At 39.1% G+C, this 144179-nt stretch overlaps 1 protein-coding gene across 1 annotated transcript; it reads left to right on the top strand.

Annotated features, from left to right (window-relative positions):
- The first annotated feature begins 57358 nt into the window (after positions 1-57358).
- Positions 57359-143933, top strand: LOC121951246 (neuropilin-1a-like). Its single transcript, XM_042497511.1, has 18 exons — positions 57359-58047; positions 58931-59105; positions 83574-83755; positions 93811-94038; positions 100170-100340; positions 105771-105937; positions 119263-119418; positions 120663-120807; positions 123096-123271; positions 123418-123573; positions 127812-127956; positions 132337-132516; positions 133161-133205; positions 136891-137028; positions 138995-139296; positions 140442-140538; positions 140722-140766; positions 142899-143933. The coding sequence occupies exons 1-18, from the start codon at positions 57957-57959 to the stop codon at positions 143171-143173; spliced, it is 2874 nt and encodes a 957-aa protein (XP_042353445.1). The 5' UTR covers positions 57359-57956; the 3' UTR covers positions 143174-143933.
- The last annotated feature ends 246 nt before the right edge of the window (positions 143934-144179 follow it).

Raw genomic sequence — 144179 nt, 5'->3', positions numbered from 1 at the left:
ATAAAAATACCAATTTTCCTAATGCTTTAAACAAATTTAAAATATCAAGAGTCTCTGTATGTCAGCCAACACAAACTGTAACCTTCAAAACTTTTACTTAAAGGATGCAAAAAAAAATTAGTGCTTTCTTCTTCCTCTACAGACATGATTGACAGTACGCTTGGCCCTCCACTCCTCTGTAGCAGTGCAGCGTGGGAAACGGCGGAGAATCTTCAATAACAGGTGATCACGGCTGAGCAAACAACATCAAACCATAACACCCCAGCACCAGAACATCTAGAACAGCCGTCCTTTCAGTCTCACAATCACACTTCAGTACATACGGCTTGAGGAAGAGCCTCTCCCTGGGTATGTGATCCCCCTAATGGAAAATGGTGTATAATCGAGAGGAGAGCTGGTGAGCTAATGAAAAGGGTAGCAAGGTGACATTTTCAGAGTGACGTCTGAAGTGGGATGACATTTACAGAGAAGGGCCTCTGTACATTATATAGGAGCAGAACAGGATGGCATGAAATTTGAAGCTGATTTTAACATGACTCAGGCTTGCTGGCATGGCTGTCAATTTTGTCTACAGGTAGGTAGTAGTTATCATTTGGCCGGGCAGTGTTGCACAGACGGAGGACTGTTTTCATGTTCGCTGTTAAATGTGGGAGAATCATGTGGGACAAAATCATACGTCAAATTTAAGAAAGAAAAGAAAATAACATTCATACATGGTATCTACAAGTCAGTGTTTTTCCAAGAGCTCTGTTCAGCAGATGAATTTGAAAAGCCTAGTGTCTCATGTAGTTTCCCATCATTAAATAATTTAGTCAGCTGTCTGTCACTTTGTCTACAGGTATGATTGCCTTCTGTACTTGTAGCCAGAGCACCAGGTCTAACAGACCAAATTAATCCAGGTGAGGCTGCAAACATCACATTATGTTCCATGTTAATTCTGCTTTAATCATAAAAGGATACAATGAATATGTAGGGTGCTCCCACTTCCAACTCATCAAGAACAGATGCTGACCGGGCAGCATCATTATAAAACACTCTCAGCAAATGACGGTGCATGAAGAGCAAGAAAGTCGGCTTTTAGGGAGGCGTGGAAGGGTCAATCAAACACAGGACTTTTAACCAAGAGATCATTGTTTGTCTTCTGTGTGAAACTAAAAGTCAACTACATGAGTAATGTAGTGTAAAATGCCAGGTTACATTAAATAGACATACTTTTTTTTATCTCATGGGTATTCAATAGGGGGTCCGGGACCCCAAGGGGGTCCTTCGGGTCACTGCAGGAGGTTACCACATTATCGTTTGATAGCTTAAGTTTTAGTATACAGTATACAGTATTAGTGAAAGGCTCACTGTTAAATCACTGTGTGGCACCTATCAATAAGTTCAAAGTAAGGTAGTTAGCTAACATTTAGCTACTATTAAAACATATTGGCCAATACGCTGTATTATTATTACAGGTGTATTGACATTCTTATAAGCCACAATGTATAGTTTTTTTAACCTTGGATCAAGAGACTCAAAGCGTCCACCTCAATCATTGCCACCAAAAGAGCACTAAGAGAGACTAAAGCATCTTTCTATAACTGCTGCTGACTAAGCAGCAGTTATAGAAAGGTGCGAACAAGAGAAGACCCAAAAAATATTCAGTATATGCAAATGAATTTCATACAGTATATATGAGGGGGTCTCCACTCTGTGTCTGCTTCAGCTAAGGGGTCCTTGGCCTGAAAAATATTGAAAACCCCTGTTTTAACCAATACCATGATCTTTTTTCTAATCCATACCAAACCTCTGTTGCCTTAACCTAAAATGGAAGTCACCTAAATCTACATTGACAGTTTATTTTGAAAAGACACTGTGTACATATAATAAGTGGAAATTTCACACGCTGTCCCTGAGCGTCCAAAACTGAAACTAGAGGGGATACCTAGAGTGTCATAGTTTGCCACATAAGGCCACTGACCAAGTGTCAGTATTTGAAGAGTTGGGATTTAGATCATGTTGGAATATGGAAGGTAATTTTTACTTGTTTGTTTGTTTTCCACAGGTTTTATGCACTTAGGGGTTTATGACGTCACCCAATGCACGGCAAGACATGATTTTAAAGGCATCTGTTTCAGGTAAGGTAATGACAACCAGTACACTTTTGCTTGTGCTTTCATTGATCATTAAGGTAAATGATTCCATGGTTAGATGCGGTGGAAAAGGCTCACATGAAATGTTGTTGTTAGGGTGGTGGAGGACAGAGCTGCAGCAGCAAACTGTGTTGCACTGAGCATATCAAGCAAAGTAACAGGGAGAAGCATCATATTATACTTGGCAACTTCTTCCACCTTCATGAATATAATTGGATGTTGCCAATCAGCTGGTAGCCAGTCAGCTGAATGAGCCAGTGATTATGAAACATGAAAGAAGCAGCTGGTGCCAGTCAGCTCATGCCAGCATAAGTTAATGCTATGCTGCACTTGCAGATACCCTTGGATCATCCAAAGGTACATTTTTTTCCCTGGATATTTCTGAAATGCCTCAACAATGTCGAACTGCTTCTTCATGTTATGCTGCCACTCACTGTTACTTTAATGCAGTACACCAGAGAGAAGTTTCTGAAGTCTATGGCATGATGTGCTTGATTAATTAAGTCAGTTGTTGGAAAACTCTAATTAAGTTTTCATCTTGTTGAAATCTCATTTTAATGGAAAATTCACAGTTTGTTCTTAAAGTGCAATATAATCATGAATATCTGCATGAAGAGGCTATCATGGAATCATACATTTTTCAATAGAGACTGAGGCGATGACCTTATAAGTGAAAGGTATTGAAACACACATATAACCACACCTTTCACATATAAAGGTCATACACTTTTATCGTCTCCCTTGTGAGTGTTCTTCACTCCGAAACCTTTATCCAGCACAACGTTTCCTGTCAGAAGTTTGACATTTCTTCTACATCAAAAAACGAATATATTCATAGCGGTCAAACTTTTTTACTTTTCCAACTTATAAGGTCACACCAAGAGCACCACATACTGTAAAAACTTTGTGAAACAGAGGCATTTAAAGTCCAACGACCTCTGGTCTGGCATGACATTTTGCTGAAACGCATCATCAAATGTGACTAAATTGCATGAAATCTTTGCAGAGAAGCACGAGCCATTTTCTCACAGAGGACACGTCCATGGGGAGGGAATCGGGTCATTTGAGAGACACAGATCAAGGACGGGAACATTTCCCTGCCACATGAGGGACTTAATCAGGACAGCTTTTTGAGACTGTGATCCATCTCTAGAGAATGGAGGATAGCAGGGTTTGAATCTTTGATGTCCCTGCCAGTGGACCGGCCATGTATTTTCCTTGGTGATAAATGAAGTAATATGCATGTAATGACACTGGCTGGTGCCGGATACGCGACAGATGTTGTCTTAATTCTTTATTTGCTTTGGTTGGATGATTGGGGGTGCAAGCCAAGAAAACGGGAATGGGCTGTTTAAATGTGGAGTCGAATTTCTTATAAGTTCGAGGGGTCGTAATCGCTTTATCTTGAGCAGACAAATTGAATTTTCAATGGTGAGACATGCTCCTGAAATACATGGTAACTAGTGTAAATGTCTCTGAAACACTTTACTTTGAATCCCCTATTTAGTATTTTAAATAGTGTACAAGCTTTTAATAAAAGGTGTACAATACACTACAGTATAGTTGAAAGCAGATACAAGTGCTTAACAACTCTAATTCCCGTGGGCACACGTAACTAGAAGCTGGTGTGTCAACAGATTATGAATAACAACATAGTAAAACACAGTTCTATTAATATAAGATATGTCTTCATCATGGGCGGATTCTGAGACAACGGGCCCCTCGGCACAGATTTGCTAAAGGCCCCGTCACCTCCTGCATAGGAGCAAGACACCTAGAGTTTGTAGTCGCTTTGCCTCTTTTATTGTTGCTGTTTGCACCTCTTTGAGGTACCTTTGTGTCCTTTTTGGTCATTTTGTGTCCTTGTACTTATTTTGTGTCTCTTGTCTCTAATGCTGCAGCAGCACACAGGTAGAGAGAGCGCACCGTAAGGTGAAGAAGTGGTGAATTTACAGCTCACAGCAAGTTAATATGATACAGTCTCAGGTTTTCGTTTGATATCTAGTGTCTGTAAAAAAATGCATTTGCAACCTGTCATCATAGCGCAGTTAGTTTGTTTACCATAGGACATGGATGCCCGCAGAGCACATTGAAACTTAAAAACTTTGAATAGAAAACAAAAGGAATCTCTGAATATTTGTATTGAACAATCAAATCCGATTTGACTGTTAATTGCCCCTCAGTTAACTATCCATAAGCTAACACACACACATGGATAGCTTCCATTCCAAAAGCAAAACAAGACAAGATTTCTACATCTTTATCTTTATGACCTCAATGATTCTGATCTGGGGTTAGAAAAATGCACGTTTTGCCATATATGTGACCGTATGCATTGAAATTTCTGGAGCAGCTCTCTTTTTGTCACTGTAATCCAACTCAGATAATTAAGGCTAATTTTGTGTCACCTCAGCTGCTCTTAAAGACCAAGAGACTCCTTCCACAGTATACACACCAGGGAAAAGTAAAGATTACAGATTCATCTTGAAGAGATGGATGCATAAACACATTTTCAACATCTGGCTGGAATTTTTGAATGCTTCCTCTGTGAGCCATCATGGTTTGAGCAATCACATTTAAATCTGTCTTTACTGCTTCTTGGTTGCATTTAAACCTTTTTTGATATTGCATAGCATCCTGATCCGCCCAGTATACATAAGGTGGCTAAGTGTAAATGCCGTAGTCATATATTCCAGCCTGTTTGGACAGTAGAGCTAAAATACTTTAAAACACAAGCTATGGTTTCTTTAGACAAAGTGTTTGCATGCCGCTGTAAAGGAGACAGTTTTCATTATCTCCTGTGTGTGCGCGACCCAGCAAATTAGAGGCAAAAGGTTGGTTTTCTCTTTTGCAGCTCCACTTTGTTATTCAGTCTGACAAAAACTACTTGATTTTTGACGTGAAATATTTCACATTTTATTAACAAGTTAACAGTTTGTGTAGTGTGTACATTTCTTTCTGGCCTTAGTTATACAGCCATGGTTTTTCCTGACCCTTCAAAAGACCTAAACATGTGAAAGTACTCCCTCATACACAGTCAATGTTTCATCCGTCTCAAGTCTTTTCTTGTACAGTCATTGTCATATGTCTTCCCATTAATAATTTGACAATAGGCTCATGCTATTGCTTCTGCAGAAAGTGACAACATGACATTTACTTGAAAGATGACACTTAATGGTTTATGTCTCCCTGTGCTTTGTTGATGGATGAGACACACGCTGGCGTCTCCAGCTCTGCAGTCGTAGCATCTCTACATTATTGTCTCATAAGTCATCAAGCTTTTCAAGGACTTTTGTCATTGCTCTGATGCTGCTGAGACTTTGCTGTATTTGTGCAACCTTTTAACAGCATTAATAAATAGTTAGATGAAACCCTATCTATTTAAAAACACTCTCAGTCCTTGTTTAAGCTTTTCTTCCTGCGTGGTCTGATTTGTCTGGTTGATCTGTCACTATCTGGCTGATGTGAATGCACACCCACATGCATACTGCTTTCATGGGTACATGCATGCACACTGTGCTCTTTCGCTTGCTTTATCTTCTGGATTTTATGTGACCCTCTTTTTATTCATTTTCCTTCTGTCTTTTTGTTCAGCCTCCTACACCTTTTGTGTCTGTCTTTTACACTCTCCTTCCCCGCGTCACTCTTTCTTTCACTGCCACTCACTCGCTGTCTTTCACTGAAACCATTTCAAGGTCCTTTGGTCTTAAAACACCAGTAGCTGTCATGTCAGATGCACTGAGGTAGAGAAGGGTGGATCTTGTTTACAGCAGACCAAAAGACAAAGGTATACGCGTGCACATACATTTATGTGTACACATTTGCACACACAGTCATGTAAAGTGGACATGCATGCTGTTGACATACAGATATATGTACACTACTGTGCAAAAGTCTTAGTCCACTTTGAACTTTATTTTAGCAAGGTTATAGTGATCATACATATTTATTTATCAGTAGTCTCTTAATTAAAATACAACCAGAGTACACTATTAAAAATGCAGGTATTTCAGAATAAAACAACCTCATCAGGCTTAAGTTGCAAATATTTACTGTGACCTCCATTTCCACTAGGCATGTCTTGAACTCTCTTATGGCAGACAATGTAAGATTTACAGTTCTAATCTTCTGGTGTATTTACACCAGATTCCTTTCAATACAAGTCCAAAGCTCAGTTTTGATTGTTTGAGCTACCTTTTGTTATGGTTGTATGATTCCATGTTTCACACTAAATATTGACTTAAGTCAGAAGAAGCCATTTTGTTTAGACTTTTTTGCTGTGTGTTGCTGCATGTTCTCTGTATTCTTTGTATCTTCATAAAGAGTCTAAGCAATGAATGTATATATTATGTCCTCATTATAACTTTTCTAAACAAAGAATCTATGGTTTATCTAAGATTTTTGCACGGATTACTGTGCTCATAAACATGCCACCACACACAGACCCTTATTCTGTCCAAATAGTTGTATGCTGCTAACATAATCTTAAAGGTATACTATGCAGGAATTGTCAATTTTTAAACAGTATTGCCAGCGAAAGTGAAAGCCAACCCCAGATTCACTCTCATCTTGGGACAAGCTTTGTCCGCCTGCCATTTAGCCTCACTACATTATTTTTGGCCCTGTGTCCAAAATTGTCATAGCTTCCTCTTGGTTGCCTGCTGCTTATGGTGTGGATCCTGGTGCCTATAAAGTTCCAGCCTTACCTCTATGCTGTGCCCATGAGCATCCCGAGCAGAGCTCATGTGCTCTGCTTTTATTGGGACTGTGTTGTTGCAAAAGCGTAGCACCCACCCTCTAGTTACCCCTGAGTTAGCAATAGCATTGTTAGCTGCTAGCTCAGCCACCTCCATGATGGGAATTGTGTGCATTCAGCTAAAATGCTCTGAATTTCTACATAGCTAGCTATGGAGTCATTTAGAAAAAAAGTGCTTTTAAAAGTATGGATGTGATCCATGCAGCTGTGTAAGTTGTTGTATTGTACACTGACTTAACAGAAACAACTTTTAAATCAATATGTCCCATGATCAGTGTGTATGTGGCGTTGTTTGGACAGATATGTCACTCACTGGACACTGGACACAGTGTGAGGCTTAATGAATGAAATGAAGCAGTTTATGTTTCGGTCTGATTATCAAGCTACTTTCACATGAAATTTTCGATTTCTTGCTGAAGTACTTTGTCGCAGTTTGCACCAGATTTTCTAACACTGCATTTCAGGCAAGTTGGAAATATCACTTAAGCCTCAATACAGTAAAGTGCTTGAGCATTAAGTACATTTTGTGCCACAAAAATGGAATGAAGTGTCATCAAAGTGCATTGCGTCCCAAGTGTTGCAAATTAATTTATGTTAATGATATGGTAATTAAATTATAATCATTACCAGTTCATTTTCTTCATTTTGTAGCAAGAAATTCATTACATGGCACGGGAAGTGATACTTGGCGCCCCGAGGTGCATTTTCTGCACATAATGCATTCCGTCCCATGAAATATACATTTTATGTTAGGGAAATTTCGAGCAAGAAATGCAGCGTGAGACATTTGGTTCTCCATATTCAAGCAATGTTCAATCTGAGGAGGGCGGTGAGAAAAGAGTTACTTTACAGATAAGGGATGAGGAGCAGAGTTAGTGCTGTATGTGTTTACACTGTCCTTTTGAGTTCAGTGTTAATCACCAGCATGTGTTTAAACAAAGAGTTATTGTGCATTACTTCCATGGGTTTTTTCCTGACAAGTTAAATGTTCTTATTCCATGGCAATTTGTTTCTTCTGTCATTTCTTTAATCCAGTTCTTTATCATATAATTTCTAATTAGATTTGCGTCTTTACCCAACTAGAGCTGTCCTTACATGAAGAACGTAAACAACTTGTCCATGTGTTATAATGGCGTTGCCCTTTTAAGCATCTGTTTTTGTGTTGTTTCCCATGATCAACTTTAGTCCTTGAGGTGATCTTAAACCAGATATGATCCCTTTTCTTGCATTATTAGGCATAACGTATTGTTCTGACCATTCAGCCATTTCTGCAGTCATTATCATGTCGTGAACATACACATGATAATCATTATATCCTGTATATAGTGCTCCTTACTCAGTACTTTAAAGCTGCCTTTCTGTCAGAAACATGATGCAGTTTCTTAAAAGTTCTCAATATAGTATATTTAATCACAGATATATTGTAAGAGAAGAATAAAACATATAAGATAAAAGTAAAGACTATATTGGCACATTTTACAACATTTACTGTATATCTGACAGTAGCATGTAATGTGTTATAGCACTTCTTGGAAGTGTATCTCAAAAGTTAGACACTTGTAGAAACTAATATAACAACAGCAGAAAACAAAATAAAAAAAACAAACTTTCCTGCTCAGACAGCAAGTATTTGGTCCAATAAAGAGGACTGCAGATTTGTCACAAACATTTTAAAACCTGAACCACACTGGTTCACACTGAGGCCCTGTTTACACTTGGTTTTAAGATGCATTGTGATCCAGTCACTCAAACCAAAGATGGTTTGGTGCGCATTTGATTCCAAATCTTTTGAGGTGTAAATACTAATGCCTCCTGATGCTTTCCTGACAAGAACTACGTGCACGACAGCGCACTAATCCTCTATACCTTGCTTGTTTTATGACTAGTGACAGTCTTTCATTGTTTTTCTGCTGAAAGGATTATCTCCAACTGTTCCAAGACAACTGCTAATCATATTATAATGTAATATTAAAAGTGCGGGGTCCCTTGTCATTCTAGTGTAAGTGACGTAAACTCATGAGAGACACAGGTGTGAACAGCGATATGTCTCGGCTGTCCAATGTGTTCAGATCACTGAAACTTATCTTAAAGCAAGTCTAAACGAGGTCTAAATCTCTGAGACCCTTTCCTGCAATTTTTGGGGATTTTATAGTGCAAGGAAATGATCCCCGGCTGGCTTTCCACCCACCGACAGTCACAGTTGTGTTTGTTAAAAAGTTTAGCCAGGCTGGAGGACCTTCAGCCAGGAACTGAACCAGGTCTCTGCAGTTGTGCGCCCCACTTACACTCTTACAGCTTTAAATGTACTATCCTATGTTTGTGGGTGTCCGTCCTTGCCATTAGAACAATAGTTTGAATGGTTATCCAAAATGTTTACATTCATGAATTTGTTTTGGCTCATTAGAACTACATTTTTTTAAAATGTATTGTTTTATTGTATGCACTAATGGACTTCTGCTGGCTGCACAAGAATTTGCCCCTTGGGGGACAATAAAGATAACTTGAACTTGATTTATCAGTTTCTACATTCTTCATAAGAAAATCGCTATTTGTAACTATCACAAAATATAATACTTGATTATCTGCCGTTCTCACAGTATGTGGAGGCATCACATCAGCTTTTTCTGCAACATCTCCCAAAGACTTGTTGCTTCCTACACACAACTCACAGAGAGGATGCAACGTTTTGGTTAAAGTTTTTCTGTGTGGCTTTAAAAGTCTAAACATGCCAAAACTTTACTCATTTATATGCAAACTCTGTTCCATTAAGTAGTCTTACATGATGATATCAAGTAATCCACCATGCAACCTGTGGGTATGTAATGAAAAGTGCAGTGTGAGGCTACCAAAATTAATCATGTTTATAACAACTGTCCCTGTACAAACCCTAACTCTTCCCAAAAAAGTCTAATAGAGTTAGTCGTAGGCGGCAAAACAACATTTACATTCACACGTCCTTAATAAAGCCTATAAAGAAAACACTAATTCACTTGCCTCTGTGGCTCCTCCAAAGGAGCCCTTTAAAATGAGAGCAGCCGCTCAGTGATTCAGAATATGTTGCTCTCCAAATTTACTCTGATGAATTCTTAATATCCTCTTCTGTTTATCTCAACACTTGATGTGCGTTATGTGTGGCAGACAATTTTGGCTTGGAGGTAAATTTCTAGGCACATTGTGCTACAGAAGCTCCACTGTCAGTGAGGATCACTGCATTTTATGGTGAAGCTTCCCCCCTGGGATGTCATTACTTTAAACCCTCCTGCAATACATCAATTTCTAATTAACATTTGCATACTAGATCATCGGGGGGTGTCTGAGAGGAGGGGAAGGAGGGTGCCGAGGACTCAGGCGCATACATTTATGCTAATTAATTTAAATAAAATGAGCCTGGAGCTTGAGATGGGGCGGAGCAATGGAATGCTTCAACACCCAATGGGAGGGGCAGGCTGGATGCTTGAGTGCTGTCAGCGACATCCGGTGCATCCAAAAACACCATGACCCTAGAGACCTGAACCAAGTAGTGGATGGAGCGTTTAGGATATGTTCCTGTGTTGGAGGGTGTTTGTTTGTCTGAATATATGTTCTATTATGTACCAGGCAGCACGTGGGTATGGCAAGCCAGTCTAACATTCAGTTGAACCCCATCCCTGTCAGTAATTTCATTTTAGATATCCATAGTAGCATTTCTCCTATTAAACTGTATTCTCACAAGTCAGAATGGTAATTAAAGATATACACAACTTTGACTGTTGCAGTCGAAACTTATTATAAATGAATGGCTGTTTCAGTGTGTCAGTGTTGGCTTTTGCACCTAGGTGTAATAGTTGCAATGTCGAATTTAAATAATTTTGGTTTGACGTGGGAAATGTTTTTCATATTTTTCATCTTTTTTTTCTTTTTTTTGCTAAGTAATATATGGGTCACGTCAGTACCTTGAATGCAGGTCTAGCACTGTAATGTAATTTAAAACTTGGCATGCAACAAAGATGCTGCACAGGCCCTGCTGGCTGAAGCTGTGCTCAGAATGTTTGCCTCATCTACCTGCACTGTTGCACATTGTTAGTGGTGGTAAGCAGGTCAGGTAAGATAAGTCTGAGATTTCTGCCTTCATCCTGATACAGTGGAGCAATGGAACAACTGTTTTTATGAAAAGGCCACTATCAGCTCAGTATGTCAGTGCACCTTAGAGTAAATGTATGTATGTGCTCATGTTTCTGTTTTTGTGTGTGTGATGGTATGTGTTTGTTTGTTCCCTGGAGATGTCTTATATGGTGAGAGTAAGGATTTGTATCCATACTTGCCAGCTTATTGTTTTGAGATGAACTTATCTCACAGCTGAAAAATTTGCTAATTTTAATGAATTCTTAGCTCTGGAAAAAAAAGTGGCATCTTAGATACTGTACAGGGTTTGACATACAGAGTTAAACAAACTGTTACCCCCTTAGGCCAATCATCATAATTTAGAAGATGCCAGAGCGGAGCATTTATGCATCATTCCACAATTTGTCATTAAAATCCAGTCAGCAGCATTCAGCTGATAAACAGACAGACTGAGGCTGATCCATAATCCCTCCCCTCAGTTTCATCTTGGGAACAATTGTCCACCAGCGCAGCAAGATAATTTAACTGATGCTATCTTGAAATAAACTTGGAGGATTGGATGTATGGCATCAATGTCTTAGTGCTCATACAGTCTGCTGCGTACAGTCAGCACATGGTATGTTCAAGGCAACGCGTGTGTGAGTGCGTACATATGTGTGAGAGATGATGCTCGGAGTCATGACTTTGCTCCGAGCCAAAGGTTTGCTGAAACAGACATGCAATGTCTTCCTCAAGTGTTGTTGTCGTAAATTGGAGTTTGGAGCAAAGCAGCTGATAAATTCCTACTTTGTATGCAGATTTGCTAATGCATGCAATTTTAAGTCTAGAATTGCACTCAAGGCAAACAAATTCTGATGCTGATTGGCTTATGAAGTAAGGAGAAAAACAACCTAAACTCCTCCTCAGTGATAACAGCAGTAAACAAGGGGTGTGAACCACCAAGTTATTTTTGCAACAGTGTAAATCAGTCTCTATACCACACACAACAATCAGGTGATTTAAGCGATAAAACTCCCTGCCTAGCACCAAACAGCAGACAACAAAGTAGGTGATGAATTGGTGAACATAGTGGAGCATTTAGCAGCTTAAAGGTGTCCTGTTGAGTTTTCTCACAAACAAAAGTTATGATTACACTCAAATGTTACCTATGTTGCATTCTGTTTATTTTTGAGCGCTAAAACTTGTGTTGAATGCCTTTCTTTCCTCATCACACATTAGCAAAACTGACTTACTAGCAAGCTGTCCTGTCTTTGCTGACACTTTGCTGCATATCTTGGAACGTAACCACTACAGATCAATGGGAAAGTGGCAGGGATATGTGTTGCGTCACCCACATGATCACACATGCATATGAATCGTAATTCATGAGCACACGGTTTATATCATCTCTTCTTTCAACATTGGGTTGTGGTGTTGATGTGCTCAAGGCTAACTTGCGTGTTTAATCTGTCCTGTCTGTCTTCTGGTGTCTGGTGGGCTGTAGTCTCTGCAGTGTGTTCAATGACCAAGACACAAGCGACGTGAGGAGACGCAAAAGTTGGCCTTCCTCGTCACTAGATTATGTTTGCTTGGTGTGTCTGGGCCTTAAAACTCCACGGATCATGCTTAATAACTGTGAAGATATTTTTTTCAGTATTTTCAGTGGAGACTAAATCAGAACTAAAAGGACAGTGAATGTTGAACTAGGGCTGGGCAATAAATCAGTATTTTTTATTATCTGAGACTAGATATCACCTTTGATTTTGGATATTGTAGTGTTGTCTTTTCCTGGTTTTAAAGCTTGTATTACAGTAAAGTGATGTAACTGTCTGAACTCACCCCTGTTACAGATGCTCCATCGTTTGCCTTTAGCCACCATCATATCCATTTTACTGATGATTATTCATCAAAAATCTCATTGTGTAAATAATTTGTGCATGCACCAACCCTACAATATCGCCACACTGTCGATATTGATTGGTATTTGACCAAAAAAAATGTTATTTTCTTCATATTGCCTAGCCCTATTTTGAAGCCATTGTATATACATCAGTTGCCCAGCAAAGCAATTCAAAACATCTGTAATTTCATGCTTTTCTTGCTGGACGTGTAAATGCTTCAGGTTCCACGGCTCCAAATTGGCAGCACAAATGCTGCTTTAAATCAGAGCATGATATTATTCCTAATAAACATAACTCCACTGATATCCATACATTTGATTGGTATTGCTCTTACCTGGAAAACTGGGCAATCTAGATATACAGAATTTGATTAATATTATAATAAAACTCCAAACATTTTTACATGAATGTGTCCAAAAACTGATAGAAAATGGAAATATTGTAAATATTTCATCAACATGATTCAAGAAAAAAACTTCCTTGGATTCTGCTACACATCAGAAATAGTTTTTGCCCTGAGTGTCACTGACCTCAGACTGCTGCATACTATCAATCATTTTAACAAGGCAACTCTATCGAGGGTCAAGATATTAACATCATTATTTGGCAATGATTGTCAGCTCACTATGTTTAAGGTCACATGAAACGAGCGTCATAAATTCACAGGAATACGCTAGGTGACGTTTGTTGCGAAGATATATCAGTATCCTGTTGATTCACAGCACTGACACGTGGTTCAAGGACAACAGGACCTTTCCCATAATAACGTTCCTAAAAATGACTTACCCCCTTGTAGTATGATGAATCTACTCTCCCTTTGGGATGAAATTGCATGTTGTGTGTCAAGCTGAGGCAGAGTAATACGCTCTGATTATCAAGCAATGCACCGAATCTTCGACTATCTCCAAGGAATGCTAATCACTCTTCTATTGGATTTTTCTGTGACGCCTGCCATTAATCCTCACCACGGTCTCGTGTGATGAAATTGCGGCACTCTTTTGAACGTAATTAACTCCCATGATCGCTTTTGAACCTCACTGCATTGAGTGCTCTGATCGAGAGAAATTACACCAGGCTATTGCGAGTATTTAATGGACCCACGAGTGTCAATTAATGTAGAGAAGCTTTTCATTGCGCTTTCTTTTCATGTCCACTAGCCCAGGTTTTATTAAAAAGCTCTTATCCCAAGCCTCTGCTTTTGAAATGAACAGCCTTATAAGGCATTACAATAAGCCACGTCCTGTTGTGATTAGCCTGAGGGTGCTAGACCTCCGTTGCTGTGACTTTGGACCCAACGCTGCCTCTGGTTTGAATTTCACTGCTTCAGGCAAGGATTTGGTAGATGAGTTGTAGTAGTACACTTCCATCGAGTTAGCCCACCTCTGATATTCTGGCCTTGAACAAAGATGCAAGTAAAGAAAAAATTAATCACATTTCCCAAATATATTTAGGTGTAAAATGGTTATAAGTCAGTGTTTTAGAAAACTTCCACAACTGATTTTGTAATTCAGTGATGTTTTGTGTTCTTAACTTTATTTATCAACCTGTATTTATTTTGATCATCATAATTCCTTTGTAAAACACGTAAAACAACAGGGTCAAGTTGCTGGTGACGAACGGCAAAGTCCTCTGTAACGTTCTTGAACTTTTGCTCTAAGTGTTCTCACTCAGCCTGTCCTCTCATTTTGAGACACTCTCAGTTCAAAGCGGTGAGAGGTAGTGGCAGAATAACTTGACTATGGAAAGGAACTCCATTTGTGACCTTGGACATCATCAGAAGTCAAAAGTGGAATGAAGGGGGGGCTCCATTATCTTTTTATTTTTCAAAGGTTTTTAAATTAGTAGTATTCCTGGTGTAATCAAAGGGGAAAATCCATATTTTCGTTAAAACACGTAGTTTTTTGCTCAAAGTTATATCTTGCAAAGACCCTCAAAAACTTTCCCCCATGTGACCTGATGCAGATTTCTGCACATTACTTGCACTTGTTGCCATATAAATTTACATACTGCTATGGATGCCAAATTATTTTGGTTCTGAAAGTCAAGCAATTACAAAAACTCAACAATTGACAATCAAGTGGGCAGAAGAGCAGCATGTGCTTATGGGGTAAAATTACAGTTTCTGTCAATGGAGTTAGTGGCTTTGAAGAGAGTGTAGATAACGACTTCAGTTCCCTTTGGAAAGTGCTGTGTGATGGAAAGATAAAAGTGGTTAAAAAATCTTAATAAAGCAATCGAGCATACATTTTAACAGATGGTGATTTTTTTTTAAGTGTTCCTTTTAGCAACATAACCTATGTCATTATTTTTTGATGTGGGCTTAGTGCATTTCCATTGGAAAAACATGAATAAAAACACATATGGACCCACCCTGTAAGATAATAGCTGACAGTGGATGTGTGAAGGGTCATATTTTTCCTCTTGTTGTGTTGTTTAACAACTGGTTGCACCTTTCTAGTATTCTCATTATAGCCTGAACTCTGTTCGTTTCATGTGCTACTCACAAAGTGATATGGGTTGCCCTTAATGCCTAGTGTGCTAATGAGAATCTGTTTGGAGGGATACAACAAAGGTAAAGGTATGACTTTTAAGAATGTAGTGAGGAACTGTGCCCAATACACTCAAATAAACTCATCGTACCCAAGCACCAAAGAAGGTGTCAAGAGCAGTATGTGTTACAATAGAATTGTAACTCGAAGGTCCCTCTACAAGCATTTTCTGAACATTTATCTTTGCTGACATGCAGTTGAAAGCTCCAAACAGGCTAGTATGGGGACCTTTTGATTTAAGAATAGTTTCTCACGCAACAAAATTGTTGTTTGTCACAGCAAAACAGGAAACCTATGTTGAGTGTTGATATGGAAAAGGATGTCTTAACTTTTGCTCAGTAACCTTTTTTTTGGCTGGGCTACAAGGATACCCAATGACTTCCTGCTTTGGTTCTGCATGTAAACATTGGGTGTTGAGCTGTTGGGTAGAACTAACAATGCTCTTGTTATTCTAGCCAGACTTCCACTGAGGCACTGCTATGCGTAAGTGCAGCAGGAAATAAATGAGTTGAGGGTTAAGGAAGTAAAAGGACATGGCATACAATAAGGTTGTCCCACAGCAGGTCAACAGCATTAACCGCTCCCATTTTGATTGTAATCTCTCGATCGGTGGTTATCAGCCTCATGGATGTGGGTTAGAAGGGGCCTGCCACACCTACTAATAGGTTCAGAAGGTTGTTATCACTGTCACAAATTTGTCTAGGCACCAAAACTATGTGGTTAGGTTTAGGTTCAGTGCGTTTGTTACATGATGTGACTCAAAGTTACCTAAGTTATGTATGTTAAGTAAAATTAATATGCGTTAACTTTTGGTTTCGTACAGGACATGTACAGCAGTCTCCTGAGTGAAAGTTTTGCGTCTGTTTGACCCGTCCACAATTCCCACCTCCTTTGTGCGCAGACTTTGTTGCTCTTTATACTGCGTCACCAGACTCCTTTGCTCTTGTCATAATTACTAACACCAGAGGTCACCGTCTATGCTTTTGATGACACCTGATAACGGACATTAAATTAGCTGATAACGGATTTCTAAACTATTAGGTGTATCAGGCCCCTTCTAACCCATATCTACGAGGCTGATAACACCCATTCAATAGAGTGATAACATTCAGAGCGTGTGGACTGACAGTCAGCTGTACTGAACCTTTTAGTCAAGACATTTCATGTCTGCAGACGTGCTGTCAAGCTCATGTATTGTGTCTGTTTTTATTTATGGCTCCAGTGATCAGCACTGACATCACAGCATATGGCTGAACAATTGTTCTCACTGCACCCAGGGGACCTTGAGATTATGTTCCCTCCCCCATGAGCACTGTGGCATGCAGCTCTCTAATTCAGTGTCTCCAGAGGGTACTGGAAGCAGGGTACTGGAAACACAGCATGGTAACAGATTGTGCTAAATGACAGGTTGGTGGATACTGGGTTTTGGCAGATTTTTTTACCTGTTTTTTATTTAAAAAATATTAAGAAATTCTGTCTTACATGGTGCCAGTCTTTACATTACCAGAACCTGATTTGGGCTTTTCATTGATTTGGTTTGGATTTCAGCTCTGTAGTGTTATATCCACTCACTTCTGGGACATTACCCAGCATAACCACACTGCTGGTCACCATGCATTTCTAAGCAATTAGGGGTGAAAGTGTTAATTAAGGTTGATGCTCGAAGGCACCTGTCAATTAAGGAGAGAGTGTTACTGCTTCACTTTTCCAGCCCAGATATCTGTTGCCAGGCACCTGCAGCCCTGTGGTTGCAAATCCTTTTTTGTTACCTCAAGGCTAATAAAACTCCAAAGCTACAGTGTTCATAATCAGCACACACTAAAGACTCCCAAACAAGCTGAACAAAATATCAGCTGTGGTGTAAGATGGATGTCCTTCATAACATCTGGCACAATCTATTGAGAGTATTTGTTAATAGGAAGTTTGCAACGATATTAGAATAAAGTGGAATTTATATTGTCATATTTGTAACTATATTCTTCTTTTGTTTGCTGTCAACTAATCAGCTGCAATGAAAATTGTGTATCCAATCAGATGCCATAAATAATACTTTAATATTAATCAAAGATGTATTTCAATGTTGCTGCCACCATGCAGCCCGTCGCCAGAGGAATACGTTGGGATTGTGTGTTTATGCAAACCATGAATATGATACATCCGCACATTCCATATGTACAATCAACGGTTGCAAAGTGACGCAGTATAAAGTATGAGCAGACTTTGTCATCAGGAAATGGAAGGGATGGCATGGCAGCAGGGCAAAACATCTGCCAAGCTGCAGACCACTGTTTGAGACCTAGAAACAACAAAAACCGTACAGTTCCAGCAAGTAACTGCTGAGTTTCCAGCGGCTCCTAATGTGGGTGTTTTGTAGTGACCCATTGGTCTTTTTCCAGCAGGGCAAGTGCCACAAAAAGTGGTGGATTTTTGACAAGTGAATTGTTTTTACAGACACTGTTGCTTTTTCAGTGGTGATTGTGCCCCCCAAAAGCAAGTATTTTATGCCAAAAGTTAAGTTTTCCATATCCAAATAGTTATTGTGCATAAACCTAGCCACAAATATACCGCAAACAGTGCTGTCAAGTTTCAGTGTATCAGCAACATATTAACATACAAATCTAACATATATGTAGTCTGCAGAAACATGCAATGCCAACTTCTAAAAACTAAATATAGGCAACTGAGTTTCTTTCTTCTCATCTGAGAGGGTTCTTCGGATTTGGGTTAAATTGAACTGAAGAGAGGTAAAACATCTTTATGAAACTCAAGCATGTCCAGTTGCCTACAATAAAGCATTTAGAATTACCGTGACAAACAAAATTCTTGTGGTTGTGTTGATTATGTTGCACCATGCAGTTTAAAGAAAACTTCTCTATAAGTGTTTGTTATTAAGAAAACAGACAGCTGATTGTTGACAATAAGTACAGGCTTAAAAACTGTATGAATTGAATAGGGTTCAGCAGGGGGTGAATTAGAGGCAAACTGTGTAGTGCTTTGGATAAAGACGCTATAAATATGATACCATTTAACAAGACAGTCTGTTTTTGATTTTGTGACGCAGCTAATAAGTCTGATATTATGAGTGAAGTTTTTCATGGAGCGATTTGGATTAATAGGCATTTGGTTTTGGAGCTTCTGATACGGCCCGTTGCGTTTTAGGTTTTTGATGTGGTGGGGGAGAGTTTTGGGGGGTTGTCAGAGGAACAGGACTGGCAAGCGTTTAACAGATAATTGTTAAATATTCACCAAATCATTCTTCCAGAGTTTGCCCAGCTTCTAATCAAAAAGCGTGGTGGGCATCTTGAGTAATTGATGCATAGCTAATGACTTGGTGATTAATAGCCTGGCACTCGACTCGCATAAATGTGGCTGATCGAAAGATGAGAAAGAAAAGGGGGAGCGGGTTGAAAACAAAGACCCTGCAATGTTCTGTGACGCGTTCAAGGCCACGGAACATTGTCAAGCCGTCGCTCGTATAAAAGCCATCTAATTAGAGAAGAAAAGCTCAGTGCTGGGTGTGTTAATAAGTGATGGGTGTTAATTAGGTTTGTCCAGGCATATGGAGATTTGCTCTCTGGATTAGCGTGGCTGTGAATGACGACAAAGGAGGGAGCAATGGTTAGTTTAGTTTGCTGGCTCTCATTGGCTGCTAGGCCGCTATGATGGCATTGTGTCTGAACTGTGATTGGTGTTTTTATGAATAAGAAACTGTGAAAGCTCTTTTGGGATTTGTAAAGGTCACAGATTTGTTCGTCTTGACAGTAGGGTGACTGTTTCTGACTGGTTTCACCTTCCACTCAACAAGTGCCGGCCAAGAGAAGAAAAGACACTAATTACTGACATCCTGTTGACACTAATACTCTTCTCATTCAAATGAGGGTCAACGCTTTCCTCATCTGTATGCAAAAGCAGCTATTAAATACCAAGAAATTTCCCCGGACAGGTCACAAGAGCTGATAGATGAAATCTGAGGTTGCATCTAAGGGTCCCCCTGATGTGAGGAACAGCAGTACATGATGCTATTATCCCGTGCTGTGTGCCGAGTTAAGACAGATGGTCCTGGGGGACTGGCAAAGCATCGCCATCGGCCTCCCTCCTCTTCCCAAAGAGGCTATTGGTGGATCCAGGACTGTACTGGGCTAATATTAGCCACAGATAAGGACACCTGCAGAGCGAGTACATTTGGCATCAACCAGGGATATAGGGAAACCTTCAGTGCAGCTATATATAGTCTGGAGAAATGAGAGGAGGAAGGTCTGCATGCTGTGATGTTCTGTCACTTGCTTTCCTACCTTGAAAAATGTGTCTCTGGGAATAAATGGATTCCCCTGCTTGATTTCATCCTCACCTACTCAGGTTAGAAGTTTACCCTATTCCAGAGATTTTTTTTTCCCCACCACAACCGCAAATTTGCACTTTTCATTTTTACACAAATCAGATCCAGAGAGTGGCAGAATATATTTATACTTCTATACATCTTTTCAGTGTTTAGTTCACTCCCCTCAGGGTATTGATTGGGCACCCAGAAGTCCAGAAGTAAATTAAAACTGTATATATATATATATATATATATATATATATTCATGTTTTTGGAATTACCCATGTACATTGTGTGATTTGAGAGAAAGTCCTTCACAATACATTCCCACATGTCCACCCCCAAGCTGTTTGTAGCAGCAGAATGCATCTGAAACAAGGCAAAGACTTGCATGCTATTCATCAAACAGGTACACCAGAGTGGAGGCACAGTTTGGCTGCCATCTGAAGTACACCTAGCCTGTAATCAGTGTGCATATTCATTTAAGGCAGGACTGAACAAATGATGAGAGGAGATGTAAAAAGTATGGTTTACTTATGTGGTGCCCGTCAATCTTGTGACAAAAGAAATTGTAAAAAGCAGGTGCACATTTGTACCTTTGTTTAAAAGAAAGGTCGTGATGGGTATTTTCTACTCACTTTCACTCCCAACCTGTCAAATAATGATACTGTTCTCACTGGTGTGAAACTCACCAAGTTGCGGAAAGTTAGGATACCACTGGCATCTACAGTATAAACAGCAAGAAAGTCCATATAGGGTGGGTGAGAGTGAATGGGTCAAACAAACTCTGGACTTTCACCTGCAAGTCCGCTGTTCATTTCCCGTATGAAACTAAAAGTCAGTGGAATTATTTTCTTAAGAACATAGTGTTGTAGTATGTGTAGCATGTTATGGTAGTGTTGATTGTCACGTTACATGACATTACGATAGCAACAACCATACTTTTTTAAGCCAAACCTTGATGTTGCTGTTTTTGTTTTGGGTTTTTTTTTCCAAAACTTAAACCATGGACTTTTGTTGCTTAAACTAACGTTAGTAAACCTAAAAATGAGGTGTTAAACTGTCCTTGTAAGTTTTATTTTGAAAAGGACTGTGCATTTCATGAGCAGAAACTGTAAATTTCTTGTGAAAACTGAGGTTTCTTTTGAAAAGAAACAGTGCATTTAGCAAGCATAACTTGACACACTATCCCTTAATGTCCAAAGCTAATGCAGGAGAATGCTAGCTTGTCATATTTTGACATTCAGGTCCACTGACAAAGCGATACTTGATGATTAAACCTGATTGATAATTAAACCTGATTGATAATTACACCTGTTGTTTTTGTAGGAATGACAGCAGACAGTGTGCATCATAAAAAATGAATATGAGAAAAGGAATACAATATGAAGGGAATGGTCATTTGAGTCTGTGTAGCCTCTATCAAGAAGTCATCCTAGATGTTTGTTTTAAGAAATTAGAAAATATATATAACTAACCATCTGATAAATAAAATCTAAACCTGTCATTCAAGTCGTGTCGGCTGAGTTGTAGTATCTCTTGTGTTTTTGTCTGTTTTCTAACACGCTATACTCCAGGGATAAAGACAACAGCCTATCTGCCCTGAGGAGGTCATCAACAAGAGAATCTGGTGTATCACATAATTGTTATTTTTACTTGTTTTCAGAGAATTAACACTAACTTTGCTCTACACTGACTGACTCGTGTGAAAGGAAAATCAACAGAATATACAATGATCCCAATATAGTGTTCTATTAAAATTGTGTTAGGCTGTTAATATTAAAAGCAGTTTCCCTGATAATTACACAGCACAGGGTAACGTACAAGTACATGCCCCTACAGGCTTCCTGTTGAGTTCAGTTTCGCTCAGTGGGTAAAAATAGCCTGTTGGGTCTGTTACTTGTTCAGACTGCTAAATATGCTCTCAATGTGCTTTGGATCAACAATTTAACAAATAGCATATGATGTTGTATATCCATATCAGAGATTTCAGCACAGCAATTCAGTGTATTTTTGTTTTACAAACATTTTATTACATTTTTTGAATATCTATCTTAGACGAACTGAAACTTGAACCCATAGACCAATCTATACCCTGCAAATCAATAAAATAGACAATCTACGCAGCACATTTCACAGAATGTTTCAGATGTAGGGTACTTCAGAGTGATTAAAGTGTTTGGGGAAAAAAATCACATGCCATCAAGTGCAAATGCTTCATATATCACTCAGGAAAAGGCACCCACAAAAGAGAGAACATTTCCACTTTTCAGCTGTAATCAGCAGTTGGTGATGATATCAAATGCTTCACCCACATGCAATTATGATACTTGATTTTTCCTTCATCTTGTTTTCTCTTCCAGCCTCTGTAGTGCCTGTCAATCTGTGATTTTTTTCCTTGAGTGTGTGATTTATGTGTTGGGGTGTGTGCTTGCGTGCGTGCGCACGTGCGTGCGTGTGTGTCCTTACACATTATTAACACACCTGAGGCTGTGCGTATATGTGTTAGAGCATGTATACCCTTGTCGTCAACATGATTTAGGAAGTGTGTGAGTGAGCAATGGGCGGGGAGTAGGACTTTTAGGATAAAATTGATGTTAAATTTATGTTGAGGCTTCGGTGAAGGATGAGGTTATACATGTAGTGTTGTCTGAACAAAGGCAATATTTTTACTCTGTTGAATGCCACTTCAGCTATAGTGTGCAGCCTAATACACTGCATTATTTTGTAATCCTCTTGTAATCAAGATCCTAACTTGAACAGATGTTAACAGTGGCGAGTACTGGAAATCTAAAAGGAAGACCAGGGGAAATGTCACATGTCAAATAATACCAGTCTGAAATGAGACAGAACAATGAAACTCTGTATGTGCTCTAAGGTAAGGTTACTTTATTTGTACCCATAGGTAGATATGATTTGCATTAAAGACTAGGCATAAATCTAGACACAACTTTTTACAAACAACGCTGTGCCTGGCAATGGGTAATCAATAAATATTGTGACTCTGTATTGGTTGTTAAAACAACTGATGACTGTTAATGAGTAGGATGCAGATACAGCTGTATCCAAATAACTTGAGAGTTTCAACCTCTTACAGTTTCTTTTTCTTTGCACTTACCTGGGTAGCTGTTTTGTTTTCCCAAGGAACTGTGGCTACTCTCTTGGTGTCAAATGGAAGCTTTAGCCAAATTGATGGTGCATTTACATATTATGGCTTAAATTCATACTGCTGAACATGGCTTTACAGGCATGTTGTGGTATGGATGTTAAGTCATGTAACTGTAACGTAGTTTGTTTATAGACTAAAGTTAGCATTTTACTTCTGGTGATTGCATTTACTCTCAAAAATCATAAAAGTAGTGTTCATTTGTGAGGATTATCTGGCTCAACAAAATGTCTAAAAATCATAAACTTTAGCTACTACTGAAACCCGCTAAGGTTAGCTTGTGACCTACAACTGACTGGCTTAGTGTTGGATTAAAAGTTACTATTAAAGTTTTGTTGAAAAAGTTCATCGTGGCTCATAGATGAAGCTGAACATTGTTATGTATGTTTGCTAGCTGCTAGCACAATTGATAGCTGCTATATTGCAAATATTTGCATCCTGACTTGAGGAGTTATTACATTTTTGTAGGTACTTGACAAAGTTTATTCAGGGAATGAATCATGTATATGATTTTACTGGAAGTGTCTTTGTTTCCACATAATACCTGTGTGAGAAAATTATTGTAATCAGTGAGAGTGTTGATAAGAAACGAGGCGTGTGCTCTCTTGTATTGTTTTTGTGCGCATCATCTCCCTTCTTGGCATCATGTAGTTCCGGCTTGTATGTAGCCTTGTCTGCTGGCCTCATCTTAACCACACACTCCTACACACATGCACACAAATGCACACACGCACACACACACACACACCGTCTGCTCACCGGCTGCTATCATCTGCTGGCATGAGCACACACCAGCTCGTGCCCTCCAGGGGGTTGGAGGGTTGCGGGTGGGAGGGCAGGTTTTTTGGCAGACCCTCGGCTCTTCACCCCGTACTCTGGGTTGTCAGTCTCAAACTCCCCTCCTGTCAACTCAAGGACTCCTCTATCAAGTGTCGGTCACTATCACTCTCTGTCTGTCTCTGCAGATAACTAACAGATGTCCAAGTCAGAGACGGTGAGTGACATGCCATCGCGGTGAGGGTGGGTGGGATTATGCAGCGTGTAACAGGATTACAAGTGAAATGCTAGCTGCTGTGTGCTGCTGTTGGTGTGCAAAACACAGTAGCCTACTTGGATTACCAGTAGTGTTGAGAGCATGTCCCTGCTTTAAAGTCAAATCTACACTGACAACCTTTGAGGATTTTTTTTCAGAAAGTTCAGCCAAAATGTTTGTAAGGAGAAGCACAAACCATAATTTTTTCCATATAAGATGTTATCTTAAAGTTTTACTGAAATTAAAAATACTCATTACCCCACAGTGGTAACTGTTTTTACCTAAATGCAAACTGGAAATCTCGACTGTACCACGTTTATTTTTATTCCCATAAATAAGGAGAAGTACAGTCATTCATAAAGGATGTTGGAATTTGAAGGATGTTGAAAATATGAACTAACTTCTTAGTGTCTCAGGAAGACAATAAATGGAGCATACCAGTAAATTATAAAGTATTCATCATTGTCATGTCAATATTTGGTTGAATTTAGGTTGTAATGACAAAAAGAACACGTGAAGCAGTCCCAAAAGAATTGGTAAAGAAGTAGCTTTTTGTTGTGTATATTTGCTCTTCTTGGGGGAAACGGATGTGCACGTACAGCCCCTGTGAAATGTTAAAAACAAGCGACAAATGTGACAGCTGGAATATTCTCTACACAAATGGTTTATTCTAAAAGTGACTGTGAGATATAAACTCAAAGACACATTTGCATTTATATAGTGCACAGCCCTGCGTTATGAATCATTGCACTCTGGAACAAAAGTCTCTAGATAATAGCCAAGATGTAAAAACTAAATGTTATGTCATTGTTATCTCTTTTGCAGACGCTTTTCTCTTTCCCGTTTTGACATTCACGCTTTTTTTATTATTATGTTGATAATCCTTGTGAAACCTATAATTATGTGTTGAATGGATCTTCACCCCACCAGGGAAATCAATTAAATCTCAAAGGCTTTTTGTTTAATTTATGAGATGGGATTTTAATTCCACTGGCTAATGAAAACTAATGAAAACTTCCATTCAGATTTCAGTCATAGATCAGCATATCAATAGCACTGATGCAAGGCATTTTAATACATTAACCGGCTTAATTTGGAGCACGTGTCTCTGTGTTTATGCATCAGAGATCCTTATCAAATATCACTATCCAGCTTGTCAACACGTACTGTTTGCACCATCATTTTCATTTCAGGACTTCAGTTCAGGCTCATACGGGAAAAAACTTTGAACTGTGAATACGTGAGAAGGTAGATTCGGATCTTTCAGGGCTGTTGATGGACACGTTTGTGGGTACGGAGTTTGAACTTAAAGCTCAGGGGGTTGCCCTCTAACCACTAAACCTACCTTCAAAGGAGTGTATTTCAAAGCAGCCGATGATCTTCAACAGAAAGTGTAATTTATGGGTCAGTGTAGCCAAGTCACGGTATATTAATTCTGGGACTTGATGCAGCGCATTGCCAATGACTGGGGCGAGTTGAATGAAATGTTGAATGGACTCCCCTCGCTCGTCGCAGGTGGAAGTGAATTCTAATCCGACCGTAGTGCTGCCCGGCTTACTAATAAACCACTCGGAGTGCAGGATGGAGACCGCGAACATCCCTGCCTGCTACCCTGAGCAGTGAATAAAGACCAGGATCAAGGCCAATGTCTGGAACCAGACTCAGAGGTTCCGACCTTGAGGTTGCAAAGTCTCCAAGTGCACTTGCTGAGAATAATAATGATAACTGCTGTGTGTGCATAGGCCTCACTGCAGCAAGTCTTCCCATCGCTACTGCCAGGCTACTTTTGAAATGTAATTGGTTGCAGATTACTAGTTGCCCTGTTAAAGATGTAATAAGATATGTAACTATCAGCAAAGTAATGTAACTTATTACATTTGAGTACTTTTTGATTACTTTTCTAACAAATGTTTAAACTAGGCAGGCATTCTTGAACTGCAAAACATGTAAAAACAAAAAAGCAGAATGAATTTTTTATTCAACATAAAAACTTCTTACTGAAAATGTTTTTTACAATCACCAATAATTTGATTAGTGAATGTAATTGAATTGCATAGTTTTTTTTCTCATTGATATAACTGATTACAATTTATTTAGTAATTCAATTACTGTAATTAGTTATGTGTAACTGACTGACTACTGCTATTATTAATACTTAGTAGAACTACCTGATTGGCCTCCCCCACTCAAAATCTCAGCATCCTTTAAGTACTATAGAACATTTAATTGAAATACTAGATACTAAGGTTTACTCACACATAGTGTAACTTTAAAGAAATCAATTTTGGGAGGTATTGTTGCTTTTACTAGATTTTTTTTTCCTTTTGTCAGTCGACACAATCCATAAGGAAACAGGCAGGTAAAATGTATCCTTCACATATCCCTACAGTACACACAGCACACACATGTAATTCCTGGATAGCGCAGGTTAAGCCATGGTATGGCACCCATGGGGCATTTTACGGGTTTGTTGCCTTGCTGCTCCAGAGTATCCAGGAGGCTAACTGGCACATCTCCAGCTACCAGTCCACACTCCGTACTTGGTCCGTACAGGTACTTTAACTGACCTCCAGTTCCAGAGTCAAGTCCCAGGAACTGTCCAACCAATTCTCCTCCCAAACTTGTAAAATAGCTCCACTTTGCCAGTTCTTTTATCTGCTGGACAGCGTCACGAGAACACCGCCAGACAAAACTGGTCGCAGTGTTATTATTGGCCAGTGGCAGTGGTATCTGCCGAGTCAGATACACACACAGAACCTGTTGCGTGCGGATAAAACGTGGCAGGACAGCGTAAGGTTTAAATGATGCTGGTAAAGAAGAAATGTCAGGAGCACGAGGGCACCCACTGGGTGGGCGGGAGGGGAGGTGGATGGGTCCAACGAACCCTGGACTTTGATGCAGGAGTCCAGTGTTCACTTCCCATTTAATGTGATGTTTTTTTTATCTACACCTACCATGTGCCTCTTTCCCCTAAACCCAACCCTTCTGTGCCAGCATGTGTTGTTGTTGCCTAAACATAACCATGAGCAGCGTAATCCCACCTTGTGCTTATGTTGACGTCATGGTAGTGGCATCATGGAACATTAAGAGCAGACACAGAAGGATACGTAAAATGTAATATCTAGACATGGAAGTCCGCTGCAAAGCTGCAATATGTGACAACTTGGGACGAGAACGTGTTGGATTTAGTAATGCCCCTCTACAGGAAGCAATATATGAAACAGTGGAAAAGAGATAAAGGGGACATGCAAAAAAAAAAAAATTAACTCAAGTCAAACTCGAGATTACACGGACAGCATCATAAATCTCCGTACCACCACAATAGCCCAAGAAACTGATTTCCTGGTAAATAATATAAGCTTGGAAGTGCAACAACAAGGTCCTTTTGGATACTTGTCAGGTGAAGGAACTAGAATCACAAACAATGGCACTCATTTCCAAAAACATACAAGAGAAAACAGCTTACAGTACATTCTTTACTCCTGTCTGCACATTGGTCACATGATCACAACCTCCCAAATACATGGATTGTGTACAAATTACTGGCTAATGATTATGTGGGATATGTACAAATTTTGGTGCTTAACTTTTTGTAAATGTATAAACAGTGTATGAGAACGGTCGAAACTATTTTATGTTGTGCTTGCAGTTTAACTTGCGGTAATGTGTGACATTTAAAAAGCTTATCTTTAACTTAAAATTACAGTGTGGCTGTAAGAAAAATTCAGAGGAGTAAAAAGTTTTACTTTTCCTCTGAAAAGTAGTGTAGAAAATAAAAATAATAAATAATAAAGTACTTGCTGCTTTTCACCACTTGATTTTAGACAATATAACTTGATCATCCAAACTAATGTGAAAAAAAAATACTAGTATGGCTGCTGAACGTTACTGTTGGGTCCAGATTCTCTAAATATCTTACCATTTCATAGCTGAGCTGTCAATCTGCTGTCAGACAGTATTGTTTTTATTGCAGTGTTTTGTAAATCATGGTTGAAGTGGTCTATAAGCACACAGACAGTAGGTGTATAGTATTTATTCCAATTAAACTGTCTTGATGATTAGAAGATTACATGTTAATGCCCACCAGAGGCACACTACCACATGTTGCAATGAAGAGGATCACTTTTTTTTCACCACATATGAAAAGCTTGTCAGCAGAAAGCATATTTTACTCCACATTTCTAGATATCACTAGTGTGAAATAGCATTTAGGGATGAATTTCGAATCCACTATGCGTTGTTTGTACTGATGCATGAAGCAAATGCCCTCAGCTTGTTCCGTGTAAAACTGCTGCCAATACCTAATCAAAACATGTTTTCTTTATACTCATACCACAAAAACAAATGTATTAATGTCCATAATCCCCAGATGTTCTTGATGCTTTCAATACAGAATCTGCATATGTGTGTGTACTGTATGTACATATAGTCTTTCAAGCCATTCACTTTGGAGCATACATCATGATATTATATTCAGTGGTCATATCTCTTAAGAAATGTGTGTATTTTTTCGTAATACCTGTGACATTTGCTTGGCATTTGAATCCACCTCCACATCGTTGTCATGCAGGACGTACCAAAATCAGATTATCCATGTATATTGGATTTAAATCTCAGGATCAGAATTTCCCTCTTAAAACACCCTCGAGTTGAATTCCTGTTGACATTTACGTGTGGTGATTGCTATTCCAGATAGGCGATAGACACCTCGCATGTTATTTAGATGTCATTTGGATAGTGGATTGCGTTTCAACTTCCGCAAAGATTACTGTTGAAATTTCCCCCTCGACTTTTTCTTTAGATGGAGTTGAGAAAATGTGGGCCTCGGCAAAGCTGCCTGGCAGACTGGCACGTCCATTACATGTAATGCTGTTACAGTGGGGAGTTGGTTGCAAATGAGAAACTGTGCGAGATGTGTGAGAGTAGATCATGTCTGTGTGTACTTTTGTGTGATTAACATTAGATTAGATCAGTGTTAGTGTGCGTGTGTGTGCATGCGTTTCTGCAGATTTTTTTGTGTGTTCTTGCTTGTCTTTGTCTGTGTTTATATGTATGTGTCATAACAAATCATCAGAAACATGTTTGAGCTTATTCTGTGTTCACACGTCCGTCACTGTCTCACAAATGGCAGCGTCTCTTCTCTGAATGACAGAAAGCAAACCGCCTCTCTTGTTTACTAAATTATGTTATTGTGCAGTCAGTCATTTATTACTGGAATGGACAAACTTGTTCCCTGGATATTATGTTTGTATATTAATTTCTTGTTTTTGCCAATTACATTTTGAGAGAAATTGACGATAACAAAGCATCATGAGTCTGGGGTTAGGTTTAGGCAACAAAAGTCCTCTGGTTAAAGTAAAAAAAAAAAAAAAAAAAAAAAGACCATAGTTTGGGTTAAATGTTGATGTCTTGTGTTTAGGTACTTGCAGACTTTCTTTTTTTATCCAGGACCATAATCTTTACCTAACCTTTCTTTCAGAGCCTATACATAAACATAACTAGAAAGGCACTTGGAGAGTGCAGACCTCCACCAAAGTCCAGAAGAAGAAGACCAGTCTTCTGTAATATACAAATCTGCAAGAGCAACTACTGTTACATGTGTGGATATATTTCTCAAACTATTAGAATGATGTCACACAAGTGCTCCATAATGACTGCTTTCTGCATAAAGTTCAAGCACTCCAGAGGATTAGTGGTACCTGTGAGAGTTGTGATATGGAGTCATTGTATTTCTACAATTGGCTACGCGTTGTTATTGCTGAACTTTACTATAGACAGAATTTTTAGATGTATGGCATTTATTCCACTGAGGACAAATGGTGCCATGCCATTGTTCTGACGACCCAAAATTTGGGTTTACCAACCCCTCATAGCATTTTACAGCAGCGTTTCAGTCACCAATTCCAGGTGTTTTTCACCAACCTATCCCTGATTTTTCAGTGACTTTTTTGCTACGTAACATGAGTGTTTTAATCCAAAATATCATCTTTTCTTAACCATGACCAAGCGGCTCTTGTGCCTAAACCCAATCACATATGCACCACAGAGGTCTACAAAAACATATAATGTGGACATTTTTTTCTGCTGGAATGATGAGTGCGTATTTTTGGAGAAACAGAACTTCGGAGCAATGGAACATTTTTTGGACTTAAAGGGGCTTAAGAATCGTTTGGCCGTTGGAATAATTGGCAGTCCCTGGCCAAATGTCTTAGCCTACAATGTTAACGAAATTGGAAAATAATTTCTCTATCCGCCACGTGAGTCAGATCTGATCCAAATTTTAATTTGCTCATCCTTCATCATTCCCATGCTACCCTTCACCCATTATTTGTGAAAACTGGGCCAGTAGTTTTTCCATAATGCTGCTGACAAACAGACAAACAAACCCACGAACAAATCGAACCGAAAACATAACCTCCTTGGCAGAGGAAATAAATACTGTGCCTTAGTTGCTGCAAGTGGATATTCTAGGATAAAAACAAATTCAATTCATTGCCAGTAAACATTTTACCAATATTTTCACTGTCATCATTTTGTGATTTGACAGATGCATGAATGTTGTTTCCTTTTTACATTGATAATAATTGTTGCTTACAACAAGTATTTGCAGTTGTATATTCCTAGTATATGACAGTAAATTCGAAGAGACAGGGAAGTAATAGCCAGTGGTAAAGAGAAGAATTAGGAATGCAGTGGGTTTAAATGTTGAAGCAATACCCTTGTAACACTACAGCTTGGTCTCTACATTGCAGCCTTCATAGCTTCACCCAGTTATGTCTCAAAGTGATGTCAAAACTGCCCTTAGATGTGGTAATCCTCAGTGTTAACTCCACAGATGTTTGAGCTCTGGACATTTAAGACTGTGTGCAAGTCACCTTGTCTCATCTCAACCTTTACATTCCCGTACTGTCTTCTGAAGTGCCAGAGTAAATCAGACCAGCTGCAAAATTCTGCTTCGGTCTCGCTTAGATCTCTAACCATGATAAATAAAGGGAAATCTGTCAAAGTCATGTTGCTGGAGAGCTTTACATTCTGCAGCAGCAACAGGGTGTCACAAGCATACCGTTTACATACGGCCCAGACATTAAACTATTTCTATCACAGACATCAGGTTCTCCAGTTAAATTCTGCGCTTTAACAGTATTTCCTGAATCCAACGGTTGATGGACGAGTACCCAGAGGATCAACCCAATAAATTAGCGTAACGGCAGCCTAATCATGTTAGCGTTACCCGCAGACATCTGGTAAACACTTCAGCTGGAACCATGCAAATGAACTCTGGCATAATGGACGGCCAATTATGATTTTGACTGATGGGGCGAGCGGAGGGAGGTTTGGTGCATTTGTGAGAGAAACATGTGTCTGATTTTTATTAAAACAACATACTGCGTGCAACACTTGTGTGTTGTGTGCGTAGGGATTGTGTATCTATGTGTGCTCATGTATACAGAGTTACTGAAGATGCTGCTCTGTATGCTTGTACATATAGGGTTAGAATGTGTCTGTGTGTTCAGCTCAGTATGCACGTATGTCACATTTATATTCATTTATGTATTTTTGCTGCATTTTCGGGGTGCTGGAGGCTTAATTTGTGTGTATTTACATTGCCTTCAGTCATGTCAAGTGTGTGTCTTTGCAAAGACACATGTATATGTATGTGGAGTGTGTTTATACACACATTTAGTTTGATACAAAAATGTGCAGGGAGGACTTTGTGTGTACACATTTGCGCTCCCCTGCGGACTTCCTCATCTGTGTGTGACAGCGTGACAAATTTACATTACAAAGCTCACCTGTTGACGGGCAGGGGGGCGAAATAGATAACTATCGATATTGCCATGGTAACTGTCGCCCTGTTGTTCCCGGCGACCCACAATGCAGAGAATGTGTGTGTGTGTGCGTGTGTGCGCGCGCGCGCGTGTGTGTGTGTGTGTGTGTGTGTGTGTGTGTGTGATGGGGGAGTGCTGTTTCTTGTGGGGGTTGGATGTTCTTTTCCAGAGGTATAGCTGGCGACACAGCGGGTAGGTGACAGGGATTACAGCCTCAGCCAGTGGTAAATAATATGGCCATGCTGCTCGTCCCTGTGCAGAAAAGCCTCTGTATTTCTGAGTGGTTGCCTAGGCAACTAGGAGCAGAGAGTGGCCCTAATTTTGTGTTGGACTCCCTGAGACAGATGAGCTGTTCAGTGTGTCGAGGAGGGCTTTTCATGTATGTTTGTATTAGGAAAGGATACATATACTGAGATACAGACCACTTTGCAGTCTATTGCGAATCTATCTCGCTCTGCTGCTAAGTGCATACACATATATGAAATACGATATCTTATCCCAAATTAACTGTTTTTGTGTGCAATCTTCCACAAGGGGGTCAGAGGTCAGTGGGCTGTCTTCAGCAAGATAGAAGTTTGCCAATTACACTGATAGCGAGTTAGTCGGCTCCCAGCAATCTGCTCCTTCTGCTTCTTATTGACTCAAGCTTCATTCTCAGTTTAAATCATTTGTCCAAAATCCCAAAGCATTTGGTATCAAAACTACAAAATCCTGTTTACATGTGAATGAATTAAAAATTAATCAACCCCAATTCTCCAATGTGGATCATTAAAACTGAAACTGTCAATGTGCCTGCAAAATAGATGCAAATGCAAAATTAGTTCATTGAGACAAAGAATTGTCCTCTTAGTGATTGTATTCTGGAGTCCTGTGTCCTATCAAAGTCTTCTTGAGCAAGGCACTAAACTCTGGTTGTAGCTAAATGCCGAAAGTTTGAATTAACACACTTGCCACATCACAGATCATTATGTTACCTGCCAGATGTGTCATACAGACAGAAAAAGCCAAGGTATGGAACATGGGATGTGCCAAATTGTGGAGCTAATGTGATCAGTTTCATTCTTTTCTTGTGCATCTGTCTATGCACTTCATCAGATATCACGATGCAGCCAGTGTTTGATTTTTTGGATAACACAACACACACAGGCGTTTTTATGCATGTCACACACCACTGGTGCTTTGCCCTCAAAACATCTTAATAGATAACATGATGAAACTGAACAATAGCACCAAATACGCTATTTTTTTTCTAATTAGTCTTCCAAATGAGCTATACAAGGTTTAGAAATGAATCAATGACTATGTTTACATGCATGACAATATCAAAGAAATTACTAGGTTTTTGTAGCACGCTGGCATTGTGTTTTCAGATGTTAAAATCACATGTAGGTTTCAGAAACTTACATGTACATACAGGATAAGCGCCTAACAAACCAGTTAGTGTGTTATATATCTGTGTCTACATGTGCAAGGCAATTCATTGTTCTGCAGATAGGCTAGTAGTACTTATTTTTATGAAGGCAAATATACAGCTTTAATATGAAGGAGTGCTTTGATTGTACTCCTAAATATTTATCAAGAGCAAGCCTACTGAAGTTTTAAAAAAACACCACACAGAGGCCTCTAATAATCTTTAGTTGTATCAGCGATTGTATTAGGGTGACCGTGCCCACCTCCACAGCAGCACCTTGGTAGCACCATTGATTGGTTGGATTTCCAGAGGTCAAAGGCTATATGCCCCTCAGTCAACTGGGATTGCTGTAAGTCAAGCAATTGTTTTTGGGTTGTTTTTTTTAGTCAGTGTGCTGCGCAATTAACTTCTGGAGACATTTTGGTCCCCAGATTTTGCTGTGGAGTGCTCTCGACTTTTACACTACTATTTAGTAGAGGATGGAAGAGAGACTCTGCACTTCAAGCTCTGAGAATTATTCTCTCTCTTCTGCTTAGAAGTGGTGAATTTACATCTAACAGCATCTTAATGAGACAGTCTCTGACTTTTGTTTTATATCTAATGTCGGCAAAAAATGTTGTTGCACACTGCTGATCCTCCATGAGCGGCATTAGCTTATTTACCATATCACATGAATACCGCCATCGCACTGAACTTTTCACTGAACATCCAGCTGAACTACATCCGAACTATAACTCCTTATATGAAAAAAAAAAAAAAAAGAATTGTTGACTATTTGTATTTAATGGCCATGTCTGACACGACTGACATAATTCTGAGTTGGGTACAGCCTTAATCTAAAGTTTTGCTTAAAATGCATTATCATTGTTACATGCACACGTAGCATCCACATTGCTCAGCCATTCTGGAACCCTAAGAAAAGTGACCTCTGAACTGCTGTTGACCCTGTTATAATTTGAAAACTCTAAAGTTGCATTTTAGTGCGGACAGTCAGAAATGGAGACTTTTGAAAATGTTGCTGCAGACACCCATGTTCACTTCCCAATTTGGTTTTATCAGTTACAACAGGTCAAGCCAAAACATTATGGCTGTGTCTATATACCTTATATCATTTTATCCCTCTGATGTGGGTAACATTGCTCCTTTCCCATCACGATTGTTTCTTCCAGCAATGGATCATGCCCCCAGTACCACTCTGATATTGATCAGTCACTGTATTTGGCTTCTCAAAGACTCCTCTATCTTTATTTTGGCACCTTGACTACCTTGTTCTCCTACCTACCTTTCACCTCATTGTCTAAGCAAAGAAATGTGTGCTACTTTTTACCATCCCTGTAGTATTTTCTGTCATTTAGCAGCCAATTGCAGAAAATCTGTTTTCTGTTTACATCATAACACATATTCTCAGTGAACGTGAATGGACAGGTGATGTGCCTTTTTTGGCACATTAGTATGTATGAAGGGTGATTGTTTCTGAAACATTCATGTGTACGGAAATCATTTTCAATTTAAACACTGTTTTAAAGTGAAAAACAGATAAGTGTGGATGTAGCCAAAGACACATCTGCACCAATGAAGACAATCAGAGTATGGATGGAAAATATCCAGGTTTCCTTTCCTTCCTTCCTTTCGTCACATCAACATTACATCCAAAATATGGTGACTCAGAACTGGGATACCAGTGTGAATCTGGCCTTTCTAGATTATCAACTTTAAAAAAAAAAAAAAAAAAAGATTTACCTTCATCACATTTTTGTCCAAAGAAGTGAGTAAGACTAACTGAAAGATGCCAGCCTAATTTAATTTTAAAGAGTCAATATGTTGCCTAGGAGACAGTAATGCACTGCCCAGTGTCTCATCTACCACACTCAATAATTCATTCGCTTTATACTCATTAACAAACGACCTTGGAAACTCTGAGTGGTGAAAGTGGCTCATTATTTGGCTTTCCAAAATGTTAAACTGGTTTACGTTCAGCACAGAGAGAGAAACTATTTTATCCCATTTTGTTGTTAGACTCTCTCAGTCTCACTATATATATCTGTGGTTATTGAACATTCAGCCAAGTTCTGCTGATGACAGTGTGACAACAACAACAACAAACAAGTTCAGTAACATTAATAATATCTTTCACTTGCTGTCTCTCTTCCCCTCCTTCTCACTGGCTCAATATCTTTCTGTCTCTCGTTGAGCATCTTTCTCTTGGCCTCTCTCTGTCATGTGGTGGACAATAAATCAATACTGTATCATTGAAGGAGACATCTGTGGGAAAGTGAGGAAATAGGAGACCTCAGGGTGGAGAGAGGAGAGAGGCCAGGCTTTTGGATCATCAAATGAAGTCTGTCCCTCTGCCTTTCTCCCACTGGGTTACAGAGTGTGCGTGCGTGCATGCGTGGGTGCGTGCGTGCGTGGCATAGTGAGCCGTAAAGTGTCTCAATAAGAGATGAGATAAAAATTTTACTGCTCTGTGTGTGTGTATGTGTGTGTGTGTGTGAGAGAGAGAGAGAGAGAGAGAGAGAGATAGAGAGACTGTGTTGTGTGAGCCAAGCTGTCAAACTGAGAGATGAGTTAAAAATTTTACTACACTGTTTGTATATGTGTGTGTTTGTCTCTTCTCTGTGTGTGTGTGTGTGTGTGTGTGTGTGTGTGTGTGTGTGTGTGTTTGGATGACAGAAAGAAGAAAAATGGCATGGTTAATGAAAAAAATCATACTTTTACTAAGCATGCGTGCGCACATGACTTTGTGTCCGTCCAACTAACGTCTGGGTCTCTGTTATTTTGTCTCTTTGATGGAAGGTGTGCTTCATCCATAATGTATCATGGAGGCGAGTGCATATAAAACATTACCAGACCCCATCAAATTCCAGACAGTAAACTGTCTGGCATCGGTCCCACTAGCACCGCCCAAGGCAGCTTGTCACACACTGACATACACACACATGCATGTGAACACACTCACATGGGAGTAAACCAAAGTACTTGCATTCAAATATTGATCCGCAGGCTTCTGTTTCCAATTCAGCCACACTTATGAAATTCACTTACAAAAGTACTTCAAAGAGAGACAGTGGCCCAAGGTGACGGTCTGCACCAAGAAAACATATGTTGTTTTACAGAAAGTGTGTGTGTGTGTGTGTGTGTGTGTGTGTGTGTGTGTGTGTGTGTGTATCCGTCCTTGTTTATCAAGGTACTTAGAATACATTTTATTTTGTATCAAGAAACACCTCTGCATGTTGTTATTAGTTCATTTTTTTGACATCTGTAGTTATATGTAGTGTTTGTAAAGCACTAGTTGTTTTTTTTAACAATAACATCATCTGTTTAAATAGATATACATTAAATAAAGTATTTCACGACAATCATGAGTCAGTGATTGTCCAATTATAGCTTAGCAACCCTAACTAGGGTCAACATATCAGTCAAGCTTTGGATTTCTCCACATGCTGAATCCGTGTGTGTGTGTGCGTGTGTGTGTGTGTGTGTGTGTGTGTATGTATGTGTGGCTTGAAGTCATATTAAGTTGTCTTAAATTTAAATCATTAAATTTAAATCATCTAATTTCATTTATCCATATTTTAATTTCTTTTTGCCAAAATGAGTAAAGTTCTTCTGTGTGAGAGTCCATATTTCTGATGTTACAAATCTTTAAACCTACCACTAAACACAATACTGTCTTACCCTATACCTGCGTTTAGCTTTTGGCAAAAATATAGATTTGCTTAACTCACTTTAGAAACCGCATTCCCACAGAAAAACTACCTTTGCACCAAACCACATATATACTCAACCTGTTCTCACTCTCACTTGCTCATCAAAAATTGCCGTTTTGACAGTAATCACTGCATCATGAGAAAGTTGGTATAGAGCATGTGGGAGCAGAGGCGGATAGGTAAAGCAAATCCAAGACTTTCACCCTGGAGCTTGCTGATAATTTTCTGTGTGGAACCAAATGTCGATGGCGTTTTTTGATAACAGTGTTGCTCTATTATGTGTAGCATGCTACACCAGTGACGTATGTCCCTTGACAGCACATACACACACAAAAAAAGTGTCAATTTTATTCTATTTTTGGTCAATCATGGCATCAGTGCAAGGTTAATCTAGCACCAACTCAAAACTGCATAAAGTTAAGTATTAACTAGTAACAGTAAGTAAGTAAATAAGTATTAATCTACTAAGTACCCCAAAATGTGTTATTTTGACCCTGTTTTAAAATAAACCAGTCACCTATGTATGGGATTGACAAGGTCAGCTATATGAGCTTGGTTTATTATTCCGTCTGCATTAGAAAATCCAATAGAAAGATCCAAGAGAAAGAACACATTGCTCGGCCATTCTGGAACCCTAAGAAAAGTGACCTCTGAAACGCTGCTGACCCTGTTATAATTTGAGAAATCTAAAGTTGCATTTCATTGCGGACAGTCAGAAATGGAGACTTCTGAAAATGTTGCTGCAGACACCCATGTTCACTTCCCAATTCCCAAGAAAGCCTACCCTGAAACTAGGTTAGTGACTTGATGCAATATTTTTAGTGTGTAACATTAGTCACAGCTGGACTTTTTTTCTTTTTTTTTCTTCTAAATCTAATATGCTTTTGTTGCCTAAATTTAAAGAAAGCAACCAAAAAACACATGGAGGTCCACTGAATGACTTACCTTTATACTTACCTGGCTGCAATACTTTAACAAGAAAAAGATGATTTGTCCAAAAATATTGCTTACTTTTGGTTAAAAATGAAAAAGGTCTTTAAAAGTATAAACATTTAAGGTGTCTGATACCTATAGGCACTCTTTATATAAAGCAGTCGGTATTTAAAGAGTTTGGAGGGTTGTCCTTTTTAAAATCATCAGAAAACACAGACACACATGCACCTTACCTACAACAGAGTACTTATATAATCAATATTGCCATGCAACCTGCGCACAAAGAACAAGGACAGCCAATGTTTAAGCAGCAACAAGAATTAATAACTACTGCAACAGTCATTAAAGACATTAGATAATAAAGCTTTTATATCTCCAAAGGGAGTAATAGAGTTTAACTCGAGAACTGTTTGCAGTTCACTCCATTTAAAAGATGCATGAACGCGGCCCTGCCAAGATTAGTACATAAATAAGGAGTAGTCGTTGACTAATTATTGGATCGTGTACCATAATTGCAAGATTTAAATGAGAGAGACATGTGGGGTAGTTTGTAAACTTTGGCACTAGATGAATATCATGACATTTACATGTATATCCCTTCTTTGAAGTATGGAAAACACAACTTGGCAAGATGTATTAGCTTGTATACAGGCACAGCACTCATATTTCTGGGTAATGTCTCTTTTAAAACACAGATAAGTGCAATCCTTGTATAAGTGGTGAGAAAGATTGTTGTTATGGTTAAAAAGCCATCATTAAAGAATGTATTACAAGACCATCCACGCCCACATGTACTCCTTTACTTTTTCCTTCAAAAAGCTCACTACTTTCAGCATTGGTGTTAAAAACTGGCAGTAAACATAAACTGTGAACTGCAGATTCATTCAATTTTAAGCGCAAGTCCTATAAGGGGACTGAGCTGACATAGTAACACATGCTTTGGGTGTTAGTATTTGCACGCATTGAGCAGGGTTAATGTGTACATGTGTTCTTTCTCATTTTCTCGCCCACACACAAGCTGACCTGTTTAGGATGTATGATGCATTGATGAATGGATTTATGTGTGTTTGCAAGCAGCCGGACTTCCTAAACTCCCCGACTGAGCAGGATGAACGGCTGCTTTCATTCATTTGTGTGTGTGTTGGCTGTGATTATAATTTGCCCCAGCTATTGATTGGCCTGTAAACAATCGTCTGGTCTGACCAAATAATCAATGTGATGGAGTGACAGTGTCTCTGCTGACAGACCAGCTACTTTGTCAATGAGTCATTCTTTGCCTCAGAATCCAAAGATAACACCAGAGTATATCAGCTGTCTCTTTGTTTAGCCCCCAGCAGACTTTATCCAGGCGGATGGATACATTTGTAGTGATGAGGTCAATTTAGGCTGTGTGGAAGAGGCTATATCCAAAAACTAAACTGCAAAAAATATCAACATTACATGGTAGTCAGATTCTGTGTTAATAGAGGTAGTGCTGTTCTCACTGCCTCTAAACGATTCTTAGAAAAGGTGCAAGTGGATCAGAAGTAAATTGTCGTAAATTGTCTTACTCAAGGCATAGTGTCAGGGCTTACATTGCTGGTCAGTCATGCTGTCGATCACTTTGATACAGACGGAAATATCTCAACAGCTATGGGATGCACGGTCATTAAAATTTGTACAGACATTCATGGTTGCCGAAGGATGAATCCTATTGACTTTTCTTCTCGTGCAACCATGAGGCTAATGTTTTTTCTTTTGTTTTCTGATGCTGTCCATCTGCATTTCTTGGCACACGAATGGTGCCTTTTGACTTTGCGCACTTACGACAAAAGCACTGACAAAGCAGCAGTATTTTACGAGTTTGGAATGAGAACCGGCTGGGTGAACAAGCACACAACCCGTCAGATATTTTGGCAGATGAAAGTTGTGTTCAAATCCTGGCAGTAACGTTGCAGTTTGCCTTTTAAATGAAGACGAAGAAGGCAAAACTTGCGAATGTCATTTTTAGTACATGCACAATAGCCATGGTAAATTTTGAGTAGCAACTACCTTGTTGAAACTTATGCACTGCACAGTTAAGTTGTGTACTTACTGTGCCACAATGAAGTAACAGAAGTATTTCAATTGAAAGTCAGCATGAGGTGGTTAACACAATAAACCACATGCTTTGTCGGATGGTAGCATTTAGCTCAGAGCACCTCTGTGCCCAAGTACAGCCTCATTGTGGTTTCACTTTCACTAATGTGGACACAATTGCGACTGATAAATGATGTGCGATGTGATCATTAGAATGGTGCAGCAGTCCTTTGGAGTCAAAATGTTAGGTTACGTTCTCGTCAAACTGAGATGTGCTGCGTACAGTGTCATTTTGAATTATTTTCTGGCTAAAAGTCGTTTTTTAAGGATGTCTGGATTAGATGTCTAAGTTTCCTAGACTTGTTGCTTTCTAGGAAACTCCCCTGCAGCCCACAGATTCTTTTCAGACCAAAGTGCCCAGTGATTAATAGTTCGGCACGTCCACCCCCATCACACTCACCTCTGTTTCCCATATATCCACATGTGGCACCTCTGAAAAACTTGTCAACAGGCTATTCATCGTTGAGTCCTTGAATCGTTTTTTAATTAGAAACTTTAGAAAGGGGGAAAATGTGCAAGATTCAGATGCAAATCTTAACCGCATACTTAATTAAAATACCAAATGTTAAAAGCGGCTGTATACTAGTGGAGTGGTCATGTTGCCTCACAGTTTATTTGTTTCTAATTCAACTCACCATGTTTTTGGGATGTGCTTTAATCAAGTGGAAATCGCATGGCCTTGTGGAGTGATCTGTTGTGTTTAAAGTAAATCTGCTGGAGAAATCTGCATTTCCACACATTTTTAAGACAAACACATAAACGATAGCAGATTAAACGACTTGTTAAGATGGATTTTTTTTTCTCCTGCTGTGTGGTGGCTAGCTGAATCCAAAGCCCGTCTCAGGCAGGAGAACAAATCGGCTCCTTCATGGCCCAGTGAACCATCGACTCGGTAACCAGCAGAGTCCTTCAGATAGAAAAGATGCATGGTGCTTTAAACCATTGCAGGCCTCCACTCGCTCTCTCTCCCACGCCTCCTTCCTCTCCATCCTTCATGCTCGGGCTTGAAACCGCTGCTCCATGACAAGGGGCATCACATGTAGAATAAAAATGAGGTGAGGCGGCTGGAAAATTGAACATGTTGTCAGGCCGCAATCGCTGTTTTCAGTGATTTAAGAACTGTAGGCCGCACTCGATTAGGGTCATTTATTTTGGGTAATGTAAATACAGTGATAGTGGGGTTGCTCATGTGAAGAAGGGGAATGTTTGCTGAGGTTATTGGTAATGGGAGTGTTGCAGTGTGGTGTTTTTTTAAATTGGTGGTCAATGGTTTTTTCCATATATGGACTGGCAGGATTATTATAGTGTAGCATTTTGAAATATAACCTTATATAAGGAGAAAAAAGAGTTCACATCTGCCAGTTTTTGCTTTATGATTTCAGTGAAGTTGTGCTGTCGTGCATACATTTCGATCATAGATGGTGTTAGTGGGAGTTAAACCTATAAACCCAGCAGATTTGTGCCTTGGTCACGTAAGTCATAAAGTTCATCACCCAATAATCACAACTATTACATTATGAAATGTTCTAAAAGCTGTATAAGGCAGGTATACAGTATAATGTATGGGTTTCATCTTAATTAAGGTTTCTTAATCTTGTTTTCCACTCAGGCTTTACAAAATAAAAGTCTAGTGCTTCACATGCAATAGAAATATCATCCTTCTTATCGGTGCTCTTTTTTCTCTCCTGCCTCGCCACAAATGAAAACAAATATCAGCAGATTATCTTAATACTCGGGCTGAGATGCAAGCGGCTTACACACAATCTTTTATCTCTGTTTTGTATTTTCGCCTTGGTTTAACAGGAGAAAACAAATGAGCGTTCAAAAGCCTGTTCCCAGATACAAGAAATCACACACACACACACAAAGCTGGCGCCAAATTTTTCTCATGCTTCTAAATTAGATTAAGATTAGATTAAATTAGAACAGTCCCTCCTTTAATTAAAGTTGATATTGTTCTTGTAAAAATCACGTTTGTTGGGAACAAATGTAATCTAGTTATCTAATCCAGTTCCCATTTAACCCTCTTGACCATATCTACCAAATTCAGGAATCCCAAAAGCAAAGACTGTGCCAGGCAAAATCTTTCCCGCTTTTTGAAAAGAAACCTTATTAGTTCCTATGACATAAATGAAAGAGAGTGAATGAGTCATTTAGAGTGTGCTAATATATGACGTAAATATATATTTACGTGCTACACTTTAGCTACACGCTTTACAGTGCTACAAAAAGCCCTTGTTTTTTACAGACACATTGATGACTTCTCCAGTCCGGATTGTCCCACCAAGACCAGATGTTTTAAGCCCAAACATGATCTCTTCTTAAAAATAACAATGTTTTTTGTGCCTAAACACAAAGTTTTTGAAATGTATAGTTTGAAAATTTTTGCTACACAATAACACAAATTTAACATATCCATGGTTTGCAGAAATGTATACTGCCATTTTTTTCCCTCCCAACTGGGTTGATAGTACAAACAGAATAATTACACTAAAAACACACTGAAATCGTTACTGTGGGTGTATTTTTTTTGTAGTGTTTGGTGATCTGAAGTACATGAATTGATTATTTTAATACAGGTGGTAAAGGAAATGGTTACTTTAACAAGAAAGAGCACAGGCACCTCCCTCTGTGTGAGTGCTGTTGTGTTTTAGTGTTTTCTCGCACTTAAATGTCAAACATTTAAAGAAAGTAAATAACTTCTGCATAGCAGGAGAAAACACTCTGCTGGAATGTCTAATAAAACAACGGCCGGTGGTCATAACTCGTTCTCCCTTATTAATTAACTGCTCGGGTCGTAAGAAGTCAACTCAGGCATCCTCACTGCTCTGGCCTGACCTTTGACATTAACAGCCGCTATGCTGTAATTGTCAAGTTGGCGTCTCGGGCTGGTTGGAACATGTTTGAAAAAGGACGGTGATAATATCTTATCTGCTGAACACACTAACAGACCTTTCTCTTACACTTTCTATCTAAACATAATACACAAGCTTAAACACATACACACAGCATTATTGTTACACATCTTCTCAGTCACTTATCTTGAATACTCTCTAATCACACAAACAGTCACAGACACATACACACACACTCACTCACACACACTCATCCATCCCCAAGTGAGTGTCAGCTCCCTGACTGCTGCTCCGGGTCACTGATCACACTCTCTGTGACCTGTAGGCCATGATACTTTCACTTTCCTTTTGCTTTCTTTTGCAGTCTATTTGATCCATTGAATTTCCCTTTTTTAATCTCCTTTTCTATAATTTCATTCCTGATTGAAGACTTGATCCCAGCAAAGTTTCTGCCATTGATATAAAATTCCCAGTGCTACATTTTAATCTGAGTTACAATTCATAGTCATCCAATTGAAATTAATTAAGAACAAAATATCTTCTGCAAATCGCTGTAAAACTATTTCAAAAGCTGTTGCTGTAATTTTTATCTTTAGCACATCATTACAGTAAAGTGTAAAAATTGGCTTCATTCTGAGGAGGGAAATTATCGTGAAGCCCTTTTCCAACTGCACAAAAAAACCCAAAAAACACTAACACCTGCTTACATCCGCTTTTTTATGTAATGAGAAAGGTTAAAACCTGCACTCACACCCAGATCAAATGACTTTGCAGTAACAACACTTTCTCATCCCAAGTCGTCACACATTACTGCTTTGACAGTGGACTTTCGAGTCTACATTTTACGCTCTAGGTGTCCCCCTGTGTTCGCTGATAATCTTCAAGGATGCCACAATCAATGCTGTCAAGATATCAACAAAAGCACATGGTTAGGATTAGGCAACAAATGTAGAGGTGGTTAGGTTTAGAAAAAAACATCCTACATACATTCATTACAGGAAGCAAAGTTTCAGAGAGAGAGAGGAAATAATTCTGATATATTTAAAAGAACCAACCATTGGCACATTTTCGCTGGCCTCCATTCCGCTTTCCATATATACTAACCTGTTCTCCAGCCCATCTGTGACTTTGAACATGTAACACACACACACACACAGAAAGACATTCTCATCTACTACATAGCTGCGTACACAGCTCTGATCTACTGGCAATGGAAAAGGACTCTGTCGCCCATTTTTAGCAGGAGTTGTCATATTTAAAAAACCCACATACACATATTACTTTTGGTGGCAAAGGTAAACAATGGCAATGGAGTTGCTGGCACTTCACAACACTAGCTCAGGTAAAAGAATCTGAGGCTGAGGATTCCCCAAAATCATACAGTTAATTTTACTGAGCTTTTGACTACTTTTCTTTACAGCGTCCTCTTGTGTGTAATGTTGATATTTTGGAGTTTGTATTATCTTCGAAATGAAACAAACTTAAAGTCCACAAAAACTTGTCTTGACTAAATAAGCAACCATCAAAGTGAAAGTTCTGGTGGAAAACTCATCCTGAGTTATATTAATGATTAAAGTTTAACTGTCAAAAATTCAGTTAATGTGCTTCATCAGGACTGTGTGGGTGTCTTTTGATCAGAGTTGACTGACAGTGCTGAAAAAATTGGCAAACAACCCCATAAGCTTCATAGCATTTTGAATCAAACACTACTGAACTCTGACTGGTACACTGATGTACAGCTGACTCCCCAGAACGTAAAACTGGTGAGAGAAGCAAAAACAATAACAAACTGTTTAAAGTTTGTCATCAAAGTTTGGGAAAGAAACTAAAACAAACTATCTGTGAGCTCCTGTCAGTGAAGTCCTTCAGAGAATTTTGAAATGAATTAATAAGGTTCTTAGCAAGTATCAAAAAAGCATTGCCAAGACCGGTTGGTTTTTTTTTTTCAGTGAAAGAGAAACACCTGGAAATATTTCAATCAGTAACACAGTACCTTTAGGCTGAGCATCTTTATCTTTTTTTTATTTTATTTTTTATTTTTTTGCTCTTTATGTGTAGCTTCACTTTTGATTCATAGTTTTTGAGATTGTTTGATCCTCATTGCTTTACTGTCTTTTTCCAGTCTGTGTGTCAGGAATACCTTATTGTAGTATAGACTGTATAATGAATTGTAAGGTATCATTTTTTTGTCTACAGGTGTGATCCTGTGATCCAATACAACACCACAAGCGGCCACCCTCCCTCTCTCACATACACACACATACAGTATACACACACATTAACAGAGTTGTGGGACAGTGTTTCTGTCTTGACAAGCAGCTCTTCGTATCACTTGACAAAGTATCAGCGTTTCTCGAAGTGTCAGATTTTGGGACTTGCACTTAAGCCTTCCCACAGAGCCGCTCAGTGCCGAGCAAGGGCTTAGGCTAAATCGATGATGACTGCCGAGAGAGGGGATGGGGGTGGTGGGATTTCAAACAGCTGCCCCTAAAAATAAGAGAGGCAAACATTATTCTGTGGGGTAATGGATGAGGAACACAAGTAGTGTTTTTTTCACCCAAAAACCTGATCTGGATACTGTAAGAAGATCGAAATCTCAGCCAAGTACTGCTGAAGAGATAACTTAACATCCCAGTGTTTAACCCTGTAACACCTGGGCTGACATAAATTTTCCTGTGTTGCGTTCAGACACCTCTGATGAGCATTCAAACCTCTAAAACCTGATAAAAAAAAGATGAAAAATGCCTTTCAAAAACATGGGAGAAAAGAATAGAGCAAAAGATAGCAACCAAAAAAATGTAAAAGGTGATAAGGAAATAACCTGAAAATTTCCTGGGGGGAATTATTAGATATGTCTATTATTCTTAGAATTATACATAAAAGATTATGTCACAAAAAAAACATATATCTTTTTTTAACAACTTGTGTTGTTTTTTTTTTTTTTTTTACTTTTATGCTTATTTTCAGGTCATTTTATTTTTTTGATTTCTCTCTAATTTTTGGCCTTTTTTTTGTTAAATTGCTCATTGCCTTCCTGCCATGCAAAGGGTTACAAAAGTTCAGTCCCAAAACAAGATATCTATCATACAAAGATAAAGTTAAAAATATTTTTGACACCTTTTTCAAAATTGAAGTCAAAATATTATCTAAAGAATTTCAAGTTTAAAACATTGGCATGGATGGAGGCACTGTATAACTCCTGGAATATGTGAATATGTGTTTTAAAATGAAACCAACACACCAGGAGCATTTATTGTTCAGTAATAACTCAGTACATAGTATATTATATGAAATACATCTCAGACTGGACAAATTCAGAAATAGATATGATGGAAGATGTAAACTGAAAAACATCTACAGGCAATTAAAATGTGTAAGAAAATGGTTATCTTATGTTATAGTATAACAAACACACTGTAAATAAGGTGCATGGAGACACTTATCAGCTCAGGGTCCAAATTTACCCATTTCACCTCCTTTAAATAAATATTAGACTTGTCTTTGTTTCTATGGCACACAACTTTTCAGTGAACCTGGTTTGTTGAAATTGTTGCTCAATGTATTTGGCTTGTCTTGAGCTGATAAATACTGACTCACTGTAATATTGCTGTTGTTGGATGGAAACCTTTTACAAGTGGTACGGTGGGCCTACTGAGTAATGCAGCCCAAATCCTACTGACAGGCAGAAAAGGTATGACTTTCAGCTGTCTGTGAGTCAGATTTGACTCAGCATCTAATGTCACGGCTCTTTAGATAAGGGACAAGTTGATGGAAATCAGATTTTAGCAACAACCTTGAAAATTTCTGATTTGTTCTGCAATGGAAAAATGTTGGTGATAAGTCCTGAACTTGTCTGAGTTAAAGTTTTGGAGTTTCCGTCTGTCCTTGATAGAACAGATTTCACATTGTCAGCAGAGCCAACTGGTCAAAGACATGGACAAATGATGCGAGGGCACTCAAGCAGTACTGCATTTTAGAGACAAACTATGGCAACAAGTAAAACTATTTACTTGCTTTTCATCCTCATGATGTGTAGTACATGAAAATAAAATTTTAGTATTACCAATAACGCCTCAAAGATATACTTTTCCTTAAAAATAAGCAACTCATCAACACTTCCGACCTGCTAGAAGTGTCAGTGGGGTTTTTATCTGCAGAGACTCTGCCCTCTGCCTGTATTTTCTTATATTCTTCTTATTCTCTGTGTTCAGGACTTTTATGTCGTATACCCCCACAGCAGTCAGGTGAGGTCGGGCTTTATACAAACTTAGTAACAAGGTGCCGGTCTGTAAGCCGCAGACATCCTAGAGACAACGCTTTGAAAGAGTGGGAATAAAAACAGCCAGAACACCAAACAAGAGTGAATCCGGGGTTGGCTTTTATTTTCACTTTTGAAAACGTGTTATCAAACAAAAACCAACAAATCCTGCAAAGTATACCTTAACTTAAAAGACTCTTGTTGCTGTAAGTGTGCAACTCTGAGGGTTTATTATAGTGTTTTATTTTTGAGGCTGAGTTGATAACATTTTAATGTTCTCTAATTATAGGTTTAGTTCCAAAAAGAACCCCTTAACGTCTCCATTACATAATTAATCTATGGATAACTCAGGCTTCATCATATCATCATTTCATATTGTCAACCATAAAACTGTGCCATTTATTTTAAAAAAGGATGTTTATGGTTTTAGAGGAATTAAAATATTGTCATTTAAGTAATATTTGCACACAAGCGATCAGTCAAGGATATCAAGAAATGTTTTCTCAACCAGTACATTTTCTGTGAAATTCCAAACTGTTTGAGTGTTGGTCCCCTACCTTTTCACTTTAAACTAAATGATTGTTACTTTTTCCCAAGAAATATTATTGCCTTTCCAGATGATGCATTTTAAGCATATTAACAATTTGTACTGCAATATTGTTTTGTCAGGTTCCTTCAAAAGTATTTTGAACTGTATTTTCTCTAATAAGGAACGACGATGACTAGTCTCGTGGCAATAACAGTACATACTATAAATTAAGCAGTTCTGCTTTCCTGTGTTTAATCATCATTTAATCCACTGAAGTTACCTTACAGCTGGGAGTCGTCAATATTGCTGCCAGGGGATGTGTAACCTCACAGAAAAAGTACATACTGAAAGTTCTCACAGTTCTTTGTGTACAAGTTCAAAAACATGTTTCTGTATAATACGCACGTTGTACAGATGAGTGATCAGCAATCTATTCCAAGGAGTTATCTGTCCAGTAAATCTTTTACTTTTGGACGACTTGGCTTCCAAGTGTATAACAGAGAACAGCTCCCCTGTGTATTTGGCAACTTGTGGTTGCACAAGAATACTCATGATCTAGCTTATTGTTATTTCCAGCAATAAAAATAGAGCTATTGGCCAAGCCCATGATGTAGTAGCTGAGATGAGAAAGGGTTTACCGACAATTTATTTACCAGTACAGCTGGCCGATGGTTACGACGTACTTTTTCAAATCGCCTCCTTGGTAATGACAGTAATTATCACAATCTGAGTCCTCAAACAAGGCGTATTTTGGCCAGCATTGCCCATTTCACTCCTCAATCCAGAGCCTCATCAGCAGGTCCTTTGGGAGGTGTAACTGGCAAGGCCACTCTCTATGTGTTTGTGTGTGTGTGTGTGTGTGTGTGTGTGTGTGTGTGTGTGTGTGTGTGTGTGTCTGTGTCTGTGTCTGTGTGTGTGTTAGACAGAGCACAAAAGCTTGGTCAAGGTCCCACAGTGTGAACCAGAGAAGGCCGTCTGGAACATTGCCAGGCAGTGAGATCTTATCGGCAGTGCCATGACCTCGTGTTGTGTTGAAATATCTTTTCAGAATGTGTGTATTTGGTGTGTGTGTAGCTGTGCATGTGTCTGTGCAAGCGCGTGCGTGGGTGCATGTGTGGGTGTGTGTTGTGAGTGGTGTGTGCAACTGTGATATACAGTACATCTTTACCTTAGCACATTTATGAATGTTTATGTGGTCTTGTATGCATTCACACATGCATGCATGTACGTATGTATCATTACATGCTTGTATCTCTTTGTGTATGTATTTGTCTTTTGCTTCTATACTTTGTGCGCTCATGCAGGTATGTGTGTATTTTTTGAACATGAGAAGATAGAAAAACATTCATCCTCAAAGAAATGTTTTGCCAAAGACACTAAGTAAATAAAATATATACATGTAAGCTATCATAACTAAAATAAATTTAATAGAGGAAAATAAATATTTCTGTAGAAAAAACTGACGCAGGTAGCAATGCACGACTGAAAGTGCTGGGTGCAGCTACTACATAATACATAATAAGCTTGGGATACTTTTAAAAATTAAAAGTAAAATAAAGTTAAATAAGTTAATAATTATTCATAAATGACGTTAATAAGATTTTAAAAAAAATAATAAATGTAATGGTCGATCAGTTTGTATGAACACAGGTTTAGTGCTAGAATGTGAAAGAGTGAACATTTTTGTTGAGAAAATTACCCTTATTTTTAGCAAACATTAACATATCACAGCTGTAACAACTAATTGTCGTGGTAATGGAAGTATGCTTCATGTGATTGCATCACACTGACAGTGCAAAATAATGACAGGTGCACACATGAATACACACTTGTGGCTCGGACGAACACAGTCTCACACAGAAATATGTGAAATGGACATGACTGCTTTACATTATTTTGCATTGTGATGGGCATGAATTGTGTGCAAATTGCGCCAATTCAAAGTCTATTTCAAATTGATGCAGTTTTATTGTGAATCAGTCACAGTTTGGTTTAGGGAAAGAAAGACACTTGGTCTGGTTTAGAGAGGATAAACATCCTCGGTTAATTTTAGGAAAAGATCCTGGATTCAGTAAAAATAAATATGTACAAGATGTAAATTATGTCAGCTTGTGTACTTTGCATAGTTACGTAATGTACCTTGGTAAAGTGACCTGTGTAGTTACATAAAGTCTGTAGTCAGCTAACTACATTGACTTTTTGTTTCACACAGGACACAGACAGCGGTCTGCTGTTCGAAAGTCCACGTTTGTTTGACCCACAATTAACCCTCTCAAGTTTTCCAAACTTTCTCGTTCTTTTGCCGTGTGTGCAATGCAGTATGTATCACATACTGCACACAAATGCACAAGTATCTGTAGAAAATATCCCACCTTAGCATAATAAATTGGCATTTATGTGTATTTAAGTTACAATATGACTATACTGACATGATCAAACTGTAGAGAAAACTGCATCAGTATTGCTACATGTTTCAAATTACAGTCATAGAAAGGTTAAGTATTAATGAGTAATAAAGAATGAGCTGTATCAATGGGTGCATCACACAGCAAGCAGAGACAGTCAAATGGGTAAAAACATAATGGAGGTAACAGCAGTGAATAACTCTGAGGAAATGTTTTGTATGTATACCCTTAAACATATGTGTACATTTATGAATTCAGCATGTAAAGAATGCTTGTGTTTCAGTACATGTGCAAGTGTATAATAACAGGATACATGTAAAGACAGTACTCTGAGGTCTAGTGTTGCCAGCATGTAGCTGCTGCTGCTCTCAGCCCACCACAGCAGGCTAATGGATCACTGTCAGTGTCTCCTGTAATTACTGAGATATGACTGTGTCATTATAGGAACACCACCCCTCCTCCATCATTCCATAGCCATTAGTAACGTGTGTGTGCGTGCGTGAATGCATGTGTGTGTGTGTGCGTGGATGCTGCTGCTTGAGCTCATACATACACTTTGAACTGTACGCATTCATGTGTACATGTTTGTGCCAGGCAGTACAATGTAAAGGCAGTTATCATTGTTAATACAGCTTTTTTTGTGCTGCACACCAGGCTGTGAAAGTATGTTGGTATGTATAGAGACCTGAAGACCCACGCCCTGTCATGGCTATCTGTTCCACTGGCCTCTTTGACTCAACAGTTTTTTTAAAGGTTTATTTTATCAGTCCCGCTGAAGAGAAATGTTTCTGTCCATGTTATGAGATGTTTGTTTAAATACTTTGGGAAAGCTACTCTAAAACCTTAGCAAGTGAAGGTACAAGCGAGTTCAATGGGACTAGAAAGCTGCACTACAAGCTACTTTGAAAAAGTAGCTTAACACACTGAGGCTATCTGAAAGTAGGAGAGATTGGCATTAAACTGGCACCACCCCTCTAACCAACTTGCCTGCCACATTCTCCATGTTGCATGAATTAGAAGATAAGATGTGCAGAATCTGTGATGGAGAAACCCACTATGGGATGCAGCAAAGTCATTTAGAAGCTTTTTTTTTTTTTTTTTTTACTACGGGGGGAAATAAAATGTACTAGCACGCTAATTGGTGGAAAACTTGGAAGCTATTGGAATCATTCAGTGTGCGTTGTAAAAATTGTTTTGCTGTCCCTTAAAGGAATACCTCGTCATCAATTGATCATTGGTATATCAGTTACTCATCTTGTGCTACAGTAAATTTGTGAAGCAACTTGGTTTCTCTTACATGCCTCAAGTAAACAAAAATCCCCCCAAAAACAAAAATGTTTGATGAATTGGAGTAAAAGGGGCCAAAAAGTGCATTCAAATGCACACGCTTCACCAAACAATGGCAGTATTATGCATCTATTATGTGTGATTATAGATAGCATGCCGGTGCTGCAGAATCAAAAGAGGTGTGGCTGGCATGATGTGTAACACAACAGCATCACCCCTTAGTGTGGAATAAAACATATGTGACGGGAGCACTTTCTAAAGAATAGCAATGGCATAACATGGCATAACAAAGCATAAACAATCTTTTCTCCATGTTATATGGCAGCTGATCTTGTTCTTGTCCTTTGCTCAGAAGGTAAGAAGTTCCCGGACCTGATTGTTTTCCTTATTTGTGGACATTTATAGCCACTGTTCTTCTTTGCATTAGCTGCTAACAGCTACTTTTTATATCTCCTGCTTTGTGTCATACGTATGATACGCTGCCATAATGTCAGACCTGACCTGTCAGCTGTCCTGTTTATGCAGATGGGCGGGACCACTCTGCCCCCCCTATTCCATATTTGTACCTTGTATACAAAATGACGAAGTGGCATAACGTTTTGATATTCCCGCCCTGAACAGGCAGTGTAAAAGGGCCTTTAAAAGTATACTATGCAGGATTGTTGGTTACTGTTTGTAAACACCAGCAAAACTAAAAGTTAAATCCAAACCCCAGATTTACTCTCATTTGACATTAGGTGTTTGGCATCGCCTTTTCCCTGCTGCATCTCTTGGAAGGCTTGCTGCTTACAGTCTGGCACCTGGTCACTATGTTTTTATAAAGCTCCGATCTCACCTGAGTGCTGTGCAGGTCCATGTGCATAAACGCCCTCAAACACAGAAAAAAAAAAACAAAACAGGTAGAGTCTCTGCAAAAGGAGGATCATGAGCAATGACTGAGAGATTACCTCTGTATGAGTCAATACATTGTTTGTTCTTACATTTCTGCACAGTATATCTTTAACATTAGCAGCAAACACAAATTGGATTTTAGGATTTAAAGCTTATTGATTTGATATTTTTTACTAAAATGCTCATTTGGCATCATAATTGACTTCTCTCGTTGCATATTTGTACACACAGGCTTTTGTTTTGGAGTGTTTTCAAAGAAAGAGGTATTTTCTACCGCAGTTACTCACCTGTTGTCCTGATGATTCAGCAAGGGGAGCTATTTTATCCATCCAAGCTTTGGAAGTACTCCAGCTTACGGTCATTTAATATTGTCTGTGAGGAAATGAATAGGACCCTTTGACATGCTTAACAGATGACAAAGATTAAAATAAAAGAAAACAGATGCAGTTATAAAAAAAACACACCAGTTAACAGGTTTGGAAATGTTAATACATTAAGAAAATGCTAAAATATCAGTTGATTTACACACATTCCCAGTCCCACGCAAACATATGGCTACGGTTTTAAAAGCCCACTCAACACATACCTCCACACTCTACATCTCACTCCCCGTCCTCTCACATTCACTAACACACTCAAATTTGCCTCAACGCAAACACACTCCCTATAATTAATGAACATGGACTAGCATTAAAGTGATTTATCGGGCTGTTATTGGCCTTTTATTAAATCCTGATTAATGGCTCTGAGTGCTTGGAAGTACTTTGCATAAAAATGGAAAGTTGAATATTTGAACAAAATATCAGCAATCAGCAGCATCAATACAAAAGCAAAGTGTTGTCATCAGCCTTCAAAGGCTCCGAGCTGTTATTCATAACACAAACACACACCAAGCTCTGTTCTCGCTTTGGAGTTTGCGTCACTATCATGTACTTTGCCACCGATGCTATTTCAGTCATGCTTGGCAGTGTTATGAGCGTGTTGTGCTGCCAAAGATCTTTTATTGTCTCCACTCCGACACGTACGAGTGCAGTAAGTCCAAATCTGGAATCTCAATGAGGGTCGCGTTTAAATGCTGATTAGAAACTTTCAAGTGTGTTGTGATCTTTGGATTCAAATACAGACTGTTTCTGAGAAGTCAGACGTGTGTCTCTTTGCTCTCTGCCAGACCCACTCAGTTGTTCATTTGCTGATCTCTTAACAGTGTTTTATGTCTCTCAATCACGCCGTCTCCTGGCTCTCACTCTCAGTCAATCACTTCATCACTCTCTCTATTTACTTTTATGTTCTCACACACATCTTGTCTTCTAATCATTTATTTTTGTACAAAAGGCTTTTTATGTGACTATGTTCAAGTACATGAGTGTAGTTTAAATCTATAACTGCAGAAATCTAATACAAAATCTGAGTGTACAATTATTTGACCATCCTTGACTTTGCATAGCCAAACCTAGAGATACTAACAAAGAAGTCAATGGATTAGTAATTCCATGTAGTTTCAGTAGGGTCTTGTTTGGTGTTTAAAATTCCAGTGGTACAAAATTTTATAGACCTGCTGCTATAGATCTGTTGCTTCTGGTTTCATTGATTCCTCTTCTGTTTTGCATTTCTTCATAATTCATAATGCTTAAATATGCTTGCTGGCTTGTTGAAATGTTAATCCAATGACCAGAGAAAAAAATGGTCATTGTATGTTTCTGCCGACGCATATGACAACACAGGTATGTTATTTTGATGTGAATACTTTTAAACTTTATGTTTTAAGAACACTGTGCCTATGTTTAGGCACAAACGTAGTTGATTACGGTCATGGTTGGATTATGACACAATGGGCCGCTGAGCACAGATATGCAAAAGGTTTTCCCTCCTTTGCGTTGTTTGTGTCTCTTTGGTATAAGTTTGTGTCGCTTTGCAGATTCTTTGCATCTCTTTGGTCATTTTGTAGGTGAAAGCCATGGGGGGCACTGGCACTTTGGGCCCTGTTCATTAGGCCTGATTCATTCATGGTTATGGTTAGGAAAAGATCATGTTTTGGCTTAAAATACCCACTGTCTTAGGGAAAAAAAATCTTTTTGTGACACTGTCCCTAGTTAATGAACAGCAATGGGTGGCTAAAAAATGCCTTGTGGCTTAAAAAGCACTCATAAAATAGCAACGGATCACTAAAAAGCACCCACGTGCCTTAAATGTTGGCGAAAAACAGCAACAGGGTGCTAAAACACAGCTGTTTTGTTGTTTCTGGTCTTGAACAGTTGTCTGCAGCTATGTCAGCGCTGTCCACCATCCCCTCCACCTCCAGATGACAAAGTCAGCTCATACACCACCTAACTTTAAAAGCATTTATGTATATGTGGTTTGCAGAAATGTACAATGCTTATGGTGACTGGACTGTGAAATGCCATGCTATTGTGACCATACTCCTGAACAGGGAAGTTGTGTTATTGATTTGGATTTTACATATTGTTAACTGGACTTCTCTGTTGTTTAGATGGACTTTAATCTGGTGTAAACACAAACAGGATTCTGAAAGCACCAAAAAGCCCCTTTTTTTATACCAGTTGTTTCCAATGTGGGTTCCTTGAGAATGAGTCAAGAGTGCTGTAAGCTTTGTTCATTTCCTTTATTTTAGTCTATTGGACATAATTTTTCACCATAAAATTGGGGTAATTCTTGATTACATAAGTTAAATCTATAAATACATGTTCTAACAGCAATAAGCAACGAACATGCAGTTGTAGTTATATTGTAGCAAAGATGGGTGGCATGACAGTGCTTAATTTCTGGTTGTCATAGTAACACAAACACACTTTCCAGGAGATTTTTCCAAGTGTTTTCCAGGAAGGACAGAGCAAGCACCTGGAAAGCTTTTGTCACTGTAAAGCAGAGCTAAAACTCAACTGCTAAAATTGAACTTAAACACACAAACGCACTTCGCCCTTCACACCCAGACAAAATCACCATGATGATTATATAATTAGGCTACTTAAGGCTTAGTGTTTTCAGTTTGAGTGTCATGCAAACTAGTCTTCTTGCATCATTTATGATCTGTGAACTTAATGTTTATGAAGTTTTGCATATCAAAAGTAATCTGAAATCCACTGTTGTCCCTGTACTATAAAAGCTACAGTATATCCTACTAAACATCACATTTTCATGAGTTATTAAAAACAGGTCTGGATCTTTTAGATAACCCATTAGAGTGTTTAAATGGTTTGTTTTAAGAATTAAGTGTTTTCTCAGCCCATCGGGGAACACTTAGACAGTCAGTTTATCTCCAAAATTAAAAATTACCAAATCTGGAGATACGTGGTTTTCATTGGACAGCGTCACTGTGCATATTCCTGCCAAGATGTTTCAGTATAATCAACCTGTATTTGGCCTAATTTGAAATACAATTTACCACTATTGTTATTCTCTGGTTTAAATCTTCTCCTGAGACAGCAGCCTTAATCTGAACAACTGCTGAAGTGATTAAACTGCAGACAGCAGATCCTCAGCAAGGATGCGAAACATTCAGGGAGACTAAACAGCTCCTTTTCACTAAGAACACAACAGCAGTTTTCTTAATGCGTGTAGTTATGATGAATGACACTGCATTAATACAGCACGGTGAATCGTTAGCAGCTCTTATAAGTGTTGGATAATCACATTTTTTTATCTTTATTTAGCCAGGGAAGGTGTGCTGAACAAGCAAGCTCTAATTAATAACATGCAGTTACACTTGGGAGGTACTGCACAGCCTTGTGCTGTTCACTGCAGGCAGGATTTTAGCAAAACCGAGGTCATGAGTCCAAACTCCACCAGTGCATTCTCACTTGCCTAAGAAATGTTTTTTACAAGCTGCCACAAGCCTGTGAAGCATTTTGTTTATTGAAGTTTTTTTCTGGTCATTAATGTTAACTTTCATTTTGTATTTTTGGTCAGTTTTCTTTTTACATGACAATCGAAATGCTGAAAGCCTCAAGCTATTTGTTTATTATAAGGATCCCCATTAGCTGACGCCAAGCTAGTCTTAATGGGATCCAAGACAACAAAACATTACATGACAAAAGAAACAAACAGTGATAAGAATTAATAATAATAATAGTAGTAATCAATAAAATAAATAAGTAAACAAATGAAATAATTATAATAATACAAAAATACAACTACATTAACAATGATAATCAAAAGATGATAATTAATTCACCAATCAACCAACCTATTCAAAAAAAACAAAACTGTGTGTGTGTGTGTGTGTGTGTGTGTGTGTGTGTGCTTCTTTTCTTCTGTTAATACATGTTATGTGCACATGAAACTCTAATTTGTGAAATGCTATGCATCATTCTTTATCATACAAGTGATCGTTCATCTTTGCAGTCAGCTCTGGCCTCTTTGTCCATCTTCAGCCTCTCTCAGTATGTTCATAATATCATCCTAAAGATAACCAAATGCTCTCCTATCATACTTCATCATTATGGCAGAGAGGCATATTGATTCTTTATTTAAGTAAAAATGGATAAAGGACAAAATCCATTTTTGTCTCATTTGAGACATAATAAATGAAGTGTCAGGTATCAGGACACTTTTTATTCATTTTGGAATAGATCACTATATAGACACAGTGCAAGTACAGTGAACCACCAAGATGAGTTTTGATATTTATGTGAAGCAATGCTGAAAATAATGCAACATATGCACAGTACAAATCACAATATATTTTGTGGTTTTTATATAATGTATTGGCACAACAGTCATGTATTTTCCATCTTTTGTCAGTTAACTGTTAACATCTGGCCAAAGCAATCCCTCCACAAACTACAATAGTCCCACTTTGGTGAATTGATAGAAGGTAAATATAACCCTGTTATTTATTTAAATTTTGCAAACACGACTATGACTTGCTGAAACAGATATCAATAATAATCTTGTTCATGAATGTTTTGGCCAATTCTCAGCATTTCAATCATCAGACAACCAAAAACGGTGTTTCATCACACTGAAAACGAAAGCATCTCTCTTGAATCCTTTCCTCCTCGGTTTGACAAAGCTCAGATGTGGACTCGCCTGCTTGGTGGACACTGCCCACACCTTGTACCACCACACTCACACGCCAGCGGCAGTTTGCGTGCGCAGTTCTCTTGCTCGCATGCGTCGGGAGCGCACAGAGGGCGCACCGGTGTCAGTTTTGCTCCAGCCCCTTGTAGCGGTCGGTTCGCTGCTGGATCCGCGCGCAGTGAGTGGCGTCTAGCAGCAGGAATTTGGGGAGTGGAAATTCCGCTGTTACTTTCACGGCTCGCGTCGTGTTGCTGACATTTGTGCTGTGACGGCCAGTCAGTCAGTCGCTGCGAGCGGAGAGAGGCGGAGAGAGAGCTGGACTGAAATAAGGAGTAAAAGATCTGGAGAGCAGCGCTCCGATGTTCCTCGCGACTGGTTTTCTCTGAATACCGGTTAACTACAGATTTGCCTTTTTTAAAATTTTCCACTTGGAGGTATCGATCCTGTTTTGCATCACAAGTGAGAGGTTTGATAAAGAATCGAGGGCGCACAGCTGCCACTTCTGGCGAGAGGATTTTTTCCTTTTGAACCGTCTTGTTTTCTGCTTTTGGATTATTTTTTATTTTTCCAGGAGATGGCAAGTTGTTCCCTGACAGACGCAGGGATCTGCTGCTGAAGCTCGCAGGATGCTGGGGACCCTACAACAACCAGATCTCTTACTTTGAGACAATCCTCGCTTATTTTTTTTCTTTTGGACGTAAACCCCCCTGGACGTTTTTCCTCCACCTCCTGTTTGATTTATTTTCTTTCACAGCATGTCTGTGTTGTACAATCTAAGGATGCGTAGTGGATTGCTATTGTTCCTTTTCACCCAAGTCATCTTGGTTGCTGCGTTGACTCAGACTGGTAGGTGTTGACTGCTTGTATGAATACATGTGGCTTGACAACAGGCGGCTTGGCTGAACATTGATCAATTTTGCATCATTTTGCACCATTGTTGCCTCTCACCTGTTAATGCCTCGGCTTTTCCTGTGAGAGCACGTCTGCAGGGGTTCAATTAAACCCCTTTGTACCACAATTACTCTAACAGATGCAAAGAATATACAAAATACCCCGCTAAAACGGAATATTTTTGGATTTTTTGCAAAACCAAAAGATGCACAAAGTCACTTAAAATCACTAAAAACTAACAGTTTGTTATCACACATACACACGAAGTCATTGTTAAGATTTCCTCGTTATAATGGACATATTACGCATTTTATGTGAAGTTCTTGAAGCGCTTCAGTCATTTAAAGACGCATTATGGAGCTTTTGCGCGCTTTGCCACTGAAGCTCGATCCAAGCAATTTCGTAAATCATTCATTGAGAAAATTAAATTTAATTATGCTGCCTGCTTGCAGGAGAAGCAGCAGCCCGCACACCTCACCTTCATGTGCGTAATCAGACCCTATGGCAGGGATGCAAAGGAACCCACCTCACTCTTTTCCACACCTTTTCTATAACATTGTTATCGGGGAGTTTATCACCTTGTAGAGGCTGATATAATTCCTGATGATGTGAATTTATAGTCACAATGTGTACAGGCGCAGAAATCAGTGCTTTTCTGTCAACATGTTTTTGTTCTTCTGGTGGATGTTTGGATTTATTGCGATCCCCAGCTGGAAGTCTTAGCAACCTCCTAATACACTTTAATTCTTTAAACTAAAATGTGCCACCCGTCACCATCTGACAAAGATACGGAAGTCAAATTCTCTTTACTAACTTTCTGCCTTCTTTTACGGTGCAGATAAATGCGGGGGGAATATAGAGATACACACCGCGGACTACCTGACCTCCCCGGGCTATCCCGGCGCCTACCCGCCCTCCCAGCAGTGCGTGTGGGTGATAACAGCCCCCGAGCCCGGCCAGAAGATCCTCATCAACTTCAATCCGCATTTTGATCTGGAGGACAGAGACTGCAAGTAAGAGTTCACTCTCTCTCTCTCTCTCTCTCTCTCTCTCTCTCTCTCTCTCTCTCTCAATCCTGCCTGGATACAGTGTGGAACTCTGCCACCTATTGGTCAAGGCTTTATATTTTCTCTCAGGGAGCTAGAGGTATGAAATATGGCACTGAAGCCACTGGAAATTACTTTGGAAGAAATGGTGTTTGATGGGTTTAGTAATTCATACTTGATAAGGAGGGTGGATGTCTTATGGCTTTTGTCTCTGCTTGGGTTTTTTGCAGGAATTTAGAGAGTAAACCAAGTGAAACTGCGTGCAGCAGCTTTTTATTGATGGAGTTTGCTCGTTGCAGGAATAGAGAAATGGTGTTTGCTTTTCATTTGGTGTCAGAGCTTACCTGTTTGTATTTGGGGGAGGAATGGAGTTTGTGGGGCTTTTTTGTTTGCAAGAATAGTCAAGGAAACGTCAAGGATCTAATTTAACTTCACAAATTGTTGGAAATGCTGCTGTCAGGTTTTTCAAAGTTTGAGGACGTTGAAAAAGACAAAAAGATGAGCTGATGTTTTTGTCTGCAGTTCTGGTTTCTGTATCTATCCCTGTTCATTCACCTTGTATTTTTTGCTACAGTCTGTTGCGTAATTGATCACCAGAAAATGAATTTGCAACAGTTTTTTATAACTGAATAAGTGTTTGTTGTCATTCTTCGGTTTCGATTTGTGGCTTCTCCACAAGACCATTTTGAGCGTCATTCACTTAATTTCCTGCATCTGGTGAATTTCTATGCAACAATTTTTTTTTGCACGAATATATGATGTAAATGTTTTTGATATGGCAAAATTAAAATCCCTTGATACTTTAATGCTTTTAATATTCTGCTGCTCCATCTGTGTCCAGAGTATGCTCTGCGCTCCGACAGGTGCAATGCATAACTGAATGGTTTATTCTAACAACACTCCTAATGAACAGTCCAGCTCCAAAAAATAGAAAAGCCATATGTGGAGGCAGATATTTGAATCGTGACAGGTTGCCACAAATAAATGAATGTGTGGAAAACCCTGAAAGTTAAATTGATTGAGAAAAGAATTGTCACAAGAATTGAAAGCAAAACATAATATAGTCTTGTTTCCCATCACTAGCCTCTGCACTGGGCAGACAAGGGGTAGTTTTGGTCAGAAACTCTCTTTCACAACATTCATTTTCTACACAGACATTCAAACATACATCACAAATCATTCCTGCAGACATCTGATAACTCTTCCTTAGCATTACTGGACTAGACCTGTAAACAAGCACCCATGCACACACACACACACACACACACACACCCTTTACCCCCTCTCCATGACCCAGAGACACACATTTGATTGTGTGCGTCCACACAACAGCCCATGTGTTGCTCTCTTCCATAAATAAGCCTGTTTTTATGTCGGCTCCTCTGTCTTTTTTAAAAGCTCCATAAACGGCTCCTGTGTAAATCACGGCCGGCTGTCCAGCGCCGTCCCCCAGATGGGGTCCTCCAATACTATTGGATCATGTTTCACCACCTAGGGACTAATAAACCACAAGGACATTAGAACCACTCCGGACAGATAGTGGATATTGTGTGTTTTTCAGTGGATTACACACCTTTCTCTGTGTTATAAGTTCAGGAAAAAAGCTTTCTTCAGGAAAACCTCATTGTGCAGTGACCCTATTTTGTATGGTAACCCAGGGAGCAGTAAAAGTATGTAATAATGCTGTTTAACTACTTAATGAAATGTAGTAAATCTTGGTAATAAAATTTTAGCAAGTGGTTGGCAGTGTTGTACACCACCAACAGAGTATTATTGTCAGCTTAAATTACTTTTCCGCAGGTTAATGTGCAGGATTAGAGCAGTGGTAAAGTAAAATATTACGGTTTAATCAGCGTTAAGCATGTGCTTTAACATTTTAGTGATATGTTCAAATCCAATGAGGGAACGGATAGGTTTCTTACATCTGACAGGAGGGTTTTCAAGACTTAGGATGTGCAAATTGATCTCTATATGCATCTAAAAAGGCTCGTTGCCCATGAACCCTTTATCTTTGTGATGGACTGTTGACTCTGGCTACACACACCTAATTCCACTTCTTAGTTAATGTGCAGTCAAGAGACGCATTTCCACATTAAGATTGACATGCCTCCACTGCCACAGGATTCAAACTTGTGACCATTCAACAGCCCGGCCACCCTGCAGCCACCTCAACATGTCATTTGGCTGTTTTCTTAGGGGGGCTCCGTTTTGCTTGAATTGGTTTCATTATTTGTTGTGTGAGTTTATGTTGGATGATGATAGGGTGCAGCTCATAGCTCTCTGACTTGGCAGGAGCAGTGTTGTTTTTGGGAACAAGTCAAGTGTTCGAAATATGCCCATTGAGGGAGGGGGGCCTTAAGCCTTTGGCGAGACCACAGTCCCACTTAAATGTTTCTTTGGATGATATTTAAGAGTTTCATTTCAGTGTTTGATGTCACCAGGCTCAGCGTCAGCTCCAGAATGTGATACTCTGGTCAGTGAGGACATGATTAGAAACAGCAACAGAATGTAACGTTTTACCGCAGATTTGAAGTTTTAAGGGTTGTGCATTAATCTCTGCCAGAAGACCAGCTTTCAATTAGGAGACACACTGAAGGCCCTGAATCCCTATCAGTTCCAGTTCTGACTCTTGACCTCTAATATTTCCTCTGGCAGAAGTGATAAAATGTAAATCTATAGTAGAGCTGAAACTACTTGTCAATTTATTGATTAGGCAGTTACAAGAAAATTAATCTTCAACTAGTCTGACAACTAAATAGTCTTTTTTTTTTTTTTTACTCCACAGTGTCCAAAATTCTTGATTCAAGCTTCTCAGGGATAGAGCTGCAACAATAAATTGGTTAATCATGTTGTTAAGTATTAAATAAATCACCAACTAGTTTGTTAACCAATTATTGTTTTTTAAAGTCCAAATTCTCTGACTCCAGCTATGGACCAGTGATTTTTATTTTTTCTGGTTTCTTCACTCCGCTGACAGTAAACTGAATGTCTTTGTGTTGTGGACAAAACAAGACATTTGATGATGTCTTCTTGGGCCTTGGAAAACACCAATTGGTTCTTTATATCATTTTCTGAGATTTTACAGACGATTAATAAGCGATTAACCCAGAAAATAACCAATAGATTAATTGGCAACAAAAATAACCATTAGTTGCAGTCCTACTTGAGCATGTGGTTTATCTGGGTTTCTCTGTTTCATGTTATTGTAAACTGAACATCTTTGGGTTCTGAGCTGTTGGACTTTATAAAATGACACTTTGTAAAATTTTGAATGGCATTTTTAACCACTTTCTGACATTTCCTTTGATGCAAGCCAAACTATTGTTTGCTGATTGTTGCATCAGCAAAAATCAGCAAATTAATCAATACTTTTTTTTAAAAAAAATGGTTTGCAGTCTTTAGTAAAGTGTGTGCCTCCGAAAGTTTAAGTAAAGCTCACATACTAAAATTAAACATCTAATCAACAACAGCAAGAAATACTTAAGGTTAATTTGCGATTGTTTTCACTATAGTTACATTTTGCATTTATTTTAATAAAATCTTAAAACAATGAAATGTCAGAAAATAGTGAAAAAGGCCCAGCGCAATTTTCAAGAGCACAAGGCATCATCTTAAAAAAGGGTGGCTTGTTTTTTTCACCAACCAACAGTTTAAAAGCAGCAAATCCCCATTTTTAAAAACTGAAACCAGCAAATGTTTGGTATATTTATCCATCCCCTGCCTGCTAAATGCCTGGCTAATTGTGTCATCTTTAGATAAATATTAATATAACATGATATAAATGTGTATTTTGCTTTGCTGCTCTTATGCAGTAACCCTCATAGTGACTGAGCTTGTTTGGGTTCAGTGTCTTTAGGGAAATCAAGCCAGAGGCCTTTAGTTAACAGGATCATTTTAATAGCACTCTACTATCCTACATCTTTAATTGAAATATATTCTCCTGTTTTAAATTTATTGTTGGAATGACACTCCCCCCCTCCTCCTTCATCAGATAGCCTGTCGCCGCTTGCCCATTTCTCCCAGTTCCATAATTAAATTACTGGACCAAAATGGAACTAACATGTTCCCGTGCTGTGAAACATGTCTGCACTTAACCAGCCAAACAAAGAAGCAATAGCAGTGGCGTCCACAACCAAACACAGACTATGTTTCTGACATCTGTGTGACAAAATATCTGCCCTGTGCTCCCTCATGACCAGGGGTTTGTAATTATGATCCCTAATTACAGCATTTTAAAAATACATATTTTTGCAGACGGGAAATGTTTCTTGCTTGTGTGACTATGAAGGAGGAAACTTTTGTACTAAAATTAGAGGATCCACCAGTTTGGAAACAATGAAAAATTTCACTGAAAAACAATATGTCAAAGAGGGAGTGTAGCTTTATGTCATGAGAGAAGTAACACAAAAAAATGAAGTTCCCCCAATAAAATACACAGTAGTATCTTTCAGGGTCAACTTGGAGGTTAAATGGATTAATTTGTGGTTCACAAGGCCTTCAGAAGCTTCTGTAAAACAGACAGTCTGGGTGATAAATCCAACGACAACCTTTTACTTCCACAAACTCTCAAGTGACACAATCTGCGCTCAGTGAACAGACGTTGGTTTAGACAAGAACCAGTAACACTTTTGTTCAGACACACCAAGATCCATCGGCTCTGCCTCCGTAGCCAATCTGGAGCGGCACCAGAACAAGTCTTGTCTCACGTCCACGTCTGAAATAGCGTGGCCGACAAAGTGAATCCCTGCGGAGCGCGGTAAAATAGAGCAGAGGCATGGGTAAGGAACATGCGTCGGTGGTGAGATAATTTGGGACATCTTTTTAAGAGTTGGCTGAACTGTTTCCTCCTACATGAGGCTGTACTGGCACAGTCTTCACCTCACACATACAACACACACACACACACACAACACACACATAACAGCCTAACTTCCTGTCACTTATAGTATGTACGCACCAGCTTTTGATGTTGCATTTTGGGCTTGTGGGTTCATACGCGGTCCGAAGGGTTATAGAATGTTTTGATGAGTATGAAATAATGTGAAAAATACACTTTGACCTTTACAGTCAACAAATCTCAATCCATCTGAACACCTATGATATAAAAGTAGATACAGCAAAGACATTACATCGCTCCTTGACTGAATAACTGCAATGTCTTGGCCATCCCATGATACTAAGTCATGTGTGAGAGTGAATTTTGTCTTAAAGCCCTCTCCTCCCAAAAGCACATTTTATGCTGAAACCTGACTCTCAAAGAGGAAGACTTTGAATTTCAGTGTAATAGAAAGACCATTTGTTCCTTAGTATATGTCCTGATTAGTTAAGTCCACAATTAATCAGGGGGAAAAAGTGTCCTCAAGCAGAGTCACAGTCACAGGACCGACATCCGACAGCCTGGAGTTGTCACATGAATGGAAACACATACTGTACTTCGAAGGCACTTGCGTGGGTCTAAGTGTGTACGTGTGGGGGCTGTGTTGTTTACAAAGTCAGTGTGGATTTTGTTTTTCAAACACTGCATGTCTTACTTGGCTGATCATGAAAAAACCAAGCATTCTTGAATTATTTGAAATACACAGCATTTCAGTTAAGTTGTGGTAAAAACATGGATGGATGCATACTTTGACGATAATGGATGGATGGGAGTGTCAATAGATGGACTGGTGGATAGATCAATGAATTGATTGCATATTGGATGGATAGATGGAGGGATGACAGGCTGCTGTAGATGGATGGATCTGCAAATGGATGGATGAATGTAAAGACGGGTCGATGGATGGAAGGAAGGACTTATTGTTGGATGATATGGAAGAGTGGCAGGACAGATGAATGAATCAACAGATTGATGGATGGATGGATGGATGGATGAAATTAATTTGGATGGAAGGATTTGGGGGTGAATGGACGTATTGATTGCTGGACATTTAGATGATAGATTGAAGGATGATGGATAATGAATGGATGAACCCCAAGATAGATGATGGATGGATTGCAAGATGATGGATAGACCTATGGTGGGACAGAAAAATGAATCAAGAGATGGCTGGAAGGATTGCTGGATGATAATGGATGGATGATTGGATGAATTTGTGGATGACGGGTAGAATGATGGCTGAACAAAGGGCTAACACAAAGAGATCGATGGGTGATCAGATGAAGGAATGGATGTATTGCTGAGTGATAGAATTGTAGGACAGATGTATGAATCATCAGTTGGCTAGAGGTAGGGATGCACAATACTGGATTTTGCCACTATCCGATATGCCAATATTTTCTTGGCTGATTGCACATGCCGATACATGCAGGTTTTACCATCAAGTCTCTCCTGTAGTGGAATTAACATATTATGCCTACTGTTTTCCAAGATTGCCCACTGGTGGAAGATGCACATTTAAAATACAATGATTTTCAAAATACACATATTCATTGGGAAAATACTAGTTTAACCCAGACTTCATGTAAAACATGCCATATTTATTCTGATGTAACAATTTTTAAACAAAACTGTAAATTTCCTCCCACTTTAACATGTTCTGACGCTGCTCTCCCCTAAGACAATCCTGATAATAGCCAAAACAAGGGCACATCAGACCTATTTCAACAATTTTTAAGTTGCATATTAAAGTGTCTTCTCGTCAGCCTGTTGTATCAGCAGAAAAGATCAATTCAGTTTGATGCTGATATTTTATTTTTAAGTTGTTACCTGCAGATACAGATGACATGCCAATGTTATTGTGCATCCTTAGCTGGAGGGGTTATCGAATGGAAGGATGGCCTTGTGAATGAACGGATGCACAGTTAGATAAACTTAAATTCCCACGACATTCCTGATGTCCTCTCATTGTAAAAGTGCAAAACAAGATCTGCTCTCGTCTTGTGTTTGTGCCACAGCACAAATATTCTGATGAATCTCAGGCTTTATGTGGCTTTACACTGACGCATTATTTCAGCAGTGGTCCTTTGCTCAGCATTTAGTCTGACTTTGCCAGATTCAAAGAAAATAAAAGCAGCCCTTCCAGATGGTTGTATTTTTCAGTTCCACAGCCGCCACACAAAATGGGAGACTAAATGTGCTGCTGTCACAGATCGGTTAGCCTGTGGCTCGCTTCCAAAGAAACTTAAGGCGTGAGCCTTTAAAAATAATTTGGTTGTTTGTTCTGTGTTTTGCAGTGATGTGTTCTCTCTATTTGTTACTTTGAAGAACAAAACAGCCATGAGAACTAGGTCAATGACAGATGGATATTTGTTTTCTTGTTTGTACTCTGAATAAGCAATTGTCCTTTCTTATGCAACATAATTCCCTTTTTTGTGTCTGTATTAACAAATTTGTAATTTTTCATATACAGAAAATATTCACAAAAGCACAGCTATTAATAATCCTTTGAGCTCTGTTCAGTTTCTTACTCCACAGCTATTTTAAAAAAATTAGAGGTATTACCAATTTCTGCAGAAGAGATGAAAACACTCTCAGGGTTTAAAAATGGTGAAAGAACAGAATCACAGATCTACAGATCTCTCCCTTTCATCACGCCATCTTTGCTTTCCAAAATTACTACAATCCCTATGTTGCAATGGGGTCTCAGTCTGGGAGTCCCTCCTGCTGAGTTTAAAGTAGTCAAACAGAGGACATTGGTTTAATCGTTGAATTCCTCCTGGTTATTGTGTGTGATCCACACAGAGCTTGAAATATTAAAGGAATGAGGGAACAAAAAAGAACTGGAAAATAAAGAGGAAAGAGAGGGGTGGAGAGAGAGAGAGCGGGAAGGTACAGAGCGCGACAAAGGGCTTACAGCAATTTAATATGACGTAGTCTCTGGCGTCTGTTTGACATTCATTCTCAGCAACAAAAAGAAATGTAGTTACCCATTTGTTATCCGTTTTTAGCGCCATTAGCTTCTTCACTATATTACATGAATGTCGCTGTCACACTGAAATTCCTGCTTAGCCCCATTTAAACTGTAAAAAAAAAAAAACAAAACCTGAATTGCCTGATATTCATATGACTGACATAATTCTGAGTCCGGTACAGCCCTAGTTTTTAGCTGCTAAATGCTGCACTGTTGTCACCAGGTCACAAACTTTGTCTGTTAGGTTTGGTTGGGTAGAGTGGATTTATCAGAACTTTTTGGTTGAAGAAAAGCTGCCTGCCTCGTCCTAACGTTGAAGAGAACCTGAACCAAAAATGTTAACTGCTCCTGACCTAAATTTTTGTAATCTTGTTTACAGTGTCATTACATTCATCCATTAGCTATGGGCCATGAGACTAGTTAGCAAGTTCAAGATAGCAGTCAACGACCTTTTGCGTTTTTAGCTTTAGAAATAGAAATAGCTATAGAAATCCATTTTAGCATTAAAAGTTTGATTTAATTAATGCCACATTTTGCTATGCTGGGTTGATCAAATTATCCCTTTTTTACAGCCTTGTATATCCCTTTGATTCACTGTTGTAGTCAAACTGACCCAGCTGGCCACCAATGTCGTTAGATGGAAACTAAAAAGTACTGTAAAAATTATTACCTCTGTTCGGATGAACTACACATTCAAGCAATTTGAAACATTTTATGATGCATCTTCAGTTATCACAGAACTAGAACAGTATCTATTAAATAATTTAATCTACGGTTTTTACCATTAATAGATCAGAGTAAGAATAGAGTTCAAACATTTGCTAACTTTCACCAGCTGACTCTTGTCTCTCAGCAGCAAATATTTGTCTAATGGAAGGAAGGGTGAACTTTGAATCCTGCTATTGTTTCTTTCATGCAACTCTACATTGTTTGGATTTGCTTTTCTAAACAATTTTAGACACAAACGGTTCATACCATCAACTAACACATTCAGAGCCCACACATGCACACAGTCAAAGGCAGAATGAATAATACATACACAACATACTTTATACATGTACAGGCAAAGAGAATGTACACTGACTCACACACACACACACACACACACACACACACACACTACAAAACTAGCAAAATACTGCATGTGTAATCAGACCTATTGTGGATTCCCTGCTCATCAGTGAGTCGCCCATAAACACACACACTTGTGCACACACACTCACACTTTCACACAAATGAAAACACATGTCAGATTAGATCCTTAACGAGCAGATTAACGAGGAGAGAGTTCGGCAGAGGGGGGAGAGGGGGAAACCCGGTTAGCAACGTCACACACACGCACAGCTGCAATCCCAGGATTTACAGGATGCACTCACTGATACACTCCAGATGTCCCAAAAGCAATGTACACACTCTTATGCACAACAGGGGGGCATCAGAGTAAACAGTTGGATTTTACAGTGACGATAAAGCTTGTTTTGAACAGTTTTCTGCCGTTATCTCGTATTAAAGCTCAACATATTTAAATCCACTGCGAGCATGGGATGTACAGTAGGCATGGAAATGAGAGAGATGAGTGAACGGATGGATTGTTGGATTGGTTGGTTGAATACGTTTGGTGTATTTATCCAGCGGCACAGGCATTTAATGTGATGATGGTTGGACATGGCTACTTTTAAGTCTTCAAGTCTTAAGGAGTTCTCAGGCTCAGTCTTGATCCGCACTGTCCTTTTTTTTTCATGCAGAAGAATCCTTCAGAAATGTCGATCACAACACTGTACACCATCTTCACATTCCTGAAAAATGCACATTTTTTGGTAAGCACAGGGTCCTGATCCCACATGAAAGGGAGGAAAATTCGTAACGCCTTGGTGCCTGGCGTGTCTTAACACCGCAGCAACTTCAGAGGAGAAATTCATAACAATGCAGGCATTCACCAGATGTGTATTTTCAGTGTGAAGCTTGTTCTTGGGATAAAACATTTTTAGACTGTCTGTACTCTTATGTACCCATTGCCAAAAATGACAGTAACATGACACCAATGATGTTGTTCAACTTCAAGTTTGTGAAGCACTTGGCTTTCACGTTTGGTTTGGGCTCCAAGGGAATCTGCTTCAGACTGTTTTTTCCTGAGCTACATCAGCTTTCACACCTCAGCGAGGCTCTGAGGGAAAACAGCTTCAGGTCCAGGAAAACCTGTCCAATAGGCTGAAGTGTGAAAATGGCCTCACATGAACTTTAACATGACTGAGATAAATCTCTAAACTCACTGTTTTATAGGGATTCAAGATGTTTGTCACAACTTTGCCTACAGTTTTTACTGTGGATGGATGGATGGATGGATGGATGGATGGATGGATGGATGGATGGATGGATGGATGGATATTCTCCTCTCATTCATGGATTTGTTCTGATCAGCTCTGAATGGATTTACAGATCAGTTATCCACTCTGCGGGTCACAAACTGCTGCTGAGGAAAAAATAGTTTAGATGGATGGATAGATCAATAGATAGATAGATCGATCGATAGATAGATAGATAGATAGATAGATAGATAGATAGATAGATAGATAGACAAAAAAGCCTTGGCCTACTTCTTTCTCTGGGAAATGCAACCCACATGTTTCTGAGAGTCCCAAAAGTCACAAGACACCATAAAAATTCGAGTAATCCACCAAATATAAATGACTGTGACTTCATTCATCTAATTAGCCAATCTGACTTTAAACGCCCATTAAAACTCAATGTCACGCTTGAGACAGGTCACCGCCGGGATACGAGGGTCAGAGGTCAGTCAGTGGACCAAGCTGTGTTTTGACTTTCCCCTCGGAAGACGAGCAGCCTGGGAGGCTTTGTCCTTTTTAAATATGCGTAACGGGGAACTCGCCCCCCATTGGAGCTAAAATGGCTGTTCACTAGTAGCATGGACAATAAAGTCTTTTTCTTTCTCTGCTTGTGGAGGAATGTGTTGTATCTGTCTGGGTAAAAACGCCCCAGGATGACCTCCCATTGAGACATGTAGGTAGAAGATACACGCACACACACATATCTCGTGGGCGGAAGATAAACAGATTGAAATGTGTGGGAGGCACACACGCAGATCTGCATGCACAACAAAAATGAAACAAATACATGCATGGACTCAACAGACATGAACGTATTCAGTCTGATGACCCAAATCTGTGTCATGAGCTCGGAGTTATTTTGGATCAGACTGCTGACTGGAGGAAACGCGGGAAATGGGTGTGTTGGTCAAGTATTGAGGGAATAATCATTAGTGTGCTGCTACTAGATCATCATTTGTTCTGGTATTATTTGCCAACCCTTTAGAACAGTGCAGATTAAGATAAGTGATCTATACAAGTGTCCTTTAACCAGTAGTAGTAGTAGTAGTAGTAGTAGTAGTAGTAGTAGTAGTAGTGGTGTTTATCTAAGTAGCAATAGTAACATGTTGCAAAAGGGAAAGTCCAACATAAGAGATTAATAACAGCAAGAAGCAATCGCCTTTGAAGAGTGAAGGTCTTAATTATAAGAAATTACACTCCAGACTTTCACCCATGAGCTTTTGTTTGTGTCCCATGTGATACCAAATGTAAACTGAGCCATTTTAATAACAACTTAGTGTATTAGTATGCACAGCTGAGTAACAAACATGCTTTAGTTGCCTAAACTTAAGGGAGAAAAAGACTTAAGAAAAAAAGACTCTATGCATGTAACAAACATATATGTTTGTAGTCTTTTTGAACTCTGTTTCATGTTAATAATACATTCTTTCACTGTGCTACAGTACTTAGCCCCAGTCAGTATTAGCCACCGTCATTCCAGGTTAGTTTGACGAAAACGAGGGTTATCTTTGTTTAATGTTTGATTACAACTTTAACATGACATTGAAATATGTTTCAGATGCTGCCACAATATCTAGTTGTTAGCGTCTCCCTTCTATCGTTAATGATGCTAAAGTGTTAGCCCGGAGCTCCAAAATCAGTGATCCACACAGAACAGAAGAGTCATTTTGGTGTTTGTGTGTTTCCATGACTGAAAAGCTAATTTGGCAAATGTGCTTATCCCCTTTTAACTCAGTTTATTTCTCAAATGCAACTCGTTAAGTCGCAACACCAGCAGGCGTTTCTGCTTAATAACATCATTCTCAAGAAATGAAGGCGATTTCACAACATTTTACTGTTTGCTCTTTATCTTTCTGTCTGCCTCCCTGTCTGTCTGTCAAAAAGACTCTGTCACTGCTAAAACGACGCATTCCCCGCTGGGCTTTCTATATGTGTGCTTGAATAGAGCCAGCTAATTAATGTCACATGTTTTGTGGAACAAGAGAGGTGAATGTACAGCCAGACGGGCCTCTTTGTGAATGCAGATGAACTTGTCGAAGGCTAACGCATGTCAAAGTGCAGTGGAAGTGACACAGTGTTTATTGCTTTGCCCCTAACTCACTTTACCGAGGTGTGGATTGAGTGTCGCCTGACAAAGGGTCTTTTTCCTCTCAAATCTCTCAGGTACAGATGGAGACGTTTGGCCTTTCTCTAAATTCAGACTCAGAAACGCCCTTCTGTGTGTGTTTAAGTCTAGAGTTACCCAGACTCCGGATGTAGTAACACATTTTATTTAGCAGATTCAGCTTTTACTCATTCTCTGTGCAAAAATAAGACGTCACAGTGACAATTTTATATCCCAAAGCTCACACACAGAGCTTCAACACTTTGACCCTCAAAGAAACTTCTTTACTCCCCCAAAATGTTGACTTTGACTTTCATTCTTCTCAACTTTTCCACATTAAACCCCACTGAGTTTCTAACCAAATCTCATTTCATCCTTCAGGGTCCCTAAACAGTCTGTCTAAGAAAGACGGGGGAAAAATGGTGTTCTCCTTCCCTCCTCTGTCAGATTAAGGCTTCCTAAATGAGAACAAATTCCACCTCCTCCTCGTCTCCTTTTTAATTTCCCAGCAGGATTGTGCAGCCGTGGCTTTGTATCTGCACGGCCGAGGTGAAGGATGAAGATATTCATACTTTGGCTGCTTGGCCCAATTTATTTTTTTGGGCAGAGAAGGGAGTCTGTGCAGCTGTGTTTGTATGATCTTCCTCGTTTTAATAGGATTTGCTTGAAAACATTTTCTCCTTTTTTTGGAAGTCTTCATCATCATACTGTAGATACTGGGTTTATCAAATGTTTTATCGTTAAAGGTTTGGATGCTTTCTTTGTTTTGAAATGTGTGTTTATTGCTTCTGATAAACAGTTGTGGCCATAAATTTAAGTGTGTTTGTGTGGGTGGGTGGGTGGCATGAGTAAACTGATTATTTTTCGAGTATGACTGTGTAGTGAATGTGTGTACTTAATGTTTATGAGAACATGGCATCTAATGAGAGCTCATAGCTCTAATGAGTAGTCCTGCAAACATTAATCAGTGTGTGTTTCCTCTTGCACTTATATCTTTGTGAGGATCATTATTGTGATATTATGAGTGAGGATTTATTTAGGGCTGGTCTATGGTTAGGGTTAAGGTTAGGTTAAGGTCAGGGTAAGAACTGGGTTATGGTGAAAATCCGCCGGGAGTGTAAAATTTAGGGCACAGTTTCTGGCTTCTTGCTTAACATGACGATTAAATGGAAATTTAATGACGCTTGGACGACATTTTTGATCAGTATAATGATAAAATGTTAAAATTACATCTGTAAATGGAAAGTTACAAATGTTGATACTTAACGTGTCAGTGAAATGTTTGCTTTAATGTTTTTAATTTGTTTTTCTGCAGTATTTGCTCATGCAATACAAAATCCACTTGTAGCAACTAAAACATGAATAAAGTTTTTTTGCTTTTAGTGTAGAAACTAACAGCACTTAAAGGTTCACTTAAAGGACAGTTCACCCCAAATCACAAGTACAGATCTCTCACCTGTAGCACCATTTATCAATCTAGATTGTTTTGGTGTGAGTAGTTGAGTGTTGGAGATATTGGCTTCCTTCTCTCTCATACAATGGAACTAGACTGCACATTGAAAAACTCAACAGCAATGTCTCTTTCCAGAAATCATGACCTGGTTACGCAAGATAATCCACAGACTTTGTTGGGAACAGTTTCAACTTTTTTCTTTCTACCGAACAACACCCAAGTAGCACTTTGTATTTGTTTTGTACCTGTAATCTTTGAGGCAAGCATCATATAAAAGAAGAAAGTCTTTTAGTAAATCTACAGAACTTCAGGTAAATTTGACCTTCATCCACAGCATTTGCCCATTTCCTTTTTTTGTGTCTGAGCTTAATCCTTCACTGCTTATCCCATATCGCTTTGAGAATAAGTTCAGTTGCATCCCATAGAAAACAAAAAGGGGCATGTGGTGGGTCTTAATACTGTTGGAAAAGTAGTCCCTCACAAGCAAAGAAGTAAGTCACTTGATTTATTATGAATACATGTGAGTAGTTATAAAAATATTTGTGTGCTTGTGTGAGCAGGAAACTGACTAAGAGCATTATATGTGGGGAGATGACTAGCTGTGTGTGTGTGTGTGTGTGAGAGTGAGTGAGTGAGTGAATAAGATAGTGAGAGGGAGATGATTTCGATTTTTTGGTTAACACGGAGGAGGTGAGAAACGGGGAGGGATGGACTGGTGTGCGTGAGTGTGTGCGATGGCAGGTGGTGTCGTAGTGTGTTTTCTGCTCGCACACACACACACGCACACACATGTGCCATCTGTAGCCTTCCAGCAGAGCACAGAACGACTGGTCAGACTGAACACAGAAACCACTTGTGTATTACAAAATCAGAACATTGTTGCCTACAGCTTCTACAATGCGTTGTGTTTTGAGTGGACTTGTATTACTCATGTTGTGGGGACATAAATCTGCTCACATAGTCACGTTTTTTGGGAGGTACCTCCCATTGGAGACAAAAAAATGTGCCCAATAAGGTAATTTTAGGGTTAAGATTGTAGTTTTTAGTTTTTTATGGTTAGCGATGGGGTTAGACATGTAGGCTCAGTGGTTGTGGTGAAAATACCATATGTCTCCGGGAAATTAATTTATTGTATGTTGTTCTGTGTGAATAAAAAAAGTGCTGGTGTGTACTTGTTTTAGGGATAAATCTAAGAACAACATGCATCCAGGCAAGGCTATTGTTTTTATAAACTATGAGGCTAAGCCCTCAGTAGGGTAAGTTATATATTCTGGATCAACTCAGTTCTGTTTTGACCCTAAAATACGCCAACCTTTAACCTTTAACACATAGTGGTCCTCCAGCACTGACTGAGAATGTCATATTATTGTTTTTTTGAGCACTAATGCCTTTTAAAACTTTGATTTTTTTAAACCTGATTAAATCTATAACTTATTCATGAGGAGGTTAAACTTATAAAACGCTCACCAGCTTGAGATGGATTAAATAAAATAAAGTTAAGGGACAGACTTAATTCAATTGAGTTTTATGATGCTGCCAAATTTGTCTGTCTTTTTCTGTTAACAATGTATGCCAGTTGCTGCCAAGCATCTCATTTTTTCAGGTGCTTTTGTCCCCTTTATATCTGCTATTAATCTGCCACATTGCTCCATTATTTGGCCAGTGTTTTAGCTCAAAAGAAGAGCTAGCTATTTAGCCAACCTGATGAAGGTCTAAGGAAACCAACATTGTGTATTTAAATAAAGCTTATTTAAAGTAATAGGACAATGTGCAGGTATTCTACTCTTTTACCTGTGAACATTTTCGTCCTACACGCCTGTTTATTGACGGTGTGCATGAGTCTCCACATTCCAGCTGGCTAGGAGTTAGCAAACAACCTAGCTCAGGCTATTTATAGGGTCCTGACAGCACGCACATTTATTTATTTAGCCTATTTATTATCGTTTTGATAAACATGCATCTCCATGTTGATTCAACTCCATTTAATTTGGGTGTTCATCAAACAACTTGGATTTACTAAATGGAGATTAGTTTTTAATTGTGCTTAATATTAAACCTGGATTTACTCACTCTTATCCAAGTTTTGCTAAACTCAAATTTGAACAAAATTTTTAATTAATTAATCTTTTATGGTGCAACACAGTCTTTATGTATCAATAGTAAACCTGAACAGGTTTCAGTATCAGGCAGAAACTTAGAATCAAGCAAAAAAAAGATTTTTTTAAGATTGAGATGACTTGTTGCATGTTGAAAAAGGGGCATGTCTCCCTTTTTCTGAAATGGAACAGCACACGCTCTGTTGGCACAATCACTTATTCTGTCAGCAGCTGACTGCTACCAGTTAACACCTTTTCCTAAGGTTGTTGAAAGCCATTCAGGGTAATGAAGGAAATAACTACACAAGGTAGTTGATGAGGCCTGTTTGAGGAAAAGAGGGCATTCCAAAAAGTTTATTGCAGTACTTGATCAAACTTTAACTCCTGGAAATGTGATTTGGGTGTATCCAAAGTGGAATGTTTCTTTCAAAGCCACATGGTTTACAGAGAAGTGCAAGTTTTTGGAAGAATCTTTTAATGTCTGGAGAGGAAGTTGGAGAGCAGACAGTGTTTGCGCAGACAGATCCATAGCCGTGGATGGAATAAATGAACGACAGAGAGGGAGAGAGGTGTGACGCCGCTCTGCAGAAACACTGAGTCATTCCCAGCTTTAGCTTTTGCTTTGCAGGAGGTGAATGTAACAACAGTTCAAAACTTCGCCCCATAAATGCTCCCACGATACCTTCCAGATGTGTGTTAAGAAGTTAGCCGCGGGGGAAACGCAACACAACACAACACCACGAGCGTGTTAATGAGCCGGAGTGTATGAGCGGAGCAGGGTGAGGGAGTAGCTCGGTGCTCCAGTAGTTTGGGAAGGAGGGGGTAAGGAATGCAGGGCTGTGTGAAAATTCCCCTCCTCCGTCTGGATCTGATTTATTTAAAGAGATAATCTTCCACATCCTCATTTGGGTTAAATTTGGTAACACTGTGGGTGCCAAGTGGTCACTGCTTTGGTCACTTTGCTTTGTACTTACTTACTGTATGAGACTTTTCATTGGATTTTCACACAAATTAAATTCTGTGGGTGTTTATTTCAGCAAAAAAATCTCAACTCAAGGTCCTCTTACTCACTTGTTCTGGAGCTTTCGATTGTATCACAGTCTCCATCACCAAGTGGCCAGCTGTTGTGGAACTGAAGATGTTTCTGGGGCAGCCCATCTGAGTAGGCTTTATATGGTCCCAAGATTACTGATAAGGTAAGACAGGCGCAGTGGTACCAGCTGGTATAGAGGAAAAACACCAGAGCCATATTTTGTTCCCAGTCCAGCCCCGGACAGGCCTTTCTGACAGGGAGCTAAACCCATCATCTCCAAGCCACCAGACACCATTGACAAAAAGTCATTTCTGTTCTACCACTTCTTCCATCAGTTAGTTTGTAAGGTAAAGCTGGGAACATATTCCAAATATAGCTTACACTTGAACTGGTTGCTTAGCTTCTGCGGTGGAAGATGTGTTTTATCAGAAATTAGCACTGCGTCAGCTAGGTCGGACCATCTTGTTTAACTGTATATCTTAAAACGGAATGGCTGAAAATGACAATGGAAATAAACAAGTTTGACGATTTGACATATGTTCAGTAGGGTTAAGATGGTATGAGATTTTTACGGTACAATCACCATTTTAGACAATGTCACGTTTTTATGGTGTCTTGTATACTGTATTACATAATCATTAGTATTATCAGTAGCAAGATCTCCTAAAATAATGAATAATGGGGTAGAACAACCATTTTATGATATTTAAAACAGATCTTTTTTTACCCAATACTGTAAATTAGCAAATTTGCATGGTATGATAATTTTCATTTTCATACATGGTATATGGTTTCAGGGTATATCACTGCAAGCCTAATCTCCAAAATTAAATACATTGGAAGTGATTGTTGTTGGCTTGTGTCACAGTGATCTGGTCTGTAATGTTGCCTTTGTATATGTTTATCTTTGATTGATGATCTACTTTAGTATCTATAGGATGAATATTACTTTTTTTTTTTTTACTTTGAAAAATATGGAGAAGTAGTCAAAGCAGTTTTTTCCACCAATCAGTTGGTTATGGCAGGGAGCCCAAATGGCAATTCCCAGCACAAAGAAAGGCACACAATAACAACTGAGTACCTTGATGAGCATATCTGCATCTTTTGTCCACTTTTTTGTCTGAGTTATTGTGGGTGGACAGCATGAAGATGCTGTTTACTGAGATTCTAATAAATAAATAAAACATCAACTTTAACTGGCACATATCTCCTCTGTCTCTGGTAGAAATTGCATATTTGAGTAGAAGACGTCATTAGGTCTTGAGTATTTTTCTACAGTAAAAATAGCAACTTCAAAAGCTTCCATTGGATCAATTAATTGTTTTTTTAATAACATTTAGTGATGTAGAGTTTCTCAGCCCACATTTTTTCTTCAAGATACAGCAATTATTTTATACATCTCTTGACCTTCCCTTGCACTTCCTGCTCCTGGTTGCTTATTAAGTTTGACTTTTAGCCCACATGCACTTACTGTTGTGTGCATCGCTCCGGCAAAGAGTGCCAGTTAATGGCATGAAATGTTAATTTAAACATCTGTTGTTGAGTCCCCAGATGGAATGGCAATGGTTTGCCCTTGAGCAAGGCATTTGCTACGGACAGCTGCATTTGGAGGGCATGAGTAGCCGGTGTGGTTAATGAGTGTTGTGAGGGGATAGAGAGGAGGCTGCAGGGCTGCAGACTGAGAGACTCTCCTTAACTAGAGTGTGAAGAGACAGACCCACTTCATTAAACGGCCTGTCTTGGTAAACACCGACTGCCTCCAGGACTGGCGAGAGTGACTGAGTGAATGAGTGTAGCCATCTGCATGCAGACACACACACACACACTTCATCTCTTTCTCCCTATGGCTCTTATTTTATGAGCATCTGTAAGACATGGCAGGGATGGAGGCGGAGGGGGAGCGAGGTGGAGGTTTGACGCTATGAATAAAAATGCCATCACCTAAACATCACCATCGGCTCTAAGACTTTACAAGTGAGCACTTAAGTCCATTTCTCACCGGGCGTGTAAAGCTTTCAACGAACACATGGAGAATAAGACAGAGAGACTGAGAAACATAAAGACAGAGATTAAGAGAGGAGCAACGGGCTTTGTTCACCTCCAGCTCAAATACCTCGATTTAAACATGGAAAACATTGTTTATGCCCTGAGCTGTCAGCGTGGCTGATACATTATCGTGCAAACAGACTTGCCTGAGAAATACGTTCAGCAGTGTGGAATTTTAACAAATGTATATGTAATTGTTCATGTTGTTCGTTAATCTGAAGTTTATATTCATGTTTTCAGAGGCAGCAGTAATATTAAAGTGTACACCAGCATGATAGTCAAGGACTGAGATTGTAATGTTGCTGCTCCTGCTTTTGCCGCAGGTGTTGAATTTTAACTGATTGCTTAAATGTAATTTCAACTTTTGTGTCTTTGCTACCTGCAACTTCTCCTGTATGACTGTGTTAGTTTTTGCTGTCTTGATCAGGTCTTTGTTGAGGGGAACCATCTTTTTGCTGGTTTCTGGTGAGACTTAAGTGTTTAACATTTGCATATTTGGGGGTGTCTTGGTGGTCTTAAAGTGGTTCAAGACAAATGCCACCAAGCAGCAATTTCTGGTTCAAATCAGATCAGGGCCTTCATTGCATTTCCCCTCTGTCCATTCCCTGTCTTTGTCTTCACTAAAAGAAAGACAATAGAGGTATTCATCTTTTTTAAAAAACTTTAGACATTAGGCTTATGTGTATTAATTCTTTTCAAATGTATACTTTTGAAAGGTAATTTCGTATTACCTTTGTAGTAGGCAACTGCTATTACAGTTGTGGGAAATTTATTACATTTGTGGGATTATTATATTAAAAGATGCAGATTTGTATTACGTTTGTGGTTTATTTAGTTTGCAGGTGTTAAATGGTCTATTGGGGTTGACTCACTTTTGGAGCTAGCCTTAAGTGGCCATTAGAGAAACTGCAGTTTTTGGCACCAGATTGGCTTCATTTTTCAGCCCCACAGGATCCTCCTTGATTGTGCCTACCTCGACCACCTGCTCAAGACCTTAGACAGATTTAACTTTGAGTTAGGGAATTCTAAGAAAAATCATCACATTTTAAAGTACAACACTGAAATAAAAAATACTCAGATACATATTTGTGCTGAGTGATCTACTATATCTCTGTCTGTCTACCTCTTCTCTGTGTGTCCAGAGGTTACAAAGAGATACACCATGAAAACTCCATTAAATCAAGATGCCTAAGAGATTTGAGGCAAAACAAATTTCCCACGTCAAACTCATGAAAAGACTCTTTGAAAACCACCACCTAACAAGCTTTCTGTCTGCACGCTAATGCTGTTAGCCATGAGGAAAATCAGCAGTCAACAGCTGAATTCCTTGAGTCTGAGACAAGCTGACTGTCTGCGCCTCGGTCCAAACCTGCTGAGAGAGTTTCTCACCGTGAGGGAACGCTATAGGTGTTTTCTGTCTGTTCTGGTTCAGCTGTAGCAAAACTTTTATCTGTGGCTCAGTCAAGAGGCCTGTCTTTGAATCTGTAGTCCTGTAGGAAAGGCTCCCGTTAGACATACATTCCTCACATTCTTACTCGAGAGAATTTACTGCAGTTCAGCAACCGCCATGCAGGGGGAACAGTTTGATACTCTACCCAGCTTCCTTAGGGAAACTCTCTGTTCTCTTGTCAGAAAGGTCAGAGGTCAGCTACAACACAGACCCTAAAGCTGGTATGGATTTTCTGTCTCACTCAAGGACACCACAGCTAATATGGACATTCAGGAGGTCCGGGTTCTCCATTGTTCTACTTTACCCTTTTCAGCCTCAGATACTCGCAAGGCAAAGTTGTTTCGACAGCTGGCTGCAAGAGGAAGACGCTTGTTATATCACATAACATGTTCTGTATAAAATGCTTTATTTGTGTAGCACTTATCACAACATTCACAAAGTGGTTTCAGACAGTGCGGCAATAATAAAAGACAACTGTCTAAACGACGAGGATGTCATGTTAAGATCATGGCAAAAGAATGCCACAAATCATTTAAACCCAGCAATATGAAGGCTAAAAATAGTTTTAGCGGTGATGTGCTGTACATGCTGATGTTCCACATAAGACGGTCCAGAGTCTTAATGTCTGAGGCAGACTACATCTAGTTGATTTCCTCTGGGTTTTCCCATCCTGACAGACAGTCAGAGGGGGAATCTGAGGCTGGTCAGGACTGAATGTCAGCACAGATTATCTCTGCAGTCTAATATTAGCCAACCTGATGAGATCGAATATGTCTGATATGTGTGACCTGGTATGCAAAGTCCTGAGCAAGTACTGAATGTAGGGAAACAGACAAGCAGTAACAGAAAAGAGTTTTCCATTGTCAAATTTCAGACAACAGTAATTTTACTGCATATGACTTCAAACTTCGGTACAGGAAAAGTCTGCGTCCAAAAATCCAAGCCCCTGGACACGCCAAGCCGATAATAGACCATTGGTCAATGTTGGGCCGTCGGTGAGCGTCCAGTATCGTAATATTTTCAGTGTGATTCAGCATGTTGACATCAGAGCCAGCTGAGCCTTTTGGTGAGTGAAATTACTGTATTTGGCAATTCTACTCAGTGCTCAAGACGAGAAACGGAAATCAAGAAAGCAAACAAATGGCTAAATTCAAAAAGATGCGAGATTAAAAACAAAGTTGTTATGTTGGATTTTTTCCTTTTTAGCCATTGAGCTCTACAGTAGAAATTGCTCATAATTGCTTTTTTTGTTGTTCACTAATGCACCGTAAATATCCTTTGTTTTTGTGTTGTTAATGTGCTAACTGGCTATCTAATGTCTGGAATTCGCCCTGTCAGCCTTCCGTTTTTCCTTTTTTAATGAAAAGTACAGACTAAAGCTGCCTACTTCTGTAAAGAGTTGTTTCCCCTCATGCAGGCGTAAAACGTACAAGCTCATTGTAGTCTTTGCAGTGTGTTCATGTGCAACTTTTTGGCCAAGATGTGGGCAATGTAAGGTGATGCAACAGTTAGCCTTCATCGCCACTAGTTATTTGATATTGATGAGTCTCTGGGCCTTAAAAGTTTCCTTTTTCTTTTGTGGAAAAATCTAGTTATTCTTTGTTATTCAAGCATTTTTCAGAAATATTCCACAGCCTGACATGTTAGCTGCTACTTCAGAATAATTTCCTTAATTTCCCAGAATGACTTTCAACAAACCTTAAAGATGAACCCCGAACTTGTAGCACTTATCTGTGATTTTTTTTATTTGTTTGTTGTTTGTTTGTTCTACTTGAGAAGAGCCAAGTGTTTTTGATGGACTCAAAAGCACGTTTTTGTGGCTGTAATGCATTTTGGTCTTTTGAGGCTACTGTAGAAGCAAAAAGGAGTCTCTGTTTCATCAGTTGCAAGTTTGTCCTTATACAATTGTTGAACATAAATTCTGTTTAAGGGGGGATGGACATTTACCTTTGATTTACACGTTTACCCCTCTGAAGGTTTAAGAAAAATACCTGAGCATACGATAAAATGCACTTAGAAATTTAACATCCATTATAAATGACAGTTTTGTGCTTTTTTAAGTGATATATCATCTTTTCCTTCTAGTGCAGTGGTTTACATACTGAAGTCAACTGCTGTTTCAAAGGTCAAAAATGAAGAGTTTGCCTCTCGGGGCACTTAAAAACTTTTAAAGTTGAATAATCTGATAAAGGGACATGACTAGAGCTAAGAGACAATCTGCAACACAACAGTTTTTCAGGCATCATACTTGTTTGCTAAAGCCCAGTCATGCTTATGATGCACGCTGGATGCTGTATAAACATGCATTTAGTCGTGGACCCACCATCATAGCATGTGAATCCTCTACAGACTTTGTGATTCAATCAGCCACAGAGCAGCACAGAGAGAGGAAAGCTTTGTTAATCAAGGCAGACACTCTTTCCTACGATACCCATACAAACACACACTTTCCGGCACTTGAGCACTTAAAAATGCACTTAGACTAATGTTAATATGTTGTTGAACATGTATATACAGCGCAGACACATGCCTGCATATGTTTCACATACAGTGCATGTTTTACAGAAGTTGTACACAAACAGCATGCACTTCCAGAATACACACTTGAGATGTTGTGAAGCGGACAGTGGGTGGACATAGGGGTGTCGGCTGGTAAAGGATGAGGCGCTGCAGCGGTGGTGGGAGGTCCACACCGACAGCAGAGACTGATGAAGTCTCTCAGTGCGCTCAGTGGGATCCTCAGAGCCTCCCCGTGCTTCATTCTGCCATCTTCATATTTCTATTCACTGCCTCACTCTCTCTCTCGCTCTGTGCCTGCCTGTCCTTTTTTTACTCGGTAGAAAGAGTAGCTTCTGTCAAATCTCTGTTCACACTGCACTTTCTGATGTCTTTGTCTTATTTCACCACACACTGAGACAGAGCTGATGTTTTCTTATCAGAGTGAAGAGGAAAAAACATGCACACACAATCATTTTTCACTTCAGATGCAGACCAGTGGAAATATGTGATCAGATATCCTGCTTGTGGGGAAAAAAGTTACACTTACGTGTTCCTTACACTCTGATCTTAAGGTCTGTTCGTTAAGATTAATTGCACCGACATCATGGGGCCTCAGAGTCTATCTGTGACTCCAAATATTGATCTTTTCACCATGCAAAAGAAGCTAGATGAGCAGCTGTTTCCCTTCCCCCTACATACATTGAATAATTCACCATACAGCTGCTGTATCTGACAATTTCCTTCACTATGAAATGCTCAAATTGCTGCTGCATCATGGAAGTTTTCCATAATTCAAATCATTGAGACAGCTGGCCTGATTTAGAGTCCCACAGCAGCGTCAGCTATAAGGACCAGAAGACAAAACATGGCAAACAAAGCCAATCAGTTGACCAGACTGGTGTTTGGGGAGACGCCTCAAATCAGTCCAAATCCGGAAGCACTCGGTGTCCAAAAATATGTCTGAGAAAAACAGACAGTTTCATAGTTTGGGTGTGTCTTCACTAGCAGTCTGTAACAAAGTTAGGGTCACGTTCAAGAATAACAACAGTTATTAAAGGAAACCCTAAAAAACCCTAAAATCTTAACGCAAAAAAACACTAAGAGTTTGATGTAATCAATACCAATGCCACAGCAGCTATCCTTTTTTTTATTCTATAGTATGGTTCAAAGGTTTGATCCTACACTTCCCATAATGCAACTTGATAGAGTCTTTTAGGCCAGCAATGCCTCTGGTTTGTAACATTGGCTAAAATTGACTTTCTCAAGTAAAATCCGTTTATTGGAATGAGACCATGAATTGCAGTTTTTAGACAAATAAATTAGGCTCAGACACAACAGTAATTACTGTGCATATTTTCAGCAGCTGTGTGTACTCAAGCAAAGATGCATAAAACACTCTAGGAGGAACAAACACCAGTGCCCAATAATCCACTGCTGCAGGTTAATGTCATAAAAAAAGATAATTATGAGCTCATATTCATCCAAAGATCAGCCCATCTGTATTTGGCACCCATGTTTTCTTGCAACAATATAAACCTGCGTCTGTCTCCTGTGTATAGGTATGACTACGTGGAGGTTTACAACGGCGGTGACGAGCTTTCACCCATGTTGGGAAAGTTTTGTGGGAAGATTGCACCGTCTCCAATCATCTCCAGCGGCAGCCAGCTCCTCATCAAGTTCGTCTCTGACTACGAGACACACGGGGCGGGATTCTCTGTGCGCTACGAGGTCTTCAAGACAGGTATGTAGTGGTCTGCATTATGTAACCGCTGAAATGTCCTTGTTGTAGCTGCTTATATTGGACAGCAGCATCAGCTAAAAGCCTTAACTAGAGCAAAAGCAAAGCTACAATTACTCTGCTGTTTTCTACACACTCTGCTGAATGTGATGAATCACCTCATGGAAAGCAGCCAATTTAAATTCAGTTTTAGTTTAGCCAGGTTTCCACAGGTTTGTTCTGTAGCTTTTGGATCAATGGCGTGCAACACCTTGCGTCTTTGTACTATGAAAAATAATCAGCAGTTAATTGTTTCTGACATATTTTAGGAGGCTGTTCGCTGGCAGCAGGGGATGATAACAAAGATAATTACGCTTAATTATGTTAATTTCTCTCCTACTTAAGATAAAGGGAAATCTGGTGTCAAACATCGGGATTTTCAATTTGCTGAATTTTTCCCATACCAAGTTAAATGAGAAGGTCTGCACAGCAAGGAACAAAATCAGTAGAAACATCTTCAGCATGTCAAGGAATATGCAAGGCTAATACAGTGCAAGGTCATTCACAGAACGCACATTACACAGTAAGAACATAATGAGATCTTCCGGATCAGTCGTATGCACTCAACAAACACTCATCACATCTGACCTCTACCTCCACAACATCTGGCTCTCAACAGCAAAACAAAATGTATGTGAAGAAATAATTACTGCGTTATCCCTATTCCTTAGCTGAAGCAAGCCGTTATCTACTTGCATATGCATATTCAGCAACTTGGGGATGCAGGGGACACGTCCACTTAAATATTAAGAACGTGTAAAAACTACAAATATGGGGCGCCCAGTAACTCACCTCATAGAGTGGGAGCCAAAAGGCTACAAAGATTATGTCCTTGCCACAGCGGCTGCAGGATCAATTCCAACCAATGGCCTTTTGTTGCATATCATCTCCTCTCTTTCTGCTTTCACTCTAAAGCTGTCCTGTTGAATAAAGGTGAAAAGTCCTCTCACTAGGAAATAGATTTTTTTCCACTATTCTCCAGCAGTATTACATCTATGCTGACAGGGCAAGAGACACAAGAGCTCCAACAATCATTCAGGTCGTAAACAAACCCTGCAGGTTAGCCAAACTAATTTGGAAGAGAGTATGAAGGCATATGGTGAAATTATTCCTGCAGTTGTGGGAATCTTCTTAGTCCATGATGCAAAAATAAACACCTCCAAAAAATGAAACTTGTGTTTCCACACTCATGTCCAAGGTTGTCCAAACAGCCTGAACCTCTGGTACACCGACCTCTAAGCCTGCAACTTAAATAAACTCAAAGACCCAGAATGCCATGGCAGGAACAGTGAGTCCCGGCTGATGCAGGATGCAAGCAGGATAGACCTACATAAACACTGCCTGTCAAGGAAGGAACCTTGCTCCCGTGTCCTACATTTGTATTTGCTCTTCCCTCTGGGGTCCACTTGAGTATCTGCCAAACGGCGAGTCTCCTGCGACCACTTCAGTTTCCACCAATGGGGACAGGAGATAAATCGGGTAAAAAGCGAACATGCGATTACGTGAGATCTCTCTTCTTTTTTTGTTTGCCCCCCTGAGAGCAATAACTATTCACAGAATCACAGGATCCAGGAATAAGAATCCCCCCGTGGATTTGTGTTGAAAGTATTGTAATATGAAAAATGGATAGGCAAGTGCTTTTGTGTATTTAAATGAGGAGTGAGGCAATCAGACAAGTAGGGTGAGGGGCCCAATTCACACTACAGCTCCTCCAGGCTCTGCACTGCCTCTCGAATCTACAAAGTGTGGCCCCTCTTCTGATTCACCTTTCAAATCTGCTTGTATCGACTTTAATTTCAGGGTGCAGAGTGGAGCCGTGACTGATGAATGACAGGATGTTATTAGAAAGTCAGTGTAATAAATCTTTAAAGTAGGTCAGAAGAGTATCAGCTTAGAAGGAGCGTTGGTCCTGAACATTTTCCCGGTGGGATTTTTTAGCTTATAGCTTTTGTGAGATGTCTGATGATTTATATTTGAGCTTTGATCGCTTATATAATGATCAGATTGGGATTAATAGTATATTCATAGTACAGCCTGGGTCACTGTGACATTTACATTCAGAAAAGGTTCAACTTTATATAATTTTTTAAGGAAAAGATGACGGTGGTGAAAGTTTTCGGAATCTACTCGAACAGGGATGAATCGTCAATCGATCTATTTAAATGGGATTTCAAGGTTCCATATCCAGTTTCTCTAGTGGTATCTAGCCAAGCATACATCTGAAAACCTGGACAAATAAAACAAAAAAAGAATGCAAATGATATACTATAATTCAACCTTATTTTAGACACACAAGTATGTCATATCAGTATGAAAGTAAAAATAAAGACAGCATACGAGACAACAGAGCACCGACATGTTGTTTTAATTTAAGTGAACCACCCCTTTAATCAAATATTTCCATGTGACTTTGAAAGTCGTATAATGTTCTTAAGGGGTCAAAGTTCATTCTTAACTTTGGAAACCACAGTTTAAAAAAAAGTCTCCACAAGGTCCATCTAGTAGCTTTTCTGGAGATTTCACTCACATTATCATCCTTAGTAGGTTGCCCAGTTTTCATGGGTTTAAAATTTTGAAATGTTTTGTTGTTTTGTTTTAAAGCGCTTGCTGAACAGTGAGGTTAATAATTATAATAATAATATTTTTATTTGTTTTTAAGTTGCTCACCTGGTGTTCACCTCAGTGTATGGACGCTATGTACTAAGGCTGTTTCCATGCCACAGCATCCGCAGGATTCCAAATTGTGGCCTTTGACTGCATGTCATTCCCTCTTTCTCCCCTTTCATGCCCAAGCCTTACTTTAAAATAAATGCAAAAGCCAAAAAAAAGAAAAAAGAGGGCAATATAAAAACAGAAAGCCGAACAGTTCTACAAAAAACAAGCGAGACAAAATCAAGAAGTTAAGAAAAAGTTAAAATAAAAGGTAAAAAACTACTAAAAGACTACAATGCAAGTTGCAAAATGTCAATATAAATACGAATAAAAAGAATAAAAGCAATAAAAACACTAAAATTACAAAGACAACATCATAAAAGCGATGGGATGAGGATCATGTGATCTGACAAAAAGCTCAGCGTCAGCTACACCATGGGTCTTGTGGTGAGACTGAACATCTGAAAGATATTTCTTTCTTTTTTTCTTTTTTTTTTAAATCTGCTTGAATTGGATCCACACTCTGCATGTCTTGTATTAAAGCAGTTAGTGGATGAATAAAATGAGAATAAAATAAGCTTGTTTGATTCTTTAGAGTCAGATAAGGTCAGGTGGGCTGGTCTGAACCTGCAGGGTATGAACGAGGTGTACACATCCGGTGTGTGTGTCTCTGCAAACCGCTGCTGTCCCTCCTTGTGTTTGTCAGAGAAACAGAGCAACTGTCTTCCTGTTGTTGAGCACGTCCGGCGTTGTCGCCTGTCTACCGGCTACTGTTCAGCTGCAGGATGGACGTTTCAGAGCGAGCTGGGAATTTTTTCCCTGCATGCGTTTCATTTTTGTTGACATCACTTTCATGTCTGTTGTTTGTGTTGTGTTGCTATGTGCCTGTATCAATCTGTTTTTGCAATTCAGTGTGTGTTTGTGTGCAGTAGACAGGTGCACGGGACCCCAGGCTCATTTAGCTAATGGGCTGTTTGTCCTTGGAGGCAACAGGGGTGACCTGCAGATGAGATGGATGCTTTGGCACAGAAGAGGGGGTACAAAAGTAGGACAGCGCGCGCGCGTGCGCGCGCGCGTGTGGGTGTGGGGGGGGTTATGTGTGTTGGCCTCAATATGGGTCCTCTACCCTCTAACAAGTTAAAAACAGCACTTGTACTCACTCAGGTAATCCCCCTGCCATGTTGCTGCCTTCCTTCTCGCCACATTTAAAATCCATTACAGTCGTAGCAACATATTGAAGCTGGCTGCTAAATGGAGCTGCTGCTCTGGTTACAAACAAGCTTTTACTCTATTGAGACCTCCGTTTCTGTCTCTCTCTCTGTCTGTTTTTCTCCTCTGATCTCAGAAAGATTTTTTGCATCTAATGGTGAATCAAAACGTAGGTAATAGTATGTGATCAAAATTATGACATTTTGGGTATCAGACATGCAGGCCAACAGGAATAGGCATCCATAAAAAAAGCAAGGTAAAATGATTAGAAATACAGAATTTAATCATTAGCCTGCTGCTGGTCATTTAAAGGTATACTACGCAGGATTTTCCAACAAAAAAAGCAATGTAGGTTGTAAAACAGTGTACACTTGTGACCAACAAGTCAGGACTTTATTTAAAAAAAGTAGCGGTCAGGTGCCAGATCATAAGAAGCACACATCCTAGAGAAAGCTAAGAACATCGCAGAAACAAAGCTGAAAAATTCTAAATATGTGAAACGAGAGTGAATCTGGGGTTGACTTTGATTTTTGCTGTTGGTACCGTTTACAAACAGAAACTCGTAATTCCTGTATAGTATACCTTTTAAAGCCCCAGTATGCAACATTCAGAGCTTTAATGTAGCAAAACTCTTTGATTTGATATGGAGCAATATAGCGGTGTAATGGTGTCCTGAGCAGAGAATGAAGTCACACTGAGCATGTATATGGTTAGCATATCCTCATGTAATGGTTTGTTTTACAAAAATGCACACACTAAAGTTCACATGATATCCTATGAATAACATTATGACGTTATGTCCTTTATGTAAAGTTAGAACATAAAGTCGTGGAGGCTAGATTTAGGCAAGTGAAGTTACTGTGGTTATATCTAAGAGAAAAAATGTGTCTCCTGGTGAAAGTCCCAGAGAAAAAGTAGCTTTGCACTGCACTCATATGGTGGTTAACACTAATTTCAAGTTAGCATCATCACTGAAGCGTAGCGCCCATCCTTCTGTAACACCTTTAGCTCTGTCAGCACTGTTGTTGTTTTGTGCTATTTATGGAGTTAGGACCATTAGCTGCTAGCCACCAGTTCAGCCACCTCCATATTGAGAACCGTGTGCAGACAACTCATATCCTCTGAATTTTACATAATAAATAAAGCTCTCATCCACCAATCTTATCTGATCAGCACTGATGGATTGACACATCAGTATCTACTCCGCGAGTCACCACAAACTGCTGCTGAGGAAAAATAGGAAATTTCACCTGCGCTGCATTCACTGAACCACAAAAACCTCCGGATTTAGTGAGGAGACACAGAATGATACAAACAGACACACGCATTAACAGGAAAAAAACAAAAGAGAACGTTTGCTGTCGTTGCTGTTATTTTTTTAAGGCTTACTCTGGTTTTAGAGTCAATATCAGTAAATGGCTGTTTTTATGCAAAACAAGTGTGTTTAATTAAGATACAATAATAGGATTAAGTGTTCAATAGAATAATATTTTTCAGCATTAAAACAACTGAGAAGGGAGAGAAAGTAAACTGAAGAATTAGACTGATAAATGTTATGTTTATTTTTGGATTCTTTCTGTGGGTATGGTCTTTTATAAACCTTATTAACCTTAACCAATTTGTTTTAGCTTAGTTTTGAGATTTAGGAGATGAGAAAGTGCTTGTATGAGTTGTTTTTGGAGTTTGTTTAAAGTCTGCCCGGTTTGTGTATCTGCCTGTGACATTATCCCTGTGCCTTTACTTCTCCTCCACGTCTGTCATTATGATGAGAAAAACCCAAACACCACCACAAAAAGCCGTAACCCTTGTTCCGATGGCAACCTTCATTTGGCCTTAAAGATAGCATTTGGCAGTAGTGGGTAAATCTTTCGACAAATGAGCGTTGGTCTGGAAAGTTCTGGCACGTCCGCCTCTCTACTATGACCATAACTCCACCCTCTGCTGACCACAGAGCACATATCATTTATAAATGATAGCCGTGTGAGCGTCTTCAGCGTCCTGGTACTATATGTGCACCAACTCTTTGGTTTTATTGCAGGTTTTCTAACCAGAAACACATGTCTCAGCGGTTTAGGCGACTGAGAGGGTGAGGGGGATGTTTTCTTACTTTGAGCCACAGCTGATTGAAGGGTCGTTGATAAAAAAAAAGATGAAAGAGAGAAAGACAGATGGACAGAGAATGAGGCATGAGAGCAGCAAAGCATGTCTGAAGAAAGTCCAAACTCGGGTTAGTGACATAACACAATAACAGGTATGCTTGAACATATACAGTATATATGCAGTGTCACTGTCATTTATGATATGGCTTTATCTTTTTGAGGGCAGCTTTGTTTTTTTTAAGACATTTAAAGCGCAAACATGTTCTTTTTTCCACCTAGGAAGTGATTTTTTGGCGTTTTTTTTCTGATTTTTTTTTCTTTTTCTTACAGATAAAATAGACTTTGGTGGACGGTTCAGTTGCGGACTAAGGAACAAATTATTGTTTAAAGGATTTGGTAATGTTTTTGAACCTTTTTCTTTTTCGTGAGTTTGTGAACATGTTTGAATGAAAAAAAGCCTGGTTTAAACAGCAAGAAGATTCCTTTCTCCAGCAAGGAAGTGATTTTTTTGGCTTCAGTTGCAGATTTTTTTTAAAGATAAAATGAACTTTGGTGGACAGCTCAGATGGCCACGCAACAAATGGTTGCTGAAAGGATATTCGTAATTAAACTTTTTTGTTTCTTTTTTTCCTGAGTCAGTGCACTTGTTTGAATGAAACAAAACCTGGTTTGAGGTCTGGTGATGCTTTTTAGTTTACAGCATTGTTGATGCAGTGGTTTGTATGAAGTCAGCAATTTATTCCATTTCTTGGATGTTTGCTTGCTTGTCCTCAGAACAAAAGGTGCTGTGCTGCTCTCATCCACCAAGCTCTGAAAAGAATCAGCCGGTGATAGGCTAAAAAACAAACCTACAGTGGCCCACAGGGTTCACTTCTCACAGTAATGCATGACAGCCAATGTCATGCGCATGTATGTATTTTAAGATTTTATTTTCTGGACATTATATGGACTTTTTCAGGATATTTCTGCCCTGAAATCACATTCATGCCTGACCTTGATAGACATACAGCAACATCTCGTGAGGCCTAGATTTACTCAACCCATCTGCACACTTGATACACACACACTCTGCAAAGTGTGCCAGCTGAGCAGGATCGAAGGCTTCCTCATCTCTTCCACATCATTCATCATGTCGCCCTTTTAATGACACCACCTGTGTCAACAGCAAGGAGTCCACTGGAGAGTGTGTGTGCCTGTATGTGGATTCATGTTTACAGGCATGCTCAGATAACACGCAGGTCACATCTGGCCTGGCAGCACAAGAATCCCAAACACACACACACACACCGCTCATGCCTCCAAGGGATGCTTGACCCTCGTCCACGCCTCGTGTCGTCTTTCACCCACCGAGATCAGTCACCGTCTTGTAACCTCGCTCATGTCACTTCACGACAAGAGAGGTGTGAACTGCCAGCCGCCAGTTGACTGATGCGAGCCGACGCAGAGATTTTTCATGACCATGGACGTGACTGCAGAGAGAACAGCTTGTGTGCAAAAACACCCGACAATGACATAACAGCTGCCGTGTTCACCCGACGCTCTGTTTGTACTTTTATCAGCAGACATTTATGTCAAATGTTATGTGCTGAAAAAGGCTTTAATTTATTATCCTGCAACCCAGAGGAGCATGTGAGCATGCTTACGAGGAACAATGAGGTTTTCATGCGATTACACTGGGTGTTTTGTGTTGTATGTAACTGCAGTTATAGTGAAAGACAGCATTTATAGGGTCTCTCTTGCATTTATCTTGAGCAAAGTGCCAATGTGGTTTTAACAGTACTCTTATCATCACAAGCTGTATGGCAGATTTGCAAACCTTCCAGCTGTCCTCCTATGTTGCAAATTTATACATGGAAATAAATATTATGTTGCTCTAAATCATAAGAATCAAGGCACTGACTTAACTTAATGTCACCTACAGCCTATGCATTCAAAGACATATATTTAGTTTTAATATTGGAGGGTCGGAGGAGGTTGGAGGTCATCCCCCAAGAAATATTGAGTGTCAAATACCTAATTTCCAGCATTCTGGAACATTTTTAAGCATGACTTTTTTGACATTTTCATTTAAGTTTCTTGTAACTTTTAAATAATCTTTGTTAATTTTGGGGCCATTTCTTGTTAAGTTGCTCGTCACCCTTTTCCCATGTTTTTGAAAGAAATCAAGCCAGTGTGCTCAGGTATCAAAGGGTTAATGTGGAAACATCTTTAATTTCTTCAGAATAAAAGTCCTCCGCTACTTTCTTGTTTTTATTAAAGGGGACCAAATGCACATGTTTTAAATGTGGAGTGGGACATGTGACCCCACTGATACCTATGCCTGTGTAGACACTGAAATTGAATATAGTAAAGAAACCTTGTACCTTTTCAGAAAAAAATAAACCTGGCCAAAATGAACATTAACCTAATTAGAAGATGATCAGACTATATGTGGAAATATACCCCTTGATATACCTTCAAAGTTTTTCCTTATTCAACATAGCATTTTACAGAAATTTATGATGCTTTGTTCATATTGCAGCACAACAACCTCACACTACAACTCAACAATGGTGAGATGAATATAAAAAAGGGAGATATGTAAACACAACACAGCTGAGGATTTTATCACTATAAGGTGTTACGTGCAAAATGCATGAATGAAAGTGTGAGAAAATGGAACATCATTATCGGAGGGTGCAAAAAAACAGCAGACGATGTTTGTGGGGAGTTTTCTTTTGTGTGAGTAAGCCAATAAAACTTACATTTTTTAGCCAAAATCTGGGTTACACAGAGATTTGTGGATACAATTGATACATTATAGATGCCATACATACACAAAAAATGTCAGTCAATTAGAAGCAAGAATAGAAAAAAATAGGTCTTAGTAATAATATTTAAAGCTGAAAGATGGACAAAGTAACACAGTGAGTCCACACAGTATAAAACAGCTCTGCCATTTGACTTCCCACTGAATACAAATTATGAGGTCATGGTTGGATGATTATGTAGGCTAGCGTGTGTGTGCATTTGGATGTGTCTAATGAGCTAATAGGCTTCTATTTGTCTGTTTATGAGTGTATCTGTGTGTGTTGTTGTTTGTTGATCAGTGTCTGTAAACAGCCTCTCAGTGTCTGGGACTGTCCATAAATATCTCCACAGCCCAGTCACAACACAGACATGGACGGCTCCAACAGGGGAGGGGACGGGGTTGTCTGATTGGATGGAGCCAACATGGGTTTAGTTAAAAAAAATAAAGGTTATGTTTGAAGAATATCTGAAATAGTCTTTTAATTGGTTACAGGATCTTACAGACTGAATTGGTAATTTTACATTTTTAAAATCAGCCATTTTTAAAGGGAGTTTGTTTACAGATCCAGTGAAGTGTTTTTTCTTATGCTATGATACTATCATGTCTCTGTCTTTCAAACTGGTGAAAAAACATTCCTGAAAAGTGAAATTTCCTGTCACACTGAGAGGGATTTTTTACTGAATTTCTACCATTATAAAGAAAAATTGAAGGATTGTTTTTTTGAGGTGGCTCATATTGTTGCTGGCCCCCATACACAGCAGTACATTGCATACAAGGACTCAGTCAAATAAATCTATATTCCAGTTAAGTCACAGCTGTTAGTGTTTCGGACTGTCAACGTTTGAAACACCCAGAAAGGTCAAAAACTGACTGTGTTTCAGCTTTTATGGGCATTTCTGAGATGTCTTTATCCTTATTTTTGCAGCTGGAAAGAAAAAAAGGTCAAAATGATGAAATACAGACAATAACGATAACAATCATACAGATGATAAACCTAAACAGACAAAAGTTTTCTCAAAGAATATTCTGTCAGATTCAGCATTAAAAAAATGATGCATAGCAGCTATGAAAATTCAGCCAGTGTCTCATCTTTCAACCACTAATGGCTCATTTTGCAAAGAAAATACTGGAAGCCATATTCAAAGTGAAAGAGATGTGCGAACATCAACCCCTGAGAGTTCACACCTCTGTCCGGGCGAGAATTACTCACTCTGTCCAAACACATCATGACACTTAAAAAAACTCGCCCGTGTCTTCTCTCCTCGCAGGTCCAGAATGTTCCAGGAACTTTACGGCTCCCAGAGGCGTCATCAAGACGCCGGGCTTCCCCGAGAAGTACCCCAACAACCTGGACTGCACCTTCATGATCTTCGCCCCCAAGATGTCTGAGATTGTGGTGGAGTTTGACAGTTTCGACATGGAGCCCGATACCACGCCACCGCCAGGCGCCCTCTGCCGATACGACTGGCTGGAGATCTGGGACGGCTTCCCTGCAGGTGAGGAGAGGGTTCAGCTTGGGTGGAAATTAATGAGAAAAATTTTGATAATGTTTTTTGAAACCTGAGAGGGTAAAACAGGAGCGCAAGACTAAGAAATATTTCTTTTTGAGTCTTACAGGAACAACTTGAACTATGACAGATGCAAAAATATTATGCTGCTACAACTTGAAATTGTTCATGTTTTCACTTGTTTAACTCAGACGTCCATGTGTAAGATGGAGATTGTAGAAACACATTTACCAAACTAGCTGCAATTTAAAAAAAAACACACACACAAAAAACATATTTTTTGGCTGCTGAACTTGTCTTTCATAAACATTTTTGAACTTTCAAGGCCTTTTTTCAGCTTGAGACCATGCCTACAAAATACATACTACCGGCTGGGGTAAAATAACTCAGATTTAGGTCAATATACGCTATAAAAAAGTGTGAACGAGGTATTTTTGCAAGTCCCAAGTCAAGTTTTCAGCTTGAGCCCTGTCTCAGGAATTCCTATGGCTGAAGAAAAAAAGAAGAACCTATGAAAACGGATGCACTTCCAAAAAAGAGCAGCGACATCAAATTTAAAAATGTCAGAAAGAAAAAAAAAGATGAAGGTGAAAGAATTGGAGGAGAAACAACAGGACTGCGTCTCCACAGGTGGAGGGTGAGAACAGGGAAAGTGGGATGCAGATGCAGAGGATAAATATGCGGAGCTGTGCTGCAGCGGAGAGAAGAGAAGGATGAGAAGCGCTTGGGACCGCTTCCCCCTGCAGATGTTGACAGAAAACAGACAGATACAGACAGAGACATGCGGAGGTGAAGGGGAGGAGGAGGGAGGAGAACAAAGGATGGATGGCTTCCCGGCAGGTGGGACGAGCTTGGCTTGAGCGATGGAGGCGAAGGAGAGAGCAGAGGCAGAGAACAGATTGATAAGGACGAGAGGGAAGATGTGGGCTGAAACACTGGAGTAGGGGAAGCAGGAAGGGATATGTGCTTACACGTTTCATTTTTGGGATACAGCTTTTAAATTATTGTGCATACATCAGCAACAAGAGGATACATTTGAACTGGTTGCATTTTGCACTTTCAAAGAAATTGTATCACATAATTTAAGAGCCTAGTGTCTTTAGAATTGTTGTTTTTACAGTCATATTTTGGAGCATTCATCCTTACCAAAATGTTTTTCAAGCCATTTCAGGATTTTGGAACAGAAGGATAACACTGTATTTTCCTGTCCTGGCTGCATATGCAATTGGTCCACTCCTTGCCTTGATGTGTTGAGTTGACTTACGGTCATAGGTCACAAGGATGCAGGTTTTGTTTAAACATTAAGCACCACAAGCAGAGTGCTATTTAGTTCCATTGTATTGGAGAGAAGGCAGACATCTCTACGGCTGATATCTCCAACACTCTGCCGCTCACTCCAAAACAATTAAGATTGATAAACAGCAAAACAGGTCAGAGAAAAAATACATGAATATATATTTATGATTTTGAGGTACTGTCCCTTTAAAACACCACAAATGAGTAAGCACACAAAACAGCTAAACCAGGAAGCATTAAATGAATAATTTGATATTTTCAGTACCAATATAATGATCCATGGTAAATGAAGCTACAATAAGCAACCAGTCAGCTTAGCTTAGCATAAAAACTGTAAACACTGGAAACCAATGACCCTTTAGCACTTTTAAAGCTCACTCAGGAGCAAATGAGGATATTTCCCAAAATGTCAAACCATACCTTTGCCATACAGAGATATTAGTAAAAAAAAACTTACAGCTGATAATGATCATTTATGGCTCAGCTGTTTCTCATTTCAGTCTTTATTTGAAACTCATCCTCCTGTGCTCATATGGAGGCTGGATGTACTGAAAGCGAGACTCCTTCACAGCTTGCACATTGTTCCCTCACCAACCACATTTGGAAAATCGTGTCTCTGCACATAAATGACGGCGGCGCATCCTGCTCTCCCCTCTGTTCACACTCTCCTCCCCACGTTTGGACAGCGTTTCTCAGCTTCCATTGTTGTCTAATTAGCCGTACAGTGTGCAGATAATGGTGAGAGCTACATACCTTGGACAGGCCTGAGTAGGCTGCCAGGATGCCCACAATACTCGTTGCTGTGCCCAAAGCGTTGCCTGGTTATTGCCAGGGAGGAGACTGGCATGGGAACATGAGGGACTCAAAGACTGGCACAGGTATACAGACAGTGACATACACTTTAAAGCCATGCCAGCATACATAACATGCCAGGGCTTTTCCTGTCAAATGATCTGTGTGTGTGTGTGTGTGTGTGTGTGTGTGTGTGTGTGTGTGTGTGTGTGTGTGTGTGTGTGTGTGTGTGTTGTGCTCTGGGGTGTGTGTTCCGGTTTGTATTCCGGCTGAGTGTGTCAGTGCAGATAAAGCATCTCAGCAGCAGGGTGATCAAATGCATTCGCCATGTTAACATGAACACCAAATATTTGCGATCATGCACTTCTTTGAGAGCTGTAAATCTGTTCTTCAAAAAAATCTCCTTTTTTCTGAGGTGGGGTTTAACCTGACAAACAAACATCTAGGGCTTAATAATTAAAGATTCATTCTTCAAAAAAAACTTTTTTTGTGGGGGGCATATATTTAGTAGGGTTTTTAAAAAAAAAATCAAAAATAGAGAGTGGACTTCATTAGAATATCTTATTTCTTTTTGACAAAAAAAATGATTATGAGGTTCACTTATGTGCTTTTCTCCAAAGCTCTCAGCCACATTTTAAGCATTAAACTAAATAATAACAAAAAAAAAAATCAAATATTTTACTGATCATTTTTTAACTAAATTTGCTTGTTATTCAACACAGCAACATTTTTTTTTTTATTTAGTTAGGTTCAGAGAAAACATTGAACAGGCCAAGATTTTAACCTCTATACTCATTCTGACTGTTTCTTATATTGAAATGCCAGAACTGAATCTCTTGTTTGTTTGTTTCAGATATGACTATTCCCTCAATATATGTAAAGGCAGCCATATTGCTTGAGGGATTTTTCCATTTTATACCTGATTGCATCGACAACAGACCGCCTCACAGCGAAATCATTTCACACTACCTCCGATAAGGCTGAAATAATTCAAAATGTAATCCGTCACACATTGTCGACTACCTGCTTTAAACTGAAACTGATAAACATAATCCACCAGATTACTCAAAGCTCAGCATTCCAGTGTGATTGCCTTGTGTTATTATTTGCCTAAAATTGTTGGAAAAGTATATTTTTTGTAACATGTATGTCTTTGCTCTGGACTGAATGTTCCCTCCTTAAGTCCCCAAGAGGCTGCAGATACAGTATCTCTATGAAACAGGAGGCACAACAAGCCTGGCATTGTTTCTCACAGATAGGAACAGGATGAAATGGCAGGCAAACTGTGGGCAGGCAGCAATGTCAGCGCTCACAGTGTTTAAGATATTAGACAGTCTGTCGTTGTGTGCTTCATATAAGAAAATCATGTGGTCACAGTTGATGATAGCTTCTGTTTGTGCTTCTCATGATTTATCATTACAGTTTAACCACAGAGTTCAATATTTCTTGTCCTGGAAGCTAAATCTAAAGAGGTAAAATCTCCAGCAACAAATGCAGTATAGAGAATAACATTATTGTAAGACCAGTGTGTTTCAGTTTGTGGCATTAGTCTTACAATAAAGTTGCTCCATATACTGTTGCTGGAGTTTTGATCTCTTAAAGAAGTATACCTCTGCTGGAAAGATGGTCTTTCATAAAACTGGGCTATATGCAGTACAAAGACACAAATACTTTTAAACTGGTACTGCATGACCAGAGAAAAGGGTTGTGGCATTTACTTGTGCTAAAGAGGTAGAAACTATCACAATGCACTGGGCCTCACCAGACCAATAAACACCTGCTTGTGGCTGACAGCATGCAAACTAGGCCATTTTTCCACAGGAAACAGTATGGCGCCCACTTGTTCACAAATTCCCATATCACTGTCAAACAGCATTAAAATGTGTTTTCTGGAAACATTGAGAATTAGGCAAAACTGTAACAAAATCTTGGTCTATATTTTATCAGCACTGCCTAATTTCACCATTAGACCTAACTAATTATTAGGTTGAGGAAAACATATCACTGCACTTTAGTAAAAACAACAGACTTTGGGTAAAATAAGTTAAGGTTGACTTTCGATTTCATAGTGGACACAAATCCCATTTTCCTGTGTGAAAGTCCTGTGCTTTTTGACCCATTTACCATGACCCTCCAGGCCTGCAGACTTTCTTGCTCGTTATTCTGTCACCTGACTTCCTCCTCTGATCCCTTCATAAATATTTTGGAAACGAGAGGGCACCACCCAACCATAAACATAAACAGGCATGTCATGGCCCGATAATGGCCTTCTCAACCTACATATCTATGAAGCTCAGTGGTAATGCCCAGTTAACGCCCTGATAACTGCCAAAACGGCTGTACTGAAAGACAAAACTCCAGCAGACTCCCAAAATTCATCTATGGTCCAAAGATTATCTGTCTGCTGAACAGTTCATAGGATTTAGCTATATATGTGTGCGTTATTATTGGCCATATTAATATTATTCACCATTATTTGTCATGCATGCATTAAGAAGAGGAATGTGTCACTTTAGGCTAAAAGATCTTTTTAGGGTTGTAAAAAGTGTCAACTTGGTAAAGTTGTCAAAATGTCTCTATAGATCGGTAATTTCTGAATAATTCTAAAAAATAACTATATAGTTGGGTACTTATAGGGAAAACAACTAATTTACTTGTTACATATCTAGTTAATTCATTCCAATGACTAAGGAAAGTCAGTCATATACAGATCCAATGTACATTCCAATGTGCAGGCAAGCTCAACAAATGGAGAATATAGTTTCCTGTTATGACTAAATATAAATAAATATATACTTAGGTTTCAATTGAGGCCTTTAAAAAAAATATGTTTACATATTCTTTCCTGTAACTAGTACCAAATTACATTGAAATTTTCCAGAAAGGGAGGGAGAAATCATAGACCCTCACAAGAAAAGCGTTACTTTATTCGTTTTTAGGATTCTGGAAATAACTGCAAAACTTCAGTATGCAGTAAAATACCTCTGGGTTTTTTCAAAGATTGCAGGGGATTTGTCCTTCTGAAAAAATGGAGGCTTTGCTCTGTGACTCGAATGTAATGAAAGTACAGTATGTGAGAGGCAAAAACTGGGAGCAAATGTTTAAGGTCGGGTTGTCATTTTTTTTTTTTTTTTTTTTGGCCTGACATTAACAGAATATGAAATGAAACAGGCTATTCCTCCCATTTAGTAAGTTGATTTTGAATAACTGTATTTCCTGCCCATAAGTGGTTCTTTTTGAGGCATAAAAAATATATTTTTTAATTTATCTGCTGTTCTTCACTCCCCTCACAGCACTGCGTCAGATGGTGTGAGAACTTTCCATTGTCGAAAAAGTATGATGCACAGTTGTTGTAAATGGGCACCAGTAATTCCATAACAAGAAGTCTTAAAATGATAATTTAATAACCTGGACTCAGAATTGTAAACGTTGGTGCCAACAGGCTAACAAAGCATACAGGTTCACTAGAATACCCATAACTGTCTTGAGATAAAAGAGATGCTTTTGGCTGCCCCTGACATAATTTTATATGCACAGTTTATATATAGTGTTGGAATAAAAAGTGTCAATACAATATGTTTTGGAAATGAGTGTTTCAGCTACCTGCCATTTCACCTTTATTCCTGTCTCAAAGGTGTCACACCACTTACCGGGTGTGGGGATTAGAGCTGACAGAAGATCAGCTGCTTTTGATTCAGAATTTTCAAACTTGAGTAGATTGAATATATCAGTTTAAAAAAAACAAGTTTCAAGCTTCTTTGTTTTAACTCAAAGTCACGAAACATTTCCCAGGACAGTGAGGGCAGAAAAGGACAAAGTGAATAATAAAAGCACTCTGCGGTTGATGAGTGATGAAGCTGACATTCTCCTTTTTCTTCACCTCCCCCTGCTCCATTTCTCACTCCTTGTGTCTATTTGCTATCCCACTTTCTTCCTTCCCTGTTGTCTTTCCTTATTTTCCTCTTCTGCTCCCTCATTCCACCTTGCTTTCCTCTTAAATCACCTCATCTTCATCCCTCTTCCTCCCTCAGTGGGCCCCCACATTGGCAGATACTGTGGCCAGACGTCTCCGGGCCGTGTGATCTCCTACACGGGCATCCTGTCCATGACCATCACTACTGACAACGCCATCGCCAGAGAGGGTTTCTCCGCAAACTACACCATCCGTGAGAGGAGCCTCCCCCTGGGACACGAAGATGAGGGTGAGCAGCTGGAGTAGTGATGAGAAACTGAGGGGTGGAGGGTTGTGATGTGGAGGATGGACATGTCATCTGGCATTAGGAAGGACCGGGGTTCATATCCTGGATGATTCTGCATCTCTTTTTGCTTTTTGCTGTATGAAAAAATAACGTTTCCTTTAGCAAGATGCTGAATCGCTCTCTCAGCTGCTCTGTCTGTTTGTGATCTTTGACCTCTGACCTTCATGTTGGAAGGGAAGCAAGTAGACAGAGGATTTCTACTTCAGGGATTTATAGCATTCAGCAAAAAAAAAAGACTTTTTTCACTTAATCACACCACAAGTGCTTCGTGTAATCAGCTGTGAGCTGAGTTTGTTGTTTAAGGGGATGAAAAAGACATGATGCCCCACCTTATATGATTTAGCCTCTTTTTTGATACGTCTTTTCAACTGTAAAAATGCCAATACATAATGAAAAAATGGTTATTATATATTCACTGCCCTCGATGTGACAAGTGCAAAATTTATTTTTTTTGTCCAAAACCCATGGATCTTAAAATTCCAATCATGTATATCAGAGAAAAACAAGCAGTTCCTCACATTTTTGCTTAAATAGATGACTGAAACAAGTTGCCCAATGTCAAAATTGTTAGTTTTCTGGGGGTGTTAACAAACTAGCTATTCAATTTCAGTGGTTTAGAGTCCATTTGATCTGTTAACATTTGAACATTATATTATGACCGTTCTTGTCAAATAATGTCTATTTGCTGCGTACAGTCACAGTTATTTTCAGTCATTTTTGAGTCAGAGAGAAATAAAACTCAGGAAAAGCAAACAGCAGAGAAAAATTAGAAAAGATTCTTGTATCAATTCACAACCGGTCAGATTTATCCTGAGATCCCTTTAACTTGTTAACTTGTTAGACTGGGTCTCAGTTTGCTGTACGGGCCAGGCCAACAAATACAATCCAAATATATTTGAAAAATTTTGTCAGTAGTAGGCTATATCAATATTTTGCTGTAATTGATACCTTTAGGACATGATCCTGATATAAGTAGCCCTATCTATCTGATGTTCTGATCTGGGATCTTAGTTTCACGACACAGCAATGTAAAGTTAATCTTATCTCGCAGCTTTGACTTTAAATTTCAAATGTGATGTGCTTCTTCTGATAAAAGCAGCGTATAATTCCATCAGTTTGACCCACTTTTAACTCTTATCTTCTGCTACAGAGTTTTTCATGCTTGGTTGTGTTTCTTTTGCATTTGTTGTGTCCATGTGTTCTCAAAGATCCCCTCCATTTAAAAATGTCTTTTTCTTATGTTTATGTCCACTGAAATGTATGACCTTGACTATACTGACTATCCGGTCAACCTAGTGCAACCAGTGTTGGTGGGCGGGCGTGATGCAAGATCCAGAGTTTCTCATTGAGAGAGAAGGAGTAGATCTGTTTCCAGCCCCTTTTCTGTGTTTTTTTTTTCTAACGTTTTATTTGGGAGAACGATGTCAAACAAAATATTAATCATAGCAGAGTATTTTCATATACCTTAAAACATGTCTGGAAGGAAACATTAACCTTGTCTACATTATTGGCTGTGTGTCCTTGTAGGAAAGCCTGTAGAGAGTTAAGTTATGTTGGCCCGTGTGGTTGTTGCTCTCTTGTAACCTCGACCCCAGTCACCCCTGTTTAGGAATGCAACTGTGCAAGAGAGGTGCGTTTACGTAAGGTCCCACGGTTGCTAACACAGGCGCTTTGGGAGAAATGAACGTAAAATTACACATTTCACTGCTCCAAATTGATATTTAATGACTTACAGTCAGTAAACTGTGTATGTATTTTGTATTTGGGTCAGGATAATCATTTATCTGAAGTCCGAATGCACACAGTGAAGCTGTTTAATTCTTTTTTCCCCTTTTTTCCCCTCATTTTAAATCTGTTAAATATATCATAGACAACATAAACAGGCTTTGAAACTGTCAAATACTAAGCAAAAGTTATTGACAAGCCAAAATTACTTAAAAGGCCATTGAGTAGATTTTCCAAGAGCTTTCAATCTTATCAAATGATCTTCATCAGCAGACAAAATTGCCTGTTAAAAGAACAAATGGAAGTTCAAGTATCCCTTTAAAATTATCATAGTTTATTATTATATTTTTAATCATATTGGTATTGAATTTTTCTGAATCCATCTACATAAATTTAAAACCAAAAACCTTGACAAGTCATTCTGTAATGCTGTATTTTATTTTATTTACCGTACCTTTAATTTGAACAATTAGGTCAAAATAATTTTTTATTTATTATTATTCTCAATCATGTCATTCAATCACCACACAGTGCATTGAAATGGAAAATGACATTTCCCCAGAGGGGTCAAAGTAATTTTCTTTTTTCTTTTTTTCAGTTTTCATGTATGTTTTTGCCATGGGCAGAACATGTGGGTGTTGTCGTGTTTTGTGCGTGCGTGTGTGCATGCATGCGTGTGTGTGTGCATGCATGCATGTGTGCATGCATGCGTACATGTTGTTGATGGTTAGTGTAAATGACAAGGTACATGAATTTAGTCTATATTTAACAAATATGTCTCTGTATGCATGTGTGTGAGAGAGAGAAATCTGGCCCTCTAGTCCTAACTAGGATGGCTGAGAGTGGCACTGGTGTTAAACAAAGCTCTTATTATCTTAGCTTAAGTGACACACAGTCTCACACACACAAACACACACACACACAATAAGTTAGCCTGAAGTAGTTAGCTAAGGGAAATTGCTGAAATAGATAAATAAATGCTAAACTCTAGCAGTACTGGGAAAAAAACAGCCAAAATCTGTTCAGTGGCAAATATCTGACAAAAAAAATGTTTGGAAAAACTCTATTAACAACATTTTATCTTATTTATACAGTTTAGTCTTCATCCCCTTGAGACTGTCAGAAATAACATCCATTCAAGCAGGATCTTTTCTAACAGCTTCTGAGGAATCCCTCTGATATCCTGCGGTGAATTTACGGTTTTCTCTCTCTGTCCCGGCCATCACCTTCAGAAACGGCCTCCAGCCAGGCCTTTGATTAGCTGAACGATGGCTGGGGGCATCATATTACGTCCTTTCTTTCTTTTTGGATGGAGAGGTGGGGGGTCTGGGTTGAAGTGTGTCCTGTGGGGGTGACATGGAGGTTGTCTCATGAATTGAAATGAGAAAAAAAGCAAAAGTTTTTGGATTGGAGGCTGAGGCGAGAGGAAAAACAGAAAAGTGCGAGAATTCAGGGATAAAGTGGTGTATCGGCTGGCTGATATCCAGTGGAGTTTTACTTCTCTCATTGTCTTGCTGAAGAGAGTAGCAACTCCTCTGTGGAAAGCTGTGAATTGGGCCTGAAAATTGTCAAGTTAACAAACAGTGACGATGAGCACAAAAAACAGCTTTCTGCAGTGTTTTGGTAATATTGCAAGAAAACTTTCTCCCTAATTTATTTGTGGAACTTGGAATGATGCAAATGTGTTTGTGTCAGTCTGGTAGACCTTGTGTCTCCAGACAGGCCTCCCACACACACACATAAATACTCACGTTTCCTTTTGTTCCCCCCTCCCTCTTCCTTCCCTGAGCTCCCCTGTTGTTACAGAGTGGACATGGTAGCAACACAGACACTGAGATATGGTGTAAGTTTGTCCAAATGCTGTTTTGAAACAGTTTAGCCCAAAGGTTTGTAGAAAGTTCTCAGTCTACGGAGGAGTGCATTATCGTTTAGTTTGAGAGTGGAAAAACCATCAAAATCAGCAAAATGTGAGCTGAATCTACATATTACATCAGCAGCAATATGTGCGTGTGTGGGTTTGTGTGAATTTTATATTTAAAAACAATTGTGATAATCAGACAAAACTTTAAATCATTTGTCAAGCAGCAATGTCAAGAATTTTCTGCTTCCAGCTTCTATAATATCAAGATTTATATTTATTTCAGTTTTTTTTTTACGCTGTTGCTATGACAAAAATAGGGAATATCAAGGTGTCAGTATGGGCTCTGGAGGTTGTGATGGGTGTATTTTATTACTTTTTGACATCGAGATAAAATTATCCATGCCCGAAATCAAAGAAAAGATTGATATATCAATAAATTATGAAGCAATTACTTGCGATATGGGGACATAGTCATGGTTTGAGAAAAGCCATCCGATGTGAGTTTAGCTGCTGTGTCATTCTTAATGGGATTACTTGGAAAAAATGGTGATTTGGACAAGCATGGGTGTAGATTTTGGGGTGGGTGCAGGAGAGGCCTCCCCATATTTAGAACGTGTGTTTATCCCCCTCAAGAAAAACATTAAATAGAAGAGGTTTGACACAATTAAAGTCATTTACACCATAAATTGGTGCAAAAAATGAACAAATTGGCACATAAAAAATCACAGAAATGACAGAAATGAAGTGAGTAACACAAAAACTTGTCTGCCAGAGGACAGCTAAACTCTCTGTAATGTGTCCTTCCCCATTGTGGAAACTAAATCTCCTTATGGGCAATACCATATTTTCTGTCATTTTGTCTTTTTACTCCCTGTCAGTGCTGACTTTCAGCTGTTAGCATACATATTATTATTATATTTTCATATCTGCCAATCATGGCCTTCCTGTAAACATGACAGCATGTTGTTTTTGAAATTTAAGTGAAATCCATGGGCAAATTGGCGGTTTTCAGTGGGTTTCAGCTGCATGTCTGCACATAAAGTAAGTGTGTGAATGTATGGCTACTGTACAAAAGCGAGTGTCACCAAACAGCCTCCAAAGTGCCACCACAGGAGCTGTTGAAATGACTCCTTTACTGCTGTGACTGACTGCCCAGCAGGGAGCAGGGACAGACACTTTATAGTGTCTGGGTGATACTGAAATCACAGTGCTCACTTGTTTTTCTGCCAGAGTCAGAAACAAAACCCCCCCCCCCCCCCAACACAGATTTATGACTTTGAGCTTTAAGTGTTTCCTTCATAATGTCAATTCTGGAGTTTAATGATATATTCAACCATTACCAATGACACTGTAGAGAACAAAATGCCAAAATCCAGTTCATCCAGCTAATGATGTGTGTAATTAAAGTTTTAAACTGATATTAAAGGGGCAGTTTGTGTGATTTTGATGACAAATATTCCCCTTCATGATCTAATAATAATACAAATGCATTAGAATGATGCATGCACCTGTTGACATTTTGGATTTTGTAACTTTATTGCCACACTGCAATGTGTAAAGGGAACAAAAACGTTTACCGGTATTTCAAGACATACAAAGACCAACATTTTTATTTTTACAAAGGTTAAAGTAGATAAAGATGGTCAGAGTCATGAATTTGATCTTATCAGTTTCATAATTTATGTAACTTCCTCATCAGAGGTGATACCTCTGCAAAAAGTGAGTCAAAAAAAAAAATTTAGGACTCCTGTTGAACTCTTGTTAATGAGTTTTTCTTTCTTTGGCAGATTTTGCTTGCATGGAGCCACTGGGCATGGAGTCAGGAGAAATTTCCTCTGACCAGATCAGCGCCTCCTCCCAGTATAACTCTAACTGGTCCCCCGAACGCTCACGTCTCAACTACCAGGAGAACGGCTGGACGCCATCAGATGACACCGTCAGGGAGTGGATACAGGTCAGTAAGACTTCTTGAAATTTCTGTGACTGAAATTATGTCACACTAATCCTCATTTTATAGTCTGATCTCAGAATCTACGTTTGCTCATTCATGGAGAAACGGTGTTCCACGTTTTGAACTTGACTTTACCGCTGAGATGTTGTTCACATCTGGTCTGAATATTGCTCACTCATATGTACTTTCTCTGCACGATATAGGGACACAGAAGGGAAAAAAAAGGTCAACATGCATTATTTATTGAAATTTGCCTCTCTGGCACAGGTGATGTGTCTTGTCTTGATTGTGAAATCTGACATAGCCGCCTTCAGTTTCTGAATGTGGAAATGGAGCAGGCCAGTGTTTAACTTCTTTAAACATATTTTATTCAATATTCAGTTTGCTAAAGTAACTGCTGAACAGATGAACAAGTTTCGTTTAAAACAAATATGTTCCATTTAGTGTATTTTTTCAAGGGGGATACAATTCAATTGTAACTGCACTGAGAAGCAAAAATGTGAGTTCTTATCATCTATCGAAAGGTTTATCAGTAAACGTAATGAAAAATACAATAATTTTCTTTTAACATGTACAAAAAATGTTTTTTCTTGTTTTTTATCTTGATATAGCTATGTCGTTTTAAATTGTACTTTTTTAGACACTGCGCTTGTTATCCAAACATTTAGTGAGACTGTTTTCTGTGTAGCATACAGTGGGTGTGGTGTTATATTTATTACAACAAATTGCTCGTGTTCCATAAGAGTGAAAAGCTGAGATGGCAGTTACCTTTTAGCCTAGTTAATAATTTAGCTTCGTGAGTAGATTTAGCGACTGCCTCATTTCTTATGTTTGTTGAGCAACTGAATTACCAAGCTTTCAGTCTATCAGAGAGAGTGTGTGAGAGAGAGAGGGGGCTGGGGATAATTTTAAAAAAGAGCAGATTTAGCTTTAGCCAGCATTGGCCTGTGGCTTTCCTTCCAGCTAGTTTCAGTTCTCTTGTGTTAGCTGTCTAGTGTCTGTGGTAGATTGCAATTACTGTGATTTGGTTTATTTCTTTGGCTCTGTTTTTTAGTTACACATGCGGATAATATGATACTTTTTTTGTGTGTTAGAAAGTCAGCCTCGAGTGTTTACCTATTTTTGGGCCAAACATGTAGGTAAGTATGGCGAATTGGCTTTTTGTACAGCCGAATACTGTTTTGTGTGACTTAAGGCAGCAATCAGCTTTTCAACAAAGGAAAACAAACAGTGGGAAGAACATGTTCTTCAAGATAAGTTGAAAATCTTTTGCAGATATGAACAAAGTGAAAGTGCTTCATTTTATCTCGTTTCCTACCCTCTCGAACATCCCTGAAGAAGAGTGCAGTCTGTCACCTTTTGCTGAAATTACAGGAACTAGAATCAGATTTGTTTGGATTTGTCTTTGCGCCAAATGATCAGACCTGAGAGGATGACAGGTCACCAAATCTAGATACTCGACTCACATTTTAATTATGCTTTGTAAATAACCATGTGTTCTCCCTAATATGGTATGGACCAAAAAAAAAAAAAAACTTTAGGTGAGATCACCCCCCCCTCAGATTGCATTGTAAGGTGTGGCTGGAGTCCAGGACTGTCCCATTGTCCTGGACAGGAACTCATAGAGGAAGACTCACAATGCCCCTCGCAGTAAGAACAGACACTGACTTCCTTCCTGTGGGGGTTACAACAGGAAGTAGACAGGAAGTCAGCCTCTGTGCTGAATTAGTAATAGTGGCTCTCTATTGTCTGTCTGGGGACTTCTTTTAGCTACCGGGCCACAGCTGAGCCCTCTGGGATGTAATGATATGAAGCACACTGTTTTGATAGAGGTCACTGGGTTAATATATGGAGAGAATCCAATACACTTAAAATATGTAACACTCATTGAAAACATTTTTTTTAAATCAATGCACTAATGATGCCTTTTGAAATGTTTTATCATTTGTTTTGATTGTGGTACAAATTCTTTTCCTAACAGGGAATTTCCTAACAGGCATGTCGCATTTAAGGACCCATTGTCTGAAATTAAACTAGAAATGACACTAACACAAGAGATTTTTTGGTTGCATGTCCTGTCTAAGTCTTCTCTAACATGTGTGAACATATCGAAACCTATCTTCACGATTATAGGAATAGATTTAAGAGGGGATTATTTTTGCCTCATTTCCACTGCATGGAATGGCACTGCTTCACACAACTCGACTCGCTCTTTTTTTGAGGGTGGGGGGGTTATCAGAAAAAACACTCTTTTAGACTCACCTCCTTCGAGGTTCCAAGTGAGCTAAGACGATATTAGAAGTTGGAGGTAAAACACTGCAGACCACTAGATGCACAGAGAGAATCGCCACTTGAGCTACTCCATTTTTTAAAAAAAAAAAGCCTAGCTACCATCAATACGACTGCAATTTTTTTTTAAATCACAAGACCCAGATTTTTTTTAAATGGCAGGCCAGAAAACAACAGTATACACTATGCCATACAGTTGATGTTCCTCTGTTTAGTTTCCAATGAAAAGATTCAACAAGGGCCACATTGAGGATGATGTCATGGCATTCTCACATTGCATTAAGATGGCGATCAGATAAAAACGCTGTCTACATTTAGGGGTTACTTTCTGCAGCGAAAAAATGAAATAAAGAAAGCATGTGTAGATTGAAAAAGGGGACCTCTAGTCATTGTTTATGGGAGTGCATAAAGCTACAGCAACTGTAGAAGAGTGGGGTTGAATGTATAAGTCTTATAATTGGAAAGGAAGTTCCTTTATGAGCTAAACTCTGTGTTATGGGAATATACCCTGAAGACTTTGCTGTAACTCTGCAGCAGTCTCTGCTCACTGAGTTTGTACTTTTACAAGCCAAAGGGATAATTGCACTATTATGGAAGAACATGGATATACCGTCCATTGGAATGATAAAGGAGCTGGCAGCTTGTATAGCTTTGGAGAGTCTGACTAATATTCTGAAAAGGAAAGATAATAACTTTGCTCGCTATTAATTAATTATTTTGCTGGGGTCCTTCATTGTTAAATTGTTAACATGTTAAATTCAGTTTTTAAAAGAAAATAATGAAATAAAGAAATACCAAGTGAGCTGACACGAGGCGAGCTGAACCATGCTGTGGAAATGAGGCATCTGATACTTTCCTGCCGACTTACAGGAAAGTTAAAATATCCTTGACAAAGTTTTGGCTTGTAATCAACACGTTTTCCTTTTAGGTTGATCCCATCTGCTTTTCCATCCTGAGGACAAGCTTTTTATACCCTTACTGTCAGTTTACATCAAGCAAACATTGTTTATAACCATAGCATAAGCAGTAATTTAGATCCCGCATTGACATTTTCCATGCAGAAACAGTACAAGTGCCTTTAAATTTCCTTCATTTTGTTGTTTGAGACCTAAAATAAAAATACTTCAGAAACGTTTAATCAAACTAACCACACAAATTACAAGCCCTTTTCTCATGATATAGAAAAAACATTGAGGTAAACACCTGGTAGAGTTTGCTGAGCATGGATGTGCCTTCTCAGCAACACTGCAGTGTCTCCCTGCTGCTGGCCTCTGACCATCTCTCAGTGATTTCTATAAGGACACACTGACTTTAGATACTAAAGAAAGTGGCAACACTCCTCCGGTCATGAGATTTGCACCAACAACTTCTCAGTCACAAGTTCTCTTACAAGGCAAGCTATACCGGGTCTTGTTTAGTGTGTAGGGACAGATTTCTATATGTGTGTGTGTGCGCCCTTCTGCCGTTGAAGTAAAGCTCTGTCGGCAGTCTCTCCCTAAGAAACGGCAGACCATCCCCCTGCCACAGTGATTTATAGCCTCAGAACTGGTGCTGTTGCTCGCCTCCCGACTCTGTGAGGCATTTGAGTTATGACTGGTGGTTTTTGTGAGGAGAATTTTCCATTTTATTTGATTAAGTGTGGTGCGTGGCCAACTCCGCACAGCGTGGTTTTGCCTCACGGCTTTCCATTCATCTTACTTGAGAAGAAAATTATGACTTTGTTAATTCTTGCATGCCCGCCTCCTCCGCTGCAAACACCTCTATTATTCATTTAAAGGCATTTATATTTTATTGATACTATTTTCAGGTTACTATTCATAATGTTTTTCAGGGATGATGGTAGCCGGTGGCAGTTTTAGGTGGCGACAGACAGTGAGCTCATTATCAGGCTTTATTATATATCTATAATCATATTTTTTGCACTGCGATGACTCATCTCATCAGCATGCTGGATGCAATGAAATAAAAAGCCTCCATTTCTGTAAATGACATTTCAAAGATTGACAGAGGAATTAAATGTAATGCTCAAGAAGAAATACTAAAATTTTACTTGTATAGCAATAAAATCACCAAAGGAGAAACTTGTACAAAGTAGTATCAGCTATAAATGCAACTTTTAATGTGAAAATATAGCTCAATCTATACTTGCAATGAGACAGTAAAGTTCAAATTATTTTTTTAAAGTAAGTATTGAACAAATTAAACGGCACAAACACAGTAAAGTACAAATCCACATATTTTAAAGAGGACCTGTTATGCTCATCTTCAGATTCAGCGGGAGAATGACTGTAAAAGAGAATTGCACATTTTACCGTGAAAAATCAACAATAATAGCCACTACACACAACCAGACATGTTCAAGCAGGAATGTGATCAGAAATTGAAGCAAATTAGCGGCATAGGCAACCAAGATTTCCCTGATATTATGCTATGTGAGTACTTGCAGCTGTGACTTTAACCCGAGAATAATCTAACTTTCTATCGTGAAAGATCCCAAAAAAAAACTTGTAAACACAACCTGACATGTTCTAGCACAAATATTATCCAAAACATTTCCCTGACGTTAGCATGTAGCATTAAAGTGTGTATTTGCAGAGATAGAGTGACTGTAGCATATTATGTGAAAATTTACCAATTAAAGCCTCTAAACACAACCATTGCTCATATGTAAATGAATGCGATCTAAATCAGGGAGAAATTTACAACATTGGCAACCACGTTTACATGTTTCCCTGATGTTAGCATGTAGCTACACGTAGCAGTGTAGGCTACATAATGTAAATACTTGCAGTAGAGTGCTTGGAGCAGATGACCAGATAAAGAAATCCAGCACACTATGTCGTCACAGTGTAGCTAGACAAGAAAAAACTAATGCAAAGAGATTATTCAGATCGGTAGAAAACCTGAGATTAGGATTATTTCTACATATGTTTACCTCAGTATTTTAAATTTGGCCACGTATAATATGAACATCCTTCATTCAACATTTCGGATAGACATGATAGGCCCCCTATAAAGTTGGCTGTCTTTAAAAATGCTCCAAGAACTCTGATCAGATTTAAAAAAAAAAAAAAAAAAAACACTTTCAACACAGTATCCAAGCTTCATTTGTATGAATGTGGCTTAAAAACTGCCTGTTGGTGAATCTTTACAAGAGAAAATTGACCTGTAATTGAATACCATGATGTAAGCCCAGGAAAGGCTTCCTTCCCCTCCTGACTTCAGGTATTTATAGACACCCTGCTGTTTGTCTTCAGGATCTCTTTTGACGCCACCAGGAAGAGCTCAGCAACATGCATCTGGAGAACACATTTGGGCCTCGTATGAGCTGGATTTGTTGACGAAGCCGGGGCAGGGGGAAACTGAAAGACAAAAGATCCTCCAGAGAGCGTTAAACGGTCTCGCTATCCTGAGCGACCCTCTGGAGGAATGCTTTAGTGAACTTCCAAACCCAGGAAATGTCAGTAACACAAATCACAGTAGCTAACATGGAACGTGCGAGGCTTCGGCTGAGTTTTGTTAAAGCACATTGGTGGCTTTGGTGAAAGAAGTCATGTGGTTTTGGTGTTCTGTTAATCATAAATCTAATTTCTTACACAATGAGTGAGCAGAAACAAAAATAGTGATGAAATGAGAGTTATGTCATTCATCAAAGAGAAATAAAGCCCCGTAACCAAGTAGATCTAATTAGTCTCACGTTCATTCCTCGCGGCTACCAAATAAAGTATTTCAGAAATGAGAATGAAATTCTTTCTTCTTCATCATTGCCACAGAATCATTTAGAAATTCTGTAATGGGGTTTTATAGACCCAGTGGTTGCTATACAAAGACATGATCTCTACATGGGATTAAGAGGTTGGGCGTAAGGTTGGGTACTGTTGAAAATGTTTTGACCCTGGATTTGGTATGATACCAATGGTACCTTTTTTGGGTACTTTACTTTCTTTGTAGTGACAGAAAGAAATGTATGTGAGTGAGTGAGTGAGTGAGTGTGGGTGGGTGTGTGTGTTAAAATAAGTTTTAGTTAATCAATTTCCCAAAGGTTTCGCAATTTTTGGCAAACCAAGGTTAATGTGCTATATATCTGTATCCTGGTGGTTGCAAACCAGTCAATTATATATATTTTTTTGCTTATTTAAACTGAGCTCCCAGATCTCCTCACTTCATCATTGGCAAAATCATAACCAAATTAAGTCAGACGTACTTGGTTAACTGAAGTAGCTAACACTTAAAAAGAACAATGTAATTTCACTTGTCATGTTTAAGTCACAAAAACACAACATAAAATAAATACAGCTAAATCTTGTATTTACTTTACTTTTTCAAGGTGATTGGTTTCCAAGATTATTTTAAGTAAGATTCACTTGTCAGATTTTTCAGGGAACGGCCGACGGAGCATTAATCAGTAATCGTTGTACCGACATTATTCAATTGGCAGCCTTAAAGTACCAAGTTTAGTACTCGACCCTAAAGTGTACGTCATCTTTCGTTGCTTTCATGAATCCAATGAAAAATACGAACACAAAAATGAAGACATGCATGGAAAAGACTATGTTGTTGGTATAAGCAACCAGCAGAAATAATCCTAAATTGACATATGCCTATAACACATTAACTGCACCTAGAATAACCTGAAAAGGATGTTGGCCAGACAGATACATCCCTCTTTATTAATTGGCGGAGGCTAAACAAAACAAAATAACGCCCTCTTTCCAAAATCAGTTTATAATAATAGAACAAAAGGTCATGTTGAAAAAATGAAATGGCAATATAGTTTGATTATTTGCCTAATATAATCCTGTAAACATGCAAAAACATTATCAGTCACACAGTTTTCCAACATGTCTGTAAGGTCATTTCTTTAGTAAGAACTGTGGCACATGGGAGCATTTTAGCGCTGTGAGAAAAACTTTTGTTCGCTGTGAAAACTTTTTCTTTCCCCATGAAATCCACTGCCTCCCCAGAGTGCAGCACTTTCTTAAGCAAACACTGAAACCTCAGATGAGAATTGAGTAATTGGGACTCTTTCTTTTACTATCACTGCTGAAGCAGTATCCTGTTTTGGCTGGAAGGAGCGGCGTTTTTTGTTCAATCTCATTTCGCCACACTTGACTGAATTATGTCCCCCTTCCTGCATTTTGTTCCCTTCATTAAAAAAGCTCTAAGTGTGACTATTTTCTGTGGCATTAATGTAGGCACTGCCAAGTGCTGAGTAATTAGAAGATGGAAGAACAATTAGCCCTAGTCATTTGACAGAGGAAGTCTGGAGAATGGAGCTTTGACCGGCTGCTGCAGAAAACATGCAACAACTGCAACGACTGGCCGGTGGATTACTGTAAGAGCTGAAGCATTTCCTGTTTAAACTGGGGCAGCAACTCTTTGTTCATAACTTGAATTTTGTTTTTCTTCAGTTTGAAAACTATACTGTCTGTGCACAACACCTAAATATTTGTGTTTAAATAACCGTTTAAATAACTATAGATTTCTTGATTAATCATACTTGGGAAACTTAAGGTAAACAAACATTAAACTTTCACAAGCAAGATGCTGGAGTTAGTGAATGCTTTGACATGAAAAGTGATAGAAGCAATAAATGGATTATCAAAGCAGTTACAGATTGATTTTCTGTCACTCAAATGGGTAATTTTAATTACTCGGCTAATCGATTCAGCTTTAGATACCCTCCAGCAGTGGATTCCAGCAGTGACTTTCAGATCTGATTTTTTTTTCTGGATACACCTTCCTTACATTAATCCTGTCACATTTCTGGGAACTGCCGACTCCCCTACAGGAAAAAAGACCTTTCATATTTCTGTAACTGTCCATAGAGAATAAGTCTCCTTGTTTGATCTTGCATGCCTGTATAAGGTCAATCATAGCCAGAGAGAGAAGCCTTTGCCCTTTGATTCTTACACTTACACCAAAACCTGTGTTCACCAGTATTGTGCAAAATGGGGTCATGACCAAGGAAAATCTAACGGGGTCATAAGATGATACAAAGCATAGCAATGAAAAAATATATTAAGCAATTTAGTTTTTTCTGACGTTTCTCTATTTTTTTCATTTTATTGGTTTATTTATTGTTTGTTTGATACTTTCACCTCTTGAAGGCATACCTAACCCACCAAACCTGTGTATCAGTTACTTATCTCATGTAACGTAAAATCCATTCTCACATGAATCTAGTTAATGAGGAATCCAAAACCTGAGAATATTCTTGAATTGAAGTCATAGGGTTCCACATTTAACAACAGCAAATTATAACAAAAGATTTGTCTACAAACTTTCACACAACTCGTGCAATATCATCCAAGTCCATTTATTCACTCATATGCTACATTGACAAAAACAATAATTTTACCTTCTTGAACATGGGAGCTGCTGGTCCACCACTGCCTCAGTCAGTTGTTTTTTGTGTTATTGTGTGTTCTTTGTGTTTCAGAGGGTAAGCCTAGATTCTCAAAAATCATGCAGTTACACGCAATGATGCACTGCAACATTTTAAGGGGTCACAAGCTAAAATTGCTAGAAGTCACTTTTTCCTCAGATTTTTCAACCCAACTCTTGATGTTGTAATGAACAACATAAATTATCCTTGTTTATCTCATTTCACAACAAAACCTACTATACGCAGTGTTTTTGTTACATACAGCGCGTGGTGCTCTCTCATGGGAGTTTAGATCAGAAGGCAGCTGGGAACGCCAGGCAAGCAATCCCACGAAACATCGTTTCCCAGGGGTCTCCCTGTCAGTCACAGAGCCCACACAAACCCACGGGAAGCTATTTCCTTCTCCTTTTCCTGAAAAAGCAACAGTGGGAGAAGTTAAATAATGGCCTCCGGTCCCTTCCCATGTACAGTATCAGAGCGTTAACGTCTCTCTGGTAATATAATTACACACCATATATTACAGGCATCCCACATACTGAAGCGCTGTGTATTTTTGGTAAGCAACTGATAATTCCCAAACTCAACAAACAAGCAATTTTGCTTAGCTGAAGTGGAATGAAATGGAGTGTCACCTCATTTGATACACAGTTATGAAAATAAATGGATTCCACTTCATGCTTTACTGCAATTTGGAGGAACTTAATGTGATAACTATAAATGAAGCTACATCCAGTGCTGGTGAAGTTTTTTTTAATTTTAGATGGTATTTGTGGGCGGTGTATATGTGAATCACTGAATTAAAAGGACCACTGTGAGGCTTTCTGTTATCGATGCAGCTCTCTTTGATGATAACTATCATTTTATTAATCTCCTTTTTTTTTTAATCTTTTTCTTTTTCTTTTCAAGCACTTTCACAGCCTTGTTTCTGGACATCTCTTTGCTGCAGTGAGATAAAAATGCCTCTGCCATCTGATTGAGTCTTTATCTGTTATTTAGCCCTTAGATCATAATTTCATGAGGAATCTGGGGAAAGTATGGCCACGAGATGCGATAATGGCACTGTAATTTCACTTGGTGTTGCTTATTTTAAGAATTGCTTTGAACTGCTTGTGAATTAAGGATGATTACATTAGTTTATTTCAAAAAAGAAACATAACACAAGTTACAGTGTATAACTCCTTTGTCCAATTCAGTTTAAAAAACAAAAACAAATGAAAACACTCCGGAAATGGACGTTTTGTAAGTTGGAATTCTCTCTATTTTTAGGATGTCTGGTGGGTTGTTCTAACTCAATCAGACATGAGACAATGTGTTTAGTCAAACTAAGAAATTACTCTCAGCCACCAGAGATTTTGACTCGTCCTGACAGTTAACCCCCCTGCATTTATCTAAAAGATAGAGCTTTTAGGAATTAAAAACTACGTACTTGTCAAAAAAAAGTAATGAAACAAAATGACAGGTAGAAGTTAAGTGAAGTTACAGCAGTGCTTCATTCTGAAATGAGATATTCACTGTTTTAAAAAAAAAAGATCAAAATAATAATCTCAAAACATGTACTTACAAAATTATGCTTTGAATAATCTTTATGGATAATTATGTCTAATAGTCTAAACTTTATGTCAGTAGACTGCATTGATTTTGTACCAGTTCATGTGCATGTGTACACAAAATGAATACAGGTTAAGATAATGGAGTTTCCAGATGTGTGACGTGGAAACCTTAACATAGTCATAGTTAACATACTTGTAGTAAATGGTTCATTTTTGTCTGTTTTTTCACATTTTTATCTTACTTGTGTTTTGATCATCATTTTGACCACAGGAGCTAAATCATTAATGCAAATATTATTAGTCACTGTTAGTTCTGTGCCCACATTAACCAACCTGCTTGCTGAGTTTATTTGGGTTTAACCCTGAGATTTTGACCCATATCTTTTGACATTTTGGGAAATATGCTTGTCTGTTATCCTACTCAAAGTCAGATAAGATGGTGATAACAGTTTTATCTCTGATGGTCTGTACAGAGATATAGGACATCTGAAGATTAGCTGAGCACAAAGGCTGGAAGAAGGAAGAAACCACTAGCTTTGTTCTGTCAGAAGTAAAACATCAGGTTTCCCACAACACCAAACTGCCTTTTTTTATAGCACGTTGTTTTATTATTTAGCAAGTGAGGCAGCCTCTATTTTATCCAAGAATCACAGGGGTTTTAGCCAGAATTACAGCCCGGCTGCTGAGATGCTGTCTGCTGTTGCTCAGATAGCTTCTCTTCTTTTTATGTATACGTTTCAATAAAATACACAACATGTAACTTTAGACAGAGCTAACGACAGAATCAGGACTCACACATTAGCTCAAACATACATGCTCAGTACCTACATATGCATAGACATGAAAAGCTATATATACAAAATATTTAAATAAATAATGCACATAATCCACAAAGTAAGAATGTTGCACAGATATGAGGGTACTTCACAGACAGCAGCGTCCCCCTGCTCGCAGGCTTTGTGCTAAGCTCGGCTAACCCGCTCTTCTTTGCACTGGGCACACCCAGATTGATGAATCCTATCTTTTAGATCTCTGGAAAACTTTGATATTTCTTCAAATGTAATAAAGATGATTCTCTTTATGTCTGGATTATAAACTAGAGTTAAAGATATGACAGTGTACCATCAAGTCAACGTAAACCAACACAACCTCTGTCTTTTTCAAGTCCAGTTCCTATAAATTAAGTATTTATTTAATAAAATCTGCCGTTGGTCCGCAACAACCCGTAACCTTGAAGGGTACACACACACACACACTCATACACCGCAGGTCACACACTAGTCGTTAGTGATGCGAGTGGACAACCATAAAATTGATTCTGAGCTGGTTCCCACAGACACACACAGAGAGAGAGAGAGAGAGAGACACACACACATACAGAGAGACACACACACAGACTTTTCTAGACATCCTTGTGGATCAGCAGCCTGAGGCTCAAACCTCAGTCCAGGCCAGGCCGGAATTAAACACATGATCTAAATCACATGTCATGCTCAATCCATTTCTTAGAAAAGGTTGCTTTGTCGATAATAAAATGTCAATAAGTGGAATTATCTAAAAAAAAATGTGAATGAGAAGCATTCACATCTAATACCTTTTTTCTCTCTTTTCATTGTAAACTGTAAATCAGAAAACACTTCTGGTGTTCACATTGTAGCCAAAATGAAACTAAAATGACATTAATAGTTTAAAAGCTATTTCAACTGCCAGCATCATCTCACATTTAAATGCTCGTTTTAAGAGAAAACGATTAAGGAGAGTACAGATGACTTACAACACTTGTCAGCAGTTTAGTCGTGGATTGTACTGACTGCATAATGTTCCTGTAGAAGTCTTTGTTCGTGGAAGAGAGATGGTTGCCTTAATAAATGGTGCTGCCCATCCCTCCAGCGTCCTGCTCTGATTTTTCACTGTCTACTTCGGATGGATCACAGTATAATTAATGAGATCTGAGCCTCTTGTTTCCCATATGCTTCAAATGAAGCATGGGGCAAGACAGTGTTGTATTTGTATGCTGATGCTTTTTATGTATAAATTGGTACTTAATATTACATCAAAAAATCTAGAAAAATGTGTCTTTCTTCTTCTTTTTGATGCAGTTACAGACTCTACACACCAAACATACTTACCCTATTTTTAAGCCAACCCATATAAGTCAGGATTTAAAATCAAAAACTTTGGCATATTCGGGCTTTTCTTATCTTAAGTGCTTTTTGACAGTGCAATTTGAGAAGGGAAAGCATTTCATGGGCGGCACGGTGGCGTCGTGGTTAGCACTGTTGCCTCACAGCAAGAGGGTCCCTCGTTCGAAACCTGGTTGGAACAGGGTTCAGTCCATGGGCGGGGGCCCTTCTGTGCGGAGTTTGCATGTTCTCCCCGTGTCTGCGTGGGTTCTCTCCGGGGTCTCCTGCTTCGTCCCACAGTCCAAAGACATGCAGATCAGGTTGATTGGTGACTCTAAATTGCCCTTAGGTGTGACTGTGAGCGTGTGTGGTTGTCTGTCTATATGTGTCAGCCCTGCGATAGTCTGGTGACCTGTCCAGGGTGTACCCCTCCTTCCCCCGCGACCCTAGCTATGTATTGTATTTCAAAAGTGTATGCATAACTTTGAGCTATGTACTTAAACCATGTATCTACTACTTTTAGCTGTATATTTCAAGACTTTATCCATTACTTCACGCAATGTATTCCAACCACTTATGCATCACTATTAGCTATCTTAACATGTATCCATTACTTTGAGCTATATATTTCAAACTTATAAACATATGCATTACCCTAATCTATGTAATTTAAAAAATCAGCCATTACTACATATTTCAACCGTTTATCAATTACTTTGAGTTATATATTACAAACACTTTCCATTACTTTTAGCTGTTTTTGCCTTCTCTGCTTGCTTGCTAACTACTTCTCACACACTCATTTGTGACGTGCAGTGTTCAACTGTTACAGCTCACTAAATTTGTGTTTTATTTTTGTTAATCCAATCATAATGTCTGTTGTGTCAAATCAGTTGACACTTAGAGTGCCCCCTGAGGAACCTCACCTTTCCTCCTGTCTGAATTTGTCTGTTGTCCTGTCCTTTACTATGTTTCCAGGTGGACTTGGGATTTCTCCGATACGTCACAGCCATCGGGACGCAGGGAGCGATCTCCAAAGAAACAAAGAAGCACTACTTTGTTCGCTCGTATAAAGTGGACCTGAGCTCCAATGGAGAGGACTGGGTCACTGTGAAGGAGGGCTCAAAGCAGAAGGTAATGCTGACTCATTTTTGTTACAACTGTAACAACTGTTATGTATCTACTATTGATTAGTAATGTAGGACTCTGTCTTCTAATCTGTGAGGACAGAAATGTTGATGGCTAAATCAATGTTTCCCACAACTGACAGCATTTGGCTGCATCCCCAATATGAAATTAGTTTGCTGAAAGTCTCATCAAAATCAGAATGCGTTTCCTCGGAGGAGCACTGGCCTGGAAGTTGTCTTACTGACGCTGATGCAGAGATAAATTGATAGTTTACAGAATTTCTCATTAAGTGACATTGATAGACGTGGTACAAATGCATATGCAAGCATCAAACCAATTATGTCACATTCTCAGCTACTGTTAAATCGAGCCTGAAGAGTTTTCTAGGCTGCTAAATTTGGCTCCAGTGGCTCAAATTGAAAAGCATAGTCTTGATATATGGATTATTTTTGTTCTATTCATCTTTTTATGCAAGGTATTTAAAATAAAAGTTTAATTCAAGCGTTTTTAGTCACGAGTCAGGCTCGAACTAGATTCTGCTTAAACTTGAACATACTGAGAGTTTATTTATAGTCATCTGATTAGTACACACCATTTAGCTATTCATGCAGTATTTCAGGCAATTTAAATAATAGAATAGATTTGGGCCAGAGTTGGTGGTGGTAGTAGTAGTAGTAGTAGTAGTAGTAGTAGTAGTAGTAGTAGTGATGGCTTTATATATATTGTAATAACAGTAGTACTAGAAGGAACAGTAATAGGGCAGTTGTACTGAGTAGTACTGTTGGTCGTAATACTTGAACAGCAGCAGTAGTAGTATTTGCTTAGTAACTGTAGGGGAAGTAGTAATATTACAAGGAGTAGTAATGTTGTAATTGTATTAGTCACAGTAGTAGTAGTAGCTGCAATTCTGGTGCAGTAGTCCTAGTAGTGCCAGTGGTAGTAAAAGCAGTTGTAGTGGTGTTGATATTGGTAGTGGCTGTGTTTGTAAAAGCAGTGGTAGTAGTAATGGTAGTGACAGTGGTCGTAAAGCAGCATAACTAGTAGTACTAGTGGCATTAGTAGTGACAATATTAGTGAAAGCAGTAATAGTAGTGGTGGTAGTATTACATGCAGTGGTAGTAATCGTAGTAGTTGTAGTGGTGCACAGTTGTACTACAGTGACAGCAGCATCAGTGATGATATCAGTAGTGGTAGAGATGCTAAAAGCATAATAATTTGTAATGTTTCTTCCTGTACCTTGTTGTCTTCAGATTTTCCAGGGGAACCACAACCCGACAGACGAGGCTCGCTCCTTCCTCCCCAAACAGACTCTGGCTCGCTACATCCGTGTCCGCCCCATGTCCTGGGAGCAAGGCATCTGTATGCGCTTTGAAATCTACGGCTGCAGAACATCAGGTAATGTTTAACACCTCCTGTTCACAAACTCACATATTGTACATAATATGAGGCTAGGCTTCCAGCTTGAACTGTTGATGCACTGATTCATGGTTTTCAATAACTCTGGCACATCCTGTTAGCACTGGAATCATAATTCATTCATTTATTTCATGCATTTTCTTTCCTAATTAACTTTCCCTGTGCCCACATGGACCATTAAAGTTTAATGTCATCTAAATCTTTTCTAATCTAACACACACACACAAACACACACACATATACACATTCACTTCTGCAATGTGTGCATGTGCTTACACACACGTTTGATTTCTCTCCTTCATTTCCATTTTCTAATACATTACTGAGCAGGTAAACAGAACTTTTCAGCTCACTTTTTTATGAATCTACACACTAAACACTACCACAATACATGCACTATTTCGAAACTTCATATTTAGGCTTTTTTGTTAAACAACAAACAATTTCCAACACTAAATTTCACCCTTCTCCATTCAAAAATGTCTATTATTTAATGTAAGTTTCAAATTTCAACAATAGTTGCAGTTCAAAGTACTAAATGTATCATTTTCTTTAAGCTTCATTTTTGCAGCGCAAACTTATGATTTACTTTCACAAATGCAAAATCAACAATCTTAAACATTTTATCTTATTTTACAAAGAGAAACTTTCTTTCACAGACATCAGATGCACTCTCCTAAACCAGGGATGCATTTATACAAACACTAAATGCATCTTTACGGAAGGGAATAGATGAAGTAATGTTAACACCTCAAGTGAAAAGGAAATGAGTGACAGTCAAGAACACTTCTTGACATATTTTACCTGTTCCTTTCAGAACATACACTCTCCTGCTAATAGCATTTTCTCACTTTTTCACACCGTGAATCAAACTAACATCTTTTTGGCTGCCGCATGAAAACCTCCTGCTGCTCTCTGTTGATTTAAAATAATCACCGCTTCCAAGGCGAGCGCAAACTCCCACAGAAGGACACCGTTATTCATTACAGAGGAGCAAGAGGAAAATCATGCCGCCTCATTACTCATCCTCTAACATTATATAAACCTCAGTCCTTGATGTACTACAAGCAACTCTCAGTAGGAGAGCTCCATAACGTAGATATTAGGCTCTTACTCATAGGAGAACAGGCCATAGTGCTAGACAGGTGATTCAGGAGATATAATGACACAAGTGGGAAAGCGTGTGTGTGGTGTGTAAGTGCTGAAGGTGAAACAGAACCATCACTCACTCCCAAACCCATAACCTTAAACATCATCCTCGTTTTGACATAATTTAATCCAATTTCTGTATTTAATCCTAAACCAAGCTCCTAATCCAAATCATGCGATTTAAAGAAGTAATAAAATACAGGAAAGACAAGCTCCCTTATACAAATTTAACCCTTTTTTTATCACTGCAGGATATTTGGTACTCGTGAGCTCAGAAACACAAGAACACACACAGATAGCGCTTTGGGGGGTTTCCATAAAGAACACTGAGTAGCTGTAAGTTCACAATGTGGAGGAATTTACATCCTCAGGAGCCGTTGTTAAATCCCAGATATAATTCTGGAAGCATTTGTCAAATACAAATATCACACTGAGACCACGACTGTTCGTGTCCGGATATTAGATCTAGCTTGTTGTGGATAATGGATTTAACTTGGCTTGCAGTGACCAGGCCATTGTGTCCTGTCCACATATGTTAGAGTTTAATTAAGTTTTCTTATTGCGGGAAAACAAAAAGTACATTTAAGACTGGCACTGTTGTTTAACAGATGTCTTTAAGCCTCAAGGTGACATGTAGCATCCCCCTCAACGACAAAGTTTGTTTGTTTGGGTTTGTTGTTTTTTTTTATTATTATTGGGGTTTTTTTCTTTTACTTTATTGTTCGCTTATTTTCAGGTAACTTTTTGTTCCTTTGTTTTTTTGTTTTTTGTTTTTTTTTTACTAATTTCTTCCCAATTTTTGGGCGGAAGGGTTTTTAAGGGTTAAATAAAGCTTAGTCATTTGCTCAAAGCTGAAATCAGTCTCCATACATAGTTATACACACAAAAGCTCCATCATTCTATGTTCAACTCAAACAAACTCTTCCCAGAGATGATAAATGAGTCTCTGGTGTTTTTACATTTGAGTTTAAACTCTGCAGCAGCGCCCAGAGGGCATCAACTTAAACTGCTGACTAAAGCAGTGACAAGATAAGGATGACAGTAGCATTTCTTATCATACTGTATGCCTCTCAAAAGTTTCTTATCCACCACTGTTTCCCTCTTTCTCTCTCGTACAGACTACGCCTGTTCAGGGATGTTGGGGATGGTGTCAGGTCAGATCTCAGATGCTCAGATCAGCGCCTCGTCGTTTGCCGACCGGGGCTGGGTGGCTGAAAACGCCCGGCTGTTGACAGGGAGATCAGGCTGGACCGGGCAGCAAACCAAGCAGCCCTTCAGAAACGAGTGGCTGCAGGTGGGTTTAATCCTGAACTTTGAAAGTTTCATGGTGGGAATTAGTATGTCATCGAGTCAAATTGTCTGTCTGTCAATCAAGTCTGCTAGTTGTTTAATTTGTAAAGTCAAATCAACCATTTTTCCCTGCCTCGTCCTCCCTGGCAGGTGGATCTGGGCCAGGACAAGATGGTAAGCGGCGTGGTGATCCAGGGAGGCAAACACCGTGACAGGAACGTCTTTATGAAGAGGTTCAGGGTGGGACATAGCCTGGACGGAGAGGAGTGGACCATTGTTAAGGAGGACAATACTACAAAGCCCAAGGTTGGTTCAAAACATGCACATACAGTGTAATGTGCATTCAACCTGCATTTAATTGCTGTCACTGGTAGTTCTTCTTACATATTACTGCTGAATTGTAATGTCAGTTCCAAAGAGATGTGTCATTCTTTAAGACAAGTTAATATTTGCTAATCCAAGAAGTATCTGGACTATTTAACCCAGGGTCAAGAGAAGTGTCACTAAACTCGGCGATCATTTTCAGATCAACTGCCAACAAAGTTTTGACTTGAAGACAGATAAGACTTATTTAAAAGCTAATAAAAACTGCAACTAAAAAGCTTTTAGGATGTGAAAAGTCTTATATGAACTCAACCACTGAAATGGTTTCACTTCATCATCTACATCTCTTCCTCCCTCTCCAGTTCTCTCTGTCTTTCTTCATGCTGTAGCCATGCTCTTTGTCTTATTCAGCAGTGACTGACACAGATCAGCAGAAAGTAGATTATACAGGACGCAGATAAAAGTCTGCTGACATGAAATGAACCTCTTCTTTCTGTAATCTGTATTTCCTGGAATCCATCAGACAGACGCTCGACTGGCCACAATGCCGCTCCTTCGAAGAAATGTTTAGCACCAAAATTATAGACTGCTATTCATATGAACTTAGACTGCTGTTGGTCAGATGCTTTTGTCTGACACATTCTTGACATTAGGAAAGCCTTCAAAGGAAAATTTTGTTGTAGGAGAAAATAAGATTACATCTAGGACTCAATAAAGAAATGCAGACTACAAAAAGAAAAATAATGGTTAAAATGTGTGTAGGGAAAAATCAAGGATTTAGTCTGTACACTAGTCCCAAACATTTATTTATTTATCACCTCCCTTTCTAATTGATTTGTTCTTTCATTTATTTACTCAGGCTGTGAACTGTTTCTTCACAACATTTCAACTTCTGCACTGAAAGTTAAACTTGTTGACAGATGTGGTGTTAAAAGAATATTATGGGGGTTACACCATAAAGATTTCCTTAACCCGCATCTTCCTGTGTGCAGTATTTTGCCTTTATAACACCCCAAAATTATAATGCTATCAGTACGTAAAATCACAAGTCTGTAGTTTGAATTAACTGAATTAATCTGATTTACTCACCCAAATCTGTCCAACTGCCATTATCCAGTCATGACAAGAGAGGAGCTGATAAAAACATTAAAATGTTTATCTGATAAGCCATCAACAATTACTCTCACAACAGTTATGCCTTACAACCTTCTGGTTTCACCTCTCAGGAATCATAGAGGCTGCCCTCTTGAATGGTTGGAGGTTTTTAGGGATGTATGCAGCCTGAGAGGAACACTGCAGACACTACTCAGGGCTAGAACAGTACAAATACCTGCTCTGCATGTTTTTTGGTTAAAGAATACAGTTAATATTTTTATTCAGAGGGATAAGATACGGTACGATACGATATGACGATATGGTAAACCAACTGATCCCCAGAGGGGATATTGGTTGCAACAGCACAAAGCAGAAATGAGTTCAAATAAACTAGAAAGTAAAAGAAGAGGAAGAAGTAGAACAAAGGCATTATTTATTATCAAATATCAGGTCTTTATAAAGAAAACTAAACTTGATTTTAAATACAATGAATTAAAAAAAAAATCTAGATTTTTTTTGGCCTTATCATTAATAATCTGAAACCATTTTTACTGTCCTTCCTATCCAAAAGTAAACATGCATCTTGCAGCTGTTCAGTTTTTTCAGAATAAACAAGACGAAGACGTGTGGTTAAAATGAGTGGCAATGGAACAAATTAGGACAAGACAACCGCCTACAGAAAGCTGAAGATGTAAAGAAGACAATGCAGAAGATGTAAAGAAGACAATGCAGTACTGCTCTGTTTGAATGACAGGTGGTGTCTGAGCACAACAATGAGTGTTTAGTACAAGATATGATTTTTTAAAAACAGCAGAATCCCACAGATTACCTCTGGCAAGACATTAAAAATGTGAACAGATTTTTTTATTTATTGTTCAGCCCTGAAAACATAAGACCCCACCAGTCTCAGGCTCTAACCACTTCTTGGCGATTTAAGTGACTTTGATTCTGATCCTCGAGAGGAAATTCATGTCATTGCCTCTGAGACCCCACTTCCTCTCCTCGGCTGGCCCCGTTGGTGCGACATCCTCCTCTATGCGTTCCAGATGGCAGGGCGGAGGACGAGGTTGGCTGTCAGTCTCCTGTTGATTTACTGCAGACGGAGATCTAGATGCTCTCTGCTCTGTTTACCGTGTCTTTTTATAAAACCTCTTCAAAAGACGAGACAGAAAGGCTCAGTGAGGCCCTGGCTGGTACATTTGTTGGCTCACACATAGACACACTGTATATGCTCATGCATAAATATGATTGCATATATACGATGGGAGATTGGCCTGGTGGTCATCTTAACCCAAGTATAAAGTACAGTCCTAGAAAAGGGACAATTGATGGTATGTGAAGAAAAAGCATTGAGTTGTGTAGTTTTAGAAATCTCAAACTGTAATCATTGTTAACTAAAGATGATCCAGACTGTATTTTATTTTATGGAATGCATTATATACACTTTATTTTACACGTCAGTAATTTCCCAAAGAACTTATAGGAAGTTTCCTGGAATTAACTCTGTAAGTTGGTAATTATTTTATTAATTTTCTTAAAACCCGACTAAATAAAAATTCATTGACTTTTAGAGTTGTATAGTGGGAAGAGTAACATTGGGTGTCCCGGGCTCCACAAGTAAAAGTCCACTTCATTTTTTTTCCCCCATAGACAATGTCACAAAACTCTTTAAGGCTTTGATCGACATGAAACTCTCCTGGTTAAATCAACGTTACAAAATATTAAGAGTCACATAAATATTTGTTTCATTTGATAAAAATAATAAGAATTAAAAAGTTCAAAGCTTTTAATCATTATTTGGCTATTTATTTCTTGAAAAGATGCTATTTCCTTTACACTAAAATGCCCTAAAACTAAAATTGTACGGTCAACATGAGCACATACAGTGATTAATGTGTATTTGTATTTGTCACAGACAAAAATGTTCATCGATAATGGAAATAAAGAAAATTGTATTTTATTGATTTATTAGCTTGAAAGGCAATTTTCCATTGAATCCCTAGAACTAGATATTTGGGGGAAAAAAGCTAGACTCTAAAAATAGGATTCAAAAAATGAGAGATGAGTTTACGTGTTCATAACATTAAATCGTTCACAAGACAAAACAGTAAATTTGCACCAATAAATGCTACAACCAAACAACCATATTTATTACAGGTATATGCTAAAGAGTTAGTGATTGGGTGATGTTGGTGTATTTTTTTTTTTTAAAGTTCTGCCTTGTGCACACACGGTCGCATCCTACATGCCTAATGCCCCACTGCAGCCTGTGATAAATCCGGCAAAAGGAAACCTCAGCAGTTCCGACAGGCAGGAGGGCTTTTGGTGTTCGGTGTCCCACCACTTGGCTCCCAGTGTGAAGGAAACCATTTTCATCTGTGCTGCTTCCATGTTGGACATATGAAAGGATCCGTCTCTGGTTCTGATTTCCTGGCTTTTTGTGTTTGTTTCCTCCTTTCATTTTGTCTCAGTTTGTTATCAGACTGACCGATGCTTCATCAGAAGCAGAGAAACATCACAGCAGAATAAGTTATTGTTTGTTTTATTTGTGTGCGGCACCGTGGACGGGCTTTACAGTTTGTGCTGTAGAGTTAACCCCAGCGGGACAGAGTAGTCAGATTTGTCCATTTGTCTGTGATTTAGCAATTTATCATTCACCTGCTGAAAGAAAAACAATTTCAAGGCATCAGAATTCCTCATGTTGAAGTGAAATATAGCTTAGAATTATACTGTAGAGCTCCTGTGAGAATACATTTTGTACATTTTTATTTAGTTAATTAGCAAAACTGGTCATAAAAGTTATTCTTACTCACGACATCTCTGAACTTTATGCTTTGGGGACATTTGCAGGAATCCTATAAAACACAGTTCTTCTGATACTCTGAGCTACATAAAGTCAAAACAAATGCAGTTAGAAATGCACCAAGTTTTATCAGAGAGTCCAAGTCGAGCCTCATTACTCTTACTTTAAAAAATACAACAAAATCATACAGTTTATTCAATGTTAAACCCTTTGTAAGAGTCTTAAGTTCATATACTGGTTTATTCTGGCATCTGGCGAATACTGTTTTCTCTAAATTAAAGTACAGCAAAGCCCTGACACGTCTCTCTGTCTTCTGCCTCAGATATTCTTGGGAAATCAGAACCACGATACCCCAGAGCTGAGGTCGATGGGTCCCCTCCTGACCCGCTTCGTCAGGATCTACCCAGAGAGAGCCACCATGGAGGGCCTGGGCCTCCGACTGGAGCTGCTGGGCTGTGAACTGGACGGTGCGTTCCATTTTTTTTGTCTGAAAAAAAAATGCATGAATAATCCTCGTAAAAGTACAGCATGTGAAATTTAACTTTATATTTCATGAACATTATGAAGTTTTGTAGTACTTTAAGATATCCTAAAGGTGTGCTATACTGTATATTCCAGTAATACCAATATTTGAGAATGCTCAATTTAGTGCCTGAAGTATAATTGTATGATTTTAAGTGTTTGCATTATTTACATTCACATTTTCTGATATCTAACTCATCTGCTATAATAAGAGCATCCAATAAAACAAAGAGCATCTTAAAGTGAACATACGGGCCAACTAAAACCTTTTTTATCTCCAACATTGCACACAAACAATAAAACAAAAAGAGCAAGTATAAATTGGATCAAATGACTCAGGAAAACTGAAGTGTCATCCCCAAGGAAAGACAAGGCAATATTACACGGAGGTTGATATTAAAGCAGAACACTCCTGTGGTTTCTGGCTTTGGCAGAGTTGCTCTCCCAGCTCAGCTCTCGCAAAAAGAAACAAGTAGCATAAAGAAAGGCAGATGAATTACAGCAAGTGAGTAAACTAGTCTGGAAATCAGTCTTCATATTAGTTTAAGCATTCACTCTAGTATGGATATACCTAAAGTTAACTTAAAAATATATTTTTTTTCCATGTTGGACATGAACAGGGAATAATAATTTTATAATATTTGATTTTATATAATGCTACAGTAGAACAATACACCTAATCTAAGCATAACCTCAACCAGATGTTGTTCAAACTAAATCTTCATAAGGTCAGGTATTGTATCTGGTGCTTAAATTAGTGTACTAATGAGTCAGTTTCACAGAATGACTACAAGTGAACCACCATTAAGAGCACACAACTACAAAAAGCAGGTGAAAGCTGCTTCTATCCACCAAAAACGTTCAACATATTATGATGTGGATTATTTGAAAACACCAGTCCTGCACAGACAGAGAACAGCACCTCTCAAAAACATGGAGAACTCATAAGTAGGTAAAATGAGGCGTGTCATCATCATGCAATGCATTTTTGCTCTTTTTTGTGCCCTTTCTGTCTTGGGGGCTAGTGTTTTTCCATGTCAGTCCATACAGTCAGGTAAGTAGAAAGCACCTAAACAACATGAAAGGAGGAAGCAGTACAAAGTACTTCCTTTACAGTATCACAAGCTGATTGTTAAAGTTCCCCCAAATGAAATTATATTCACACACATTTATTTATCACATTCATTTATTTCACATTCAATCTCCAGTTTGGAACATCTCAACTACTTTACTTTAACTTCTTCTGTCTGCACTTTCCATCGTATGCCACAGATGTCAGATGACGCATGGACAGTGGAGTCTTAAGTATTTTTGTGCATTTCCTTTGGTTTCAATGTAGATCGCACATTTTTAGGAAGAAACTGCAACATTAGACAAAAATTGCTCAACATACAAACTGCATTTTTAGCTGTATTTGCATTAACGTGTGCGTGACCTCAGTCAGGCAACCAATCAGTCATCAAGCATTGAACTGCTTACACTTCAGGCTGCTTATCTGCAGCGTTTGATGTAGTGAGAGAGTGAGAGTAAGCGGGGAGAGCAAGCACGTGAGAGGCTGACGCATGCCATGGCAGGCTGCTATCTCGACTGCAGCAGTGGTCAGCGCTGGATGGTGTGTGTGCATGTGCATGTGTGAGAGAGAGGGGGAGAGAAAAGAGAGAGAGGAGGGCTCGACCTCCCACAGTAGGTAAGGGAGGAACAGATGAAAGGAGGAGGCAGGCTTTCTGGTGGAGTTTAGTGTCTAGTTGCCCTGCAGGGAGACCGATAAGAATCTGCCAAAGCACACAAGATTGCAGAGTAGACGATGAGAGAGTGTTTGTGTGAGACGGAGAGAAGGATCGAATAGGACAAGAAGATGAGAGGAGTAATGGAGAGAGGAGATAAACTTTAACTTTACAACATACAGAGAATCTTAGGTCTTGGACACGTTAATTGCCTCAAATCTCTTAAAATCAAGTTTTGGGGGGTCTCAAAAATTCAGAAGTTCTCAGTAGCTAGTTGTTTTTCCATCAATCTGTCCTTTAAAGTTTATTTGAAAGTTGTGTCGAAAGGTGAGAAGCAGGTAAGAGAATTTGACAGTGGATAGGCAGTGAATGTATTGCTGCCGGCGTGGACATAATAGCAGCATCGCCCACACAAATTCTTGCAGTAACTTTAAACATATGCATAAATTTAACCCTGCCCCTCCTCTGAAGGAGGGGCAGGGTGCAACCAGTGCAAATGCTAAATATAGGTCTGTAGTTATACAAAAGAAATACATAAGAAAGAGCACTTAAAGGAATACTTCCCCCCTCAAATGACCATTTATATATCAAGTACTCACCCCATGATAGGTTGAATTTGTGAAGAAAAGTTACTTCCACAGTGAACGAAGACTTAAAAAACTGAGAAAATTCTTACTTAAAAAGGGGGGCCGCGTTTAACAACAGCAAAACTATATTGAAACATCCATCTACAAACTCTCACCAAACTTGTGCAGTATAATCCCAGACTCATTTATCCAGTCGTATGCTCAGACGCAACCAAACAGTGAAAGGTTTTAATGCTGTATTTAAAGCTAGACTGGGATTTTACCTCGTGGGAGCTGCTTCCTACTGACCAGTTAGTTTGTTATTGTGTGACTGTGGTGTTTAAAAGGGATAGTTCAGTTTCACCAAATTTACACAATAACACAAATGAGACACAGACATTTCATGCTATTTATTCTTTAAAGATACACACAAGACCACACATATCCTACCACACACACACACACACACACAAACATACACATTAGCAATCATGTCCAATTATCTAAAATCACAGTCTTTTGGTACCTTGAGGCTCACTGAGGCTGTTTATCTCTTCATTAATGTACACAATGATAAAGCTTTGACCTCGAGGGCTCTTATCAGCTAAACAAGCTGATTTCATGCTATTAACTAATCAAAATGTGCTAAAGTTGATATTTTTAATATAAGGTGCTAAATTTAAGATCACTTAAGCAGCAGTTCATTTGGATTCATTGAGGAACTTGTTTCTGTTGATTCATCAAAGAGCCATGTGGCGTGAAAATGTCTCTTCCTGTTTCCACAAAAACATGAAGGCGCCAACTTGAGCTCACAAGAGAGAAACTAACAAGCTCACGACACGCCTGCAGATCACTTTCAGCAGTTTAATCAGGTTTCTTTTGCCGATGCTGCTTCAAGCTCTGAGTTAAATTGTCTACTTGTGAGAGCAAACCTCCGTCCCACTCAAAACGCTGCAAAACACGCTTCCTTACAAAGTTTAATTACATGCGGACCATCTGTGATTTTTACATAGCCTACATATGCTAATTCAGGTTCAATTTGCTTCATTTCCATAAAATCACATTGCCAGACAGTGACTGTATGGTAGAATTTAACAAGATACAAGAGTTTCTGTCATTAGTACTTTGGTCCTTGATGGGAAACAAGAGTCCCGGCTCTTCAGTCTTTTAGAAAAATTGAGACACTTGAGTTTTACAGGATTGTCAATGAGAGTGTCTGGTGTTCAGCTAATGTCTCTTTCCCCAAATGACTCACAATTCTCTGCATAAATAAAGCCAAAGGTGTCATAAAGCATCAGATTTTTTTTACAATGCAGAGATGCCTCTTAAATTTAGCTTGGTTTTAGTGCACGTCTTAAAACATGTCTCCATAGAGGCTGCTTTTTTGATATTTTTTAGTACCTTTTTAAGGAGCCCCAGTAAAAAAACAGAATATTAAAATGTTTTTTTTTTTTTTGCTCATTCCTGTTTGCATTCACACCACAGCTTGTGAGCAACGGAGATCAGGTTTATTAGACTGATAAGAGATAAAAGCAAACCGTTTGAGACGACTCTCCTTTGATAAGCATGTGACAAGATGCCGAGTCATCACACTGAAAACAGAGTTCAAAGCAGCAATATACAGCTCACTTTCTATTTCTTATTATTTCTCGATTGTAGTTTTTAACTGCAGTTTCATCACCGTTAACAGTTGGCAAATGAAGTCAACTCTCATTTTTCTTTTCTGTCTTTGCCTAGTTGTGTGCTTGAACACTGCAGACTCTGCCCTTACAGTTCTTAGGCCATCAGAAAATAATTTCCCCTCACCAGGGAGTATTTTCAGCCCTGGTTCCTCCTGTGGAAAAGGAGATGAGCATCTCTGACTCTTGGGTTCCTGGAAAAGGTCTTGCTGTGAAAAGGGCTATAAGCTACATACTAATGCAATAAACCAGTAGAGAATAAGCAGTAGATAAACAGCCCGTGTGGAGAAGCCAAATGCATCGGCCGAAATGCAAATGGCAAAGACAAACTATCTTTCATCCATCTCCTTATCCAGACATCACGACTACAGCACCTCCCACCACACCCATCGCTTCCACACTTCCCATGACCACATTCGGAGCGACTACCACAGCACCGATCACCATCCCCGGCACCACCATGTCCACAGACTGTGAGGAAGGACAGGACTGCGGCGGTGAAACTGATGCTCCTGATGACTACGACACTGTGACGGGTAAACTCATTTCCTTTTCCTGTTTCCTACCATAAACCTTTGGATGCAAAACTGTAAAAGTTAAAAAGTGAAAAAAAAGCCAACACATTTTGCATCAGAATAATTTGGTTAAATCTGAATTAAGAGCCAATTTAAGAGATGTGTAAAGACATGAAAAGCTCTTGCCATCTTTCTTCTTTTTCATCCTGGAGCGCTCATCTCTTTCATGTCCAGGACAGCATATATTTTTGATTTTGGCAGAAAGGAAACTTGATGGACGAAGACCATAAGAAATTCCCCCTTATCTTCTGTCTTCCTGTATAAGTTTGGACTGAAATGTGTATTTTTCTGTTGAGCAAAATATTCACATTCAAAATTCTCCTTTATCTCCCCTTTTAGTGTTGTATGTATTTAAATCCGTCCTGTTTTCTAGGCTGTGAGGACTAGGAAAGTAAAGCTCTTCTCTGTAAAACATTCATATCCAAAGATAAATGCTGCACACTTGGATGGATTTTTTTAAGATATTTTCTGAATTGAAAGCCAATATGAAAGCCGGCTCTCGCTTTTTGTAAACTGAGGTGTATTGAGTATGTGTTGGCATCTGTGTGGGTGGGACCAAACCAACTGACCTTTGACCCCACTCTGGCTGTCCCATCTGTTTACAGTGGGAGGCACCATGGCGGCCGACCCCATCATGGACTTCATACCAGGTGAGGATGTCCGCCACAATCTGTTGGCTTTTCTCCTCTCATTTTTCATTTGTTCCTCATCGCCTGATCAACTCACCTTTTGTTTTCTTTTTTGTGTCCTTTCTTTTCATCTTCTCTACGTTAAAGCCAGTTTCATGTCTTTTCTTTTCTAAGGTGAACGGAAACTTTACAGTCGAGGGGAACTATGTTCAAATATGCCAGTCCGGGGTTGCCAGATCAGTACATTAATTCAGCCGACAGTCCCATCATTCAGTGTCACAGAGAGCGCTGACCGCAGTCACAGAGAACAATGACACTGACTTTCATGGGAATAAATGGCTTTTTCATCGCCCCAGTTCACAAATGAGACTTTAGCCCGGTGCTGCTCAGCCTCGACACACGGCTGAACTGCAGAGACAAATGTTGATAGATCTGCTCTGAAATGCACCTGTGTTGTTTTTGATCATGCTGTTTGGAAAAGAGAGACTCAGAATAGAAAGATAAATATATGCTGAGAGACAGACACCAAATCCAGCTAACTGCAAGGGCAGGGAAAAAGCAAATCATGATGAGAAAGAAACAGAAGAAGCAGTCCAACACAAATCTCCTGTTCTGGCAGTTTAATCTGAAAGTTAAGTCGTATTTAAAAATGTTGACCAAAGTGCTTCACAAAGAGATTAAATAAAACAGAGACCTGATTGAAAAAAAAAATCATAACACAAAATGGCATTGCGCAAACAGCAAAATAAAATACTGAAAAAAAAAAATATTAAGGGCAGGCATGTTGGCATAATGAGAAAGTTAAACTAATTAAGTAATAAGATTAGAATAAAATAACAGTAATACAAAGAAATTAAGAAAATTAAACTAAACAAATTTAACATAATGTAACAGCAGTGTAGTTTTATTTCTTATTCCTTTAATCATTTTGTGACCCTTTCAGATTTACCTTCCCCCCCCCTTGTCTTTGGTTGGGAATCACTGCTCCATGGAAAACCGGAAGACGTGTTTGGAAAACAATAGACAGGTGTTCGCAAAAGCCACCTAAAAATAAAAAGTCACGCTGCATTTTCTGACCAGTTACAGGTGTCGATGCATTAAGAGACATTGAGGTTGATGCAGGCTGCACACACTCCATATTGAAAGTCAAATTCAGCGCTTTGTTTCTGTCACCTGCATGAACGTCTTAGCACCGGTTTCACAGCTCATCATCCCTCGTGAATACACCACATTCAATTCATTTGGGGGAAAGTGCCAACCTGACTGAGGAGAGGAATGAATAGGCTGAAAAGTAGAAAGATAGTAGCAGTGACAGCAAGACAGAGGGAGAGCCAGCCAGAGGAGTGGATAGAGATGAGACAGAGAGGCAAAAAGACAGAGCGAAGGTAAGACAGAGGAATGGAATGAGAGCTGGAGAGAGAAAATAAAGGCCTCTTGGGTCTCAATTAGCTGAGTCGAAGCATGGCGTGGAGGCAGGTGGGGGTGGGGGGGGGGGGGGGGGGTACCAGCTCCACGGTCATCCCTGCATCCTATTAGCCTCTAAGAAACATGTCCAGCATTCGGAGATTTCTGCATTCATTTAGATGCTGTGGTGAACCGCTGCCGCCAGTCGACTGTTGGCACAGGCAGAAAGGAGGGAGGAAAATGTCGTTTTTCTCTCTGTTTGGGGTTTTCTGAGGGGCCACATCCGCATGTCGGTGGCACCACGCCTTTCTCCGTGGAAGGTCTCTCCGTTTCTCTCTCTCTTTGTGTCTTGATGTCCTGATCTCAAACATCTGCATGTGTTGGCGCTGTTTTCTATCAGCGGTGACGTCTTAGTTCCTGTGTTCCACCAAGGCTGTGGAGAAAAGTGGCCTGCAGCGCTGCTCGACATATACAGTTACAACTGTCTCTCTGTCTTTCTCACCCCACTCCATCTGCAGCAAGCCTTTTTTGTTTGCTGCACAATGTTTTTCACAAGCTATACAATTTATACAGTGTGTACAATACAGCAGGAACAGCTTTCTAATATTGATGTTACAAGACTTTCTTCCTCAGGCTGTCTCCAGCTCTAAACTGGAACACTCGTTGAACACTACACATGATCATCGTTTTTATCCTGGATTTTAGTGTTTTGCAAAGACGTTGGATAACAGAGAATTGTTTGCAACGTACAGCAGCAGCCTTTAAACAGTGACTGCAGCAGCTATGCTTCTAGGAACATTTGCTTGGCTTTCTTGATAGTTTTATAGTACAATAATAAGGGTTCAGTGTGCTTGAAACAAACTAGTTTGTACGTGTTGTCCGACCACGTCCAAAGGCTGAACTGTTGCTGTTCCAGATGTTGATCATAGCCTCCTCCTGGCTGCAGAAAGAGATTACAGACACAGACAGACAGTCAAGAAGTTCCATTTAAAGGTTCTGTGTGGGACATTCAGAGTGTAAATCTACCACTATTTGCTGTTAGGGCTGTCAAATGTTTATTTTTTTAATAGCAATTCATTGCTGAATTTCAGTAGTTTATGGCGATTAATCACATTTTTTTTTACGTTCACAGTTCCATTATTTTACATTTCAAAAAAAGTTTTGAAGTCCATAGTAAAAAGGTAAAGCAAGTCTTATCAGAGTATTTTAATTGGGAATCAAATTACAGCATTTGTGATGTTGTCTTTTTCTGCAGTCAGTTGCCAACCATTTAGCAAGCGCTCAGTTAAATTCCTTGATGTAATTCATCCAAAGGTCTGTGATGATTCACACACTCCAAAATAGTGATTTGTCGTCTTTGGCGATGTAGTTGCTGGCTGACATCAGACTGCTTAGCTGCACCTGTGTGCTCAGCTCGTAGTCGGTGGCAATTTAAAAATTGTTCAGGACTTAATATGCAGAAATACATTGGTTAACACACATTAGCTCTGTTAACACTGTTGCTGCTGCCGCACCATTCAGCTGGCTCAGCCACCTCCATGTTTAGAACCGTCCGCAGACAATTCACACACTCTGAATTTTACATAGCTCCTTATCGCACAGCAAAGCCTAGAAAGGCAAGAAATAACTGATGAAAGTGCTCTGTGCTTGATTCAATTTCAAGGATACTTATATCCTCTATGGATGTTTCTTTTTTTTATCCATGGCAACGAGTAGGAGTGTTTAAAAAAAAAAAAAACTGCCATAAAGGAATAAGTATCCTTGAAACTGGGGAATTGTGGTCTTGTGATTGCTCTGGCTGTGTCCAGCAGAAAAGGATATTTGGTAGTTGGCATGAATCTCCCCTCGTTTACAACCTTTTGTTTAAACATCTTGTTACGGGTTGAAAAGTAGCATCTAATAAAAACGAAACCTATCGAAACTAGTGCTGAAACAACTAGTCAGTTAATCAATTAGTCAATCAACGGAGAACAAATAAACGTGGCCAAATATTTGTCAGTAGATAGCCTCCTCATTGTGAAGAATGGTAGCTTTTGTCGTCTTTTCTCATCACACTTTGGGCTCTGGCATGTTTCAAAGGGGATTTGTACATTTTTTCCTGCCATTATATCACCTAAACAAGGTAAAACATCAACAACACAGTAAAGAAGCATGCAACAGTGATGACTTTGTTGCTGTGTTCCTTTTTCTCCCTAATGTTTGAAGTTCAGCTTATGTAAAACGACCATAAAATATCTTTAACTTAAAAGCCTCCTTTATCAAGAAACCTCACCTGCAACTGCTCGTTTCTTTTCTGTTGCAGCGTACGTGTGGTTCGCCTGCAACTTTGACTTCTCCTCATTCTGCGGCTGGACCGGAGAGCCCGGGACGGGGGCCGAGTGGCTCATCCAGACCAACGGGGCTCCCACCATCCACAGAGGGCCGACCCTCGACCACACAGGTAGGAGACAGTGTGTTCGCCTTTTGTGTTCCACCGGCGCCACTGTACAGATGCTGTGGGAGAGCACTCTGAACCTCCTTTGTTAGGAGATGTTCTAACTACCGTAAGCTTTAAATAACACTCTGTGCTGCTGGGAATTCACAACAGTGCCTCTTTAACAAAAAAAAAGGAAAGAAAAAAAAAGAGGAAAAGATGCCTACGGTGTAATAAGAAATTCCCGCTGGGCACATAACCTTATTCCTGCTCTGAAGGACAAAGAGTTTGTGAACATGGAAAACTATCACAGAGCTGTGGTGTTCTGCTCCGCCTGGAGCCTCTCTGTTGCATTGAGACGGACCAAAGACAGAGACAGATGAGTCCTTAACTGCGTCCATATTGATGGGAACTTTTCCAGGCATAAATCCTAAAGAAACATAGGCGACATTCAGTCAGACTGGCCTAGTTACAAGTGTAAATAAAGGTTAATGGGGCCAGAATTGTTTTGACATGAGCATGTTTTACAGGACAAAGTGAGGTGAGATTAAAATCAAGGACATAGTCAGTTAATAATGAGACTTCTGTTCCAAAAATAGTTTGCCTGAACACTAAATTGGAGTTCAGACTGTTGTGGTGTGGTTCTTTTAAACACGAGTAACTAGGGAGGCACAATATTTGATTTTGTTTTTTTATCAAAAAAAAAAACAACAACATTTGGCCGATAACTGATATTGATATATCCACTTTTATTCCCACCTAATTCTTGTGATCAAGTCTCTTCCGTGATCATCATATTATGCATACTCTAATTGTGATGGCCCACCAGCAGATGGAGACATGAAATATAATGATTTTCAGTGTATGTAATATTTATTATTTATTATCTATTTATGCAAAATAAGAAAAATATTTAAGCTCAGGTTTGATGTTTTTTACACATTCACATTTACTTTGGGTTGGTTAGCTTTGAACACTATAATTTCCATGTTTTCAATAGATAAATAAATCAATCTTTTGAGCCCCTGACTGAACTTGGTACAGAACATCTTCTTGGCAGCAATATCTTATGTTTTATTTCTTTATTTAATTTTGGAAAAAGCTCTTTTTTGAAAATGTTTTGGTCAATATAGACAGCAATCTCAAAGAGTTACAAACAGAAAAAAGAAAATCTGAATTAAACATGATTGTGATTCATAAAAAAAACATAAATAAAATGTCTGATATAATCATAAAATGTCCTTAATGGCACCCAAAGACACAAAACTCTTTTCATAACTGTCTATAAATGTGCTACATAGTCAGCCCTGAATAAAACTTTTACTTGCTTTGATCTCCAGAACATTTTGAAAATGAATAGATGGCCTTTTGAAAAAACTTGACTTTTTTTAAAAAGAAGAATTCAGCACTCAGATCTATCAGGACGCCTTTCTGACCTTCTCTCCATTCAAACCTCCTGTGATGGATGTTTTAGTGGAGACAGCTGCAGCAGCTCTGAAAATGAATGACTTCACCTTGATTTCTTGACTTAACCAGATCACAAGTAAAAAATGAGCCCTTTGTTATGACAAGTCCTATCTTCTCTTGACGCACGCTGATATTGAGTCCTTTGTTTCTTCACTGTAGAGTCCTTGAATTTGATTTCTTTGGGAGCGTGTGAGGCTTGATACTGAACAATCACGCAGATATTATTAAGCATATGAAAAGACAGAGATACACTTCCCAGAGACAAGACAGATATTTACATTTAACAGTCAAATGAAGGCGGTGACATTGATGCATAATGGGTCCTTGAGAGTTTTAGAAACCTTTTATTGCTTGATTCTGATCATATCATCACCTGTTTTCATTAAAAATGTACACAGTACAATATTCCTGACTGTATTTCTACATTTTTAAGATCCTATCTGGAAATGGTGGTAAAAGAGCCAAGAAATCTGCCTTAAATGTCACACACAGCATCTTTTACCTTGTCCTTTGCTGCCCCCTGCAGGCGGACCAGGGAACTTCATCTACATGCAGCTGGGTGACACAGACACGCCGAGTAAAACAGGCGAAGATGATGGTGAAGAGGAGAAGGTGGCAAGGTTGGCCAGCCTGCCCATCACTGCGCCGGACGCCGACCTGTGCATGTCCTTCTGGTATCACATGTTTGGTGAACACGCGGGAGCACTTCACATCAAACAGAAGAAGGAGGCGGAGGGAGGGCAGTTATTGTGGACGGTCAGCGGGCACCAGGGCAGTCGGTGGAGGGAGGGGAGAGTCTTACTGCCACACTCCAGTGTCTCATATCAGGTAATATATAAAAATTGTTTTTTTTTATCCTTCCTTTGGACAGTTTTTGTCTCAAATCACACTGAAGTGCTGTTATCAAACCTAAAGTGGACATTACATCAACACAGCATCTGCAAAGCTTTGATGTCTTTTAAAAAAAAGGGGCGGCAAAACTAGAAAAATTGTAACAAAAACAGAAAAAGCTTTAAGTACGTACAGTGAGGTTAGCCTTGCACCATTAGAGAAGGTCTTGGTTGCACTGGATGCTCCACTCTCTTCCCACAAGCTAATTGAAGCTTTCAAAGATAACATTATAGAGATGACAAGAAACAAGGTGAGAGACATGTAGAATATGTAACATCTTTTTTAATCCTGTGTTGTGTGTGGTGTCTTTGAATGCCATGAAAGGTGCCATTAAAAAAAATATTATTATTCATTACAGGAGTAGTACTAGTAGTAGTAGTTGTAGTATTACAGTTATAAAGGTCTTTATTTATTTTATTTTTATTTTATTTTTATTTTTTATTGACCATTATTTGACTCAGTTTTATATGTTCTATTATAATATGTAATGATTTTATGATTTTGTTGATATGAATTTGCTGCCTTGTGTGAAGCACTTTGTAACTTTGGTTTTGAAAAGTTCTCTATAGATTATTATTATTATTATTATTATTATTATTATTATTAAATGGAGGAATCAAAGCAGGGACATTGTGGTTCATGGTCAGCATCCCTGTTTGAAACACTTTTATCAAATAGTGATTTTCTTTTCTCGTATTGTTCATTTTTATCAATTTTGGAAGTCAGAGTGAGCAATGCTTTTCGAAATTTTCAACAAGAGAAAAGCAATAGTAGTTTTCTTATTATTATTTTATTCATCGTATGACCCCGCAGATTTATCTTGGTCTTTGTGGGTCACATCCCAAAGGATGGTAAACGCTGATGTAATTCCAGCTGTTTATTTATTATTCATTTATTTATTTATTTATTTTCATTTCACCAGGGTGTTCAACAAGTTACATATTCCACCTTTACAGATGGTAATATTTGTGTTGTTGGTCAATTGGTTTCAGATGAAAAAATTGATTGTGTAGTATCTAAGCTATGACAATGGCTCCAGTTTTTATGAGCTAATGCAACTGACTGTGTGTTGTTATTTGTAGGTGGTCGTGGAAGGCGTCGCAGACAGTCGCAGTGCAGGTCACATAGCTGTGGACAACATCCAGATCATAGATGGACTCAGTGCTGAGGACTGCAAGGGTGTGTATTGTGTTATTATAATTCACCGAGTGTTCCAGTGTATACCGTTATACTGTCCAATGATGTGCTGGTCCCAAAAAATGTTTGCTTTTACAGCTCATAAAGTCGCTCTTTGTTTTGTTTGACTCTCCTCACCCGCTGTGCTTTAATTTGATCTAATGGAGGCTGTTTTTATCATTCCAGATCCAGAAGCTCCTACGTCTCCGCCAACTGAGATTTTCATCCTACGTAAGTAAAATTGCTGACTCTGATTTTGTCATTACACAGTGTCAATATGCCATTTTGGTTGCACAGACTTGTGTTTTCCTCTTAATGGACATGTCTCCATAGACTTTCTTTGTCTCTACACAGAATGATAAATGCTATAGAGAAGTCCTGAGCAGTGATGTGTGCAAAAGATAGCAGACAAATAATCTTTTAGATGACAATAAAAAAACACTACATTACTAACAAAATAAGAGTTGATGGATCAGATTTGTGTTATACCTTTTAAAATTGAAAATGTTTATACTGTATGTCCTGCTCCTTTATGTCACACACAAACTGATGCTTTTTGACATTTTAAGGACCGCATCAGTGTATTTCCATGTTTGATGAAAAATAACTACACACACTGTATATAACTTTACTCCTGACTAATTCTGCAAAGAGTATCACAGACTTAAATTTAAATTTATTTAGATTTAAGTTTAAGTATTTAAACTTGCACTGAAGTTTAACTTTTTTTGGGATTGACAAGTTGATTGATTGATTTTACAAATGTATGTGTGTACAAGTGTGTGTGTGTACATGTATGTGCATGTGTATGCAATGCAGTCATGTTTATCTGTAAACCAGAGGGACAGGTGTCTTTCTTTGTCTTTCTTTGTGTGTGTGTGTGTGTGTGTGTGTGCAGAAGGTGGCAAGGCAAGCCAGCCTTCCCATCACTGTGCTATCCATTATAACAAAGAGTTGACCTTAAAGCTAGTAACTTTTATTTAAAAATAAAGTAACTTTTTGTAATGTCCTCTGAAACTGTCACTATATTCACACAGCTACTTCACACTACTCGTTTGCTTTGCAGCACTTTCAATGGCTTTACCACAAGTGAAGGAAAACAACCAATGAGAGCCAAGATGTCTCTAAAGTGTCTTTCAGTAATTTCAGTCACTCCATAAACTGTCAAACATTCAGAATAGGCAACATTGATCAATGGGAATCAATATTCTGTCACTGTTTAGCTGGAAAGTGAAAAAGTTTGCTCGACGGGCAGTGCTAGATACTTCGGTTGACGGTTTCCAACATGGCAACCAGGTCACAATCTTTCTCATTTTACAGTTAAACAGTGGACTGAAATATGTTCCTGAAAACATTTGAGGTGAGAAATAGGCTGTGCAGTTACAGAATCTTGATTCATATTTGATCAGCACTGCCTACTTTGACCCTCTGAGCGTAGTTCCTGGAGTGATGATAGATCTGATTGAGAGCTGTGTCAGAGACTCCTCAGCTCTGATTGGTTGTTTTCAGTGTACTACAGTAGATTCAAATACCATTAGAAGCACAAGGAAGAGGAGAAGAGACGTAATTGCTTTCTCTTGTACTTCTTTCAGTATTAAGTGACAGTTTAAGCAAACATGACACGATTATTATCAAAAAGTTACCAACTGTAGCCTCATTGCTTTGAAACCTGAGCAAAATGGCTTGATTCCTAACAGAAACATGGGAAGAAAGCAATGAGCAAGAACGTTCAACAAAAATTTGCAAGAAATTAGTAAAACGTACAAGAAATTTACCTTGAATTTAAAAAAAAAAACCTAAAAAAAAAAAAATAAAATAAACAAAAACAAGAAAAAAAATCAAGTAAAAACAAAAAAGGAGACAGCCTGGAAAAATGCTGAAAAATAATAATCATTCTGTAATATGTTTTTAAATATGTAATCATGATCGTTCTAAACATAGTTTTTCTCTAGCTTTTTTTATTTTTCCCTCGACATTTTCCCCTTGCCTTTTTAAAATAGTTCTAAATCTATTAATTTTCCTGCAAGGTTGTGGAACATGTCTTACCAAGTTGCCTATGGGGTTAACCTGTGGGTTTTTTTTCCAGTGAAAGTTACATTAAAGTAGTTGTGACTGTGTGGAGAGTGTGTGTTGAAGTCCGGTCTTCGGTGGTGTGTTCGCAGGAAGTCCAACATCCTAGATTTAAGAGTGGGCTTCTAAAAAAAACATTCACAAAACCATGTTAGAGGGAAAAGTTTGGTCATGTCTGGAGAAGACTGTCTTTAGTACTTCATGATCCGGAACATGCCAAAGCACCAGTATGGTCCTTTAAGCCTGTAATTATATTTGAATGCAACATAACTTACCTCTCCTCTCTCCTGCAGCGATGGACTCCCTCTCACAGGATAACAGCGAGCTGGGCGGCCCGGGAAACATGCTGAAGACCCTGGACCCCATCCTCATCACCATCATCGCCATGTCCGCACTGGGCGTCTTCCTGGGCGCCATCTGCGGCGTCGTCCTGTACTGTGCCTGCTCTCAGGGCAGCATGACAGACAGGAACTTATCCGCCCTGGAAAACTATAACTTTGAGCTGGTGGACGGCGTGAAGCTAAAGAAGGACAAGATGAATGGACAGACTAACTATTCAGAGGCGTGAGGGTGAGAGGGAGTCGGGGCACGCGACTGCTCCGCATGGACATGTTGATGCAGCCAATCAAGTGGTAGGAACACGGAAAGGGGCTGAAGCCACCAATGGGACGGCAGGGTGGGCTGAAAGTGAGCCAATGTAATTTTTTTCTCAGGAGCGGCAGTGGAAGGGACTGACCTGTAGGGGGCACTGTGTAAAAAGAATCTGTACAGCAAAAAAAAAAGAAGAAGAAAACTAAGGATTCTATTTGTTTTTCGGTGTGCTTTGTTGATTTCATGTAATCACATGCTGGTGTTGAGACCAATTCAGATGAAAGTATCGTTTGTGTACTTTTATGGAAAGACTTTTTTTGTTGTTTTTCTTGTCTTGTTTTCAGATGTCATAGTTTCACAGAGAGAGTGGAGTCGTGAAATTTGCTATTCTGATAACTGGCGCTTTAGCTGGCCATATACGTATGTCCCTGTGAGTGCGTGTGAAAGTGTGTGTGGGCACATGTGTCACATTCATAAACAGTACATCTGCATTTAAGGTGTGTGTGTATGATTGCGTCTGGCTGTAGGTATGTGCGCACGCATTGCACTCATGTTTATCTGTAAACATGAGATGCATGCATCTTTGTGTGTGTGTGTGTGTGTGTGTGTGTGTGTGTGTTTGCGTGTGTGTGTGTGAGAAGCAGCGATCTGCTAACCTGTGTCTAGTTCCAACAGTGCCTTTTTTTTCCTCCAGTTTTTCTGTTGCCTTGTTTTTCTGCTGGTTTTTTTCTCATCGGCTGGCGGGGTTCCTACACACAAAGGTGAGGAAAAATCCGGAAAACGCATTTTTGTACTTTGTACTTCCAGATTGCGATCATACAACTGCAGATTTTTAGTTGTTGTAGTATACTGTCAAATATCACATTTTGTCGGTGTAGATCTTAAGATCGTCTTGCCTTGATGACAGTCGTACTGACGCAGACTAAAATATTTAAGTAAAGCAGTTTTAGATTGTGGAGAGCTTTTGGGAAATGATTGAATTT

The sequence above is a fragment of the Plectropomus leopardus genome, chromosome 12 (assembly GCF_008729295.1).
Source record: "Plectropomus leopardus isolate mb chromosome 12, YSFRI_Pleo_2.0, whole genome shotgun sequence".
Lineage (NCBI taxonomy): Eukaryota > Metazoa > Chordata > Actinopteri > Perciformes > Serranidae > Plectropomus > Plectropomus leopardus.
This window is presented reverse-complemented; position numbering and strand designations above follow the sequence as displayed.

Coding starts and splice junctions, on each gene's coding strand:
- LOC121951246 (XM_042497511.1), top strand. CDS start 57,957: ATGTCTGTGTTGTACAATCTAAGGATGCGTAGTGGATTGCTATTGTTC. Junction 123,574..127,811: donor ACAATACTACAAAGCCCAAG/GTTGGTTCAAAA, acceptor CTTCTGCCTCAG/ATATTCTTGGGAAATCAGAA. Junction 137,029..138,994: donor GCCGACCCTCGACCACACAG/GTAGGAGACAGT, acceptor TGCCCCCTGCAG/GCGGACCAGGGAACTTCATC.